This window comes from Anomaloglossus baeobatrachus, chromosome 10 (assembly GCF_048569485.1).
Source record: "Anomaloglossus baeobatrachus isolate aAnoBae1 chromosome 10, aAnoBae1.hap1, whole genome shotgun sequence".
NCBI classification, from domain to species: domain Eukaryota; kingdom Metazoa; phylum Chordata; class Amphibia; order Anura; family Aromobatidae; genus Anomaloglossus; species Anomaloglossus baeobatrachus.
This window is the reverse complement of record NC_134362.1, coordinates 61,297,224-61,419,119: the sequence shown is the minus strand read 5'-3', so window position 1 is coordinate 61,419,119 and position 121,896 is coordinate 61,297,224. Positions and strand designations below refer to the sequence as shown.

The 121,896-nt window shown below is 45.7% G+C and overlaps 1 protein-coding gene across 2 annotated transcripts; it reads left to right on the top strand.

Moving 5' to 3' along the window:
* The first annotated feature begins 2,109 nt into the window (after positions 1-2,109).
* Positions 2,110-106,822, top strand: SLC25A22 (solute carrier family 25 member 22). 2 transcript variants are annotated; one of them, XM_075326372.1, is made up of 10 exons: positions 2,110-2,226; positions 40,259-40,355; positions 43,890-44,015; positions 55,240-55,295; positions 70,332-70,422; positions 88,571-88,689; positions 88,901-89,057; positions 92,338-92,492; positions 104,142-104,217; positions 105,681-106,822. In XM_075326372.1, the coding sequence occupies exons 2-10, from the start codon at positions 40,336-40,338 to the stop codon at positions 105,832-105,834; spliced, it is 954 nt and encodes a 317-aa protein (XP_075182487.1). In that variant the 5' UTR covers positions 2,110-2,226; positions 40,259-40,335; the 3' UTR covers positions 105,835-106,822. The 2 variants fall into 2 exon arrangements, with proteins under 2 accessions (XP_075182487.1, XP_075182488.1); XM_075326373.1 differs by lacking the exon at positions 2,110-2,226 and adding an exon at positions 2,406-2,485.
* Positions 106,823-121,896: the final 15,074 nt, after the last annotated feature.

The window sequence follows — 121,896 nt, the reverse complement described above, 5'->3', positions numbered from 1 at the left end:
TAAAGTTTGCTCATCAACATTTAGGGGTACTTTGCACGCTGTGACATCGTTAGCCGATGCTAGCGATGCCGAGCGCGATAGTCCCCGCCCCCATCGCACATGCGATATCTTGTGATAGCTGCCGTATCAAACATTATCTCTACGGCAGCTTCACACACACTTACCTGCCCTGCGACGTCGCTCTGGCCGGCGAACCGCATCCTTACTAAGGGGGCGGGTCGTGCGGCGTCATAGCGACGTCACACAGCAGGCGGCCAATAGCAACGGAGGGGCGGAGATGAACGGGACGTAAACATCCCGCCCACCTCCTTCCTTCCGCATAGCCGGTGGAGGCAGGTAAGGAGATGTTCCTCATTCCTGCGGCTTCACACAGATAGCGATGTGTGCTGCCGCAGGAATGAGGTACAACATCGTACCGACATTATGGAAATGACCGACGCTACACAGAACGCCGATTTACGACACTTTTGCAATTGTTTATCGGCGCATCTAGGCTTTACACGTTGCGACATCGTTACTGGCGCCGGATGTGCGTCACTTTCGATTTGACCCCGACGATATCGCAGTAGCGATGTCGCAACGTGCAAAGTACCCCTTAGACAAGCCTGTGAAATACTTGGAGAATATAATCTGGTCAGATGAGACCAAAATTGAACTCCTTGGATGCCATAATGCACACCATGTTTGGAGACCAAAAGGCAAATCAATCCCAAAATACCATAACAAGAGTGAAGTTTGGAGGTGAGAACGTCATGGTGTGGGGCTTTTTTTCAGCATACGGTGCTGGCAAACTTCATATATCGGTAATTGAAGGATGAATGGACAAATGTACTGAGACATTCTTAATAAAAATCTGCTGCCATCTTCCAACAAAGGCTTTTGTATGAAGTATTAAATAAATTTCAGTAAGCGCATTCAATACTTTTTCCTTGTGTCATTTCTGATTATTACACGTAATTAAATTTATGGACATCTATGGTTTGATATTTTTGCATCTGTGGATTGGATTGGTTGTTACCGACATCTGGTGAGAAATTAATGTCAACAGTACCTTTAAAAATACATTTACTTAGAAAATTGGGGACGTGTTCAATACTTATTTCACCCGCTGTATATCATTCCACGCACACTGCAAATCAATAAAAAGAATTTCTGAAATAAATGAACATTAGATTTTCAAATTAAAAACATTCTCAACTTGAAAAATCAAAGAAAAACTCTACGAATATCCGCACTTTGTACATAGTAGTAAATCACTCCTGTTAAATCCATGCCAGGGCTGCCAACTTGTTTTTTTTTTCTGGTCATCTTACCAAAATTTCACATAAAGCCAATTTTTTATAGATTCATTGGAAAACCAAATTCTAAGAAATACATCTACAGCCCATAAAAATGATATGAAGATATTATTGGAAAGCCAGATTCTAAGTGATATGTCTACAGCCCATAATAATGATATGAAGATATTAGCTGCATTCACTGTGATCTGTAAAATGAAGATAAAACAGGTTTTTCAGCTTCAAAAACTTTTGGGGGGATAAAGTGCTCTGTTTTTATCTTCGGAGTGTCCAGGAATTTCTAGATGGTTGGAAATCATCGTCTACTGTTGGGTATCATCAATCTTTCGAATTCTGCAGGTTGCACCTCCCTCCGGTATCAGCAGAGGGTGCCACTATCCTGTATCAGGATCTGTAACCCTGGCATTTATTTTTATTGGGTCAAATATCACTTTTCCAGCTCAGCCGATAAGAACAAGTGGCAGATTGTCTGAGGCTGCAGATTTTCACTGTGTAAAAATTAACTTGAACTGCTGACTTCCGCGAATTATTTAACACTTCCCTCTTTGTGGTGTGCACACTCGGTGGGGCTCAGTTTCTATATTACGCACAGTATAGAACACTTCCTTTCTAGATCTCCTCTATTGCTCTTTCCATAAATGATCAGTGTTTGTTTTTTTTGTGTGGATTTTTAGTATCTCTCGTCTGGTCTCCAATCGATGAGTGGTGGCCCTGCTCCTCTCGTGGTGTCACACCTCCTCCTCTCTCTCCGGTAGGGGCAGGGTTCCTTTCCTCACCCTCATCTCCCTCCTCTCTGTATCTCTCCTCCTCCTCCTCTTCACCCTCCTTCTGTCTCCCTTCTACACATCTCTGGCCTCCTCCACATCAGGGAGTGGATTCCTGCTACATCTCAGTGACAAGGACCTCTCCCAGCAGTGTCATCCAGCAGGTAAGATGTCACAGGACGCCACAGTCATGGGGCGGCTTTAGAGGAAAGAGGTGTCTATAGTCAGTGCAGGGTGATGATCTGCAAACCCTTCCGCTGCAGCAATGTTACTTATTCATGAGCCTTATTTAAATCCCATAAACCCTCGTCACAGTCATCGGCTCGGCAATGTGTGGCTGAATGTTTGGCGGCTGGTTCCATGAGCATTACATCTTATTCCTGTGCAATTCCTATAACCTTAACCCTTGTGTACATCATCCCGGTAAGACTTCTGATCTGCGGAGAATTAGAACTTTGTTTGCCGGTGATTCCGGAGAATTAGAACTTTGTTTGCCGGTGATTCCATGGTTTATGTCTACATTCACCTTACACTTTATAGTTCTACGATAGTTACTGTTTTTAGCCCTGAGCAGAAGGTTACCTGCCCATCATTCATTCATTTTACCCAACGCTTGACTTTATAGCCTGTTAACGCGAGGAACCTTGGCCGCCCATCCATGATCTTCCATGAAGAACCCAACTAACATCTGTCCCTAGTTCCAAACCGTAAGGATTAATTCTACAATTCTCACACTAGATGAATGGCGTGATCCTTCCCGTAGGGCACACTAGTATATTTATAGAGAACTTTTACTTAATGGGAACATTGGGTTACTGTTTAGATGCCAACCATACCAACTATGTATACTCCGCAATGTCACCAGACAGTATATCCATGATTTGGGGCCTGAGTAATGCTTTTCAGATCTGATTTCAATGCCCTTGATAGTACTTTGATTTGCCAAGGTGACTTTGTTTGTTTCCATTCTACATCGGGCATATTATTCCTATTTATTTTGGGTAGCGGCTTGAAAAAAAAAAGGATATGTTGATATGAATGTTCACAAACGCACATCAGCGTGAGTTTTGTTAGCTCAATTATGACATTTATGCCTATACTTTATCTGTAGGACATTTGGATCTGAAAAAGGCAGAGAAGGCAACATCGCTCTAAAATAAGGATCCTCATAATATAGCAATAATTCACGTAAAAGCTGAATATTTAATAAAGGGCGGCATCAAAAACCAGAATGGTGATAATGATTTTGGCTTGAGACAACTCGTATAATGCAATTCTGCATATATAATGTAATTACGCCTCTTCTACCTTTTGAGCAAAGCCTTATACTTAGAATGGTGGATATTACGGATTTATAGATGGAAGCTGTCTGCAAAGGTAATATCTGACCCAAATGAAAAATAAACGCAGTTCTGCCGTGATTTTTAGGTAGCCAAAAAAAAAAAGGATAATGAGTTTGTACCAGTCAGCATTTTTTAAAGAAGCCAAGAACGGTGTAGAAAAAAACGCCATTGATAGGACATAAGCTAGAAATTGCCTGATTTGGGATTTCTTTTTCAGTCTTTTCCAGCAAAATGCAACATCTGGTGACTATGAACAACCAGACTCTATGATCGTAACCTCCAAATTCTATAGGATAATATAAATCTCCATAATACGATATTATAAAGTAAGGGCGAGTGTTGTAAAAAAATAAATAAATCTTATATTTTGGGTGTGTACCTTAGTACAGATAGACTGATGCTCATAGGTTCTTTATTGATTACATGGAACCTGCACAGATGGTGTTTTCCCTCCTGGGAGGAGAGAAATCTGATATATGTATATTTTGCTATCCGTTATGAATACCCATCTGTACAGACAATGGACTACCAGAGATGAGGCTATACATAGTGTATATATTGTAGATCATGTATTATCTCCACACGACGTGGATGCTCCTCAGCTTTTATGCATAATTTACCAATAGGAAGGAGTTAATAAGCGACTGCCAAACACCTCTGCTGCGACTATCTCTGGGGGAGATGAAAGATTGGACCATTGATATTTAACATCTAATCTGTATGATGAGCTTTATTACCTATCACAAAAATGGGGGTCATGTTGCTTTTCTCCATTGAAGTCTATGAGATTAAAGGAACCTTGGTTTGCTTGCCAGGTGGAAAAGGTATACAGGGATTTATGTTTTCCCAATAGGTGGGAGTCCAAAAACCCCCACCTATCTGACACTTATGACAAATCGAGGTTGATAAATGTCTATAATAGGAAAATACTCTCATGCATTGCATTCGTGGGCATAAACAGTAAAGGGAACGATAAATGGGTCCTTTGCTGTCCTATAGCTAGTCATAAAGCACAATTCCTCCTGCTTTGGAGATAGAAATGGACCTCCTTAAACAGGTTGCCCACTATTTTTACATTGATGGCCTATCCCTACAATAGGTCATCAATGTCTAATCAGCTGTGGTCCGACACCCTGCACCTCCACTGATCCGCTATTCTTGGTGCCGCCGGCCACAGCAGGCAGCCGGAAGTGCTCAGATTCGAAGATACCCCCTCAACTGATAGTGGTTGAGTCCGGGTACTGCGCATCCGCCTCCTATTCAAGTCAATAGGAGGCGGATGTTCAGTAACCGGCCTCGCCAACTATCAGAGGACAGGACAGATTTGGAACTAAGCGTTTCCGGCCACCTGTTGATCAGACATTGCTGACCTACCCTAGGGATAGGCCTTCAATGTAAAAGTAGAGGCCTGCTTCTTTAGGGAAATGCAACTGAGCATTTCCAGACACTTGTTGCCGTAAACGAGAACAGCTGATCGGTGGGGGTGCAGGGTGTCGGACTCCAGATAATCAAACATTGATGTCCTACCCTAAGGATCAATGTTAAAGTAGTGGCCAAACTCTTTACCTCTTGGGCGTATGTGCATAGGTTGCACCAATGATATGTCCACCCCTGTCCTTTGCTGCTTGTGCCAGATGTGCATGGAGGATATAACAACCCTGGTCTCTTCAAAGGCCATTCAATAAGATATGTATGGAGGATATAACAACCTTGGTCTCCTCATAGGTCATTCTATAAGATATGTATAAAGGATATAATAACCTTGGTCTCCACATAGGCCATTCTATAAGATGTGTATGGAGGATATAACAACCTTGGTCACGTGATAGGCCATTCTATAAGATGTGTATGGAGGATATAACAACCTTGGTCACGTGATAGGCCATTCTACAAGATATGTATGGAGGATATAACAACCTTGGTCTCCTCATAGACCATTCTATAAGATGTGTATGGAGGATATAACAACCTTGGTCTCCTCATAGGCCATTCTATAAGATGTGTATGGAGGATATAACAACCTTGGTCACGTGATAGGCCATTCTACAAGATATGTATGGATGATATAACAACCTTGGTCACGTGGTAGGCCATTCTATAAGATATGTATGGATGATATAACAACCTTGGTCACGTGGTAGGCCATTCTATAAGATATGTATGGATGATATAACAACCTTGGTCACGTGGTAGGCCATTCTACAAGATGTGTATGGAGGATATAATAACCTTGGTCTCCTCATAGACCATTCTATAAGATGTGTATGGAGGATATAACAACCTTGGTCTCCTTATAGGCCATTCTGTAAGATGTGCATGGAGGATATAACAACCTCGGTCTCCTCATAGGCCATTCTACAAGATATGTATGGAGGATATAACAACCTTGGTCACCTCATAGGCCATTCTATAAGATATGTATGGAGGATATAACAACCTCGGTCTCCTCATAGGCCATTCTATAAGATGTGTATGGAGGATATAACAACCTTGGTCACCTCATAGGCCATTCTACAAGATGTGTATGGAGGATATAACAACCTTGGTCTCCTCATAGACCATTCTATAAGATGTGTATGGAGGATATAACAACCTCGGTCTCCTCATAGGCCATTCTACAAGATGTGTATGGAGGATATAACAACCTCGGTCTCCTCATAGACCATTCTATAAGATGTGTATGGAGGATATAACAACCTCGGTCTCCTCATAGGCCATTCTACAAGATGTGTATGGAGGATATAACAACCTCGGTCTCCTCATCGGCCATTCTACAAGATGTGTATGGAGGATATAACAACCTCGGTCTCCTCATAGACCATTCTATAAGATGTGTATGGAGGATATAACAACCTCGGTCTCCTCATAGACCATTCTATAAGATGTGTTTGGAGGATATAACAACCTTGGTCTCCTCATAGACCATTCTACAAGATGTTTATGGAGGATATAACAACCTTGGTCACATCGTACGATATTCTACAACACTCTATATGACTTAGAAGTTATAGAAATGTGAAAGGTCTTACATACACTCACATTTATTGAGTAATCGGCAGTGTTATTTTGGATCAATTATACAGAGACGTTTTCATCGGTTTGTACATGATACAATGCAGAAAAAAAAACTATTAGAAAAATGTAATCCTTTTCCAGCAGATACATCTGAACAATCTACTGGTGCAGAGGCTGAAACACAGCAAAATCTACTGACAGCAATGATTTAAGGATTAAGTTGCAGATAATCTCCTCGTTAAACAAAACTTTATTTATCCCCAGACTAATATAATTTTTAAAGTCCTAATTTTTTTTTTAAAAAAAGTTATATTTCCATTGGGTCATATTTTAGGCTTATACTGTGCCGCTGTCCAACTGTTGGCACACTTCAATGTATATGTCTTCATAGTTCCGACCAGCAGTATCTGCCCAACATGTGCTACAAGTCTTCTCACCTATCTGGAAAAAGAAAGCAATCAGTATGAAATTTGTAGTCAGCCAGGGCTATAAACTAGTCCTGCATTCTGGGCAAGTGTAGGGTTCAAAGAGAGACACTATTGGCCAGTTATGATTCTCCTCCCCAAAGTTAGACCCTGATTAAAGGGAATCTGTCAGCAGGTTTTTGATATCTAATCTGAGAGCAGCATGATGTAGGGGCAGAGACCCTGATTGCAGTGATGTGTCACTTACTGGGCTTCTTGCTGTAGTTTTGTTTTATCAGCAAGAGATTATCACTAGCAGAGTAGTAAATCTGCTGCCATGCAGTCTTCCATATTTATGAGCCCTGTATATCTCCGCCCCCACCACTGATTGGCAGCTTTTTGAATATGCACAGTGTACACAGAAAGCTGCCAATCAGTGGAGTGGGAGGGGTTATTCAGTAGTCAGAGAACTGGTAGATCTGCATCAGATAAGACTGTGATTTTATCAAAACTTCAGCAAGCAGCCCATTAAGTGACACATCACTGAAATCAAGGTCTATATCCTTACCAAGGTAGAATGAGTAGCAAAAACCTGGTGATATAATTTAGAGGGAACCTGTCACCAGGTTTTTCCCTTATGAGCTGCGTCCACCACTAGTGAGTTCTTATATACAGCATTCTAGAATGCAGTATATAAGAGCCCAGGCAGCTGTGTAGAACGTGAAAAAAGTTTTATAATACTCACCTAGGGGGTGGTCTGGTCTGATGGGTGTCGCTCATCTTGGTCCGGCACCTCCTCCATCTTGTGCGATCATCATCCTCCTGCCCAGCACCATGTGCATGAGATGTCCTACGTCATCCACACAGAGGTTTCCAATGTGATCCTGCACAGGCACACTCTGATGTGTCCGACTGAGGGCAGATTAAAGTATTCTAGTGCGCATGCGCGGGAGGTGTTCGACCTTTCCTCGTGCCTGTGCATTACAGTACTTTGTTCTGCCCTCAAAGTGGGCATGTGCAGGAGCACAATAGAGGCCTCTCTGTGAATGACGCAGGATATGTCATCCTGAGATTCAGGACACTAATCTGTCCTCATAATAGTGGATATTGATAGTGGGTATTGAAAGTTCTGTGAATTCGGGTGTTTTTTGACCAGTGAAATTTTTTTTTGTATTTCGGAAATATTAGTAAGGAGGTGAAGAGTTGTGTGAGACCTTGGAGGTTGGAAGAAGAAAGCAGTATTGAGGATTATGCCTGTTGCAAACATTGCCATTAATGCCGGGGCCACACAGGGACTAATGCGATCCTCGCATGACAATCGGCTCACGCTGGCAGCACAGCAGGAGCCGAGTGTCATGCGAGTGTCACTGCGACTGAGGTCCGATCATGCGATCGGACCTCTGCGGGGGGCGGGCCGGCACTGAGGAGGGGCGGGCCAGCACTGAAGAGGGGAAGGAGGGATTTATTTCCCTCTCTCCTCCGTAGCCGGCTATTGCCATTCTCACTCTGCACTCGCAGTACACTGGTGTACCGCGAATACAGTGCAATCTTTCTCTCGTCCCATAGACTTGAATGGGTGCGAGAGAAAGTCTCGCATTACAGTAGCAGCATGCTGCAGTTGTTTTCTCGGTCCAATTGGGGCCAAGAAAATAATCGCTCATGGGTGCTGGGACATACAGTTAGGTCCAGAAATATTTGGACAGTGACACAATTTTCGCGAGTTGGGCTCTGCATGCCACCACATTGGATTTGAAATGAAACCTCTACAACAGAATTCAAGTGCAGATTGTAACGTTTAATTTGAAGGTTTGAACAAAAATATCTGATAGAAATTGTAGGAATTGTACACATTTCTTTACAAACACTCCACATTTTAGGAGGTCAAAAGTAATTGGACAAATAAACCAAACCCAAAAAAAAAATTTTTATTTTCAATATTTTGTTGCGAATCCTTTGGAGGCAATCACTGCCTTAAGTCTGGAACCCATGTACATCACCAAACGCTGGGTTTCCTCATTCTTAATGCTTTGCCAGGCCTTTACAGCCGCAGCCTTCAGGTCTTGCTTGTTTGTGGGTCTTTCCGTCTTAAGTCTGGATTTGAGCAAGTGAAATGCATGCTCAATTGGGTTAAGATCTGGTGATTGACTTGGCCATTGCAGAATGTTCCACTTTTTTGCACTCATGAACTCCTGGGTAGCTTTGGCTGTATACTTGGGGTCATTGTCCATCTGTACTATGAAGCGCCGTCCGATCAACTTTGCGGCATTTGGCTGAATCTGGGCTGAAAGTATATCCAGGTACACTTCAGAATTCATCCGGCTACTCTTGTCTGCTGTTATGTCATCAATAAACACAAGTGACCCAGTGCCATTGAAAGCCATGCATGCCCATGCCATCACGTTGCCTCCACCATGTTTTACAGAGGATGTGGTGTGCCTTGGATCATGTGCCGTTCCCTTTCTTCTCCAAACTTTTTTCTTCCCATCATTCTGGTACAGGTTGATCTTTGTCTCATCTGTCCATAGAATACTTTTCCAGAACTGAGCTGGCTTCATGAGGTGTTTTTCAGCAAATTTAACTCTGGCGTGTCTATTTTTGGAATTGATGAATGGTTTGCATCTAGATGTGAACCCTTTGTATTTACTTTCATGGAGTCTTCTCTTTACTGTTGACTTAGAGACAGATACACCTACTTCACTGAGAGTGTTCTGGACTTCAGTTGATGTTGTGAACGGGTTCTTCTTCACCAAAGAAAGTATGCGGCGATCATCCACCACTGTTGTCATCCGTGGACGCCCAGGCCTTTTTGAGTTCCCAAGCTCACCAGTCAATTCCTTTTTTCTCAGAATGTACCCGACTGTTGATTTTGCTACTCCAAGCATGTCTGCTATCTCTCTGATGGATTTTTTCTTTTTTTTCAGCCTCAGGATGTTCTGCTTCACCTCAATTGAGAGTTCCTTTGGCCGCATGTTGTCTGGTCACAGCAACAGCTTCCAAATGCAAAACCACACACCTGTAATCAACCCCAGACCTTTTAACTACTTCATTGATTACAGGTTAACGAGGGAGACGCCTTCAGAGTTAATTGCAGCCCTTAGAGTCCCTTGTCCAATTACTTTTGGTCCCTTGAAAAAGAGGAGGCTATGCATTACAGAGTTATGATTCCTAAACCCTTTCTCCGATTTGGATGTGAAAACTCTCATATTGCAGCTGGGAGTGTGCACTTTCAGCCCATATTATATATATAATTGTATTTCTGAACATGTTTTTCTAAACAGCTAAAATAACAAAACTTGTGTCACTGTCCAAATATTTCTGGACCTAACTGTAGGTTAATATTGGTCCGAGTGGAATGTGATGTTTTATCGCATTCGACTTGGTCCGATTTTCATGCCATGTGGCTTAGGCCTCATGGTCCAAGTATAGACAGTGATGTCCGGACTGACCACAAGTCTCCTGACCCAAACTCAACATCTCCAGCACCATACATATGAGATTGTTACGTTTAGATCCGGAGACCCTTGACCAGTCCGGATAACGATGTCTACACTCAGACTTATAGAAATTATATACACATTTGTGGCATAAAATGAAGGATAACTTTTTCATGCCAGGTAAGTTATAAGACTGGTCATATAAAGCTCAATGTTTCTTCATGATTAAAGGTTATAAGCCTTTCCCCAGAGCCATTCTGACTGTTTCAGAATAAAGGATCGGCGACTGATACCTGTTTAATGCTCATCATCTCCAACAAGACAAGTCATTTGAGTAGTCTTTTAGTCAGAGCTTCATATGACCCGTCCCGGAGTGGACCCACTGGGCCGTACACTGGACTTCCCTGGGGAGCTAACAAGTAGCGAACCCCTATACACGGAGTGTCTGGCGCAACCCCAGGGGGCCTAAATGCATGACTGCCAGGAACCAGTGGTGGTCGGCTTTCATGGACTAGAAAAGTCTCTCAACATCTGGTCCTGGTGTGCTCGGATGTGGCAGCACAGAGATGGTAACTCGGACTTGGCAGCACGGAGGTCATGGCTCAGATATGGTAGCACGGAGATGGTGGTAGTGAGCAGGCTCTAGGACGAGACACAGGTTAGGAACATGAGACTGGTACTAGGACACAATAAGCAGAACTAGACACTGTTGCTTAAAAGGACCTGAGAATTAGCAACACACTAACTAGTAGGAAACATTGCTCAGGTGCCTTCCCTAAGAGGAGCCAGACTTAAATATCTTTAGGGTATTGGGTGACCTCAGGAAACAGTTCTGAGTAATGAGACACCAGCCCTTTAGGAAAGGGAGCGTGCCTACGCGCACCCTTTGGGCCCTCACAGAAGGTCTGCGTGTGGTCTGGAAGCAGGAGGCAGACCCTGGGGCAGGAGAGGAGAGCGTGAAGGCGCCAGGCAGGTGAGGAGAGCGGCTACCCTGCTGGGGCCTGGGAGCAGGGGGCATGTGGGAGTGCCACGCTGAGACCAGGACCGGGCGCTACATACACAGTATATTAATAATTACAGTTACATAGGTTGAAAGAAGACCAAGGTCCATCTAGTTCATCCTTCCGTCACCAATTATACATTTCGTCAATAAGTCATTTATTATTATTATTTTTTTTCTTTTAATGGTTGTCTCAGAGATTTTTCTGCACTAACGACTACAACAGTGTAGGGTATTCCTAGCAATACATTCTAAAAGTCTACCTTTTTAGAGAATATCCCCTCTTTATCCAGACTAGAATTCCTGTGACAAATTTTCGGTACTATTATATATCATTCTGACTTTCTTTTTTCAGAGGGTCATTCTTAAAAAAACACATATTTTCCATGTGACTTTAGGTCATCAATATCAGATCGGCCACATATCTGACACTCATGACCCATCCCAAGGACTGATCAGTAATTTTATAGTGGACAAATCCTTTAAAATGGGGATCAAATGAGATCAGGAGTGCAGAGTGTGACATGTAACATTATTGTGAAGGTTGATAGTTCCAACCTATTGTATGTCATTAGGACTAATAATATTCTACATTTCCCACCAGTTATCTCCGTGTTTAGGGTTTTCCTTCAGAAACACAGCTCTGAGATGAGCTTCCAGTCTGAACGTTCAGATTATACCTCCTATTAAGCTCTAGATAAACCCCAAGAGATTATACACACCTGAGCTGCTACAATAATGAAGTGCAAGGAGGGAAACATGAGATATTGCTCAATGAGTACATATTGCATTACCATTAGTACGAGATGTACACCTCTCCCATGCCTACAGCTAGTACCAGATTGTACAATAATATTAGGAATCCTGATCAATGATTAAATGAGAAAAAAGTAAACTGATTTATTTTACACAATATTTAGAAAACAGTTCCACGTTTGTGACGTTGAGGACAATGGTCACCACTGTGCGTGGTTGTACAAAGTGTAAGAGATAGATGAATACCGGGGTAGGATCAGGATTGGTGCTGTGTAAAAGCTAAGGATTGTAGCAATGCCCTTGACATTTTCTTTTGAAAATGTCTCAATATTTGTGATTAATGCACATGACTTTGGTATAGTCGTGTTTCGGTGACCCCCCCCCCCTTTACCACCACTTTACATAACCCCCTTACCCAAACAACTATGAAATAACCACGGACAACAAAGTTGGATGAAATGGCCACAGCAGCTTTATTTAACATATATACATAGAATAAACATTAATTGGGGACATCAAAGCCCATAAATCTGGTTATTGACTAGTAACCCAATAAACATTACCTTCCCCCTAAACCACACTTAGAGGTACTTTGCACGCTGCAACATCGCAAGCCGATGCTGCGATGCCGATCACGATAGTCCCCGTCCCCGTCGCAGCTGCGATATCATTGTGATAGCTGCCGTAGCGAACATTATCGCTACGGCTGCTTTACATGCACTTACCTGCCGTGCGACATCGCTCTGGCCGGCGAACCACCTCCTTATTAAGGGGGCGGGTCGTGTGGCATCACTGCGACATCACATGGCAGGCGGCCAATAGGAGCGGAGGGGCGGAGATGAGCGGGATGTAAACATCCCGCCCACCTCCTTCATTCCGCATAGCCGACGGAAGCCGCGGTGACGCAGATAGGAGATATTCCTCGCTCCTGCGACTTCACACACAGCGATGTGTGCTGCCGCAGGAGCGAGGAACAACATCGGACCGTTGCGTCAGCGTAATTATGGAATTCGCCGACGCTACATCGATGATATGATTACGATGCTTTTGCGCTCGTTAATCGTATCATCTAGGATTTACACACTACGATGTCGAAAGCGACGCAGGAAGTGCGTCACTTTCGACATGACCCCACCGACATCGCACCTGCGATGTCATAGTGTGCAAAGTACCCCTTACTCCCAGCCGCAACCACCAACTCGATAGCACCAATATAAAAGAGAAGGGAGAAGAGTTAAATACCAAACACGGGACCCGACATTCTATTTCCAGTGTTCCCCCAAAATCACCAGACCACCAACCCAAACCAGGAAATTAAAGGGATCCACATCTCCTTAGACCCCCAATAGAATTTACACCAACTTCGAGGACCCACCCCAACAGCTGACTGCCACCATGACCCTGCTAACCCACAGAAAAGGGAGGGCGAGCAGGACAATTCCCAGGGAACCGCAGGTCAAAGAGGTCCTCTCCCTCCAAACTGCCATATATATATCCCAACGGTCCCCTGGTACCCACCTCCCTCTTCCAGTCACCTCCCCCTAACCAAAGTCATGCCGGCCTCCACTTATACTGGGGGTAGGGGTTATGGCCATATACTTGGCAGAAGGATGTGCATGGAGTGACAGGGTATCATTGGGGATCGGTACTTTGGAGTCAGTCATAGGCACCCCTTTGCTGTAATATATTGCCTAAATAAGGTACCATGCCAGTTATTTATTCTACCCTATAAGCAATGTTTCTAAGGGAGAATACCTCCACAATGTGACATCTGACGTACCAAACTATTATTTTTCTGCTGGAGAAATTCCAGTTTGTCTTTGTATAGTTCACATGACATACAGAAGTACTGTCATGGGGTGTGACATGATCACTAGGAACAGGGGAGCCTGAACCGACCCTCAGGCTAGGGGAACCCTGGCTGACCTTGATCCCAAAGATACGTCTAAAGGTGATGATGTTTGGGTCGCCTTCTTAACCCTAGCTCCTGAATAACCCTGGTCTAGTGGGCCCCCCCTCCCTCACCCAGAAGGATATGAGTGATTAATCCTACACAAATAAACAGATGGGGGAGGAACCAAAACTCAAACTCACAGCAATCACTCACAGATGTATAGATAATACGTGATCAGGAGGAAACCAGGAGCCTGAATTGGCTCTCAGGCTAGTTGAACCCTGGCTGACCCTGATCCCAAAGATACATCTGAAGGTGATGATGTTTGGGCCTCCTTCCTTACCCTAGCTCCTGAAAAACCCTATTCTAGTGGCCCCCTCCCTCCACCCAGGAGGACAGGAGTGATTAATCCCACACAAATAAACAAACTGGAGAAAACCAAAACTCAAACTCACAGCAATCACTCACAGAGGTATAGACATTATGTGATCAGGAGGAACTGAGGAGCCTAAATTGGCCCTCAGGCTAGGTGAACTCTGGCTGACCCTAATCCCAAAGATAAGTTGGAAGGTGGTGATATTTGGGTCGCCTCCCTAACCCTACCTCCTGAACAACCCTGGTCTAAGTGGCCCCCTCGCTCTAACCAGAAGTGCTTAATCCCACACAAATAAACAGACAAGGGAAAAAACAAAACTCAAACTCACAGCGATATAGACAATATGTGATGAGAAGGAAACTAAAGGAAGGGAGGAAATAATCAGACAAGAGTATTTTCACAACACACCAAACAGCACTCAGCAGTAAACCAGGAACGGGATATCAAAGCACAAGGACCAGGATCACATAAAGCTATCATCGGCATGGGAGAACAGGCTCCACAATCTTAAAAAGGAGCATAGACGACTGTGATAGGTCTCCTGCAACATGTGACTCAAGCAGTAATCCACAGGCTAGCAGAAATGAACTCCTCCAAGCCCGATTACTAACAAGAGCACACCTGGTTGATGCCTGAGCCTGTCTGTGCAACTCAAAAGCAGCATCGTGTGGAGTGTCCGACTCTGCTGTGTGAAATAGTCCTGACACTCAGCGAGTTTTGAGCCAGACACCATGTGACCAGTCCATAGACTTCATATAATTTGCTCCATATGATAAGGTGTGAACCTTTACTTTCTTGATCCCACTTAAATGACACCAAATTCTATTTTCATAAATGAATCACAAATGTCAATCAAAGTTTTCCTAGGCATGAATAGTGTAATTATTTCATTAATACAGCATTTCAGCACCATCACATCACTTGTTTGCAACACATTGAGAAATCTTTCCAAATGTTCTCTTACATTTATGTGAAATTCTTCATCTCGGATACATAAGGAGATAGAAATAATACAATATTCAGGCTGCAATGCAGTTTAACAATGTAATAGTTGTGCACATATAAGATAATGTAGCCATTCGGAGGCAGAGTGCTAGTTGGCAGAAGAAGCAGTGGAACTGGCTTGTCGGGTCCTGCCACCTCCTTGTGAATATGTACATATCGGATGGCACATCTTTCCATCCTGTATCCTCAGGGACTTCCATGGTGAGATTTCCACTTTCAGTAAAGGTTTCCTGTACCACGTGTATTAGAATACTGTGAATAAAGTACTATGTGCCTTTTAGAGCAATATTTCCCAAACCAATGGCTCTTGAGCCCCTTATATATGGCTCCCCATCTAGTAAAATGCTATTGTCAACAGTGAAGTAATGTCCTTGTGACTTAGTCACTGTTTTTCCAAAACCTTCAGAAAGACAATAGTACATATGAATAGAAAAATATGTGTAGTACGGTATATCTTCATCTTCTTTCTCCACTTATGTACCACTTCTCCCTCTCGCCAGTGTCTCCTCCACACCATTCACTCTAATCTGTTTTACTCAATGCAAGATGGACACACACAGTGAGGTATTAGGTTACACCTCCAATTATACTCTATGGAGGGGGGAGAAGAGGGACTGCAAGAGACCAGGCAGATCGTTCTGCAGGTTCCAGCAAATTTCCACTCCAGTGCTGGATTCACAGCCACACAGCTCAGTACTGTTGTTTAATATCTACAATGCTGCTGCTTCTCTATGTGTGCTATGGAAAGACTTACATTCACACTCTGTACTGTGCATGGGAGACATCATAGCAACTTGTCTCTCACCCAGTAGCTCAGAGAGAAATGAAAATTAGATATGGAGCCTGCAGAAGGGAAAACTGGTGAAAAATGCTGGACTCAAGTAATTTAAGGGTCAAATATAGTATTAATCCTCACATACTGTACAAGGTAAAAGATATAACCCCTTAATGACATATGATATACATTTACGTTATATGCTGTGTCTAGCTTTGATGCGGGCTCATACGCTGAATCTACATTTTTCCCAGCAGATGATGGCTGTATTATTCAGCCATCATCTGCCCCTAACAGCCGGGGGTGGAGTGGAGCTGCTCCACCTGTAGCTGTTAACATGTTAACTGTCGCAGTCAATTCATGACAGCAATCAGATGCAGCTGGAAAGAGAAAATTGTGCAAACAGGGTCTTATCCAATGTATAAATTGGAAGCCGGGTGTCACGCTGTGCTTATCACCATTCAGACCGAATAAACTATTCCTTGTCTTTATTAAAATTGCCAAGTACAGGTCAACGCATTTCGGAGGTCTCAGCCCCCTTCCTCAGGACGTATAGCAAGGACAAGGATAATCCGGCGTGATACCTGGTTTCCTTTTTTTATATCCTTCTAAATACTTTGGGGCTGCAGCAGTTTCACCTTGATACTACACGAATATAGGAGTTGTGACTGGCACAACCCCTATAGGTGATTTTACCTAATTTTATAATTTTGATGTTTTATCTGGTAAGACGCTATTGCCCTACTTTTCTACAGCTTCTATATTCCTGATCCAATGTATAAATTATGAGAAATATCCTGGAGAACGTCTGTAGGCCACCGCAGAAACCACATGGAGATCAAACAATATAGTAGGAGAAAGGGTTAATCTTCCACGCAGCCACACAGTCCATACGATATAAATCAAATATGATTTATTAGTCAACGCATTATAGATTGTCCTGATGAAGAAGTCTTTGAAACGCGTTGACTAATAAATCATATTTGATCGACATAATTTGGACTGTGTGGCTGCACAGAAGATTAACCCTTTCTCCTACTATATTGTTTAATCACTGACAGCAGCACTTAACAATCAGCATGGGGCCCATCATTCCTCATGCCCATCATTACATGATTGTGGGACGCCAATGGGTTGCAAAGACAACCAGGGGTCTACTGTGAAAGCCACATTTTAGCTGGCATTCATAGGAGACTGGGATTTGCAATATCCATAGCAAAAGTAAAAGTACATCCCCAAAAATCAAAATATGAAATAAATTATTCTTATTGGTAAACAGGATAATGAGAAAAAAAATCAAAGTGCCATTATTATGTTTTTTTGGCCTCCGCAACACTGCATAAGAGGCAATTAAAATATTGTAACTACCCCAGCATGGTATCTATAACAACATCAGCTCAGGATGCAAAAAATAAGCCCTCACCCAGCCCCATATCCCAAAAATTGAAAATATTCCGGGTCTTAGAAAATGACGACACATGTAAAAAAAGTACCGTAATTTTTTTTTTACAAATTTCTGTTTTTTTTCCCTTCACTATGCGTGTTTGGTATTTGCGTAATTGTACTGAACTGGAGAATCATATTGTTAGGTCAGTTTTACTGTATATTGAACATGGTAAAAAAAAAAAAAAAAAACAACAACATTGTGAAATTGTACTTTTTTTGCAATTAAAATGCACTTGGAATTTTTTTCATCACATGATAAAATGTATAGTGTCATTCAAAAGTACAACCCGTCCCGCAAAAAAACAAGCCTCAAAGTTCATTTTTACCATCAGTGCTAAGAAAGTGATTATCTCGTATGCCAGAAAAGAAAAGTAAATTGCGGTTTCTTCTACACATTGCAAAATTAAAAATGGACAGCACAAGGATTGTAGAGATATAGCATCCATATACCAATGGGTAAGAACAACGTTGATCCATAACTCGGACAAACAGTGCACAAAAACACATGGACAAGTGAAAGGCAATACAGGCTATATAGTGTACGTGTTCTATCTGTGAAAACGGACTTCCCAATGAGGCCTTAAAGGTATTTTTCTTTAATTCCCTAAATCCTTGTGTAGTTTCACACCATCTGTCATATCTGAAAACGGCATGTGAGAAAGAAAAGGTTCACAAACGTTGCCTTAGACAACCAAGATTCCCGGCTATTACCAGCCAAGATCCAAGTCTCTCCGACATTATAACACATATTTGAACAATAACTGTGCGGCAGCTGCTGATGAATTTGTTTTTTTCTTGGGTTCCAAAATACGCAAAGTATACAGAGAAGCCAGCTGTAACAGTGTGTGATCACGAATCTGCCTAAGCGCTTATGTGATGGATTTATGTAAATCCCATCCTCATTTCTAATATGAAAATGTAGAGTTTAGTTCAGAGATTGCATATTCTTGATGGCCAATAGAGCAGTTCATGTGAGTACGTAGAGCACAGATTGATATTAGCAGTTGTAGGTCTGTGGAATATAATTTTAGCGCTCTCCAGTAGGCATAAAAGGGTAATTTAAAAAAATCACTTGTCCTCTATCCACACGATAGGAGATAATTTGCTGACTGCTAGGGGTCCGGCTGCTTGGAGTCCCAGTGATTTTGAGATTGAGGCTCTGGATTCCCAAGATCAGAGCTCTAGATTCACAAGCTCAGAGGTCTGGATTCCCAAGATTGGAGGTCTGGATTCCTAAGATCGGAGGTCTGGATTCCCAAGATTGGAGGTCTGGATTCCCAAGATTGGAGGTCTGGATTCCCAAGATTGGAGGTCTGGATTCCCAAGATTGAAGGTCTGGATTCCCAAGATCAGAGCTTTGGATTCCCAAGATCGGAGGTCTGGATTCCCAAGATCGGAGGTCTGGATTCCCAAGATCGGAGGTCTGGATTCCTAAGATCGGAGCTCTGGATTCCCAAGATCGGAGGTCTAGACTTCCAAGATCGGAGCTCTGGATTCCCAAGATTGGAGGTCTGGATTTCCAAGATTTGAGCTCTGGATTCCCAAGATTGGAGCTCTGGATTCCCAAGATCGGAGGTCTGGATTCCCAAGATCGGAGCTCTGGATTCCCAAGATCGGAGCTCTAGATTCCCAAGATCGGAGCTCTAGATTCCCAAGATTGGAGCTCTGGATTCCCAAGATTGGAGCTCTGGATTCCCAAGATCGGAGCTCTGGATTCCCAAGATTGGAGCTCTGGATTCCCAAGATCAGAGGTCTGGATTCCCAAGATCGGACCTCTGGATTCTCAAGATCAGAGCTCTGGATTCCTGTCCTGAATAGTGCTGATGGAAATAGCCAATCCCATACACAATGAATGAAATGGATGACTGTAATAATATTGGCCGGTGTAAGGGATTAGTGGACCCACTGACCACAGAGGGGACCCCGGCTTACCCTTTAGTTAGAGGAGTTTAACTAAGTGCCCACCGCCAGGTGGATGCCGGGTACCACTCCCAGGGCAGTGACCGGGACTGTGGCAGCTGACCCCAGGACAGGTAATGGACTCAGATGCAGGTGGCATGACTGAGGCAGGCTGGACAGGCGGGTACAGATAGCAATGGTGGGCACGGCAGAGACAGAAAGATATGGGAAAGCGGGTACAGGCGACAGACACAGGGGTATCCAGACCTGATAACTAGCTAGCAGACTGGTATACTGACTAACTGAATGTGTTGTGCAGGCACCTCCCCTACTGGGAGCGTGCCTTAAATACATAGTGCCTCTCAGCCATAGGCTAAGAGGTATTTTTGGGAAATGGCACGCCGGCCCATTAAGAGGAGGGCCGGTGTGAGCTTGCGCGTCTTAGGTGTACTCCCGGTAACCCTGTGCGGCATGTACAGAGTCCCGAAGTTTAAGGAGGCAGCAGCACAGGTGGATGGCTGGAGGAGTGGGGGGAGGATGCCACCCGGCCGGGGCGGTGAGTAAGGCACTACAATGGCGAGATGGCACACCTCCAGTACGGACAGGGCCAGCCCTGATCTCGGGATCCCTGCGGTCAGACCTCCAGCAATCAACGAGTATTCCCTTATTCTATAGATAGGGGATCATGTTAATTATGAATAACCTTTAAGGCTCTGATTCATCATTTGCCTTTTTAATGTCATTTTTTGCCTTGTTTTTCTTTTTGCTTTGACAAATTTTGCACCAAATTCATCAAAATGGTGCTTTTTGAGCAGCTTAAATTATGTTTTTGTGTACTCTTTTTCATTATTTGCCCCTATTTGAGTAAATTGTCACACAATTCATTCAATAAGCTTAAAAATGATGCATGATGATCATCAACTGAACACATACGTATTGGAGTACAATTGTCCAAAAACATTTGTGCCATTTCAAAAGTCTAAAATGATTAATTAGCTGAAAATATCTGCATAATGAAAACCACATCGTCAATGTATTTCAAACCTAAAAAGGAACAAGAACAGAAAAAAAATAAGTGTAAAAATGACACAAAAGCCATAATGAATTTAGGTCAAAAACAAAAATCCTCAAAAAGCAAACTTTTGCTCCAAAAAAGGACACAAAAAGAATAATGAATTAGGGTTGCAGTGCCTGTTCACATTGGCATTGATCACTTTTTTTCATCAGGGTTCTAACACTAAAATAGTGTCATCTGAACTGGTGTTCTTAAAAATACTAAAACCTGACATTGCAAGTCAAGACATTATGAAATTATGACAGCTGTCATTATTGTGCATGCTACTGTCACGGGTGTGTCACGGGTGACAGACAGTCCTGTGGTGTCCGGCAATAGAAGGTCACGGTGTTTGGCAGCACAAATGCTCCCTGACTTTCCATTGCTCCTGCTGTCAGTATTCAGTGTGCTAGTTATCTCCTCTGCTGTGTTTTCATTCTTTTCCCTTTAAGACGCAGCAGAGCTTCTCTTCCCTTCAGCTGCTAATCATTTGTATTTCCCCTTGGGTTTAATAAATACTCTCATCTTCCCTGGACTAGTGCTGGTGATATTATTCAGTTCATTCAAGCTCTGGATGCAAGCAGGTGGCTTGTACTCCTCTAAGGTATCGTTGCTGAAACTTTGCTGAATTTCTACCTGTGTCATCTGTGGATAAGTAGTTCATGCATTTTCCCCCTGTGTGTCCTCCTTGTGTCTTCTTATGTCTACTGTTTAGTGGGGTTGTTGAACAGTTCATCCAACCCATTCCTTATTTAGGGTCCAGCACTAGGGATACCTAAGGTTAGGTATCCATCTTGGTGCGTAGGTGTGGAACCTATCTAGGGTGGTGAGGGACCCCACGGACCAGTAGTAGGTTTGGTCAGTGATCACAATGTCTCCCTTCCCAAGCCGCAGGGTTTCCCTTCCCTTCCCTTTTGCTATTCGGTTGGTACTTCCTCGTACCTAGCGTGACAGCTACCAAGTGCCGTGGTTTCTTATTTTTTTAAAAAATTGTGCTATATATTTTATGTTGTAGCCCCTGCCAGCTAGACATACTATATGATGATTAATAACAGCACCTTAGATTTGCCAAGTAATAATTTGTACCGTTGTCTTAATAAGAATACTATGTAGTATAAACAACATGATTTACTGCAAAAAATATACTGTACAGTGCCAAATAATTCCTCCCTGCAGCCCTCAAATAATGCCAACATACAGTAACCAAATATCAGCCATGTACATAAAGTAAAACCTAGAAAAACAATGAGCAAATACCCTGCAATAAGTAAGTAAATAGTAAAAGTACAAGTAAATAACATGAGGGAACCTAGTGGACACTATTTTGATCAACAAAGCGTAAAAGCCATCCCATCGTGATAAGGTGTACCTAATCAGGATGGTGCTATATCAAGTGAGTTACCTCTCCAAATTCCAGCAGGCCTCAATAAATGGGGGTAGAGCAGGACCCAGGGATAACCATTTTGCACCTGCCCGTTAGAAGCTATATAGATACCATACACATAAAAAATGGGGTTCCACGCCCCTATAAGTACAGAGTACACAAAACTAAAGGAAAACCGAAAACATGGGTCAGAATGCCTGTTGATATTAGTTGGTATTAGTAATTTTGGTGAATGTTCACACTATAGTCGTTAACAGACAAAAACCTAAGATAAAAGCAATTAGTTAAACCCTGCAGTAAGTAAATAGTAAAAGTACAAGTAAATAACTTAGGGTGCTTAGTCTACACAATTTTGATCAACTAAGTGTAAATGCCATCCCACCACAACAAGGTGTACCTAATCAGGATGGTGCTATCTCCACTAAATCACCTCTGTAAGTGCCCACAGGCCGCAATAAACGAGGGCAGAGCAGGAATCAGGATTACATAAACTAATCTAATAACAGCGCCATTCAATGTCTAAATGACACGCCTGCGGGGTCTTGGGAACAACTCGTAACCAGGTCGGTTTGGGGGTTTGGGTTGTCACAGTGGCCTGGCCTGGCTTCGTGAGCCCGCGGTGTCAACCGAATGAGGGCAGGGGAAGATGATGATGATGGGAGTAGTTGTCTCGTGATGCTACCTGTGGTATGCGGCCAGGAGGCGAGCTGCCGCTGCGCAAGGTCTCTCTCTGCTGAGGTAGATGGTAACGCAGCTCAGATGTTGCAGCTCTCCACAGGCAGAGCTAGGCCCCAGGGAGGATGTTGAGAGTAGGTGTCCACCCCAGTGTGGGAAGTGCGGAGCGCAGGAAGGATCAGACGACACAGCGGTTGCAGTTTAAGGTGTTTACTCACTGAGTTGCTCCTGCCGTTGGACTCCAGACGTTGTGATGGGCACCAGACAATACCGGATAGTTCGGGGGCAGGTACCAGTGGGATACTTCGTGAGTCTTTTCTCCCTGCACTCTGTTGTGTGAATTCCTGCGACTTGAAGCTACACAGGGACCTGAGAACTCAGGGTGGTTATGTTCCCCGTCCCATATAGCAGGCAGCGCAAGTCCGTTGATGGGTCGCCCTATGGTCACAGCTCCTGGCTCTATATGCTGCTTTGTCCCGGGCGCTGTTGTGGGCCAGAGGACTTGAAATCCTCTGCCCGGCGAATTCTACTGGCAGAGAGTGAAGTGCCCACCTGCCTAGGGCTCCGCACCCTGAGATGTGCTCCGGTCCTGAGGGAGCTATTAGCTCTCCCTTCAGCGACCATGTTCTCCTGCATCTCACTTGCTTCCCGGTCATGTCTCTCCTCAAGAATGTGTGTGTGGCTCCTACTCCCCTGATCAGTCGCCTTGCCCGCTCGAGCCCCAGAGCTAGTGGGTGGGAGGCCTCAGACGATATGGTGACCATCCTAAATGACCCTACCCTAGCCCCGTCCCGGTGAGAGAGCAACTGGCTTAAATGTGGTTGTAGATGTTGTGAACCGGCACGACCTTTTCCTTACCCGGGATGAGTACCGCACCTCTGGTGAGATGCAGTACCCTGTAGCGACTGAATCCTCAGGGGCACCAGATAAATAATACTACTATACTCAATTTGTGGTGGTCCGTGACCCTACTTTGAGCTGGGGAAGTTACTGTGCTCTGTGTCACTGCTTAGCTTGTACACTCCTTAAAGGCCGTTTCCAGTACTGTGGCACCATTAACCTATCCAGATGAGAGGTCATCAGTATTCAGATTTGTGGTGGTCCGTGGCCCTACTTTGAGCTGGGGCAGTTAATGTGCTCTGTGTCACTGCTCAGATTGCACACTCCTTAAGAGCGGTTTCCACTATTGTGGTACCATTGACCTATCCAGAGGAGATGTCATCAATAATCAGATTAGTGGGGGTTCGACACCCATCACTCCCATCGATCAGCTGTTTCCAATGCTGTTAATGGCCAGATGTAAAGAGTGTATGCAGCTGAACACTGCAGTTTTGATCTGCCACATCAGCCAGTGGCCACTAAACAGTGTGACTCAGCGATGGTGTTCTGTACTGGGAATATCTGATTGGTGGAGATTTTAATGACGTATCCTCAGAATAGAATCATAGCAATGGAAAAACCCTTTAAGCCCAACCCTCCTTATACATGGAGTAAAGCTTTACCCACAAGTCAATCTAATTCCCCCCGCCCAGATATTCTTATATATTGTATGTTTAGGTTAGAAGTCACTTGTATTATATTATCAGCAGACAATGACGCTGTGGCACCTTTATGGTGTTGTTGACCTATATTTATGACCCCAGAAATAATGACGTTCCTGTCTCTCCCCTCCTCACACGCGTGTGTATTATATCCCTCATGCCGGATGAAATGCTCCAACCACAGAGCAGATTACCTCGGAGCAGACACTGCCGACACCGAGGATGTATATTTATATCCTCCCCTCGGGATCTGAGGTGTCACACAGAGACACTTTGTGGAAGATGGATACCCGACCTAGGCTGTCTTGCCTCTATTGCCTTGGTGACTCTATACGTCTCTACATCTATACCAAGATTCATAGTTCGCACATACGTCTGCCATTTATATGGTATATTGGACACTAAATTATGCATTGGCCATAAATCCTGAAAATGTAGCCCATGAGGCAGCGTGTGATACATGGAGTACACATCTGCCATTCTCAGCCTCTAATGAGGGGATGGGTCCTCTCAGTATACGCAATGTATATCATTTCTCTATTGCTTTAACCTCTTCTCGGCCAATTATATTTTTACACATATCGACTTTCCTGCGGTCTCTGAGGATGCTCTTGGGTACCGGCAGCTGAGAAGAGAGTCAGTTTCCATAGCAACTATTTCTACTAACACAAGGCTGTGAATAGGGGAGTGGAGTGGAAAAACACTGTCCACAATGAATGTAATAAGTGGCTAGTAAAGAGTTAACTGGCTTTAAGTGATGGATTCATTACTTTCATGAGTGATGGGGTCAGCGAACAATGTCATTCCATCAAGGGGGGGGGGTACAATAAAGCTTCAGCCTAATACCCAAATTTTAGTTTGTGTGTTTTTCCTGTCAGGGCCGGCTCCAGGTTTATGCGGACCCTGAGGCGACAGAGTCCCTCTTGGATCCTCCTCACTGTCATTGTTTTAACTTCACCTTCCAAAAGTTATCAATTTTTTTATTCTCCAGTGGAAGGAGTTGTATGAGGACTTGTTATATGCCGTACAAGCTGTAAGTTTTATTATTACCACTTTAGGGTCCATACTTACACTTCCACTTACCTTCTGATTGTTATTAATACAACTAGCTGTAGCACCCAGCATTGCCCGGATAGTAACTGTCTTTTTGTCTCTCTCTCACTTTCACACTCTCCCTTTCTCCCACTCTCTAACTTTCCATCTCTCCCTGTCTGTCTCCCTCTCTGTCTGTCTTTTTCTGTCTCTTTCTGTCTGTCTCTTTCTGTCTGTTTCTCTCTGTCTGTCTCTGTCTGTCTGTCTCTGTCTGTCACTGTCTGTCTTTGTCTGTTTCTCACTGTCTTTGTCTATCTGACTCTCTCTGTCTGTCTGTGTCTGTCTGTCTGTCTTTGTCTGTCTGTCTCTGTCTGTCTCTGTCTGTGTCTCTCTCTGTCTGTCTCTGTCTTTCACTGTCTGTGTCTCTCTCTATCTGTGTCTCTGTCTTTGTCTGTGTTTGTTTGTCTCTGTCTGTGTCTGTCTGTGTCTGTCTATGTCTATGTCTGTGTCTCTCTCTGTCTGTCTCTGTCTTTCACTGTCTGTCTGTGTCTCTCTCTGTGTCTGTCTGTGTCTCTCTATCTGTGTCTCTCTCTGTCTGTGACTCTCTCTGTCTGTATCTCTCTCTGCCTGTCTTTGTCTGTGTCTCTCTGTCTGTGTCTCTCTCTCTGTCTGTGACTCTCTCTGTCTGTATCTCTCTCTGCCTGTCTTTGTCTGTGTCTCTCTCTGTCTGTCTCTGTCTGTCTCTGTCTGTCTCTCTCTGTCTGTCTCTCTCTGTCTCTGTCTGTGTCTCTGTGTCTGTCTTTCTCTGTCTGTGTCTGTCTTTCTCTGTCTGTGTCTGTCTCTCTCTGTCTATTTCTCTCTGTCTATCTCTCTCTATCTGTCTGTCTTTCTTTGCCTGTGTCTTTCTGTCTGCGTCTGCCTGTCTGTCTCTCTTTCTCCACCGATATCATATTACCTCACACATAAGCTTCTTATACTGAGAATGTCCTTTGTTCCTATAGCAACCAATCACAGCTCTGAGTAATAACCTGTAGCTCCCAGTTCCATTGACTTAAATGTAAGCAGGTTTTTTGGCAAATAACTGTAAAGCGCAGGGTTACATTTTCGCCACAAAACATAGTCTATGATGTTCCCTGTGTCAAATGGGGTGACTGTGCAAAATTTTCTGATTGTAAACACTTTTGTGATTGTAAATGCGACAGTGCGGATTCCTTTAAGGGACATATAGACATACATACATACACACACATACATACACTCAGCTTTATATATTAGATTTTTGAGATCCATACAACCTGATAAAAAAAACATAAATTCTGCCATTTCAATTTTTTTTCCATTTTGAGGTCCACCATGTGGGATAAGTAGTATTATTGCACGTTTCAATACCAAATAGATTTTATTTACATCCCGGGGAAAAGGGGTGAAAGGACTTTTAGATTTTGTTTTAGTTTTAAAAAATATTTTTTGTTTGTTCTTTACTTTTCTTAAAGGGAATCTGTCACCAGGTTTTTGCCACCTAATCTGAGAGAAGCATAATATAGGGGCAGAGATCCTGATTCCAGCGATGTGTCACTTACTGGGCTCCTTAATGTAGTTTTGATAATTTACTGCTGATTAAACAGTAATTTTATCATTACAGGACTACTTGGCATGCTGCGAGGTAGTCCAGCATATTCATGAGCTCTTTATAACTGCTAGATCTGCAGCAGAGAAAACATTGATTTTATCAAAATGACAGCAAACAGCTCAGTAAGTGACACCGCTGGAATCAGCGTCTCTGTCTCTACATTATCCTGCTCTCAGATGGGGGAGCAAAAACCTGGTGACAGATTCCTTTTAAAGTGAACCTGTCAGGTGTAATATGCACCCACAACCACAAGCAGTTCTAAGTGCATATTGCTAATCCCTGCCTAATTGTCCCTGTATCTAGTAGTATAGATAAAGTATTTCCAAAGATTTTTTTATGATATGCTAATGAGCTCAGGGACTAGGCGCAAAGGGTGTTACTTCCCCCCAACTACTCCGCCCTCTTAGCATGTTAACACGTCCACAGGGCTGTGCTAAAATGCTATTCAATGCCTATTGCCCAGTGGCATTGGCGGTGACGCACGTACCTGTGTCCATTGTCACCGCCTCAGACGCCGGTTTAGGCTCAGTGCGCATGATCAAAAATCCCCGTCACTTCCGGTCATGCACACTAACCTCTCTGAAGCCGAGACGTGTACACCCGGCTTCATAGTGCGCATGACCGGCAGTGCGGTGACGTCCGATCATGCGCATTGAGCCTAAACCTAGCATCTGAGTCAGTGACAGCGGACACAGGTACATGCGACTATGCCAAATACGGCCTGTGGGAGGGTGGACTACGTGGTGGGGAAAAAACGCCTTTGCGATTAGTCCCTGGCCTCATTAGCATATCATAAATAATCTTTAGAAATACTTTTTCTAAAGATCCCTTTATGCTACTAGATACAGGGATGGTTAGGCAGGGATTAGCAATATACACAGAACTGCTCGTGGTTCTGGGTGGATATTAGACCTGACAGGTTCCCTTTAAACCGGTTGCTGGCTGTGTTATACAGCTGGCACCTGAGTATAACTGCTGTGATAAAAGCTAGCTCCAATCATAGCAGTGTAACCACTTAAATTTAAGAGTTTGGAAATGGGGTGTTTCTGGCATCAATATGACTTGCTAAAGACTCGATGCTTTGGTTTGCACAAATATGAAGCCCAGACCATTGTAGTTGGGATTTATATGAGAACAGTAATTTTACAATACACCAAAATATAATATTGCAGTCTGTAATACAAGGTCTGGTTTTATAGTCCAGTAAACTGGTAATGTTTGGGATTGTCAGATTACTGGGTGCTAAATCAAGGACTAGTTTTCTGTTCCAGTAACCCGGCACTGTTTGAGATTGCCGGATTTCTGGGTGCTAAATCAAGGGCTGGTTTTCGATTCCAGTAATCCGGCAATGTTTGAGATTGCCAGATTACTGGGTGCTAAATCAAGGACTGGCTTTCTATACCAGTAATCCAGCACTGTTTGAGATTGCCAAATTACTGGGTGCTAAATTTAAAGACTGGTTTTCTATTCCAGTAATCTGTCAATGTTTGGGATTGCCGGATTACTGGGTGCTAAATCAAGGACTGGTTTTCTATTCCCGTAATCCGATAATGTTTAGGATTGCTGGATTACTGGGTGCTAAATCAAGGGCTGGTTTTCTATCCCCGTAATCCGATATTGTTTTGGATTGCCGAATTACTGGGTGCTAAATCAAGGACTTATTTTCTATTCCAGTAATCCGGCAATGTTTGGGATTTGCGGGATTACTGGGTGCTAAATCAAGGACTGATTTTGTATTCCAGTAATCCGGCAATGTTTTGGATTGCCGGATTACTGGGTGCTAAATACAGGAGTTTCCAGCATATGCTTGTTATTCTATCACACGGGTGTTTCCAGGATACATCCTGTTTGCACAGACACTACAGAAAGCAGCTAAGCATGCACGCTCCATTACTGGGCTGGGAGCTTTATAACTTCCCAGCTTTTCTAGAAAAATATGGCATAATATAATATGCAGAATACTATTCATTTTGGGTAATATACTCGTATACTGTTAAATAAACATATCTGACAAAACCTTTCTTGTATAAAGGCTCAGTCCTACAAGACGTGCACTGTAGTGTTTTTTTCTTGTTTTCTTTTCTGCCCTTTCTGCGTGGCATTGATGGAGTTAACTCCAATTTAAAGGAAGTGACAATACTTCTGTACAGATCTTTATTCAATGTTGAGACCGCACATTCCGCCTATTTAGGGGTGTTCTCAGCCAATCATAAAACTTCCTTTTTATCCGCCCTACTCGCTCAGATGGGGCCAATAAGATTACGGTCTGTTCTGGGCCACATTGTTCTGTTATAGGAATGAAACTGCAGGCCCAGCATCCTGCACCATGAAAGGAAACGTGAAGCGACTGCTGGATGATGAAGCCACACACGGATTCTGATGAATTGAAATATGAAGCATTTAAGCAACATGTTCCAGCAAGTAATCATTATATTACATTGCGCTGTGGCTGCCGACCGAGATAAAACGCAGCTTCCACATATAGCACGTATAGAATCCACCGGATAGAGAATAAAGATATAAAGTGAGCAATAGAAAACACGAGGCACAGAAGAGTTCTCAGATCTGCACAAAAAAGGCTCAAAACAACTGAAACAATGTATGAAGAGCAGCATAAGGGGAGTCAGGGTACTCGCAAATCAGAAAAGGTGTAAAAACGGAGCCATTCTTCAAATCCATGGTGATCACTGTCTAGAAAATACTCCATATTTTTAATATAACCTCTAAATAAATGTATTTCATTCTCCAGCATCAAGCAGAAAAGTAGAAACAATGGGGGGAAAAGCTAGAGGAAAAAAAGTAAACAAAAAGATATAATAGATATGGATATAAATTATGACTTTTAAAGGGGAGTACTCTTTAAAAAAATAATACTATCAGGTTAATAACATAAAACCATGCAGTCGCCACATTGAAAACCCTGCTGCCGGGAGGAAATAAACTATATTCCTTCTGGCAGCTTCCGGCTTTCAGTCAAAGAGGCTGGCGCGGCTTTAGAATAGTGAGCGGTGGTTGTAAGTGCACCCTGGCACTGATACTCTTCAGAATCGGCTGTCAGTCAATGTCTCAGTAACACTTGCAGCTAACACACAGTGTATACTCAGACGTTACTGTAGCTACACTGGCACGTCTGTATGACTGAAAGCCAGAGAGTGTCGGGAGCAATAAAGTTAAATTCCTACCGATAACCAAGCTTTTAGTGTATCATCCAGGCAGCTTTAGAACACTTGTATCCTACAGATTAACCCAATATTTGCAGGTTAATAACGATTGGGAGCATGATGGGTTCCCTGTAATGGCCTGTGTGTTGCTGTTTTATTAAAATAAGTGTTTTATCAGAAGGAAATAATCACTAGGGGATTAGGTGTCTCATGCTTCCTAGTCATTTGCTCTGTTTAACCCCCCTACTCCCACTGATAAGAAATATCTATCAATGTGCAATGTAATATAATATAATGATAATATTTATTTCTTTATATAGCGCCAATAATTCTATACTACTTTACATACATCAGCAGCACTGTCCCCATCAGGGCTCACAATCTAAATTCCCTATCAGTATGTCTTTGGAGTGTGGTAGAAACCGGAGATCCCAGAGGTCATCTATGAAAACATGGGGAGAACATACAACCTCCTTGCAGATGTTGTCCTTGGTGGGATTTAAACCCAAGACCCCAGCGCTGCAAGACTGCAGTGCTAACCACTGAGTCACTGTATACAGAAAGCTGCCAATCAGTGATGTGGACACAGCTCAGCATTCTGAGTTCTGCTAGATCTGCCTCAGTGAAAACAGGAATAGTATTATATTAAGTGACACATCACTGGAATCAGCGTCTCTGTCCCTACATCATGCTGCTCTCAGATTACATAGCAAAAACCTGCATTACATGTATTACATGGTTGGACATATAGCACTTAATTTTCTCTGCAGTAAAGCTGTGTTCACATCGGGTTTGTGGTGCCTGTTTATAATGCAGACCATAGCGCAGTGCCAGATACCAGTACTGCCCGACGCACCCTACTGACTTATTGCCTTATAATGGCGTTATGTTAGGTTCCGCTGTGGTCTCCGATATTTTGATAGAAAAAATAATGATGCATTGCTGAGCTATTTTCTTTGTCAAATGTGATGGAATCTGCAACAAAGGCTCAAGGCCGATGAGAACACAGCCTAACAATGCATTTATAGGAGAATACCTCTGTGTGTTGTCACAGAGATGAAGAATGGACCCATGCAATTCTATCAGTGGTGTCTTCAGGATCTATGTGATATGAACTCTATACGGCCCCAGTAGATGTATCCAAGGCTCCGGAATTTTAGAAAGAACTTTATAAAGAACTTGATTGAGATAATATTCTGCTGCCTTGGATGTTTCTACTGGCTATTCGATGAGTTTGGTGGTGAAGTAAGTGTGCCGCCACCGTGCCAGCAGCCGGCGCTGCTCGGATCCGGGGCCTACGGTACGGCTCGAGGGGTTCCCCGTACCCGGGGGTCCCTTGGTCACTCCGAATAAAAAGGGGACGTATTTGTACCTGGTTGATTGTAGGATGTCTGTGACGCCACCCACGGTGTGTGGTGAGGTGGGACACCCCCGCTGCTGTTGTGGGATACCCGGGGGAGATGTAATGGCAGCTGGATGTTAACCCCTCCGTGGGTAGGGGTGGTTGCCTCGGGGCCCAGTGTCTCTGTGCAGGATATGGCGACGGCAGGGGCCCATACGCCCAGATGGACAGGGAATGTTTGGTTACTCACTATTAAATGAATCACACGAATCTTTTGGTAAACCAAGATGCTGGTGGCCGGCCGTCGCGGCCGGTTGTACTCTGGTCCCCCACCCGGGCTGGTGGTCGCTGTCCTTTTCCTCTGTACTGTTTTGTGTATTGTGGGCTGCCTGGTTTGGAACTCAGGAGTTCGCGCCCGGCTTGCTGTGTGCCTAAGGAGCCGTGCCCGCAGATGCTGACCCGTGGGCTCTATGGGCCCTGGCAGCTGACCTATCCCTCTCTGTGGGTGGTTATCTTCCTTCGGGACTTTGGTTGGGACAGGACCTATAATCCTGCCCTCAATCGGTTAATTAGCTAGGCGGCTGGTTTTGGTCCTGGCTTCAGGGTCCGAGTACCCCCTCTGTGCACGGTTTCCGGTCGGGGTCTCCGGTGTCGGTACCAGTGGGCTCCAACCCTTCTCCGGTCCACCTCTGATTTGCCGAGCCGTCTTCCCGTCTCCTGCTGACGGAGACCACCGTCTACCACCTAGCCAAGGTACCAGGGCTCCGACCCTGGCACCGTTTAACTTGAACTTCCTCTGCTGGAGCTACACCTAGCTCCAGCCTCCATTCCTCTCAACTTGAACTCCAACTCAACTACTCTCTCTACTGTTTTCCCGCCCCGGGCTGTCTAGACCCCTAGGTGTGCGTTCCCTTACCGCCTGGTCCCGCCCACTGGTGTGCCTGTCTTGCCCTAAGGGGGGGGTGACTAGGGTTTCAGGTCGGCTGTATGTTACCTGAGTGAGGGAAGATGTTATGCGGGGGCCTATTTGTGACTACCTGGTTTTGCCAGGGCGTCACATAAGCACTGACGTTTACAAGTCCTCAAATTTGGCCACAGTCAGTAGGTTTTATATTTGCATTCTAGGTGTCTCTCTTAGGCCGGTTTTACACTTATGAGTGAGCAACTCCTTCCAGATGTTGTCCTTGATGGGATTTAAACCTAGGATCCCAGCGAGTAAAGTAAAGCCACCATGCCATATACATACCTATATTTATAAAAATTGATTTATTTTTGCATCCTGAGGCTTAATGAAAAGTGGGTTGTGTTTTCTATGGATTTCCTGATTTCCCTAAACACATAGACCACCCAAAAATGCATTTCTTCTACATTTATGGAGTCATCGCGCCGAGAACTGTGAATCCAGTGACAGGAGATTGCTTTTATCAGTTCCCTGTCATACAGCAATATAGAAACTGGGTCGCCAGTGTCACATTGTAATCCAAGAGAAAGTAGAGAGCCGTCTCTGTCTCTGGATGTACATTACATGCTGCAAATACATTGGAGAGGAAGATACAAACTGTGGGCATCAAAAGGTTAATCAGTGTTATGGTATAAATAATATATGACTGTTCTTCAAAGATACTAGTAGCGAATGGTCTTACTGGTAGTATATGGCTAATGTTGTTTTCCTTCTAAAATCATAAAATGATGAGGATCTCCATGTTATTCAGTGCTGGTCTGTTCTATATTCTCCAGTATATCATCCTCAGTGCCTATATACCTCTAGAGTTGAGCGAGTACCTATTTGTACTCGTTATGCTCATAACGAGAACTGTCTAATACTCGCGTATGCATTCCGAATAGCATGTGCAATGCACGTCAATGGGGAAAAACTCACAATGTAATGAGTAACCCGAGTTCTGCACTATTTCCTACTTGCACGAATAGTATGGCATAAAGGGTGCTTTACACGCTGCGACATCGCTACCGATATATCGTCGGGGTCATGTTGTTAGTGACACACATCCGGCGCCAGTAGCAACATCGCAGCGTTGGACACCAAGGAGCGACGATCAACGATCGAAAAATCGTTCAAAAAAGGTGATCGTTGACACGTCGCTCCTTTCCTTAATATCGTTGCTGCCACAGGTACGATGTTGTTCCTCGTTCCTGCGGCAGCACACATCGCTATGTGTGACACCGCAGGAACAACGAACATCTCCTTACCTGCATCCACCGGTAATGCGGAAGGAAGAAGGTGGGCGGGATGTTACGTCCCGCTCATCTCCGCCCCTCCGCTTCTATTGGCCGGCCGCTTAGTGACGCCGCAGTGACGTCGCTATGACGCCGAACGAACCTCCCCCTTGAGGGAGGGATTGTTCGGCGGTCACAGCGACGTGGCTGACAAGGTATGTGCGTGTGACGCTGCCGTAGCGATAATGTTCACTACGGCAGCAAGCACCAAATGTCGCATGAACGACGGGGGCGCACAACATTGCTAGCAATCGCTAGAGATGTCACAGTGTGTAAAGTACCCTTTACTCGTTACTTTGCCAGTTTTCCCCATTGACTTGCATTGCACACGCTATTCGTAACGAATACACGAGTAGTACACAGTACTCATTATGAGTATAGCGAGTACGAATAGAAAAAGTTAGATACTTGCTCAACTCTATATACAGTTAGGTCCAGAAATATTTGGACAGTGACACAAGTTTTGTTATTTTAGCTGTTTACAAAAACATGTTCAGAAATACAATTATATATATAATATGGGCTGAAAGTGCACACTCCCAGCTGCAATATGAGAGTTTTCACATCCAAATCGGAGAAAGGGTTTAGGAATCATAGCTCTGTAATGCATAGCCTCCTCTTTTTCAAGGGACCAAAAGTAATTGGACAAGGGACTCTAAGGGCTGCAATTAACTCTGAAGGCGTCTCCCTCGTTAACTTGTAATCAATGAAGTAGTTAAAAGGTCTGGGGTTGATAACAGGTGTGTGGTTTTGCATTTGGAAGTTGTTGCTGTGACCAGACAACATGCGGTCTAAGGAACTCTCAATTGAGGTGAAGCAGAACATCCTGAGGCTGAAAAAAAAGAAAAAATCCATCAGAGAGATAGCAGACATGCTTGGAGTAGCAAAATCAACAGTCGGGTACATTCTGAGAAAAAAGGAATTGACTGGTGAGCTTGGGAACTCAAAAAGGCCTGGGCGTCCACGGATGACAACAGTGGTGGATGATCGTCGCATACTTTCTTTGGTGAAGAAGAACCCGTTCACAACATCAACTGAAGTCCAGAACACTCTCAGTGAAGTAGGTGTATCTGTCTCTAAGTCAACAGTAAAGAGAAGACTCCATGAAAGTAAATACAAAGGGTTCACATCTAGATGCAAACCATTCATCAATTCCAAAAATAGACAGGCCAGAGTTAAATTTGCTGAAAAACACCTCATGAAGCCAGCTCAGTTCTGGAAAAGTATTCTATGGACAGATGAGACAAAGATCAACCTGTACCAGAATGATGGGAAGAAAAAAGTTTGGAGAAGAAAGGGAACGGCACATGATCCAAGGCACACCACATCCTCTGTAAAACATGGTGGAGGCAACGTGATGGCTTGGGCATGCATGGCTTTCAATGGCACTGGGTCACGTGTGTTTATTGATGACATAACAGCAGACAAGAGTAGCCGGATGAATTCTGAAGTGTACCGGGATATACTTTCAGCCCAGATTCAGCCAAATGCCGCAAAGTTGATCGGACGGCGCTTCATAGTACAGATGGACAATGACCCCAAGCATACAGCCAAAGCTACCCAGGAGTTCATGAGTGCAAAAAAGTGGAACCTTCTGCAATGGCCAAGTCAATCACCAGATCTTAACCCAATTGAGCATGCATTTAACTTGCTCAAATCCAGACTTAAGACGGAAAGACCCACAAACAAGCAAGACCTGAAGGCTGCGGCTGTAAAGGCCTGGCAAAGCATTAAGAAGGAGGAAACCCAGCGTTTGGTGATGTCCATGGGTTCCAGACTTAAAGCAGTGATTGCCTCCAAAGGATTCGCAACAAAATATTGAAAAGAAAAATATTTTGTTTGGGTTTGGTTTATTTGTCCAATTACTTTTGACCTCCTAAAATGTGGAGTGTTTGTAAAGAAATGTGTACAATTCCTACAATTTCTATCAGATATTTTTGTTCAAACCTTCAAATTAAACGTTACGATCTGCACTTGAATTCTGTTGTAGAGATTTCATTTCAAATCCAATGTGGTGGCATGCAGAGCCCAACTCGCGAAAATTGTGTCACTGTCCAAATATTTCTGGACCTAACTGTACCTCCTCTGGGGCTGTTTTGTGCTCACTCCATATTCCAGGCTTCCTACATAAAACCCTGTAATATGTATGTAGAGATCACAGGAGCACATGATATTACTTATCACACTCACTATAGAACAGCGCTATTTGTTTGCTCACTATTCCCATGATAAAGAAATGCTAATCTTTGGTTAACAACTAAGCCTTTGAAAGATATTTAAAGGAACCATGTTAAAGATTATTCTAGGGCAAAGCTGAAAAATTCTACGAATTGCTCGGAATGCGTGAGTCACTCCGAGCCTTTCCAGAGAGCACAATCAAAAAAATAGTGAGTTCTGTTAGTCTATTAAAGGGTTAAGATATACTGATGATATCAAAGTGAAAGGAAGCAAAAACAGGTGGCACTCAACAGCCCATAATAAAACAATTCATTCACAATCCTGTAAAAACATGGATGCGGGTGCAAGTGGGCGAGCAGTGTTGTGGACGACAGCTGTTTTGCGCACAGGTGCTCTTCAAGAGGTCAAATATGGAATAACGGTGTTGTGGGCAATAGCTGTTTCGTGCACAGGTGTACTTCATCAGGTCTCAATACGCAATCATGGCATTGGGGATGATGGCCGTTTTGAGCACAGGTGTGCTTAATCAGGTCCTAATACAGAATTATGGTGTTATGAACGACGGCTGTTTCATGTACAGGTGCGGTTCATCAGGTCCTATACAGAATCATGGCGTTGTGGATGACGGCCGTTTTGCGCACAGGTGAACTTCAACAGGTCCTAATACATAATCATGGCATTGTGGACGACGGTCGTTTTGCACACAGGTGTGCTTCATCAGGTCCTAATGCAGAACCATGGTGTTATGGACGAAGGTTGTTCTGCGCACAGGTGTGCTTCATCAGGTCCTAAAACAGAATCATTGCGTTATGGACAACGACCGTTTTGCGCACAGGTATGCTTCATCAGGTCCTAATACGGAATCATGGCTTTATAGACGAAGGCCATTTCATGCACAGATGTGCTTTATCAGGTCCTAATATGGTATTAAATGCCCCGTCATTCCGTATTAGACCGTTTTTAATTGTATCTGGGTGCATAACGGCTGTTGTCCACAGCGCCGCCCGCTTGCACCTGCAGCCATGTTTTTACAAGATTCTAAACAGGAAGTTTTTTATGGGATGGTGAGTGACATCTATTTTTATTTTTTTTTTACTTTGTTATTTTACTGTTGTGTAAGGGTGGAACACCTGAATATGCCTCAACAAGTCGATTTTTGTTTCTGCCCCCAGATTTCAATTGTGTCATGCTAATGGCCCTGGACTCTATTTCTTATATATTAGGATACTAATGACATAACTTGAGGGTAGGTCATCAATATCAGAATTGTGGATGTCCAACACCCAGCACTGCCACAGATCAACTGTTCTTAGAGTGTCAACAGTGAATGGAGATGGAACAGCACAGCTGTTTCACCAAACCACAGCTCAACTCCAATGAATGAATGAATGAATGAATGAATGAATGAATAGGAGTTAAGCTGCAATTCTCAGTAATGGCCACTACATGGTAATCTTTATCCACAGCCACAGATGTTAACATCCAGCTAGCACTAGAGCTGAAAAGAGCTGATCAATGAGAGTGGCGGGTGGAATACCCCTTTAATCTGATAGTGATGCCCTATACCTAGGATAAATATAATTATGACAGGTCATCCATATCCGAAACTTAGAGAACCCCTTTAAAGATAAATCTATGGTACCACTGGGAGATGCAGACATAAAAGGGCCCTTTACAACCCAAGAGCTCATCAAAATACGCAATGTCATCTGCTTTCTATGTAAAAATGGACCGTTTTGTCTCTTGGTGGTTGCACAGGCTGCACGTATGGTATGTCTGCCCCTGTATGGCACAATTGTTGTGATATGTTGGATACAGGACATATTACATGTGCACATTTATAAGTGACCTTGAGATTACAGCAAAATTCCTATAATCCAAATCTTGGCAATGCCCTGTGAGCTAACTCCAGACTGATACATTGTAATAAACCATCAAGACTTGTGATACTGCTGTTGAATTTAGATCTCATGGAATACAACTGTATCTACTTCTTGACTTAGTAGAACTTGGTATGTATATGTGCCGCCCCCGCGTCAGCAGCCGGGCTGCTTGGATCCGGATCCGCGGTGGCTTGAGGGATCTCCAGACCCGGGGGTCGGGGTCGCGCGGCCACTCGGAATAAAGGGGGAATATTTACACGGGGTGTTGTGTTTGAAGTTCATGACGCCACCCATGGTGTGTGGTAAGGTGGAGTACCACCGCTGCAGTTGGGAGTACCCGGTGGCGATGGTGTGGGCAGCCAGGTATTTAACCCCTCCACGGGTAGGGGGGATGCCCCGGGACTCGATGAGGGCGACGGGGAGGTGCCATTGGGACGGTAAAGGTCACCTGTGTACTCACTCAGTCCAATAACGCTGACACCGACAACTGTGGTAAACCAAAGTTCTTGACACCGCTGCCGCTGGGAGGGAGCACACCTGGATCCCGTGCCCATTGGTGTTGCCTGTTAGCCTGTGACCTTTGCCTTGGCACCTCATCTTCTAGTTGGTCCCTTTAGTGTGAAACTAATTGGGTCCCGCTCCCCAGTATGGCTAACTGGGTGAGCTTGCTCTCAGGGTTCACTCTTGGGATTTTCTGGACCGTCTGAGTGGAAAGTCCTATCCCCCTTGTTGCGCTAGTACCCCAATTTTGGAGTGGGTGGAGAACGGATCTTGAAGGCTTCGTCCTCGTCGGGTAAATTGTCAGAATGCCTGAAGCCCCTTTCTGACCTAGGGTTCACGTACCCCGTCGTGCCCTGGCCCCTGCCTGGTGATGGCACAAGGCCGCCGGCTGTCCTCCTCGACAGTCCGTGCCCCTTGTCACGATCCCCTGCGACCGGGGTGCAGCTCCTACCAGGCCCAGACCAACGTCTGCCACCTAGTAGTCTCAAGGAGCCCAGCTCCTCACCTCCTCTCACTTTCACCTCCAACACTACACTGTTCTGCTCCTGACACTCCTGACCTCCCCTTAACCAACCCCCCAAGTGGGCGACCCTATTCCCTTCAGGTCAGCCACTGGTGTGTCTGGTGGGTGGGGTGCAGAGTGTTCCTAGGATTTTGATTAGCTTGTTCTTGGCAACACCAAAGGTGAGGAACCCGTAACCAAGGAGGAGGTGGATATTGTACAGGAGGGAAGATTGCACAATACCCTGTGACGACCTGATATAAATCTCATAGCTGTGTATATAAAGAAAAGGGAACAACTAACAGTAATGAAAGCATTTATGGTATGCAATTGTTCAGGACATCGATTAGCTGCAGTGGTCACGTGTATACAGGACATCTTCATTGCACAGTAGTAAACAAAACTAGTGGGGAACACCATAGCAGCAGCATTGGAGTGATGGGGGATTGTACTGGTAACTGTTGTTTTGTTTTAATCTTATTTTATTAGCTTTCCGCCATTAGCTATATGAATTCAAATATGGGACAAGCCGTTTAAACTCAATAGCTGTAGTAGTTTTCATGAAAGTAGACATATTGACCCAAATATATATAGTGGGCCTCATATGTGGTCTTCCCATTTTACCCCCACCACCTCTGTAGATGAAACTTCTGGGAGTACCCCTGATCGCATGAGGAACTATCAACAAGAGTTATGTTACAAAAATGTTGAGCTGTCGGCTATGTTCACACATAGGTTTTTAAAGGGTTTATTCACTACCCTGACAAGATGTTCTTAATTGAAGTAGTATAAAAATAACATATACTCACCATCGACACCGCTGCTGTTCCAGCAATGTCGCCACTGGGTCTCCTGGGGCTCGCATGACATTGTTGTACCACATGCATCCAGTAAGCGGCTACTATTAGGCAGCTGCACTCTCACTTCCTACTGATGAACCTCGGACAAGCTGAAGACGTGAGAGTGCAGCAGTCGAATAGCAATTGCTTATGGGCTCCATGGCTTACAATTCATTACAATGTCAAGTGAGCCTCGGGACACCAAGCACCGATATCACTTAGACAGCACCGGTGCGGGAGGCGAGTTAATGTTATTTTTATTTTAGAAGAGGGATTACAAGTAGTGGACAATCCCTCTAAGGAGTATTTTGGACCAAAATCCTTCTGAAAAACCACTTCAAAAACGCTTAGAATATATTTCCTCTTTACTTCCAATGGAAATCCAATTTGTTGTTCAGATGACGAGTACTTATAACATTTTTTTTTCAGAAGAGGTTTTAAAAAAGGCTTAGTGGAAATAAAGCGTGTGTGTCAGTTGATTGAAATGGATCCTGATGGAATCCGCTCCATACTAGGCACTGTCAATTCGGAAGGATGCAAAAGAATGTTTTGGAAAATAAAAAACTTTTTCAAAACTACTTCAGAAAAAGAAAAACTGCTAAAAAAAAAAGCAGAGTTTCCTGAAGAGGCTTTTAAAATTTGCAATTTTTGAAAACCTTAAAAAACTCAGTGTGAACGTGGCCTTATTCTGCAGTCGTTATTGCTATCCGTGGTGGTTTCCAGTGACTATTTCTCAGAGAGGAATGTGTTAAATGTACTGAAACGTTCTATATCTGGGGAGAAAGGAGGGATTTTCCGGCAGACGGCTCTGGTGTAAAGTCTTCAGGTTGCTGGAAATAGTGAGATTATCTTCGGTTTATATGAATGAACAGCTTGTCTTTGTCTTTCATAGGCGCTGACCGACCCGACCATAGCCATAGTCACCGCAGGACTGACCGCGAGCTTTTATCTGGGATAGGTTCCTGTTAAATGGCTGATAAACAAATCAGGTAACGACAAATAAAGAATTATATGTATTATTCACATTACATGACGTGATATATTCCAATAGTGCATCCAGTGTCTGGTCATGGAAACTTCTCTGTGTCCGTGCCGGGAATATCTGGTGCCCTCTGTGCTACCGTGACATGGGCATTCTCAACAATCCTATACTCTGCCAATGGTATTGTATTGCAATATAAAGGACTATATATAACCCCAGCTTGACTCTTTTCAGTTCTCCCATTCCTGAACGGCTTTGGATGATTTTCCTACAGTGTAATCTGGCATTCACCTTTCTTAGAGAATAAAGGTCTAAAGTTCAGAGTCCTCCTAATGCTATTATCAGGAATGGTCTATGACCTGTAAAGGAGGACTGTGCGGCTTGTGCATGGATGACACTTGAAGAATCCCCTATCAATGCAATTAGAGTGATGTTTGTACAACAGAAAATTTACTGAAAAAAATTCTATTTCTAGTGTGGATTTTTTTCTGCAACGTTTGATGAGATATCTTAAAGTTTCATCCATTGCTTTGTCTCTGTAATATCATTTTAGGGATTTTTTTACACTCAAATCTATGGTGTATCTGTCCTGTAAGGACTAAGGGGCACTTTGCACGCTGCGACATCGCAAGCCGATGCTTGCGATGCCGAGTGCAATAGTCCCCGCCCCCATCGCAGCTGCGATATCTTGTGATTGCTGCCGTAGCGAACATTATCGCTACGCCAGCTTCACATGCACTCACCTGCCCTGCGACGTCGCTCTGGACGGCAACCCACCTCCTTATTAAGGGGGCGGGTTGTGCGGCATCACAGCGACGTCACACGGCAGGCGGCCAATAGGAGCGGAGGGGCGGAGATGAGCGGGACGTAAACATCCCGCCCACCTCCTTCCTTCCGCATAGCTGGCGTGAGCCGCAGGACGCAGGTAGGAGATGTTCCTCGCTCCTGCGGCTTCATACACAGCGATGTGTGCTGCCGCAGGAACGAGGAACAACATCGTACCTGCTGCTGCAGCGAAATTATGCAAATGACCGACACTACACAGATCACCGATTTTCTACGCTTTTGCGATTGGCCACCTGCCGTGTGACGTCGCTGTGAAGCTGCACGACCCGCCCCCTTAGGAAGGAGGCGGGTCGCCGGCCAGAGCGACGTCGCAGGGCAGGTAAGTGCGTGTGAAGCTGCCATAGCGATAATGTTCGCTACGGCTGCTATCACAAGATATCACATCTGCAACGGGGGCGGGGACTATCGCGCTCGGCATAGCTACAATCGGCTAGTGATGTCGCAGCGTGCAAAGTACCCCTTACCCTTGAAGTGGATGTTCTCAAATTTAAAAATTATCCCTTATCCATGAAATAGGTTTAGTGGTGTAATACCAATAGTGGCAGACCACAGGGCTGCTATGGGGCCCGTGGGTTGGGGGGTCCCCGGGGTCCCCGATGCCAGTGCCGGCACTAGGCCTCCCTGCCTGAGATTGAGGCGGATGCTGATACAGTTGAAATAAATGATGAAAGAGGGAACGTCCCGCACCCTCCATCATTCTCCGGCTGCGTCTGAGCTCTGAAGTCTCAGCACAGTGTGCATGATGACGTCACTACTGCACACCCGCTGTGCTGAGATGTGCAGAGCTGCAGATGAGACAACAGCAGTGGGGGAATGATGGGAGGTGACTATTTATTTTTTAAATAATTGAGTACACTTGTGGCCAATGGCCATAATACTAAATGGATGACTATGGGAGTGCGTTATACTATTTGAAGGACTATTGGAGTGCGTTATAATATATGGAGGACTATGGGGATGCAATATAATATATGGAGGACTATGGGGTACATTATACTATATAGGGGACTAAGGAGTGTATTATAATATATGGAGGACTAAGGTGGGGGTGATTTATACTATATGGAGGACTATGGGGTATGCATTATAATATATGGAAGACTATGGGGGGTGCATTATACTATATGGAGGACTATGTGAGTGCATTATAATATGTGGAGGACTATGGGGATGTATTATTATATATGGAGGACTATATAAAATAATGCACCCGAGCACCTGAGCATTGGTAGTGCCCGCTCATCACTAGTTACGAGTACTGAGCACCCGAGCATGGTAGTGCTCACTCATCACTAGTTACGAGTACTGAGCTCCTGAGCATGGTAGTGCTCGCTCATCACTAGTTACGAGTACTGAGCTCCTGAGCATGGTAGTGCCCGCTCATCACTAGTTACGAGTACCGAGCACCCGAGCATGGTAGTGCTCGCTCATCACTAGTTACGAGTACTGAGCACCTGAGCATGGTAGTGCCCGCTCATCACTAGTTACGAGTACTGAGCACCCAAGCATGGTAGTGCCTACTCATCACTAGTTACGAGTACTGAGCACCCAAGCATGGTAGTGCCCGCTCATCACTAGTTACGAGTACTGAGCACCCAAGCATGGTAGTGCCCGCTCATCACTAGTTACGAGTACTGAGCACCCGAACATCGTAGTGCTTGCCCATCACTAGTTACGAGTACTGAGCACCCGAGCATGGTAGTGCTCGCCCATCACTAGTTACGAGTACTGAGCTCCTGAGCATGGTAGTGCTCGCTCATCACTAGTTACGAGTACTGAGCACCCGAGCATGGTGGTGCTCGCTCATCACTAGTTCGAGTACTGAGCACCCGAGCATGGTAGTGCCCGCTCATCACTAGTTACGAGTACTGAGCACCTGAGCATGGTAGTGCTCGCTCATCACTAGTTATGAGTACCGAGTACCTGAGCATGGTAGTGTTCGCTCATCACTAGTTATGAGTACCGAGTACCTGAGCATGGTAGTGCCCGCTCATCACTAGTTATAAGTACCGAGTACCTGAGCATGGTAGTGCTCACTCATCACTAGTTATGAGTACCGAGCACTTGAGCATGGTGGTGCCCGCTCATCACTAGTTATGAGTACCGAGCACCTGAGCATAGTTGTGATCGCTCATCACTAGTTATGAGTAACGAGCACCTGAGCATGGTAGTGCTCGCTATCACTAGTTACGAGTACTAAGCACCTGAGCATGGTAGTGCTCGCTATCACTAGTTATGAGTACTGAGCACCTGAGCATGGTAGTGCTCGCTATCACTAGTTATGAGTACTGAGCACCTGAGCATGGTAGTGCTCGCTATCACTAGTTACGAGTACTAAGCACCTGAGCATGGTAGTGCTCGCTATCACTAGTTATGAGTACTCAGCACCTGAGCATGGTGGTGCCCTCTCATCACTAGTTATGAGTACTCAGCACCTGAGCATGGTAGTGCTCGCTATCACTAGTTATGAGTACTAAGCACCTGAGCATGGTGGTGCCCTCTCATCACTAGTTATGAGTACTCAGCACCTGAGCATGGTGGTGCCCTCTCATCACTAGTAAAAATGCTTCAATCTGCTACAGCTAGTATCTCTGTGTACTGTGGATATTATGTGGATAGTTATTGCTCTGTTAAGTGTTATAGAAAGCTGTAATATCTAATACTTCATATTATTTTATGTTCCTTCTGTTTGCAGTTTGCCCGCCAAGCTAATAAATGGAGGAATCGCAGGACTAATTGGCGTCACTTGCGTCTTTCCTATTGATCTAGCTAAGACTCGACTACAAAATCAACAAAATGGCCAAAGAATGTACACAAGCATGTAAGTGAGCGGTATAGCCTTAAAGAGGACCTATTTCTTGCCATAAATATATATTTTTTCGGATGTGAATGCCGTTATTCTCCTGAATCTAGTATTGGTTTTCTTTTGTTCCTGATCTGAACTCCTCCGTTCCCGAGACATGCCTCAACACATCCTTGTATTTATTCTAGAATTGTTATCAATGAGGCATGGTCTTCATCTCATCTCTGTGGGAGGATTCCTGAGGATCACACCCCCTTGGTAACAAGACTAGATTTACATACAAGGAAGAGGTGGGGCATAACTAAGGAACTGGAGCCAGAACACCCCCTACCCCCACCCCTTTCCAGTCATCGGGGGGCAGCACTGAGCAGTCTCGACTGTTCTCCAATCATGCCCACTGATCTGTTGATTAAAGCCCCATTACGCCTCTAGGGTTGGGTTCACACGTTGCAGCCGTGATGCACGATTGCAGCAGAATGGTTTACTTTTGCTTCTATTGAAGAAAAAAACACAATGCCTGAAAGCACAGGTTTTTTAGGCTTAGTGGAACATGTCAACTTTGAATGGTTGGAGAACAGCCATGACGGTTCATTGCTTGGCCCCGCCCCATTGACTAACAAGATCTGCTTGGTAATTTTAACCCTTAGGTAATAATTCTGTATCTAAGTAACTGCAGAGTAGTTTGACAGCATATACAAACTATACTATTTATGTTCTTCAAAATATGTTTCTATAGATACTGTATATACTATACCTAACCATTATAACCAGTTGTCTTTCACTTCTGGTTGCTGTTCTATGAAGGATCTAACATGATTATATAGTCACATAGCACTTATATCACTAATGTACTACTCCTATGCACTGATTTTTTCTACATGTGGGCATTAATTCCCTGGAGTTATCCTTTATTTCAGTGATTATTGATCCTTACAGATAGAATTCATAATATAGGAGAGGATTAATATCCCCGTATGTGGTGCAGACTGACCTATCTTGTGTCCTTGAATGTTGGAAGAAGTCATATGATGCTGAAACCACACAAAGCAAACATCAGATGCTGAGTTTGCAGGAAACCTGATAACGAGGCAGAGAATCCAGCCTGATTACTGAGCAAATCACCCAGTTACTAAGCTGTACAAAATAGGAAAGAATCCGGTTATCAACATTTGTCGTATCAGACATTTCTATTGACAAATACAGGATATGAACATGTGTGGCGCCCTGGACAAGCCAGGGGCCACAGAGCACAACACCCACACACCCCACACTCCCAGCAGGCACACCAAAGCCAGAACACAAAACCCTTGTTGCCTTCCTCCAGGGGCTGATGTTCACACCAGGGGGTGGGCCAGGCGGTTGGTCCCGCCCACCGAGGAGTTCACAGTCCTGGAGGCAGGAAACTGTAGTCAGTTTAGCTCAGGCAGAGCTTGAGTGCAGAGGAGAGTCTAGTTTTGACAGCAAAAGTGGAAGGAGGAAAAGTGTTGAGAGAGGAGAAAAGTGACAGCTAAGCAGCCTGAAGTTGGTCCGGGTGTGTGGCCCGGACAGATCAGCAAGGTTGGCAGACGGTGGTGACTGTCTGCAGGAGTGGCCGATTGGAGTCTACCGTGAGGACCGTGGACGGGCGGTGGCCCGGCGGTACCGGACCGGTACACAAAGAGAAGCCAGCACCATCTGGAAGGGGCTTTTCGGACCCCGGCAAGGCTAGGAGTCGCCGTGAATTTGCCGAATCCGTTAGTGAAGGGGACCTCCTGGGTTTCCAAACAGTCAAGTCCCGACAGAAGGCAACAGTCCAACCGAGTGAGAGAGACACCGCCACCGCCAAGGCAACCGTTTCTCAGGGCCAGCGCCTGCGGGCAAAAAGGGGCTCCTCCGGCCCATATCCAAGCCGGGGAGCGGGTTACCGGTGGGAACCCATTGGAACCGTACAAACATCGTAGGTGCAGGGAAAGGCAGTTGCCACCAACCTGCCGGGAGCAACAACACCGCAGCCGTCTGTGGGACCCGTCCATCCAGCCGTGTGTTTTACCGAGAACTGTGTCTTCATCATTGGGCTGAGTGAGTACCACCGTGACGTGCGGCACAGCGCTGCCCCCGCGACCCTGCACCTCTCCAGGCCCCGTAACCTGCCTGCCATCCATCCCTATCCCATCACCGGGCCCCGGGACAACCAACCCCCTACCCACGGAGGGGAGAACTAACAACCAAGCTGCTCCCAGTCACCGCTCCCGGGATCCTCGTCCAGAGCAGCGGTGGTGTTAACAAAATCACCACAACCGTGGGTGGCGTCATGGACAATATCCATAATCAAAACCCCCACAACCAATCATCCCCTTTTCACTCACGGGCGAGGAGCGCCGCTCGAGTCCCCGGGATCCGGCCCACCGCTCGAGCCACCACCGAGCAGCAGCAGCAGCCGCAGCAGCAGCGGCAGCCAGACCCGAGCAGTGGGAGAGCACAGCGTCCCCTCCTCCGCCCGCGACACATGTATGGGCACATGTATGGGAACTCCCACTGTTGCTTTTACATTTTTCACCCAACTGCCAACATTGCGTGAAAAAAAGTAAAGCGGCTTTCCCATGTGCAGTGTTTTTGATTTGAAGAAGGCAGATGGACAGGTCTGGTCACACAATCCTCCATTAGCAGTCACTGGCAGAACAGGAGCTCTATGTGATCTAAAGCCCCTTTCACACGTGTTTAAAAAAAAAGGCTTGTTTTGTCCATCTGTGTATGTGTGTTTGTCATACATGTTTGTGATGCCCCTGGGCTATCGGGTCGTCACAAGGTACTGCACAAGCTGCCCTCCCGTGCAGTATTCCGCCTCCCTCTTGGTTCCTAGAGACACCCTGCACCACACCCACCAAACACACCAGTGGACGGCTTGAGTGGAATAGAGTCGCCCACCTGGGGGGTCAGGGAGGGGAGGTGAGGAGTGTAGTGAGTTGAGAGTTAAGAAGTGGAGTTGAAGGAGGAGACTTGGAAGTAGCCCTCGAGCTGTGAGGAGCTCAGAGGAAGTCGGGAGTGGTGACTCCTGAAGGAACTGTATAGGTATTCAGATAGTGGTCTGGGCTTAGAGGAGTCGGACCCCCGATCTCAGGGGATTGTAGCGAGGTGCTCGGACCTGTTGAGGAGGACAGCCGGCAGCCTAGCACTATCACCGGTCCGGGACCAAAGGCACGACGGGGTACACTGACCCTAGGTCAGGCAGGAGCTTCAGGCAACCCGATAATTCACCTGAGGAGAACAGAGCCTTTATGATTCGTTCCCACCCGCTCCAGAATCGGCGCACTAGCACAACAAGGGGGATAGGACTTTCCAACCCAAAACACGTGACCCGGATGAGCTCCTCTCAGCGGCAGCGGAACCCAGAGACTTGGTTTACCCGGTTGTCAGTGTCTGTTTATGAACTGAGTGAGTACGAGAGTGACCCCTACATCCCACAGCACCCCCTCACCGAGTCCCGGGGCATCCCCCTACCCGTGGAGGGTTAAAACACCTAGCTGCCCCACTTCATCACCCCGGGTACTCCCAACGGCAGCGGTGGTACTCCCAATTACCACACACCATGGGTGGCGTCACGAACTATAACTCCCCTTTCACTCGAGTAGCCGCATGACCCCTGGGTCCAGAGACCCTCGAGCCACAGCAAACAGGGATCCAAGCAGCTCGGCTGCTTCCACATGGGCAGCACATGTTTGTTATCCGTGTGTATGCGTGTCATTGTGTGTGTCGTCCATGGGTACATATGTCATCCTATAAATTGCAGATCGCAACAGTTTACTAGATAATCTAATCACTGACATGGAGCACTGAAAAGCACCAAAATTTGCATAGCAAACACAGTGACAGGGACACTGGCAATTGCCAGATGGGCTTGTACCTACCCCGGGCTGCTCTGACACTTGGTATCTCCAAATACCTTCAGCAGCACAGGGAGTAGAATGGAGTGGGCGTGCTCACTGCTAGCTCACAGGTTACCGCAATGCATGATGGAACTTGTAGTAACAGCATAGTAAGCCTGGGGAAAGGAAGGGATGGATATAAACATCAGAGCTGCAGCTGCAGACACCAAGTGATGCTATCTGCATGATAAAAGGTTTATATTACAAATAGAGTATGGATGTCTTTAGTGGCACATAATAGAACGATTGATGAATACAAAATTATATGAGTTAGAGTAGTATATTTGTGTAGTGTATATTTAATTGATTATTTTTTTGCACACGTTTAAAACAAATACCATACTGATGGTAAAAATTGACAGTCAAAAGTGGATGAAAATAGGATCTAGCTCTCTCACTATTTTTGTGTTAGCAAAAAAACCTAAACCTTTAAGACGTATTTGAATGAGGCCAAACTAGATTTGGCCAGACTTAGGTGAGTCTATGGAACTAATGGAAGCCTTTATGTAAACCACTATAATTTTTATTTATTTTAGTCACTTGTATAACACCAAAAATGCCACCGTGCTTTACAGACTTCATCATCACGGTCCCCATCGGGGCTCATAATATAAATTCTCTATTTGTATGGCTTTGCAGAGTGGGAGGAAACTGGAGATTCTAGAGGAAACCATACAAACTCCTCACAGATGTTGTTCTTGGTGGGATTTGAACCCCAAACCTCAGTGCTACAAAACAGCAATGCTAACCATTGCTGCCCAAATAATGGAATATTGGTCAAATTTGGAGCATAGAGTCAGCTTAAGGCCGGGGCCACACGGGGACTACTGCGATCCCCTTGCATGAGACTCGGCTCACGCTGGCAGTACAGCAGAGCCGAGTCTCATGCTTGTGTCCTTGCAACTGAGGTCCGTTCGTGCGAGCAGACCTCAGCTGTGGGGGGCGGGCCGGCACTCAGGAGGGGAGGGAGGGATTTCTCTCCCTCTCGCCTGTGTAGCCGGCTATAGACATTCTCGCATTGCACTAGCAGTACACCGGTGTACCGCGAGTGCAGTGCGATTTTTCTCTCGCCCCATTCACTTGAATGGGTGCGAGAGAAAGAGTCTCGGATTACAATCGCAGCATGCTGCGATTGTTTTCTCGGTCCGATTAGGGCTGAGAAAATAATCGCTCATGTGTGCTGTCACACAGGCTAGAATTGGTCCGAGGGGAATGCGATGTTTTATCGCACTCCACTCGCACCGATTTTCTCGCCGTGTGGCTTAGCCCTAATGCACAAAATCTGTAACAGGTCCCCTCCGCCATGTAATTTTACACTAAGGGGGGCTTTGCACGTTGCGACATCGCTTCCGAAATATCCTCGGGGCCACATCATTAGTGACGCACATCCGGCGCCGGTAACAACATCGCAACGTGTAAATCATAGATGCGTTGATAAACGATCGCAAAAGCGTTGAAAATCGGTGATCTGTGTAGCATCGGACATTTTCAGAAATGTCGGGTCGACCGCAGGTACGATGTTGTTTGCCCCTCCTGCGGCAGCACACATCGCTGAGTGTAAACCCGCAGTCCCGACGGCAATGCGGAAGGAAGAAGGTGGGCGGGATGTTATGTCCCGCTCATCTCCGCCCCTCCACTTCTATTGGCCGGCCGATTAGTGACGTCGCGGTGACACCGCTGTGACGCCGAACGCACCTCCCCCTTGAAGGAGGGATTGTTCGGCGGTCACAGCGACGTTGCCGAGCAGGTATGTGCGTGTGAAGCTGCCGTAGCGATAATGTTCACTATGGCAGCGATCACCACATATCGGCCGTACGACGGGGCGGGTGCTATCGCGCTCGACATCGCTAGCCGATGCTAGCGATGTCGCAACATGCAAAGTACCCCTTAGTGTCTCTATACATAGAAGACATATATTTGGACCCTCTAAAAGACTAGAACATCCAATCATCCCCTATAGCTACACCCTTGGATTAGGATTTTTCACATCTGAAGTTGGTGATTTGTTTTTGATTGAATGACTGTGATGTGAGTAGAAACAAGTGTATATACATTATGCAACATCCCCTGCAAAACTCAGTCTATACCAAATTAATGACCACAAGCCACCGCTGAGAGGATCAAGACAGTCCTAGCAAACAAAAGAACGGCTGGTGTTTCCAGAACAATGGACATTCAACCCCTAAAGGCTCAACATTATTTAGGCTACTTTCACACATCCGGCTTGAGCCCTGCGGCTCAATCCGGCTGTGCAAGCTATGCAACGGATGCGGTGAAAACACCGCATCCTTTGCATAAGTTTTTCCCATGCGGCCCGCCCGGTTTTTGCCGCTTGCGGCATGCTACTGAGCATGCGCAGTGGCAAAAACCGCATGCGGCGGCCGAATGCGGTATTTGCCGCATCGCGCCGCATCCGGCCGCCATAGGCATGCATTGAGAGATGCGCCGCATCGGCCGAATGCGGCGCGATGCGGGTTTTTTTGCCGCACGAAAAAACGTGCCAGGCAACGTTCCATCCGGCCGCCGCATCGGCTAAATCTGCCGCATGCGGCAAAAACCGGATGGAACGCAAGGCCATGCGGCACAATGCGGCACTAATTAAAGTCTATGCAGGAAAATCGCAACCGGCAGCAAAAAAAAACGGTTGCGATTTTCCTGCAAAGTGCCGGATTGTGCCGCAGAAGAAAAACCGGAGGTGTGAAAGTACCCTAAATGTATTTCAGATTGCTTAGATCATGAGAAGTAGAAATTGAGCAGTGTGTACAAAGAAGGCTGGAAATATATCTGGAAAAAAAAATAAACTAATTGAAAGCATTCAGTAATGAAATAATGAAAAAAAAATGATATTCAGTACTTAAAGAGGTATTCCCATCTCTAAGGGCGGCTTTGCACGTTGCAACATCGCACGTGCGATGTCGTTGGGGTCAAATCGAAAGTGACGCACATCCGGCGTCACTTTTGACATCGTAGTGTGTAAATCCTAGATGATACGATGAACAAGCGCAAAAGCGTCGTTATCGTATCATCGGTGCAGGCTCCGACTTTTCCATAATTACGCTGCCGCGACAGGTACGATGTAGTTCCTCGTTCCTGCAGCAGCACACATCGCTGTGTGTGACGCCGCAGGAGCGAGGAACATCACCTTACCTGCCGCCGGCTGCTATGCGGAAGGAAGGAGGTGGGCGGGATGTTTACATCGGGCTCATCTCCGCCCCTCCGCCACTATTGGCCGCCTGCCGTGTGACGTCGCTGTGACGCCGCACGGCCCGCCCCCTTAGGAAGGAGGCGGGTCGCCGGCCAGAGCGACGGTCGCAGGGCGGGTGAGTGCATGTGAAGCTGGCGTAGCGATAATTTTCGCTACGCCAGCTATCACAAGATATCGTACCTGCGACGGGGGCGGGGACTATCGCGTGCGACATCGCAGCATCGGCTTGCAATGTCGCAACGTGCAAAGCCCGCCTAAGATCCTATCCCAAACATGTAGTAGGTCTAATAATAATAATAATAATAATATTAATAGCAAATACCTCCAACTAGAAACATAGTATAGTTCTCCTGATAAAGCCATGTCTATATACCTCATGTGCAGGGCATTGCAGGACCTTAGGTATCCATGGTTACAACCAGGAGCAACTAACTGTCACTATGAGTGGATGTAACCATGGATACCTAAGCTGCAATGCCCTGCACATGAGGTAAGGGACATGGCTATATCAGGAGAACTATACTACATTTCTAATTGGAGGCATTTGTTATTATTATTATTATTATTATTATTATTATTAATAATAATAATAATAATAATAATAATAATAATAATAATAATAATAATAATAATAAAAATAATCATAAAAAAACCCGCTCTACATATTGGGGTAGGGTCTTGGAGATTTGGAGATGAGACTAACCCTGTAAGGTTTCTGTTGCACTAAAGAGGGAGGACCTTTCACCAAATGTTACACATTGAACTGGACACACAATGTAATAATGGCTGCAAAATGTTTTTTATATCTATTATGTATTATATTATATAAAATGTATTTATATGCAATATATATATATATATATATATATATATATATATATATCAGTACAGACCAAAAGTTTGGACACACCTTCTCATTCAAAGAGTTTTCTTTATTTTCAGGACTCTGAAAATTGTAGATTCACATTGAACACATCAAAACTATAAATTAAAACATGTGGAATGAAATGCTTAAAAAAGTTTGAAACAACTGAAAATATGTCTTATATTGTAGGTTTTTCAAAGTAGCCACCTTTTGCTTTGATTACTACTTTGCACACTCTTGGCATTCTCTTGATGAGCTTCAAGAGGTAGTCACCGGAAATGGTTTTCCAACAGTCTTGAAGGAGTTCCCAGAGATGCTTAGCACTTGTTGGCCCTTTTGCCTTCACTCTGCAGTCCAGCTCACCCCAAACCATTTCGATTGGGTTCAGGTCTGGTGACTGTGGAGGTCAGGTCATCTGGCGTAGCACCCCATCACTCTCCTTCTTAGTCAGATAGCCCTTACACAGCCTGGAGGTGTGTTTGGGGTCATTGTCCTGTTGAAAAATAAATGATGGTCCAACTAAACGCAAACCGGATGGAATAGCATGACGCTGCAAGATGCTGTGGTAGCCATGCTGGTTCTGTATGCCTTCAATGTTTAATAAATCCCCAACAGTGTCACCAGCAAAGCACCCCCACACCATCACACCTCCTCCTCCAAGCTTCACGGTGGGAACCAGCCATGTAGAGTCCATCCGTTCACCTTTTCTACAAAGACACGATGGTTGGATCCAAAGATCTCAAATTTGGACTCATCAGACCAAAGCACAGATTTCCACTGGTCTAATGTCCATTCCTTGTGTTCTTTAGCCCAAACAAGTCTCTTCTGCTTGCAGCTTGTCCTTAGCTGTGGTTTCCTAGCAGCTATTTTACCATGAAGGCCCGCTGCACAAAGTCTCCTCTTAACAGTTGTTCTAGAGATGAGAAGGTGTGTCCAAACTTTTGGTCTGTACTGTGTATTTATATATATATATATATATATATATATATATATATATATATATATATATATATATACACACAAATTATTTATTTATTTTCAGTTTATTTTTTTAATTTTTTAAAGAAATTTCAAGGTCTTAAAATACTTAAATCAAAGTATTTGCCACCTGATGAGTTAACTTTAGTGGAGGATATACTTTTCCCTGTATGAGTTACTATCTCATAACACCCACGTATTATTAGGTTCCAAATAGTTTGATTGCTAATTTCTCCACAGCGGAGAGGAAATTAAAAAAGAAACAAATAATTTTTATTCCGCTGTTTTCACTAGTTCATGTTTTCTCAGTGATTTCCTCTCAATGTTTCTTCTTTTCTATCTACAACCTATTTTCTCTGCCTTCCCTGAAGCTGTAAATGCTTTCCCCCTTTCCATACTTTGATCTGCTGCGTATAGCTTTTCTCCCCACTCTACTGCTATCTCCATATCTGTGAAAAGTGAAGGTGTTATTATGGTTTCTTGCTCTACATGTGTTAAACAGGATGTGCCTCCAAATCAGAAAAGGCGTTACTTTTGAAAATTTAAGTGTAATAATAGAAATTTAGCATTCTCAATGAGTAAAGGTACCGTCACACTAAGCAACATTGCTAGCAACATCGCTGCTGAGGCACAACTTGCTAGCGATGTTGCTGTGTGTGACATCCAGCAACAACCTGACCCCTGCTGTGAGGTTGTTGGTTGTTGCTGAATGTCCTGGACCATTTTTTAGTTGTTGCTCTCCCGCTGTGAAGCGCACATCGCTGTGTGTGACAGCGACAGAGCAACATCTAAATGTGCAGGCAGCAGGAGTCGGCTTCTGCGAACGCTGTAACCAAGAAGCCCTTTCCTTGGTTACCCGATATTTACCTTTGTTACCAGCGTCCCCACTCTCGTTGTCAGTGCCGGCTCCCTGCTCTCTGCACACGTAGCTGGAGTACACATGGGGTAATTAACCCGATGTGTACTGTGGCTAGGAGTGCAGGGAACAGGGAGCCGGCACTGACAGCTGAGAGCGGCGGACGCTGATAACGAAGGTAAGTATCAGGTAACCAAGGGAAGGGCTTCTTGGTTACCCGATGTTTACCGTGGTTACCAGCGTCCGCGGAAGCCGGCTCCCTGCTGCCTGCACACGTAGCAGAGTACAAATCGGGTAATTAACCCGATGTGTACTGTGGCTAGGTGTGCAGGGAGCCAGCGGTGTGCGCTGGTAACCAAGGTAAATATCGGGTTGGTTACCCGATATTTACCTTAGTTACCAAGTGCAGCATACTTCCACGTGTAGCGACGCTCCAACGATCCCTGCCAGGTCAGGTTGCTGGTGGGATCGCTGGAGCGTCGCTTAGTGTGACATCTCACCAGCGACCTCCTAGCAACTTACCAGCGATCCCTATCAGGTTCTATCATTGTTGGGATCGCTGGTAAGTTGTTTAGTGTGACTGGGCCTTAAGGGGGCTTTACACGCTACGATATCATTAATGTTTGGTCGCCGGGGTCAAGTTGTTAGTGACGCACATCCGGCGTCATTAACGATATCGCAGCGTGTGACACTGACCAGCGACCTTAGGCGACCTCAAAAATGGTGAAAATCGTTCACCATGGAGAGGTCGTCCCAAAGTCAAAAATCGGTAAGGGTTGTTTAGCGTTGTGGTTCATCGCTCATGCAGCAGCACACATCGCTATGTGTGACACCGCATGAGCGAGGAACGTCTCCTAACCTGCCGCCGGCCCCAATGAGGAGGGAAGGAGGTGACCGGGATGTTACGTCCTGCTCATCTCCGCCCCTCTGCTTTGATTGGCCAGCCGCTTAGTGACGTTGCAGTGACGTCGCTGTGATGCCGAACGTCCCTCCCCCTTGAAGGAGGGATTGTTCGGCAGTCACAGCGACGCCGCCGACCAGGTAAGTATGTGTGACGCTGCGTAGCGATAATGTTCGCTACGGCAGCGATCACAAACAATCGCATGCGCGACGGGGGCGGGTACTTACACGGTCGCTATCGCTAGAAATTGCTAGCGATATCGCTACCGTGTAAAGCCCCCTTTAGAGGGAGAACATAAATTAATAAATTGTCAAACCCCTTTAAGGTTGATGACAGAAACTTTATGGGGGTAGATTTGTTGCTGAGGCTTCTGTGACTGGCCTATTCTTCTGAATTTCCATGTCTGCCGCCAAATCTATTGTAATATTGGAATTTCAACATGAAATATTCCGCATGTGAATCCACCCTAAATAGTTCAGTACAAAATCAGTTATCAAAACTTTTTTTTTTTTTTTTTTTTTTTTTAAATTTACAGGTCAGACTGCCTTATTAAGACAATCCGTTCAGAGGGATACTTTGGCATGTATAGAGGTATGTTCTAGCCCAGTTATTATCACTGTACACCTATCATGTTGTGTATACTTTTAGAAACTTAGCTAAAAATACTTCAGTAACATCTTATTGAACCAACCACAGCTGTCACTGAGGGCATCATTCTCAGGGCTTATCAAGATGCACTAAGTTGGATTCTGGCTGGGTTAACAATGCAGGATAAAATGTGTATATAGTATCACCATTAGTGCAGTTTGTACCGTAGAGTCAGGTCATGTGATTGCCGGTGGCAGAATAAATGGCTTTCGACTGTGCAAAAGCTGTGGACCCCCAGATGTGACCAGGAAAAAAAGGTTGGGTTGAAATGTGACAAACTGTATGATCCTAGTCCTCCTTTCACCCTCCAAAACGTCAATACATTCTACAGCCTAAACAACATCACAAACCTCACACAGGGGCATCATTCACTATATTTAATAACATTTAACAATGTAAATTTTATAAAATGAGGACACTATGTAATGAGAGACATTCTACATAACAAGGGAGGACACTGTAACAAAGGACATTGCTATATGTAATAGGAGTATACTATGTAATACTATGTATTAAGGGACTGCACAAATATATAATAAGTGGAATGTGGAGGAAAGTTGGGTTCATGCCTCGCTAACACCAAGATGCGAAGTTGATTAATTCATCTCTTGTGTTCTTGTACTTGTTCTTGTCTACGCGTTTCAGAGATTTCAATCTCCTTCATCAGGACAATCAAGAGAAAAAGAACAATCAAGAGAACAAGATTGTTCTTTTTCTCTTGATTGTCCTGATGAAGGAGACTAAAATCTCTGAAACGCTTAGACAAGAACAAGTACAAGAACACAAGAGATGAATTAATCAACTTCGCATCTTGGTGTTAGCGCGGCATAAACCCGACTTTCCTCCACATTCCACGTATTGTCTCCTTTCGGGGCTGCAGCTATGAGCCATATCTGCCACGTGATTATAAGCATTGTGACTACCACAACCCTCTTAGGTGAGTTCATTACCTTCTAACAACCTGGTGTATACCCAGGTAAGACAATATTTGCCCTTCCTTTCCACAGTATCTACTGCAAATATATAATAAGTAAGAACACTGTATTTAATGAGGCATTGATATATCATAAGAGAGGACACTATATAATGAGGGATTGTGTTATCTATAATAACGGAGGACACTATATAATGAGGGATTATTATCTATAATAAGGGAGGACACTATTAATGGATAGTGATAAACATAATAAAGAATACACTATACATTATAAGGCATGACAATATGTAGTAAAGGACAGTGATATACATAAAGAAGACACTATGTAATGAGGTTTACTACTATACATAATAATGGATGTCACTATTTAATAAAATATGGCGCTGTACATAAAAAGGAGGACACTATGTAATAAGGGATGGTACCATACATAATAAGGGATGTCATTATGTAATAAGAGATGGCGTTATACATAATAAGATAGGTCTCTATGTATTAAGTGATAATGTGGCGCCCCTGAGGCTTCCGTCGCCACAGGACATTGCACCCCATCCAGCGGTGTGATGCCCCATTCTGGGTGAGGAAAGGAGTGAACACCGGTCCCCTGGTAAATCTACACAACACCCATTGTTAGGTACACACTGGGACCAGGGACAGTGGCAGTTACCCTCCCATGCTGCATGCTGGGAGGGGCCGTAAGACCCATCCCTGCTCCTATAGGGTACAGCTTAGCAACTGGGGAGGTGGGAGGAGCCACCAGAAAGCAGTTAGAGAAAGGAAGGTCAAGTTAGTTTCAGTTTACCTCAGAGAGTGAGAGAGTGAGGAGACAGCATGTAGCTGTGAAAGAGAAAGGAGCTCTGTGAGTTCAGAGTGTCCGCACAGAGAAAGCAACAGAAGAAGGAGAGAGAGTGGGGAAGGAGGAGGAGGTCTGCAGGAGGCAGACGAGAAGGAGAGAAGGAAAGAGAGCTCCAAGTCAGTCAGGAGCTGAGAAGAAGAAAGTGACGCTTCCTGGTGAAGATCCTGGGACTCAGAGGGTAGAGGTGACACCAATCAGAGAAAAGAAGGGATTCCAGGGCCACGGATAGCTGTAGAGCTGTGGTGGCCTGTTCCACAGGAACATCGGTGGAGGGATCAAGCTGCAACAGGGGACGGTCCCTAGAAACCGGAGGAGTGCAAAATCATCTCCAGACAGTAAAAACCGAGGCCCAGGGAAAGTTGTAAACTCCCCGGGCCACAGCCCACAGCAGAACCTCTAGAAAAGGGAGAATCATCCGACAGGTGACCCACCAGCCTGGAGGCTGTAGTGGAGGCCGAGCAGGTTCATCCTAAAAGAGCTAGGCTTAGGAAGACAGCTGAAGATAGAGACACCTTAGAGAGAAGGGTACCGGTTTTTACTCCAAGAATCACCCAGAAACGGCGGAGGTCCCTGACAGTGGGTTCCAGTCGTCTGAGGGCACCAGTGTGCGCATACCAGGACGTGTGAGTAAAGAACTTGAAACTGCACCCTTGGAGTGGTCTCTGTTATTTTATCTGCTTAGCCTTCCATTACACCATAGACTCTCACGAGCACCAACAGTGTGCCCCGGGGCATTGCTCCACCTGTGGGGAGCAGTACCATCATTGCTGCCATATCATCACTAGAGTTGAGCGCGGTTCGTGGTTCGTGGTTCTCCAGTTCGCGGCTCGAGTGATTTTGGGGCATGTTCTAGATCGAACTAGAACTCGAGCTTTTTGCAAAAGCTCGGTAGTTCTAGAAACGTTCGAGAACGGTTCTAGCAGCCAAAAAACAGCTAAATCATAGCTTGGTTTCTGCTGTAATAGTGTAAGTCACTCTGTGAATCAAACTATTATCACATTTCAGTGTATAGTGTGCGTGAACAGCGCCTTCAGATCACTGCTGTTTCTATAATGGCGATCGCCATTTTTTTTTTTTTTTTTTCTTGTCTTCCTTCCCTAAGCGCGCGCGTCTTGTGGGGCGGGCCAGCATGTCAGCCAATCCCAGACACACACACAGCTAAGTGGACTTTGAGCCAGAGAAGCAACGGCATGTGTGATAGGATCTGCATGTCACATGTCCCTGCATTATAAAACCGGACATTTTCTTCACGGACGCCATTATCTGCCTTCTGCGTCTTTGGTGTCAGACATCACTGTCGCAGCTCCGTCTTCCTGAGTCCTATAGCCGATACAGCTGTATGCGCTGCATACACAGCGTTAGACAGCTTAGGGAGAGCACTTTATAGCAGTCCTTTTAAGGGCTCCAACCGGCAGGGTCAGAGAGCCATAGGTGACAGGTCCTGCAAACAGCAACAGCGTCTGTGTAGCCCAGGTCAGGGATTTCCTACCTGCATTTCACCATTAGGAGGGAATAGAAAGGCAGTCTTCCATTCCTCTACCCAGAGCACCACAATCCTGCCACTGTACCCTCTTGTCCTCTGCACACTCCAACTGATAACTAAGCCATTATACTAGCAAACACTCAGTGTACCTAGTGGCATCCTATACGTGGCTATTGGACTTTGCTATAGTCCCACTAGTGCAAAGACATTTGCAGAGCGCGTCTGCCTGCGTTGCACACTACAACTCATTCTAACCAAGCCATTATACTAGCAAACACTCAGTGTACCTAGTGGCATCCTATACGTGGCTATTGGACTTTGCTATAGTCCCACTAGTGCAAAGACATTTGCAGAGCGCGTCTGCCTGCGTTGCACACTACAACTCATTCTAACCAAGCCATTATACTAGCAAACACTCAGTGTACCTAGTGGCATCCTATACGTGGCTATTGGACTTTGCTATAGTCCCACTAGTGCAAAGACATTTGCAGAGCGCGTCTGCCTGCGTTGCACACTACAACTCATTCTAACCAAGCCATTATACTAGCAAACACTCAGTGTACCTAGTGGCATCCTATACGTGGCTATTGGACTTTGCTATAGTCCCACTAGTGCAAAGACATTTGCAGAGCGCGTCTGCCTGCGTTGCACACTACAACTCATTCTAACCAAGCCATTATACTAGCAAACACTCAGTGTACCTAGTGGCATCCTATACGTGGCTATTGGACTTTGCTATAGTCCCACTAGTGCAAAGACATTTGCAGAGCGCGTCTGCCTGCGTTGCACACTACAACTCATTCTAACCAAGCCATTATACTAGCAAACACTCAGTGTACCTAGTGGCATCCTATACGTGGCTATTGGACTTTGCTATAGTCCCACTAGTGCAAAGACATTTGCAGAGCGCGTCTGCCTGCATTGCACACTACAACTCATTCTAACCAAGCCATTATACTAGCAAACACTCAGTGTACCTAGTGGCATCCTATACGTGGCTATTGGACTTTGCTATAGTCCCACTAGTGCAAAGACATTTGCAGAGCGCGTCTGCCTGCGTTGCACACTACAACTCATTCTAACCAAGCCATTATACTAGCAAACACTCAGTGTACCTAGTGGCATCCTATACGTGGCTATTGGACTTTGCTATAGTCCCACTAGTGCAAAGACATTTGCAGAGCGCGTCTGCCTGCGTTGCACACTACAACTCATTCTAACCAAGCCATTATACTAGCAAACACTCAGTGTACCTAGTGGCATCCTATACGTGGCTATTGGACTTTGCTATAGTCCCACTAGTGCAAAGACATTTGCAGAGCGCGTCTGCCTGCGTTGCACACTACAACTCATTCTAACCAAGCCATTATACTAGCAAACACTCAGTGTACCTAGTGGCATCCTATACGTGGCTATTGGACTTTGCTATAGTCCCACTAGTGCAAAGACATTTGCAGAGCGCGTCTGCCTGCGTTGCACACTACAACTCATTCTAACCAAGCCATTATACTAGCAAACACTCAGTGTACCTAGTGGCATCCTATACGTGGCTATTGGACTTTGCTATAGTCCCACTAGTGCAAAGACATTTGCAGAGCGCGTCTGCCTGCGTTGCACACTACAACTCATTCTAACCAAGCCATTATACTAGCAAACACTCAGTGTACCTAGTGGCATCCTATACGTGGCTATTGGACTTTGCTATAGTCCCACTAGTGCAAAGACATTTGCAGAGCGCGTCTGCCTGCGTTGCACACTACAACTCATTCTAACCAAGCCATTATACTAGCAAACACTCAGTGTACCTAGTGGCATCCTATACGTGGCTATTGGACTTTGCTATAGTCCCACTAGTGCAAAGACATTTGCAGAGCGCGTCTGCCTGCGTTGCACACTACAACTCATTCTAACCAAGCCATTATACTAGCAAACACTCAGTGTACCTAGTGGCATCCTATACGTGGCTATTGGACTTTGCTATAGTCCCACTAGTGCAAAGACATTTGCAGAGCGCGTCTGCCTGCGTTGCACACTACAACTCATTCTAACCAAGCCATTATACTAGCAAACACTCAGTGTACCTAGTGGCATCCTATACGTGGCTATTGGACTTTGCTATAGTCCCACTAGTGCAAAGACATTTGCAGAGCGCGTCTGCCTGCGTTGCACACTACAACTCATTCTAACCAAGCCATTATACTAGCAAACACTCAGTGTACCTAGTGGCATCCTATACGTGGCTATTGGACTTTGCTATAGTCCCACTAGTGCAAAGACATTTGCAGAGCGCGTCTGCCTGCGTTGCACACTACAACTCATTCTAACCAAGCCATTATACTAGCAAACACTCAGTGTACCTAGTGGCATCCTATACGTGGCTATTGGACTTTGCTATAGTCCCACTAGTGCAAAGACATTTGCAGAGCGCGTCTGCCTGCGTTGCACACTACAACTCATTCTAACCAAGCCATTATACTAGCAAACACTCAGTGTACCTAGTGGCATCCTATACGTGGCTATTGGACTTTGCTATAGTCCCACTAGTGCAAAGACATTTGCAGAGCGCGTCTGCCTGCGTTGCACACTACAACTCATTCTAACCAAGCCATTATACTAGCAAACACTCAGTGTACCTAGTGGCATCCTATACGTGGCTATTGGACTTTGCTATAGTCCCACTAGTGCAAAGACATTTGCAGAGCGCGTCTGCCTGCGTTGCACACTACAACTCATTCTAACCAAGCCATTATACTAGCAAACACTCAGTGTACCTAGTGGCATCCTATACGTGGCTATTGGACTTTGCTATAGTCCCACTAGTGCAAAGACATTTGCAGAGCGCGTCTGCCTGCGTTGCACACTACAACTCATTCTAACCAAGCCATTATACTAGCAAACACTCAGTGTACCTAGTGGCATCCTATACGTGGCTATTGGACTTTGCTATAGTCCCACTAGTGCAAAGACATTTGCAGCACGTCTGCCTGCGTTGCACACTCCAACTAATTATAACTAAGTTGCATTGTCAGGGATATTTATTCTTTATTATTCTGCTGTTAATAAAGCTAGACCACCACTGCAATCTTCACCACCTCTCAATTTTTACTACCACATTTTCAGTCCACAATCTTGTCGCAATCAACATGAGTGGCAAAATGACAGATGCTGGTGGAAAGGGGAAGAGGCGTGGTGGAAAAGGCAAAAAAGGTTTTGTCCGTGGGGAAGGTGGCAAAGCTCCATTATCATCTGCTGAAGATAGACCATCTACCAGCAAAAGTAAGATGTCTACTACTTACCGTGGACAATCCGATGTGCTCCCTTTGTTACGGACACGAACAACAGGAACAAAGGTAGATGATGGGCAAAAAAGGAAAATGCTTGAATGGATCTCAAGTGGTCCAACAAGTGCCCTCTCTGCCACTTCAAGTACCGCATCCAAAAAACACCAGTCCTCTGAGTTGTCATCCCAATCAAACTTGCTTTCTCCCAGCTCTGAAGTCTCCATCAGCCCTGCACAGTATGGTGGAACTGAGATGGCTGAGTCTGCAGAGCTGTTCAGTCACACTATAGCCTGGGAATCAGAGGTCTGCTCCCAAGCTACAGTGAGTACAGAACAGGAAATGGTCTGCAGTGATGCCCAGAACCTTTGTGACTCAGATTCAGGCCGTGAGGACCAAGTTTCTGAGCATAATGTTGACCCTTTGTCACAAACTGTAACACCTGTGGTTATAGACAATGAGGAACATACTGATGAAGATGAGACGCAGATACCCGATTGGGATGACAACTTAAATATTCCGTCAGGGCAAGAAGAGGCTCGGTCTGAGGGGGAGGGGAGTGCAAACACAACAATTGATGATGACGTTCTAGATCCCACCTACTGTCAACCCCCAGTCAGGCACTCGAGGAGGTCAACAGAGGCGGTGGAGGAGGATGCAACCGACGACGAAGTTACCTTGCGCCTTCCTGGACAGAGTCGGAGCACTGGTAGCACGTCTACAACTGCATCCTCAGCCACCACTCTGCCTATGAGCATTATTCGGGGTGGATCAACAGGTCGCATGGCCTCTAAGCCTTGCCTAGCCTGGTCCTTTTTTCACATCGAAAAAGATCGCCCAACTCATGTGATATGTAACATTTGTCATGATTCTGTTAGTAGAGGTCAAAACCTCAGCAGTTTGACAACTTCTTCCATGAATCGTCACATGACTAAATATCATAAGTCCCGGTGGGAAGCTCACCGTGCTGCAATGCGGCCTAGTGGAGCGAACCATCCACCGCCCGCCCCTTCCACTGCATCCGCGCGCTCTTCATCTTCTAGGACTGTGGGGACAGCTGCCACACCTGTTTTTCCACGCAAAACTTCCACCACTGTAACCGCAACAGGCAGTTTGCTTGTAAGGTCGTCAGTTGGTTTGGAAGGGGAAACAAGTGAGTGTGTACAGCTCTCTCAGACATCGATAGCACCAACGTTGGATGAAGGCAACATCATGTCTCCGCCTGCACTTTCCTCACAAACCTGCATTTTTCAAGGGACACCCTACTCAACACCGTCTACACACAGCAGCCAGATCTCTGTCCCTCAGATGTGGTCAAATAAAAGGCCACTTCCTCCGACCCATGACAAAGCTAAGAGGTTGACTCTATCCCTCTGTAAGCTGTTGGCTACCGAAATGCTGCCTTTCCGCCTAGTGGACACACAGGATTTTAGAGACCTTATGTCTGTCGCTGTGCCCCAGTACCAGATGCCTAGTCGCCACTACTTCTCTAAGAAAGGTGTGCCCGCGCTACACCAGCATGTCGCACACAACATCACCGCTTCCTTGAGAAACTCTGTGTGTGAACGGGTGCATTTCACCACCGATACTTGGACCAGTAAGCATGGACAGGGACGTTACATGTCGCTGACTGGGCACTGGGTAACTATGGTGATAGATGGTGAAGGGTCTGCTGCACAAGTCTTGCCGTCCCCACGACTTGTGTGTCAATCCTCTGTCTGTCCAAGTTCCGCCACTGCTTCTGCATCCTCCACCTCATCTGGGTCCTCCACCTCCGCCCCAAGCCTGCCTGGTCAGGCCACCAGCGTTCTCACTGCGCAGAAGGAATCACGCACCCCTCATTACTATGCTGGCAGCAGAGCGCAACGGCATCAGGCGGTCTTTAGCTTGACATGTCTTGGTAATAAGAGTCACACAGCTGAGGAGTTGTGGTCAGCTTTGCGGTCCGAGTTTAATAAATGGTTGTCTCCACTCAAACTGCAGCCTGGTAAGGCCGTGTGCGACAATGCTGCAAACCTGGGTGCGGCACTTCGCCTGGGCAAGGTGACACACGTACCTTGTATGGCTCACGTGTTGAACCTTGTCGTGCAGCAATTTTTAACACACTATCCCGGCCTAGATGGCCTTCTGAACAGGGCACGAAAACTGTCAGCTCACTTCCGCCGTTCAAGCGCCGCAGCAGAGCGACTTGCATCGCTCCAGAAGTCTTTCGGCCTGCCGGTTCATCGCCTGAAATGCGATGTGGCGACACGCTGGAATTCAACTCTCCACATGTTACAGCGACTGTGGCAGCACCGCAGAGCCCTGGTGCAATACGTCATGACGTATAGCCTGGGCCAACGAGATGCAGAGGTGGGGCAGATCACCCTGATGGAGTGGTCTCAGATCAAGGACCTATGCACCCTTCTGCACAGTTTCGACATGGCGACGAATATGTTTAGCTCTGACAATGCCATTATCAGCATGACGATTCCAGTCATTTACATGCTGGAGCACACGCTAAACACTATTCGGAGTCAGGGGGTGGGACAACATGAAGGGGAGGAACTACAGGAGGATTCATATGCGCAAGGGACAACAACATCACGAAGGTCCAGACGTTCATCATCACCAACGCAGCAGGCATGGGACCATGGGGGACAGGGATCGACAAGGGCGCATAGTAGCAGGCGAAATGTTGAGCAAGGTGCAGGAGAACATGAAGAAATGGAGGACGAACTGTCCATGGACATGGAAGACTCAGCGGATGAGGGAGACCTTGGTCAAATTTCAGTTGAAAGAGGTTGGGGTCAGATGTCAGAGGAAGAAAGAACGGGTAGCACCTCTATGCCACAAACACAGCATGGACTTGGTCCGCATGGCTGCGCAAGACACATGAGTGCCTTTTTGTTGCACTACCTCCAACATGACAGTCGTATTGTCAAAATTAGAAGTGATGATGACTACTGGATTGCCACACTATTAGATCCCCGGTACAAGTCCAAATTTTGTGACATAATTCCAGCCATAGAAAGGGACGCACGTATGCAGGAGTATCAGCAGAAGCTGTTACTAGATCTTAGCTCGGCTTTTCCACCAAACAACCGTGCAGGTGCAGGGAGTGAATCTCCCAGTTGTAACTTGACAAACATGGGACGGTCTCGTCATCTTCAACAGTCTACCCGTACCAGTAGGACCTTTTCTGGTGCCGGTAACAGCAATTTTATGGAATCTTTTCATAATTTTTTTAGACCCTCTTTTGCAAGGCCACCAGAGACAACAAGTCTGACACATAGTCAACGGCTGGAGAGGATGATACAGGAGTATCTCCAAATGAACATCGATGCCATGACTGTGCAACTGGAGCCTTGCTCCTTTTGGGCTTCAAACCTACAAAAATGGCCAGAGCTCGCAACTTACGCCTTGGAGATTTTGTCGTGTCCAGCTGCCAGCGTTGTCTCTGAACGTGTATTCAGTGCTGCTGGGTGTGTGCTGACAGATAAGCGCACGCGTCTGTCCAGTGACAATGTGGACAGACTGACGTTCATCAAAATGAACAAGTCATGGATCCAGAAGGAATTTACTACCCCTGTGTCATCCTGGGGAGAGTAAATGCTTGTGGATTTGGAATGTGCTTGATGCAAATCAAAACATCCTGTTTGCAACTAGGGCCCAAGTGCTGCCACTGATGGGGTGGGTGTCTGTGTGGCCCAATTTTTGGAAAAAAGGGGAGACTCCGCTTGGAGTAACCCTTGCTTACATTGTTTTTAAAAGAAGCCAAGATGAACAAGTCATGGGTCAGCAAAGACTTTGCTACCTACCCCAGTGTCATCCTGGGGACGGCTAAGAATAGCGTATTTTTGAATGTGCTTGATGCAAATCAAAACATCCTGTTTGCAACTAGGGCCCAAGTGCTGCCACTGATGGGGTGGGTGTCTGTGTGGCCCAATTTTTGGAAAAAAGGGAGACTCCGCTTGGAGTAACCCTTGCTTGCTGTGTTTTTAAAAGAAGCCAAGATGAACAGAGCTGGGATCAGGAAAGACTTTGCTACCTACCCCGGTGTCATCCTGTGGACGGCTAAGAATAGCGTATTTTTGAATGTGCTTGATGCAAATCAAAACATCCTGTTTGCAACTAGGGCCCAAGTGCTGCCACTGATGGGGTGGGTGTCTGTGTGGCCCAATTTTTGGAAAAAAGGGAGACTCCGCTTGGAGTAACCCTTGCTTACATTGTTTTTAAAAGAAGCCAAGATGAACAAGTCATGGGTCAGCAAAGACTTTGCTACCTACCCCGGTGTCATCCTGGGGACGGCTAAGAATAGCGTATTTTTGAATGTGCTTGATGCAAATCAAAACATCCTGTTTGCAACTAGGGCCCAAGTGCTGCCACTGATGGGGTGGGTGTCTGTGTGGCCCAATTTTTGGAAAAAAGGGAGACTCCGCTTGGAGTAACCCTTGCTTGCTGTGTTTTTAAAAGAAGCCAAGATGAACAGAGCTGGGATCAGGAAAGACTTTGCTACCTACCCCGGTGTCATCCTGGGGACGGCTAAGAATAGCGTATTTTTGAATGTGCTTGATGCAAATCAAAACATCCTGTTTGCAACTAGGGCCCAAGTGCTGCCACTGATGGGGTGGGTGTCTGTGTGGCCCAATTTTTGGAAAAAAGGGAGACTCCGCTTGGAGTAACCCTTGCTTGCTGTGTTTTTAAAAGAAGCCAAGATGAACAGAGCTGGGATCAGGAAAGACTTTGCTACCTACCCCGGTGTCATCCTGGGGACGGCTAAGAATAGCGTATTTTTGAATGTGCTTGATGCAAATCAAAACATCCTGTTTGCAACTAGGGCCCAAGTGCTGCCACTGATGGGGTGGGTGTCTGTGTGGCCCAATTTTTGGAAAAAAGGGAGACTCCGCTTGGAGTAACCCTTGCTTGCTGTGTTTTTAAAAGAAGCCAAGATGAACAGAGCTGGGATCAGGAAAGACTTTGCTACCTACCCCGGTGTCATCCTGGGGACGGATAAGAATGGCGTATTTTTGAATGTGCTTGATGCAAATCTAGCTGTGAAGTGTACAACTGGGGCACAACTGCTGCCACTGAATGGGTGGGTGTGTGTGGGGCCCAATTTTTGGAAAAAAGGGGAGACTCCGCTTGGAGTAACCCTTGCTTACATTGTTTTTAAAAGAAGCCAAGATGAACAAGTCATGGGTCAGCAAAGACTTTGCTACCTACCCCAGTGTCATCCTGGGGACGGCTAAGAATAGCGTATTTTTGAATGTGCTTGATGCAAATCAAAACATCCTGTTTGCAACTAGGGCCCAAGTGCTGCCACTGATGGGGTGGGTGTCTGTGTGGCCCAATTTTTGGAAAAAAGGGAGACTCCGCTTGGAGTAACCCTTGCTTGCTGTGTTTTTAAAAGAAGCCAAGATGAACAGAGCTGGGATCAGGAAAGACTTTGCTACCTACCCCGGTGTCATCCTGTGGACGGCTAAGAATAGCGTATTTTTGAATGTGCTTGATGCAAATCAAAACATCCTGTTTGCAACTAGGGCCCAAGTGCTGCCACTGATGGGGTGGGTGTCTGTGTGGCCCAATTTTTGGAAAAAAGGGAGACTCCGCTTGGAGTAACCCTTGCTTGCTGTGTTTTTAAAAGAAGCCAAGATGAACAGAGCTGGGATCAGGAAAGACTTTGCTACCTACCCCGGTGTCATCCTGGGGACGGCTAAGAATAGCGTATTTTTGAATGTGCTTGATGCAAATCAAAACATCCTGTTTGCAACTAGGGCCCAAGTGCTGCCACTGATGGGGTGGGTGTCTGTGTGGCCCAATTTTTGGAAAAAAGGGAGACTCCGCTTGGAGTAACCCTTGCTTGCTGTGTTTTTAAAAGAAGCCAAGATGAACAGAGCTGGGATCAGGAAAGACTTTGCTACCTACCCCGGTGTCATCCTGGGGACGGCTAAGAATAGCGTATTTTTGAATGTGCTTGATGCAAATCAAAACATCCTGTTTGCAACTAGGGCCCAAGTGCTGCCACTGATGGGGTGGGTGTCTGTGTGGCCCAATTTTTGGAAAAAAGGGAGACTCCGCTTGGAGTAACCCTTGCTTGCTGTGTTTTTAAAAGAAGCCAAGATGAACAGAGCTGGGATCAGGAAAGACTTTGCTACCTACCCCGGTGTCATCCTGGGGACGGCTAAGAATAGCGTATTTTTGAATGTGCTTGATGCAAATCAAAACATCCTGTTTGCAACTAGGGCCCAAGTGCTGCCACTGATGGGGTGGGTGTCTGTGTGGCCCAATTTTAGGAAAAAAGGGAGACTCCGCTTGGAGTAACCCTTGCTTACATTGTTTTTAAAAGAAGCCAAGATGAACAAGTCATGGGTCAGCAAAGACTTTGCTACCTACCCCGGTGTCATCCTGGGGACGGCTAAGAATAGCGTATTTTTGAATGTGCTTGATGCAAATCAAAACATCCTGTTTGCAACTAGGGCCCAAGTGCTGCCACTGATGTGGTGGGTGTCTGTGTGGCCCAATTTTTGGAAAAAAGGGAGACTCCGCTTGGAGTAACCCTTGCTTGCTGTGTTTTTAAAAGAAGCCAAGATGAACAGAGCTGGGATCAGGAAAGACTTTGCTACCTACCCCGGTGTCATCCTGGGGACGGATAAGAATGGCGTATTTTTGAATGTGCTTGATGCAAATCTAGCTGTGAAGTGTACAACTGGGGCACAACTGCTGCCACTGAATGGGTGGGTGTGTGTGGGGCCCAATTTTTGGAAAAAAGGGGAGACTCCGCTTGGAGTAACCCTTGCTTACATTGTTTTTAAAAGAAGCCAAGATGAACAAGTCATGGGTCAGCAAAGACTTTGCTACCTACCCCAGTGTCATCCTGGGGACGGCTAAGAATAGCGTATTTTTGAATGTGCTTGATGCAAATCAAAACATCCTGTTTGCAACTAGGGCCCAAGTGCTGCCACTGATGGGGTGGGTGTCTGTGTGGCCCAATTTTTGGAAAAAAGGGAGACTCCGCTTGGAGTAACCCTTGCTTGCTGTGTTTTTAAAAGAAGCCAAGATGAACAGAGCTGGGATCAGGAAAGACTTTGCTACCTACCCCGGTGTCATCCTGGGGACGGATAAGAATGGCGTATTTTTGAATGTGCTTGATGCAAATCTAGCTGTGAAGTGTACAACTGGGGCACAACTGCTGCCACTGAAGGGGTGGGTGTGTGGGGCCCAATTTTTGGAAAAAAGGGAGACTCCGCTTGGAGTCACCTTGCGGTGTTTTACATGACTTTAGAAGGGCGTGCCATGCCTATATCTGTGTGTCCTCCTCTTTTTCCTTGTCCAGCTGTTTTGTTTTCGCATGAGTACATGTCCTTGTCACTTTCCCATGTGTTTGTGTTGTGTTGTGAGTTGTTTGTCACCTTTTGGACACCTTTGAGGGTGTTTTCTAGGTGTTTTACTGTGTTTGTGATTGCCTGCCATTGTTTCCTATGGGCTCGAGTTCGGTTCGTCGAACGTTCGACGAGCCGAACTCGAGCCAGACCCCCCGTTCGGCGAACCGCCTCGAGCCGAACCGGGACCGGTTCGCTCATCTCTAATCATCACCCCGGAGGCCTTACACAGCAGCGGCGGCTTAATAGCCGCATACCACAGGTGGCGTCACGAAACAAATACTTTAATTGCTCCCAAGTCACCAGCCATATTTAACTGATACCCACCAGGGCCACGGAGTCGGGCCCCGCCACCACTGACAACCACCGGACTAGTCCGGCCCGGCACTGGGTGTCCCATAGCCCTGGGGTGGGCGAGTCAATAATGCTATGGTTAATAGAAGGGGACACTATGAAATAAGGGATGGTTCTATATATAATAAAGCAGGACACTGCAATAAGAGATGGTAATATATAGTATACAAGGAAGGATACTATGTAATAAGGTACAGCATTATACATTATAAGGTAAGATACTATGTAATAAGAGCGAGCACTGTACATAATAAAGCAGAACAGCTTCTCCTGGAGACTGCATGTCGCAATTAACTTATCATGTTAGAAATAAAGGGCTCTCTGTTACAGAATTGAAATATATTGTACATTTTGCAATGCTCTCAATAGTTAGATATCCTATCCTAGTTATTATATCAGACTCTATGATTTCTGTATATACCCATGGGTATGAACAGGCATTCACCTTGTTGAAGGATATAGTGTAAATTGCATGGAAAATTCCAACTATGTTCTGACAGCGAGTACTCCTGCAGCATGTGCACTACTCATGTTTTCTGAGATACAATATTTGTCTTTTTTTTCCAGGATACTGTTTGAATATTTTTTTTTACAAAATACCAGATTAATTGCATTTATATAATGCTAAATATTGCACACTAAGCAGTTTTTAGGTAAAGCATACGCTTTATTCAGCTTTGCAGGAGTTCATACTTGTTATCTATCTGCAGGTGCTGCTGTAAATTTAACTCTTGTTACACCTGAAAAAGCTATTAAACTAGCTGCAAATGATTTCTTCAGGCACGCGCTGTCCAAAGACGGGTAAGTAATGTAAAGTTTGTCACTTTTTTTTTAAAAAAAAAATAAATAAATAATAAAAAAAAAAAATCTATCCTGGATTAGGGAAATTGGAAGATTTTGATAGTTTAAATGTGCATGTTTGTTTACTCACACATGTCCATACAGCTAATTGTAGTGCAATGCATATATTCTAGTTTATATACATATAGGCCCATATGTACTACTCAGTATGTTGCACTTGGGTTTTTTTCTGTGTAATATTGCATAAAATTCTCTCATGGTAAGAGTTAGTAAGGTGGCAAGCAGGAGTGGACCTACTGGACCACAAGGCTTACCCTTTTGTGGGACGGGCTTGTCACCAGGTGCCACTCCCAGGGCAGTTATCGGCACTGTGGTACCTGACCCTCGGGGCAAGACAGGCAGAGTCCCTAGTGTAGCAGATCAGCCGAGATGGCTGAGGCAGATGGTACATCATGGCTGGATGGACAGAGTCACTATTGTAGCAGGTGCAGCCAGGACAGCTGAGACAGATGGTACAGCCAGGCAGAACGGACAAAGTCACTCAAGTAGCAGGGACCACGGCCAGGATGGACAGGCACAGGGGTACCAAAGGAATTGAAAAACAGGAATAAGACACTATGCACTGACACAGGGAAGCACAATGGACAGTGGGACCTGGCAACTAGCGGGCTAAGGCACGGACTACTAACTACCTAATCATGTTGATCAGGCACCTCCCCTAGTGGGAGAGTGCCTTAAGTACCCAGTGCCTCTCAGCAATAGGCTGAGAAGGGCAGCTGTGCACATGCATGCCCTAGGAGCAGAGGAGGAAGCAGGGCAAACCCACATGGAGGTCCACAGGCAAGCCAACCAGCGTGGCACGGGCTGGCCGCGGTGGTGAGTCAGCGTCCCTGCAGGGGAGGCGAGCGGTGCAGGACCGCCGACGCTACATGGTCCAACCCCCGCAGCTATTATAGCACGCGCCAGATTATTGCCTGATCTATTTTCAAAAATGCAAACGTTAGTTGACATTACTTGCATTTGTTCCTCTTGGTAGACATCAGACCCTTTCACCATTTATGATGAGTACTCTGAATATTTAAAAGATCTCAAGATCTCTATAATCATACACCTTAACAATGCAAGTATTGCTATATACAGCATCTGGCACCCTTTATCTCACCAATTCAGCTACCGCTCTAACCTCTTCATGCTGAAAACTGTACAAAAGAGTGGCCATTTTTGTGTTTCCTCCAAAAATATTTGTTGGCGGCTTTGCAGACCAGCATGTAAGAGATAATTAATGTGGATGAGCAGATAAGGAATAAAATGAGGAAAAACTCAGTAACAGATGGAGAGGAGGCAGAACATGTAAGGAAAGTGGGGGCGACTGCTTCTAGAAGAAACACATTGATGAAGGGAGAAAAGATATAAAAAAAGAGAGTGAAAACAAAACATTTACATCTGTTTAACCCCTTAAGGACGAAGCCAGTTTTGTACTTAATGACCAGGCCATTTTTTGCAATTCTGACCAGTGTCACTTTATGAGGTCATAACTCTGGAACGCTTCAACGGATCCCGGTGATTCTGACATTGTTTTTTCATGACATATTGTACTTCATGATAGTTATAAATTTAGAACGATATTTTTTGCTTTTATTTGTGAAAAAAACGGAAATTTGATGAAAATTTAGAAAATTTTGCAATTTTCAAACTTTTAATTTTTATGCCCTTAACCCAGAGAGTTATGTCACACAAAACAGTTAATAAATAACATTTCCCACATGTCTACTTTACATTAGCGCAATTTCTGAAACAAAATGTTTTGGGGTTAGGAAGTTAGAAGGGGTCAAAGTTCATCAGCAATTTCCCATTTTTTCAACAAAATTCACAAAACCATTTTTTTAGGGACCACATCACATTTGAAGTGACTTTGAGAGGCCTAAGTGACAGAAAATACCTAAAAGTGACACCATTCTCAAAACAGCACGCCTCAAAGTACTCAAAACCACATCCAAGAAGTTTATTAACCCTTCAGGTGCTTCACAGGAACTAAAGCAAAGTGGAATGAAAAAAAGCAAAAAATAAAATTTTACCTAAAATGTTGCTCTACCCCAAATTTATTCACTTTTAGAAGAAATAACATAACAAAATGAACCCCAAAACTTGTTACCCACTTTCTTATGAACGCGCCAATACCCCACATGTGGTCAGAAACCTCTGTTTGGACAAATGGGAGGGCTCGGAACAGAAGGAGCAATATTTGAATTTTGGAAAGCAAATTTGGCTGAAATAGATTGCGGGCACCATGTTGCATGTACCTAAACAGCAGAAACCCCTTACAAGTGACACCATTTTGGAAACTAGACCCCTTAAGGCTTCTATCTAGGGGTATAGTGAGCATTTTGGATCCACAGGTACTTCACAGATTTTGATAACGTTACGTTGTCACATTGAAAATTTTCATTTTTTTCTCAAAAATGTTGCTTTAGCATCAATTTTTTCACTTTTTCAAGAGGTAATTCCAAAAATATGACCCCAATGTTTGTTACCCACTTTTTTATGAGCGCGGTGATACCTCACTTGTGGTCTGAAACCTTTGTTTGGAGAAATGGGAGGGCTTGGAACGGAAGGAGCAATATTTGAATTTTGGAAAGGAAATTTGGCTGAAAAAGATTGCGGGCACCATGTCGCATTTGGAGGACCCCTAAGGTACGTAAACAGCAAAAAAACACCACAAGTGACCCCATATTGGAAACTAGGCCCCTCAAGGAATTTATCTTGATGTTTGGTGAGTACCCTGAACCCCCAGGTGCTTCACAGAAGTTTATAACGTTGAGCCATGAAAATAAAAAAATAAAATTTTACCACAAAATTGTTACTTCAACCAGGTAGCTTTTTTTTTCACAAGGGTAACAGGAAAAAAATCACCATGAAATTTATTGCGCAATTTCTCCTGAGTTTGTTGATATCTTGTATGTGGTGGAAATCAACTGTTTGGGCACACTACAGGGCTCAGAAGAGAAGGAGTGCAATTTGACTGCAAAATTGGCTGGAATCAATAGCGGACGCCATGTTGCATTAGGAGAACCCCTGAGGTGCCTAAGCAGTGGAGGTCCCCCACAAGTGACCCCATTCTGGAAATAAGACCCCTCAAGGCTTTAATCTAGGTGTATATTGAGCATTTTGAATCCACGAATACTTCACAGAATTTGATAAGCTTAGGTTGCCATATTGAAATTTTCATTTTTTTCACAAAAATGTTGATTTAGCGACACATTTTTCACTTTTTCAAGAGGCAACAACAAAACGTGTACCCCACAGGTTGTTATCTAATTTCTTGTGAGCGCAGGGATACCACACATGTGGCCAAAAACCTTTGTTTGGATAAATGGGAGGGCTTGGAATGGAAGGAGCACCATTTGAATTTTGGAAAAGTTGAAGTAAATTGCGCGCACCATGTCACATTAGCAGGGCCCCTTGGGCACCTATACATCAGAAACCCCCCACAAGTGACCTCATTTTGGAAACTGGACCCCTCAAGGATTTTATTCAGGAGTATAGTAAACATTTTGAATCCACAGGTACTTCACAAAACTGTTGCTGTAGCAAAAAATTTCTCACTGTTAAGGGGGCTTTACACGCTGCGACATCGCTAATGCGGAGTCGTTAGGGTCACGGAATTGGTGACGCACATCCGGCCGCATTAGCAATGTTGCTGCGTGTGACACCGATGAGCGATTTTGCATCGTTGCAAAAACGTGCAAAATCGCTCATCGGTGACATGGGGGTCCATTCTCGATTATCGTTACTGCAGCAGTAACGATGTAGTTCGTCGCTCCTGCGGCAGCACACATCGCTATGTGTGACGCCGCAGGAACGAGGAACCTCTCCTTACCTGCCTCCCGGCCGCTATGAGGAAGGAAGGAGGTGGGCGGGATGTTCCGGCCACTCATCTCCGCCCCTCCGCTTCTATTGGGCGGCCGCTCAGTGACGTCACTGTGACGCCACACGGACCGCCCCCTTAGAAAGGAGGCGGTTTGCCGGTCACAGCGACGTCGCCGGGCAGGTAAGTATGTGTGACGCATCTGCGCGATGTTGTGCGTCACGGGCAGCGATTGCCCGTGTCGCACAACAGATGGGGGCGGGTACCCACGCTAGCGATATCGGGACCGATATCGCAGCGTGTAAAGTAGCCTTTAGGCTATGTGGCCATGATCCAGCGACACGGCGTCTAGTACCCAGTGTCAGCCTCCTGCAGAAATGTGAGTGTTGTCCACGGGAGAACGCAGCTGCCCATGCCCACGATTTGGGTTCAGGCTGCTGTGGACTTTAGTTCTATTCTACCTGCAAAGAACACTCATCTCCGCAGCATAAATTGACATCCTGAGGCTCGGGAAGCTGCGCCACAGGTCGATTTATGCTGCGGAGAAAAGAAACACAGTGGGCACGGGATTTCTAAAAATCCTGCCACTGTGCTTCTACTGCACAACACAGCGTTATGGACGCAGGGAAAACACTCTGCGCCCAAAACGTTGCAAACCCTGATTGTGGGCACACAGCGTAAAATGCTACAATGGATGAATGGATAGATGTCAAACATATATAATGTCCCACCCCCCTGCATATTCTAAGCTGGCGCCCTTTAGTGCCTTTCATGTGACACTAAAGGATGCCTAGCCTTGTATTTAGCCCAAAAAAAAAAAAGAATTAAAATAAATGACGTGGGGTCCCCCCTATTTTTGATAGCCAGCTAGGGTAAAGCAGACAGCTGTAGCCTGCAAACCACAGCTGACAGCTTCATCTTGTCTGGTGATCAATTTGGAGGGCTCCCCAAGCTGTTTTTTTTTTTTAATTATTTATAAATAAATAATTAAAAAAAAAAAAAACAAACGTGGGGTCCCCCCAAATTAGATCACCAGCCAAGGTGAAGCTGACAGCTGGGGTCTGGTATTCTCAGGATGGGAAGAGCCACGGTTATTGGACTCTTCCCAGCCTAAAAATAGCAGGCCGCAGCCGCCCCAGAAGTGGCGCATCCATTAGATGCGCCAATTCTGGCGCTTCGCCCCAGCTCATCCCGCGCCCTGGTGCGTTGGCTAACGGGGTAATGAATGGGGTTGATACCAGGTGTGTAATGTCACCTGGCATCAAGCCCAGCAATTAGTTATGTCACGGCGTCTATCAGATACCCGACATAACTAATTGACAGTAATAAAAAAAAAATTGACAACAAAAAAAAATTTATTTGAAAAAACACTCCCCAAAACATTCCCTGATTGACCAATTTATTGAAAAGAAAAAAAAAAATCCACAATAATCCATTTGGACGTCCCACGTCGACTCTGGACCTTCTAGAATATGGGGGACACGTTCAGGGAACGTATCCCCCATTTTCTAGGAGGGCAGACCCTCCATTTGAGGAGAGTGGGTGCAAAGAATCTGCACCCACCCTCCCTGGGTCACAGCTGCATAGTGCGAGCAGCAGCCAGCGTCCTGAACACAGGAAGCTGACAGCTGCGCTCTGCTCATGTGACCGGAGTCTGCTGAGAAGGAGCCGGAGGAGGGGGCCGCGGGGGATCAGAGCTGCGACAGGTATGTATGACACCGGGGGACACCAGGGGGGGGGTAGGGGGGGACCCGGCAGGGCCTAGGGAGCAGGTTTCTGTCGTATGTGTTATGGCACATACGACAGAAACCATAGGAACAGTGGAAATGCGGCCGGCGCGCTGCTGTGATCGCCGGTGCGCGCGGCCATCTTGGATTTTCGGGAGGGGGTTGGGGGTCGGGGGGGGCACTTTGGGGACACCGGGGGACCGGAGGGAACCGGGAAAAAGATTTATCTCCCATCTGACATGTTTGATCATGCCAGATGGGAGATAAATCATTTTTTACCGGCGCGGTCATTTACTATAACTTGATGATCGGTATACGGTGTATACCGGTCATCACGTGACTGGGGACCGGAAAAACCGGCCCGAATCATGATCTCCAGGGTCTCAGCTACCCCCGGCAGCTGAGACCCCGGAAATTTTCTGACTCTGGGGGGCGCTAGACCCTTTTTTCCGACCGCCGTTAAAAAGCGGCATATCGGAAAAAGTACCCTTATTTACCGCCGTTAAAAGGCGTATCGGCGGTCGTAAAGGGGTTAATGTACTTTTTTTTGAGGGGGGGAGGTAGAGGGTGATTTTTTTCGATTATCAAAGAATGCAACTTGAAGCAAAAATGATGGTGGCTACTTTTTTTCTGCCCTATTGAAAGAAAGGATCCAGATTTTGTTTTTGCACAACAGAACTAAAAGCAAACATAATAGAACATTTTAAGGTTCCTGTCTTGAAAAAAATCCCAAAACATGTATCTTTCAACAGAAAGTAGTTTGAGCAGGTCATTGGTGGACAAAGATGGAAGATGGCCTGTGTGCAAAAACAGAATTAGGCTATGTGCGCACGTTGCGTAAATACTGAATGCGTCCTGCGTCCCCTGCACAGTCTATGGAGATTGTGCAGGGGCCGTGCGCACGTGGCGTTTTAGAGCGCAGCGCTTCGGCTACTGCCGAAGCGCTGCGTTCTAAGAAGTGACATGTCACTTCTTCCGTGCGCTTTGCCGGCAGCTCCTGCTCTGTCTATGGCAGGAGCTGCAGGCAGAGCGCATGGAATCGGCTTTTTTTTTTTTTTCACTACGGACATTTCTGCAGCGATTTAAAGCGCACATGTGCTCTTCAGATCGCTGCAGAAATTTCTGCAGTGACTGTACGCAACGTGCGCACATAGCCTTAGGGCCCATTGCAGTCCAACAGCTCATCATAATGCACAATTCCTCATGCTTTGGAGGTTGACCTGGGCCCTCTCACCTCTTGGGCCCCTGTGCGGTTGCACAAATTATATACAGTTAGGTCCAGAAATATTTGGACAGGGACACAAGTTTTGTTATTTTAGCTGTTTACAAAAACATGTTCAGAAATACAATTATATATAATATGGGCTGAAAGTGCACACTCCCAGCTGCAATATGAGAGTTTTCACATCCAAATCGGAGAAAGGGTTTAGGAATCATAGCTCTGTAATGCATAGCCTCCTCTTTTTCAAGGGACCAAAAGTAATTGGACAAGGGACTCTAAGGGCTGCAATTAACTCTGAAGGCGTCTCGCTCGTTAACCTGTAATCAATGAAGTAGTTAAAAGGTCTGGGGTTGATTACAGGTGTGTGGTTTTGCATTTGGAAGCTGTTGCTGTGACCAGACAACATGCGGTCTAAGGAACTCTCAATTGAGGTGAAGCAGAACATCCTGAGGCTGAAAAAAAAGAAAAAATCCATCAGAGAGATAGCAGACATGCTTGGAGTAGCAAAATCAACAGTCGGGTACATTCTGAGAAAAAAGGAATTGACTGGTGAGCTTGGGAACTCAAAAAGGCCTGGGCGTCCACGGATGACAACAGTGGTGGATGATCGCCGCATACTTTCTTTGGTGAAGAAGAACCCGTTCACAACATCAACTGAAGTCCAGAACACTCTCAGTGAAGTAGGTGTATCTGTCTCTAAGTCAACAGTAAAGAGAAGACTCCATGAAAGTAAATACAAAGGGTTCACATCTAGATGCAAACCATTCATCAATTCCAAAAATAGACAGGCCAGAGTTAAATTTGCTGAAAAACACCTCATGAAGCCAGCTCAGTTCTGGAAAAGTATTCTATGGACAGATGAGACCAAGATCAACCTGTACCAGAATGATGGGAAGAAAAAAGTTTGGAGAAGAAAGGGAACGGCACATGATCCAAGGCACACCACATCCTCTGTAAAACATGGTGGAGGCAACGTGATGGCATGGGCATGCATGGCTTTCAATGGCACTGGGTCACTTGTGTTTATTGATGACATAACAGCAGACAAGAGTAGCCGGATGAATTCTGAAGTGTACCGGGATATACTTTCAGCCCAGATTCAGCCAAATGCCGCAAAGTTGATCAGACGGCGTTTCATAGTACAGATGGACAATGACCCCAAGCATACAGCCAAAGCTACCCAGGAGTTCATGAGTGCAAAAAAGTGGAACATTCTGCAATGGCCAAGTCAATCACCAGATCTTAACCCAATTGAGCATGCATTTCACTTGCTCAAATCCAGACTTAAGACGGAAAGACCCACAAACAAGCAAGACCTGAAGGCTGCGGCTGTAAAGGCCTGGCAAAGCATTAAGAAGGAGGAAACCCAGCGTTTGGTGATGTCCATGGGTTCCAGACTTAAGGCAGTGATTGCCTCCAAAGGATTTGCAACATAATATTGAAAATAAAAAATTTTTTTTTGGGTTTGGTTTATTTGTCCAATTACTTTTGACCTCCTAAAATGTGGAGTGTTTGTAAAGAAATGTGTACAATTCCTACAATTTCTATCAGATATTTTTGTTCAAACCTTCAAATTAAACGTTACAATCTGCACTTGAATTCTGTTGTAGAGGTTTCATTTCAAATCCAATGTGGTGGCATGCAGAGCCCAACTCGCGAAAAGTGTGTCACTGTCCAAATATTTCTGGACCTAACTGTATCCATCATTGGAGCAGGTTCTGGGACAATAACCTGTTTATTACCTACTACAACCAAAACAAGTGAGGACTTGCCATTGAGGCAGACCATGAGAGTCTTATGGGTCCTTGGAAATAGAGGTTTCCCATATCTGCTTGGTCTCAATTGCCCACTACTAGTTGGCGACAACTTGGGCATGAATCTCATCTAAGGCCTACAGAGAGCCTGGATTTCACTCAGCAACATGCTCCATTGGTCATGGAACGGCATGGCGAACCCATGTGTATGGGTTTTTTTGTGGGGCCACATGCACACATTGAGTATTTGGAGAGTTTTTTTTACCTCAGTATTTGTAAGAGAAAACAAGGAGTGGAACAATCAAAGGAAAAGTATAAGGCTATGTGCCCACGCTGCGGATTTACCGCGGATTTTGCCGCGGATTTGCTGCGGATTTATCGCGGATTTCCCGAAAATCTGCAGCAGCGGCACTTCCAAGCCATTTCAATGGCATTTTGGAAATGCTGTGTCCATGCTGCGGATTTTTCCGCTGCGGATTTGCCGCGGATTTTGATGCGGAAAAATCTGCAGCATGTCAATTATTTGTTGCGGATTTTGGTGCGGATTTGGGTATAGAATGGGGGAAAAAAAAAAAAATCCGCATCAAAATCCGCGGCAAATCCACGGTAAATCCGCGGTAAATCCGCGGCAAATCCGCGGGTGCGGATTTGCCGCGAAAGTCGCGGATTTTCATGCAGAAAAATCCGCAGGTACATTCTACCGTGGACACATAGCCTAATAGAAACACAAGCACCATTTCTGTATATATCACTCCACTACTTTTCCTCTGATTGTTCCACTCCTGGTTTTGTCTTACAAATACTGAGATAAAAAACTGACCAAATATTCAATGTGTGCATGTGGCCTCACAAAAAAAACATGCACATGAGCTCACCATGCCATTCCATAACCTTTGGGGTATATTGCTGACTGAAATCCAGTCCCTCTGTAGGTCACATACATACATTGAGTATTTGGTGAGTTTTTTACCTCAGTATTTGTAGCGAAAACCAGGAGTGGAGCAATCAGAGAAAAAATATAATAGAAAAACGGGCACCACTTCTGTATTTATCACCCACTCTTGGTTTTGGCTACAAATACTGAGGTAAAAAACTCACCAAATACTCAACGTGTGCCCATGGCCTACAGAAGGGCTAGATTTGGGTCAGCAACATGCAGCAGAAATCATGGCACGGGCATGATGAGCTTATGTGCATGTTTTTTATAAGGCCATGTTCACATGTTGAATGTTTGATGAGTTTTTTTACCTCAGTATTTGTAGTCAAAACCAGGAGTGGGTGATAAATACAGATGTGGTGCCCGAGTGTCTATTATACTTTTCCTCTGATTGTTCCACCCCTGGTTTAGTCATACAAATCCTGAGGTAAAAAAAACTCACCAAATACTCAATGTGTGCACAAGGCCTAAAACAGAATTTGTAAATTCAGGGAAGGTAATTTCTCTCTGGCAATGACTCATCCCTCAGAAACACTTTTATGTGTAATTTAAAGTCTACTTTACTCCTTTTTTCAACAGTAAGGTTTTTAAAACTTAGTCAGTAAATAACTTGCTGCATTCAATGTGTATTTCCCATTTAAAACAATAAGCATATTCAAAAAGTACTTGAATAGGTTTTTGAAGCAGATCTGCTTCAGAATCCAGGTAAAAAACAAATGTCACCTTTACCTTGGATGTTGCAACCGCACCTGGTCTTATGGCGTTTAATATCCCTGTGCTATGAAATTATTGTTTCTTGTACTATGACATCCGTGTAGTCACTCCCTGTCTACGCAGACATCACTGTGTGCATTGTGCTTGTCTTAAAGGAAATCTGTCAGCAGGTTTTTTCTATCTCATCTGAAAGCAGCATGATGTAGGCAAATGTGAAGCCCCGAGAACGCTGTGTCGGTGCATTACCTTCAGGGACTCCACTCTGCTGAATCCTGTCGCAGGTAGGAAATCTTCTATTTGTCGTGACGCCACTCTCAGAATTGCGGTCAGTGGTGACCGCCACTGCAGGTTGAGGGTCGCCTGGGGCTGATGGTGTGTGCAGTCAGTTGGGATAGCCTCCTGAGAGTGAGGCAAGCCCCAGGGCCCTGTATAGGTGTGTAGAACCACAAGGCGCAGAATAACGCCACACAAGCAGAATGTCTTTCAGGGGTTTTACTCACAGTTGATGGCAGGGTGAGTAACCCGGGCGTAGCTGGGATGAACCAGGCTGGAACCAGGTATCCTTCAGGCTGACTTCTGATGGTGACTACCAACTCGCCTTCCTTAGCCCTTGGTGGTTTGGGGTAACCCCGACTTTTAGTCCCTATGGGGTCACCCAGGGAAGTTGCTGAAGCCTCTCTCCCCTTCGTTTGCCGTTTGCTTGTTGCCTGGACCAGATCACTCCAGCGGCTTGCCTCCTGTGAACTATGGGCCCTAACGGTGGCTACGTGGCTGCGGCTTTTGGGTGTTGTGGTGTGGGCTTTGAGGGCCCCACACCGGCAGGTTTAGCAAGGAAAGGTGGATCTATCCCCGCTCCGGGATCTGCCGCCCGTTTGGGCCTGGTACTCCCTAGCAGTCTCCTTACTTCCCACTCTGTGCTCTCTCTTTAGCTGGAGACGGGTTTCGGGTAGCACTCCTAGGTGACCGTTCTCCCCCGTCGGTAGCCACTGCGCGGGCGCTGTCAGACTGCAACAGCCCCAGGGGTAGGGGTCAGCTCCTCTCGGAGCTCCCTGGACTCTGCACTGAACCGGCTCACTGCCCCTCCTCTCCTGTTCTTGCCTACGCCACCTAGCAACCAGGCTCTCTTACCACACCCCTTGAGAGGAGATGGAGGCTTTTGGCCCCCTCCACTATTCCAGTGAAGGTGAAGGCTTTTCCCCCTCCTGGGATCCCCAGGGGTCCTCTCATAGGTACATGTGTGAGACCTGATCACTATGCGCCTGTGTAGTCACACCTCGGTCAGCCTTCTGGATTACCTGTATTGTACTGTCCCCAGCATGGGTGCAGTACTCAGTGGTGCCTGACCAGGTCAGGGGCGCCACACAAAGAGACCCTGAATCCAACAATGTATCACTTAGATTACTGGGTATACCACTTCTGACACAAACTTTTTAGATTTAGCAATGCAGCAAAGCTGAAAAAGCTGCTCCCACCCACCAGTCTCTCTATGTGCAATGTATATAGACAGTGAGCTGGAGGCCTGCGGACTTAAGGAACCTGTCAGGTGCAATATGCACCCAGAACCACGAGCAGTTCTGGGTGTATATTGCTAATCCCTGCCTAACCGTCCCTGTATACACTAGCATAGATAAAGAAATCTTTAGAAAAAGTATTTCTAAAGCTCTTATATCGTATGCTAATAAGCGAGGGCACTAGCCCCAAGGGCGTTGCTTCCCTTGCTAGTCACCCCATTAGCATGTTAGCACGCCCACAGGAGTGTACTAACATGCTAATGAATGAGCAGCGTCAGAGGAGATCTCACTCACCTCTCCGCTGCCATCGCTGCTTGATGCTGGATTTCGGCTCAGTGCGCATGACCCCGGAGTTTGGGTCATGGGGGCGACTGGCAAGGGAAGAAACGCTCTTGGGGCTACTGCCCTCAGTCATTAGCATACGATATAAGATCTTTAGAAATACTTTTTCTAAAGATCTCTTTATCTATGCTACTGAATACAGGGACCGTTAGGCAGGAATTAGCAATATACAACCAGAACTGCTCGTGGTTCTGGGTGCATATTCTAGCTGACAGGTTCCCTTTAATAAGCTACTGGTGCTAAAACAAATATTGATGGTAAACAACAACACACTTTGTGGTAAGAGACATATTGCTGAATTCTTTGTGTTAACCCTTGCAGCATGCTATTGTGGCACCCCTGAGGCTTCCGTCGCCACAGATGTACTGCACCTCATCCAGAGGTGTGGTATCCCATCCCGGGTAAGAATGGGGTCATCTACCGGTTCACAGACAAAACCTGCACACACCAATTGGTAGGTCACACGCCGGGTCAGGGTTTAAGGCAGGCACTCTATTAATGCTGAGAGTAGCGACCAGTATACCTGGTTATGGGTCCTTAAGTCCCATTCACTGGCCATGAGGGGGTGGAGCCTACCAGGGGGTGTGTGTGGGAGGAGTCAGGGAGTAGAAAGGGGAACCAGTAAGTTCAAGTACAGGCAGTCAGAGAGCAGGAGGCGAGGAGTGAGGTGGGCTGTCAGGAGAGGACAGCGGGCAGAAAGACAGAGACAGAAGGAGGTGGAGATCCTGGGGTCTTGTTAGGCCCAGGTGACACCGATTGAAGGGATTCCAGGGTGCCACGGAAGTACGAACGTCCCGTGGCCCTGGTCCACTAGAATACCGGGTAGAGGGATCCGGCTGCAATACAGGGCCGGTCCCTAGACTAAATGAAGAAAGACATTACTTTTAGTGAAACCGAAGGCCTGGGAGATCGTTGCAGGCGCCCAAGGCCACAACCCGCTACAGATCACCGGAAAAGGGGAGCAAGATACGACTTAGGTCAGCCACCTTTGGACAGGTCCTGTGGTGGAGGCGCAGGACAGCCAAGTGCAGTGTTGCGCTAGTGAGAGAGCCAGACAGCACACTCTGAGGGGTGCACCAGTACTGACCCTTGAACTATCCGGGATCGGCGGCAGCCCCTGACAGCGGATCCTGGGCATTCCGTGGGTAACCGGTCAGCTGCAGCACTGAAACTGAACAATGAGTAAACATCTTAACTGCAAGCCCTGTGTCGTTTGCTTTATCCTGCACCACATCATCAATCACCATAAACTTTACCAAGCACCAAAGGTTGCCCCAGGGTACTCACTCTACCTGTGCAGAGCAAGAAACACCTCATCTGCCATAACATCAGCCCCTGAGGTCCCTTCCAGCAGCTGCGGCTCCATAGCTGCAAACTACCACAGGTGGCGTCACGAATCTTATATAAACTACAACTTTATTACCATCTCCCCCATACCGCCACATTAATTGACTCCAGCAGGGTCACGGAGTCGGGCCCCGCCACCACTGACTACCTTGGACTAGTCCGGCCCGACACCGAGTCACCTAAGGCCCTGGGGTGGGCGAGTCACTATCAGATTACTTAGCAAAAACCTGCTGACAGATTCCATTTGAGATGCAATATCTCATTACTGCTTTGGATCAAGGCAGATTCTTCTTGTGAGGTAAAACATTTCCCTACTTGTTTTTTTTAAAAAAATGTTTTACCTCAAAGAAACAATTAAATGTGATCCCTTGCTGTAATGTCTGTATACTTTATATTTTTATTTTCTCCCCTGCCCAGGAGATGAGGTATGATCAGACCATGACCCTGTACGGTCAGACACAGCCATTACACAGCACATAGCAAGGACACATATATAAGATTATCTCAGCACAGAAACATTTTTTTAACACATCCAAGTGCGTTGTGTAATATTTGTGTAGGGGAAAGGAGCATGTTTGGTGCTGCACACAGAAAGACAGGGGCGTTAATGTGCTCCATGTAGGACTATGGACAGCGAGCAGAGGGAGGGACACAGTCAGATCTTTCATTAATGCTGTCAGCCAGAAAGCCAACCACATGCAGCTGTAGCCTTCCTCTGAAGTGTTAATTGTAGAGAAAGCGACAAAACAAAGCAGGAGGGGGGAGACAGATGGACAAAAAAAATCACAGTGGTCCAATATATAAGTGATCAAAAATTATGCTTCTGCAGCACTTCATTGCTCGTTTATAGACTTACCTGCATGTATCTTAGCAAGTTTGCCATCTGACGTCCGTAAACTGTACTGCAGCCATCTGCAGAGAGTTAACCCCTCTGTGACTCAGTCTTTTCTATACCAGGATGTATTAAAAAATGTCAGTATTAGATACATGGTGGCATACAATTATAGCTTTTTATTTACAGTAAATTCTTTATCTTTTTGAAATGTAAATTTTTACACTTTTGACACCAGCATCCATTCTTAGATTAGTTGGGCTGCAGCAGAACCCCACAATAAAAATGCCTAGAAAACATCCAACTTTTCCCATAAGATATGACAGCCAATAATGTGCTTAGATTTTAATGTTACGTGGTTGTCTCTTCGCTGGAAAAGCTTCCAGTATTGTAAACTCTTAAAAGAAAAAATAATGTAAATAAAAGCAAAAATCATCAAGTATTAGGATAGGGTATGATGTGGAGTAAAAATTAACAAATGAATAGAGAAGCAACAGAACTGAATTAAGTGAATGCTGCTGTTCCCCACACTGCTGGTGGTCAGGGGCGCTGCTGGTGGTCAGGGGTATTGCTGATGGTCAGGTGCACTGCTGATGGTCAGGGGCGCTGCTGGTGGTCAGGGGTATTGCTGATGGTCAGGTGCACTGCTGATGGTCAGGGGCGCTGCTGGTGGTCAAGGGTGCTGATGGTGGTCAGGGGTGCTGCTGGTGGTCAGGGGTGCTACTGGTGGTCAGGGGCGCTGCTGGTGGTCAGGGGTGCTACTGGTGGTCAGGGATGCTGCTTGTGATCAAGGGCGCTGGTGGTGGTCAAGGGTCCTGCTGGTGGTAAGGGGTGCCGCTGGTGGTCAGGGGCACTGCTGGTGGTCAAGAGTGTTGCTGGTGATCAAAGATGCTGCTGGTGGTCAAGAGTGCTGATGGTGGTCAGGGGAGCTGCTGGTGGTTAGGGGAGCTGCTGGGGGTCAGGGGTGCTGCTTGGGCTCAGGAGCATTGTTTCTGGTCAGGGGCACTGCTTGTGGTCAAAGGTTCTGCTGGTGGTCAGGGGCGCTGCTGGTGGTCAGGGGCGCTGCTGGTGGTCAGGGGCGCTGCTGGTGGTCAGGGGCACTGCTGGTGGTCAAGGGTGCTGCTGGTGGTCAAGGGTGCTGCTGGTGGTCAAGGGTGCTGCTGGTGGTCAAGGATGTTGCTGGTGGTCAGGGAGATTGCTGGTGGTCAGGGGCGCTGCTGGTGGTCAGGGGCACTGCAGGCGGTCAAGGATGCTGCTGGTGGTCAGGGGCACTGCTAATGGTCAGGGGCTCTGTTGATAGTCAAGGGCACTGTTGGTTGTCAGGGGCTCTGTTGATAGTCAGGGGGATTGATGGTGGTCATGGGCGCTGCTGGTGGTCAGGGGCGTTGCTTTTGGTCAGGGGCGCTACTGGTGGTGAGGGATGCTGCTGGTGATCAGAGGCAGTGCAGGTAGTCAGGGACGCTGCTGTGCAGAGGAAACTTTGAAAGGGGCTCAGCAATAAAGCGCCTTCATTCAGGGTCGGTGGCATCTCAGAGGCTGGATCCTGATCTGTTGTAGAGTGATGGCATATCCTATTAATAAAATAAAAATGACCCTTTAATGCCATTTTGACACACTGCAGGATCCATATTGCATTAGATTTCACAGAGAAATCAATTGTGTAAATTGGATCAATAAACATATCAATTGAATTCATTTCAAATATAAACCAGTAACCAGTTATAGTAAACCAGTGATAATTATCATCATATTCATATGTAAGTTCAAACATAGTTATGAACTATAACAGAAAACCAGTTTTGAAGACTTAAAACTGGGTGAGGAACTGACAAAGTCTGCTAAAAAGGCAAGGTTATGGAAGACGGGTGGTACATAATGACAAGATTGAAGACAGCAACAAGATACAAGGTAGTTATACTGCATCAGAAAGGTCTCTCCCAGGCACAGATCTGAAAGCAGACTGGGGTTACAAACTGTGTTTGTCAAGCTCTTTTGAAGAAACACCAAGAAATAGGCAACATTGAGGATCATGGACGCAGTGGTCAACCAAGGAAACTTGGTGCAGCAGGTGAAAGATGCATCATGCTTACTTTCCTGCAAAATCAAAGATGTTGTAACAGCTGGTGGGTGTGGACCGGGCTTACTCTGGATGGGGCATTGCATCCGAAATGGGTTTGTATGGTGACCATATGAGACTGGCCTTATGGCTGTCAACTGAAATGATAGAGCAACACATTGCTGTTGGTACATGAAACTGAATCTGACCTTCCAGGCACATGGCTACTAAGTAGTTATGGCTATTCACAAACAAATAACATTTTATTGATTTTTTAACGATACAAGCCCAATCAGAATGTACGCGTTCTAGAACCATAGGGCAGATCGTGGAGCCACCTGCCGCAAACCAGCTAATAAGTGGGAACTATTCCATCAATTAAACAAACAGAATAGATTCTGGCCCGCATCCTCGCTGAGAAGCCAACATAATATCATAATGACTGAACCCGTAAGCTCCTTAGAGCAGCAGCACGTTTTGGAAAATTACACTGACAATATGTTTAGTCACACTACATTTAATGCTGACCTAATTCCTATACAGATACCTCCTGGACACTAATATAAGCACTTATACCAAGAACAGACTCACACAGTTCAAATGATGCTGGTTTATATTGCTCCCAAGCTTATCATCATGTTCCTAATATATCAAATATACCCGTAGTATATGACGTGGCATACTAATTTGTTCCATGACTGCACCTCTTTGTGCTGGGGAAGGATTTCCATCAAACACAGGAACATTGCAGAAGTGGTACTTCTAATGGTGTCCAGAGTTGTCGCTGGGATTGTATCTAACTAACCTGGTGTCACGTTGTGACTGCAGGATAGCAAGGGACACGGGGGGCTCCTATACTGTCCCCCATGATAGGGGACCCTAGGCTATCCCAAAGGGTTACCCCTAATGATGGAGATGCCATGCCTGGCTATTCTCCTTGACCAGATCTAATATGTTACCCCTAAGGGAAGAAAGGGGCAAGAGTGTAATGGCAACACAGATTATGACAGACAGGGAAAAAACAAAACTCAGAGACACTGCAAACTTACAGGAACAAACAGTAAGAGACTAAAGAGAAAAGCAAGATCATGACGGCAGCAACAAAAAGGCAACAAGGGTTAACACTACATTCACTCACAGCAATAATGCGCAGGGACCACCAGTAAGTCTGGATCCCAACATCTCACCAGACCAGTATAAGTAATCTATAGCTGGCATTAATGGAATAGTCCAGCCAGCATATATAGGAGGTAAGCGAATGTGACTGGCTCCCCCACAGCATGTGATCAAAGAAGACTAACAAGTAGCCCAGCAGAGAGTAACGCTTTCTAGGCTGCCTATGTCTGTTGGTCGATGCCCGAGTCCGCCTGTGTTGATCAGACATCATGGAAGTTAGCAGACAGCGTGCCATTATCTGTAGTTTCCAAAGATCCTGATGCTACCATGACAGTTGGCGATGGCGGCAAAAAAAAATCTTGGGACACCTGGTCAACAAAGACTGTTATGTTGGCACCTATGGCACCCAGCATGGGAGACATATTCACCTGCAGACTTTCCCTACCTGTGCTGCTGGTTGTCACTCCTTCATCATTTTACCTTAAAAAGTCTTTGAGATAGGGTATATTTATATGGGGTGCAGAGATTGCTACCCAAATGGTACTTTTACATAATATTAGGTGACTTCTGCCATTAATCTCACAATTGTGGCCATGTTAAGATTTCATTTTTAATACCGAGGAGCTTCCACTTAGACTTGGTGCATTTTATCAAACACTAGAAGGGTCTGAAAATAGCCTTTATGTGGTATACATTGAGTAATGTATGTGTTGTTGACATTGCAGGAAGAAGCTAACGCTGATTAAGGAGATGCTGGCTGGTTGTGGCGCAGGAACATGTCAAGTAATAGTCACTACGCCGATGGAGATGCTGAAAATCCAGCTGCAGGATGCTGGAAGACTGGGTAAGACTAGGAATAGGCACCTGAAGGTCATCTGAAGGTCCTCCATGTGCTTCTGTACCAGGTTTCATTGGGTGCTTCTAAATGGGAATGCTTCTTTTGTAACATGATGTTGGGTAATAATGTATTTTTACCTGAATCTGTTGCAATTATTAAACAGTACTAACAGTTTTCTAAGTTGTATATTAACGCTTTGCATATTTTATAACCAAAGCTGCCCAGAAGAAGCTCATGGCTGGTCAGGCCGGACTGAATGGTGCAGCGGTGGAGACCAGCTCAACACGACCCACTGCCATAGCGATTTCCAGGGAACTTCTGAAAAGCAAAGGCATCGCCGGACTGTACAAAGGCTTGGGAGCCACACTACTAAGGTTACTACAACTAGTATCGTGGTCTATGTGTTCACAAATACATTGTATGTTTGACTATATACAGTGCCTACAAGTAGTATTCAACCCCCTGCAGATTTAGCAGGTTTGATAAGATGCAAATAAGTTAGAGCCTGCAAACTTCAAACAAGAGCAGGATTTATTAACAGATGCATAAATCTTACAAACCAACAAGTTATGTTGCTCAGTTAAATTTTAATAAATTTTCAACATAAAAGTGTGGGTCAATTATTATTCAACCCCTAGGTTTAATATTTTGTGGAATAACCCTTGTTTGCAATTACAGCTAATAATCGTCTTTTATAAGACCTGATCAGGCCGGCACAGGTCTCTGGAGTTATCTTGGCCCACTCCTCCATGCAGATCTTCTCCAAGTTATCTAGGTTCTTTGGGTGTCTCATGTGGACTTTAATCTTGAGCTCCTTCCACAAGTTTTCAATTGGGTTAAGGTCAGGAGACTGACTAGGCCACTGCAACACCTTGATTTTTTCCCTCTTGAACCAGGCCTTGGTTTTCTTGGCTGTGTGCTTTGGGTCGTTGTCTTGTTGGAAGATGAAATGACGACCCATCTTAAGATCCTTGATGGAGGAGCGGAGGTTCTTGGCCAAAATCTCCAGGTAGGCCGTGCTATCCATCTTCCCATGGATGCGGACCAGATGGCCAGGCCCCTTGGCTGAGAAACAGCCCCACAGCATGATGCTGCCACCACCATGCTTGACTGTAGGGATGGTATTCTTGGGGTCGTATGCAGTGCCATCCAGTCTCCAAACGTCACGTGTGTGGTTGGCACCAAAGATCTCGATCTTGGTCTCATCAGACCAGAGAACCTTGAACCAGTCTGTCTCAGAGTCCTCCAAGTGATCATGAGCAAACTGTAGACGAGCCTTGACATGACGCTTTGAAAGTAAAGGTACCTTACGGGCTCGTCTGGAACAGAGACCATTGCGGTGGAGTACGTTACTTATGGTATTGACTGAAACCAATGTCCCTGCTGCCATGAGATCTTCCCAGAGCTCCTTCCTTGTTGTCCTTGGGTTAGCCTTGACTCTTCGGACAAGCCTGGCCTCGGCACGGGTGGAAACTTTCAAAGGCTGTCCAGGCCGTGGAAGGCTAACAGTAGTTCCATAAGCCTTCCACTTCCGGATGATGCTCCCAACAGTGGAGACAGGTAGGCCCAACTCCTTGGAAAGGGTTTTGTACCCCTTGCCAGCCTTGTGACCCTCCATGATCTTGTCTCTGATGGCCTTGGAATGCTCCTTTGTCTTTCCCATGTTGACCAAGTATGAGTGCTGTTCACAAGTTTGGGGAGGGTCTTAATTAGTCAGAAAAGGCTGGAAAAAGAGATAATTAATCCAAACATGTGAAGCTCATTGTTCTTTGTGCCTGAAATACTTCTTAATACTTTAGGGGAACCAAACAGAATTCTTGTGGTTTGAGGGGTTGAATAATAAATGACCCTCTGAATAAACTTTTCACAATTTAAAAAAAAAAAAATAAAAAAAGAAATAACATTCTTATTTGCTGCAGTGCATTTCACACTTCCAGGCTGATCTACAGTCCAAATGTCATAATGCCAAGTTAATTCCGAATGTGTAAACCTGCTAAATCTGCAAGGGGTTGAATACTACTTGTAGGCACTGTACATAATAAGGTGCTATTCCAGATAAAATTGGGATGATGAAAACCTGCACTTGCAGGGAGTTGGGTCCGATGGTCCTTGCGGTCCCTTCGAACTCTACCATTCTATGATTCTATTCCTTTATCAAGTTCATTGTAACCACAGACGCTTTATATTAGGCCTTTTCACACTGCGTTCCTCTTCCCTGTCAGTGGTCCCATCAGGGCTTCCGTCTGAACCCCCGCAAAATGGGTTTCAGATGCATGCGCAAATGGGGCCATTGACAATAATGGTGCAGACGGAGTCACCATGTGCTCTGTCCTGCACCATTTTCCGGCATATACAGTACAGACCAAAAGTTTGGACACACCGTCTCATTCAGAGAGTTTTCTTTATTTTCATGACTCTAAAAATTGTAGATTCACATTGAAGGCATCAAAACTATGAATTAACACATGTGGAATGATATACTTAAAAAAGTGTGAAACAACTGAAAATATGTTTTATATTCTAGGTTGTTCAAAGTAGACACCTTTTGCTTTGATTACTACTTTGCACACTCTTGGCATTCTCTTAATGAGCTTCAAGCGGTAGTCACTGGAAATGGTCTTCCAACAGTCTTGAAGGAGTTCCCAGAGATGCTTAGCACTTATTGGCCCTTTTGCCTTCACTCTGCGGTCCAGCTCACCCCAAACCATCTCGATTGGGTTCAGGTCTGGTGACTGTGGAGGCCAGGTCATCTGGCGTAGCACCCCATCACTCTCCTTCTTAGTCAAATAGCCCTTACACAGCCTGGAGGTGTGTTTGGGGTCATTGTCCTGTTGAAAAATAAATGATGGTCCAACTAAGCGCAAACCGGATGGAATAGCATGCCGCTGCAAGATGCTGTGGTAGTCATGCTGGTTCTGTATGCTTTCAATTTTAAATAAATCCCCAACAGTGTCACCAGCAAAGCACCCCCACACCATCACACCTCCTCCATGCTTCACGGTGGGAACCAGCCATGTAGAGTCCATCCGTTCACCTTTTCTACAAAGACACGGTGGTTGGATCCAAAGATCTCAAATTTTGACTCATCAGACCAAAGCACAGATTTCCACTGGTCTAATGTCCATTCCTTGTTTCCTTTTGCCCAAACAAGTCTCTTCTGCTTGTTGTCTGTCCTTAGCAGTGGTTTCCTAGCAGCTATTTTACCATGAAGACCTGCTGCACAAAGTCTCCTCTTAATAGTTGTTCTAGAGATGAGAAGGTGTGTCCAAAATTTTGGTCTGTACTGTATGCTTACTGGAGGCGGACACCCAGACGCAGTCTACTACGTCTGGATGTCTGCCTCCAGAAAGCGTATACGCCCGAAAATGGTGCACGACAGAGCACACGGTGACTCCGTCTGCACCATTATAGTCAATGGCCCTGTCGACGCATGCGTCTGAAACCCATTTTGCAGGGGGTTCAGACAGAAGCCCTGATGGGACCACTGAATGGAGATCACAGCGCAGTGTAAAAGCGACTTTACATAAGAAAACACAGTCTAACAATGTTACTAATATCTACAATGTCTCTACATTCTCTGTTAGTTCTCCGTTCTCTGCTTGTTATCTCCTATAGTTATATCCTCATTAACATTTACCGTTTATTGTGTTACAGGGACGTTCCCTTCTCAATTATTTATTTCCCTCTGTTTGCCAACTTGAACAAACTCGGTCAGAAGACGCCGGATGAGAAGTCTCCCTTCTTTGTATCATTCCTTGCCGGCTGTGCCGCAGGGAGCACTGCAGCGGTTGCTGTTAACCCTTGTGACGGTAGGTCTGACGTATGAAAGTACACATAAAAGCACCAGGGCCTGTATCATTATTTTTAGGACACTTCGACTTTTTTGGGATGCAGTACCTCTTTATAGTATACTATTTTCTTAATAATAATAATAATAATAATAATAATAATAATAATATCTCGCATAATGAGAATGGACCACAATGCAAGGCCTAGCCGCGAGTCTCCTGATGCAAACTTAACAGTGTCCATACATGCCTACAATGCTGTCAATTCGGGTAGTAGGACCGGCGATTAATGTAACAGGGATTGTCTACGACACATGGATGTGTGAATGAATAGTTATTGTGAACGAGTGTTCTTAAGAATGCGTGTTTCACAATAATTTTTCAGTATAAACAGTTTGCTGACCGAAACGCTTAAGCATTGGGTGAAATGATGTTTTGAGCAGCGCATAAGATCCTCACTCTTGGTGGTGCATCGTGTTACGTAAACTGGACTCACATTGTCGCGAATCATGGCAGCCTATGTGCCCTGAACAATCTATGCACATCGTTTACCTCGGCCTCCCCATGTAGACAGGCCGATCTGTCAAAGCTCACCGACAGGCGTTCGTTTAGTAGTGCTGGTTGGTCTGTGGAACGAAACCTTAGGTTAAGTTCCCATGATGAGGTTTTGGTGAGTTTTTGATGCTGTCTATTTTCGCTGCACAAAAAAGTAACATCTTACAGTGGATGGGAATTTGAGAAATCTCTTGCCCACTGTGCTGTTATTTTTACAAATCAAAAAAGGTCCATGGAGCCTATGTTAGGAGTCTCGACACAGAAACCACCCAGATATCCCTCCGGGAAGGACCTTGCCTAGTAGTGGCTTTTTTTAGGAGACCATGACTCGCCCACCCCAGGGCTATGGGACACCCGGTGCCGGGCCGGACTAGTCCGGTGGTAGTCAGTGGTGGCTGGGCCCGGCTCCGTGGCCCTGGTGGGTGTCAGTTGAATATGTGGCTGATGAGTTAAAGTTAATGTTCGTGACGCCACCTGTGGTATGCGGCTATTAAGCCGCCGCTGCTATGGGAGAACTCCGGGGTGATGTTATGGCAGCTATGATGGTACTGCTCCCCACAGGTGGAGCGATGCCCCGGGATACCGTTGGTGCCCGTGAAAGTCTATGGTGTTGTGTGGCTAACACGGTGCAGGGCCGACAGGCGAGGAAAGAACCAGGCACAAACAACAGTCTCTTTACCTTCTCCTCTTTTACTCTGGGAACAGTCCAGTCCTGGGAGACCGTTACAGGTGGTAATGGGGATCCGGTCGGCCTGGAAGTACTTGGGATGATCTTTCTGGCCAGCTGAGTATGAGGCCTACTCCTGTACTTTGCTTTGTGATGATAGGACCCTGCTTCTCTGAATCCAGCAATGGCCCTCTTCGCTGCTGGGACCAATAGCACGTCCCTTCTTTCTGTAGGTGGCTGCGCAGACCCTCTCTCTGGTGCTTCTCCGCTGGAGTCCACACCGGGCCCTGATGCTGCAGCTGTACCTTGGATGTTTCTGGGCCAGGGGCTTGCAGCTCTCCTGCCCTTCGGACTCGGCTACCAGGGACGGATTTTATACCCTGGCAACCACAGACTCCGATGTCTGAGTCTCTCTGCTGCCTCTCAGCTATTCCTGCTTCTCTGGGCCAAGCTGCTCCAGCTCCAGGCCCCAGATTCACAGGACAGCTCACTCTGCGTCTGTTCACTTCCACTACTCCCTTCAGACTGACTCACTTCCTCCCTCTGGTCAGGTAGAGGAAGGCTCCCTGGAATTCCAGGTTCAGAGCTCCCCCTGCTGGCCGGAGGGAGAACTGTGTTGGGTGTTAAACCTGCTGGCCAATGGATCTCCCAATTACCTCCAGGCTCAGCATTAACCCCTTGGGAGGGCAATGCTGTTGTGGCGACCAGGTCCTAGGGCGCCACACTCCCCCTTAGTTAAATTCAGTACTCCCGGACTGTGGAAACAAAACATAACATGTCATACATTTCATCCCAATATGGGAGGCACATTCTCTTTAACGTTACAAATTCAAACAGTACTATAAGAGTCCAGTGTGGCTCCCTGCCGGGTGTCCATTACACTGCTCCATGGGGGACCCGCCGCGATAAAACCCCCAACGTAGGCTCTGGGCGTGCGTCAGAGCATTGATGACCCCACTCTATGCACGCCGGACGGGTTTTTCTTCAGGGGTGTCGAGCACACTGGTGCTAACTATGAACAATTTAGGTGTTGGCCACCCATAGTCCAGTGGCCCAATTGTCCATTTTCACAATCAAAGAAAAAGAAAAACATTTTGTACACAACATTACAGACATTTCGCATAACTATTTACATTCCAATAAATACTCTTTCTTTCTCCTTTATACATTTGATTCCCTATACCTTAGAGGGAGTTGTCCCCGAGTGCTGCGTTGGGACCTGCGTAGCTCTGGTGTTTGTCCCTGACTACTTAGTGTGTCTCCTATCTCAGCACTACCGGTAGGCCTAACCCCAATAGGTATGCATGATGATCGCCCATGTGGTCTAAGAGTCGCCAAGGGTATGACAGGTTCACCACTGACAGGGGGTTGATCCTCCTGTTCCACTGCTGGCGTGTCACCTCGTGTCGGGGCGGACGGTTCTTTGGGTGGATCCGGAACCTGTTCTGTTTCTGGCTCGACCAACTGTGGGAACGTCAGGACCGGTACCACTACGGCACCATTTATGCGGGTCCAAGTCTTGGGGAATTTGCCGAGGATTGTTTGTATCATCTCTTCCCCCTCTTCTCGAACTTCCTCCACTTCTTTTTGAACTTTGCACCGCTCAGGGCACGTCTTCAGGCGGTCTCTGGATACTGCTTGACAAGTCTTGCCTTCATCCTTGCTTATGAGGCACACCTTACTGTTGTCAAAGTTGGAGGGGATAATGGTGTAGGGCTCGTTTTCCCACTGATCATCCAATTTATGCGCCTTCCGCTTCTTCTTGAGGACTTGTTCTCCAGGTGCTAAGGGAGTTGCTGGGGCTGTTTGATTGTAATGCTGTTCTTGTCTCGTTCTTGCTTGAGACAGGCTCCTCTCTACGCACTCCTGGACCTTACGGTACCGCTGCTGCCGTTCTGTATCCCAATCCTCTATTTCTTGAACCGCCTCAGGCGACACAGTCCCCATCTCAAAGTCTACAGGCAACTTGCCTGGTCTGGCTCGCATCAGGTAAGCGGGGCTGCAGTTGGTCGAATTCACTGGGATGTGGTTGTACAGGTCTACCAGATCTGGCAACTTTTCTGGCCATTGGTTCCTTTCCTCCAGCGGTAGGGTCTTCAGCATATCAATAACCACATGGTTCATTTTCTCGCACAGTCCATTGGTTTGGGGGTGGTACGGTGTGGTTCGGATTTTCTTACAACCGTACATGTTACAGAACTCTTGGAACACTTCAGCCTCGAATGCAGGACCCTGATCAGTCAGTACCCTTTCCGGATAGCCGTGAGGTCGGCAAAAGGATGCCTGGAACGCTCTAGCTGCTGTCCTGGCTGTCTGGTCCTTCACAGGCACTACTACCAGGAAACGAGAGTAATGGTCCACAATGGTGAGGGCGTACACATAGCCTGACCGGCTTGGTGTTAACTTCACGTGGTCCAGGGCCACCAACTCCAGGGGCTGCTTTGTGACAATTGGCTGCAAGGGAGACCTTTGGCTGGCATCGTCTTTCCGCCTCAGGTTACACGGGCCACAGTCTCGGCACCACTTCTCGATCATCTTTCTCATGTGCACCCAATAGAACCGATCACGGAGTAGGGCCTCCAACTTCTTCCACCCGAAGTGTCCTGCGTTATCATGATACGCTGCTAGGACCATTGGAGCATCTCTCTGCGGAACCACTATCTGCCAGACAAGTTCATTTGTTCGATAGTTGACATATCTCTTGCAGAGCTTGCCTTGGTAGGTGAACAGTCGTCCCCTCTCCTTCCACAGCTGCTGGGCTTCCTCTGGAGCGTCTGGGCCAAGATGGGTCTCAGCTTGCGCTAGCTTCTCTTTGACCAATCGCACGGCCGGGTCACCGTTCTGTGTTTCTTCCCAATTATGGTGGAGTAAGGGGTTGACCGAGACCCCGTGCTGGCTTGAGCGCTTCACTCCCACAGCATGCTCACACTGGGACACACCTTGGTGATGGAAAGCCGGTAACTCTATCTCTTCGAGTTCATCCAGGTCTTCTCCAGATTCGGGTAAGTGAGGCATTCTGGACAGCGCATCAGCATTGTTATTCTTTTTGCCAGCCCGATACTTGATGGTAAAGTCAAAGTTAGACAGCCGGGCCATCCACCGCTGTTCCAACGCACCTAACTTGGCTGTTGCCAGGTGTGTCAACGGATTGTTGTCCGTGAAGATGGTGAACTTGGCCGACGCCAGATAGTGCTTGAAGCGTTCAGTCACTGCCCAAACAATAGCGAGGAACTCCAGCTTGAAGGAACTGTAGTTTTCTGGATTCCTTTCTGTGGGCCGAAGCTTCCTACTGGCGTACGCTATCACCTTCTCTCTGCCTCCCTGCACCTGGGACAACACGGCTCCCAGGCCCACGTTGCTGGCGTCTGTATACAGTACAAACGGCTGGCTGTAGTCAGGGTAGGCCAGAATTTCTTCTCCCGTGAGAGCCCCTTTCAGCTGGACAAAGGATGTTTCTAGTTGGCTGCTCCATTCAAAGGGAGGGCTCTGCTTCTTAGCCTGCTTTGGCTGGCCCACCAGGAGATCTTGAAGGGGCGCTGCTATCTTGGTGAAACCATCAATGAACCTTCGGTAGTAGCCCACCAGCCCAAGGAACTGCCGCACCTCCTTTACCGTGGTGGGTCTTGGCCAGTCCTTGATTACGGTGACTTTCTCCGGATCAGGTGCCACACCTTCTGCGCTGACCACATGACCCAGGTACTGTACCTTTGGCTTCAAGAGGTGACATTTGGACGGCTTGATCTTCAGGCCATATTTTGACAAAGACTCAAACACTTCTGCTAAGTGCTTCAGGTGGTCTTCATAAGTCTTGGAGTAGACTATGACGTCATCCAGGTACAACAGCACGGTTTCGAAGTTGTGGTGGCCCAAGCAGCACTCCATCAACCGTTGGAATGTCCCTGGGGCGTTGCAGAGCCCGAATGGCATACAGTTGAACTCGCAGAGGCCCATTGGCGTCGTGAATGCAGTCTTCTCCTTGTCCGCCTCTGCCACGGGAACCTGCCAATACCCACTGGTGAGATCCAAGGTGGAGAAATAGTTAGCTGACTTTAAGGCTGTTAGTGACTCCTCTATTCTGGGTAGTGGATAAGCATCTTTATGTGTAATGCGGTTAATTTGCCTGTAATCTACACACATTCTCATTGTACCATCTTTTTTCTTTACGAGCACTAGTGGAGCTGCCCAGGGGCTACAACTATCTCTGATAACCCCAGCCTCCTTCATTTCCCGTAACATTTCTTTGGCACGCTGATACTGTGCGGGGGGTACAGGGCGGTATCTCTCTTTAACGGGAGGATGATCACCCGTGGGGATTTGATGTTTAACCCCTTTCACCTGCCCAAAATCTAGGGGGTGTTTGCTGAAGACCCGCTCGTACTCCTGTACCACCCGGTAAACCCCATGCTTTTGGTGTGAGGGGGTGGAGTCGGTGCCCACATGTAAGTTTTGGCACCAGTCTTCCAGCTGCCCCTTGGAGCCATTGTCTTCCGCCTGGTCGGACGGGATCAAGGGTTCCACTGCTTTGATGGTGTTGTTGCTGACAGTGTACAGTTTTGCTACAGTGGCGTACCGGGGCAATTTGGCTTCCTCCTCCCCACAATTCAGGACACGGATGGGCACTCTCCCCTTGCGGACGTCTGCTACCCCTCTGGCTATCAGGACTCCAGGCCTGCTGTCTGAATACACCGGTTCTACCAAGGCATGGTAATCCTGACCCTTGAGGCCTATTGCTGCCCGACACCATATCAACATTTCACTTCTTGGGGGTATTGCAATGGGGAGGGGGTCACTTACCCTCACACTGCCAATTTCTCCTCCGGCCAGCTCTACCTGCTGCCTCCTCATCAGGGCTCTGATCTCCCTCTGTAGGGCACGCTGCTGCCCGGAGCTGGCAGTTTCAGACGCCTGTTGCAACAAAATTATCACTTCGGCAACACAATTTTCTATCACATTTGTACCAATGGTTACCAATGGGTCAGATTCTTTGCGATCAATATCTACAATTATCATCCCCTGACATGGCAATTCTACCCGCCCCACTTTAATGGTTACTTCTTTGTACCCAATTTGAGGTAAGGGCTGACCATTACTGGCCACAATTGTTAAATCATCATCTGGGCCATGGTCAATGTCTGAATCAGCCCAATATCTTTTGTACAGTTTGTAGGGGATGGTTGTTACCTGGGACCCCGTATCCAGGAGGGCATTCAAAGGGATCCCATCCAGCACAATAGGAAGGACCGGTCGTCCTCCCACATACTTGCTGCGGCTGGGTGTTGAGCCGGGCTTCCTTACACCTGGGGGTCGGCTCCTGGCCCCAGGCTCGGCCCATTTAAAGGACAGTATCGTGCAATGTGGCCCGCCTGGCTGCAGCGGCGGCAGATCGGTTGTCCCGTTGAATCATACCGGTCTGTGTCTCTGCCTCGGGTCGGCGGAACCCTCCTCTGTCGCATCCATGGGACGTCATCTGGGCTGGAGGCCAACTCGATTCTTGCAGGCGATGGGGTCACTTGTAGAGACTGCACGGTCTTGGCAAGGGCAGCTACAGTCTTGGTCAGCTCCTGGACCTGCTGTCTGAGCTCTGCAGTGGGATCCTTATCCAGGGACTGCGCCTCAGCCCCTGCAGTGGCTCGTGTTGCAGGCACCACCCCGGGGTACGTGATAGCAAGAGGCCGGAGGGGTACTGGGTCATTCGGTGTAGATTCTCTCAGTACCCGGATGGCCTGGTCCTTAAACTTTGCAAAGTCCAGAGCAGGGTTCTGCAGGACCATGATACGCAGCTGGGTCCTGTGGGCATCTGACAGGAGCCCCTCTATGAACTGCTCAGTTAGGAGTTTGTGTTCCTCACGTACACTCTCTGGGTCCACTTGTTTAACCGCTTTCAGGGCCTCCTGCAGGTTTAAGGCATAGTCCCTTATGCTGTCTGTGGCCCGCTGCTTGCACCCAAAGAATCTCATCTTTATCTCTGCTGCGGTGCGGGTGTCAAAAGTACTCTTTAGCTTGGCCAGTATCTGGGTTACTGTCCCTTTATCTGTATCAGGCCAGGACTTCACTTCACGCTGGGCTGCGCCGGCTAGCTGTCCCATTAATATGCCCACCTTCTGGCTCTCAGTCAGCGGATACACCCGGAACAAGCTGTGCAGGCTTTCTCTGAAGTCGCTCAAGGTATGGGACTCCCCGGAGTACTGCGGAAGCCATTCTGCGCCCGGTATGTACGGCATGGTGATCGGCATTACCGGCGCTACAGCGGGGGATGGGGCGACGGCGACAGGGATCGCTTCGGCTGGTGCTGCGGCGTCTCGGGCTATGGCAGCCACCTGCCCTCCCTCTGCGTCGGACATCTTCCTCCCCCTTAGTGAACCTTACCAGGCTCCGTTCACTTTTCAAATTTCCTTCTGGGTCGCGCGGGGTTAACAGCGCTCTGCTCTGATGGCGCGCTCCCTTCGCGCTCTTTGTCAGGCACGCCCCCCTTCTTCCTGCGCTCAGTGAGGCTAATGGCGGTGGCAGTTTTCAAACAGTGAAACACGCAGTAATACAGTCTTTAAAGCGCAATTCTTCAGGCGCACAGTACCCGGTGTGACCGGGCACGAAATCCTGTTCGTGACGCCAAAAGTTGACTCGCCCACCCCAGGGCTATGGGACACCCGGTGCCGGGCCGGACTAGTCCGGTGGTAGTCAGTGGTGGCTGGGCCCGGCTCCGTGGCCCTGGTGGGTGTCAGTTGAATATGTGGCTGATGAGTTAAAGTTAATGTTCGTGACGCCACCTGTGGTATGCGGCTATTAAGCCGCCGCTGCTATGGGAGAACTCCGGGGTGATGTTATGGCAGCTATGATGGTACTGCTCCCCACAGGTGGAGCGATGCCCCGGGATACCGTTGGTGCCCGTGAAAGTCTATGGTGTTGTGTGGCTAACACGGTGCAGGGCCGACAGGCGAGGAAAGAACCAGGCACAAACAACAGTCTCTTTACCTTCTCCTCTTTTACTCTGGGAACAGTCCAGTCCTGGGAGACCGTTACAGGTGGTAATGGGGATCCGGTCGGCCTGGAAGTACTTGGGATGATCTTTCTGGCCAGCTGAGTATGAGGCCTACTCCTGTACTTTGCTTTGTGATGATAGGACCCTGCTTCTCTGAATCCAGCAATGGCCCTCTTCGCTGCTGGGACCAATAGCACGTCCCTTCTTTCTGTAGGTGGCTGCGCAGACCCTCTCTCTGGTGCTTCTCCGCTGGAGTCCACACCGGGCCCTGATGCTGCAGCTGTACCTTGGATGTTTCTGGGCCAGGGGCTTGCAGCTCTCCTGCCCTTCGGACTCGGCTACCAGGGACGGATTTTATACCCTGGCAACCACAGACTCCGATGTCTGAGTCTCTCTGCTGCCTCTCAGCTATTCCTGCTTCTCTGGGCCAAGCTGCTCCAGCTCCAGGCCCCAGATTCACAGGACAGCTCACTCTGCGTCTGTTCACTTCCACTACTCCCTTCAGACTGACTCACTTCCTCCCTCTGGTCAGGTAGAGGAAGGCTCCCTGGAATTCCAGGTTCAGAGCTCCCCCTGCTGGCCGGAGGGAGAACTGTGTTGGGTGTTAAACCTGCTGGCCAATGGATCTCCCAATTACCTCCAGGCTCAGCATTAACCCCTTGGGAGGGCAATGCTGTTGTGGCGACCAGGTCCTAGGGCGCCACAACCACCATAACCACCATATTAAGTGGCTCTTTTAGTCAATATCCAACTCTTTGACAAGTTTAAAGATATGACAAGGGAAATACCAAGGCCAGATATCCATCCACAGACAGCTGTTTCAGGGTATTGTCCCTCATCAGTGTGGAGTAGGATTCTGTAGTGCGCACATAGCCTAAGCCACATATGACCGTATCAGTAAAGTTTTAATAAATACCAAAGTAATTTTTTTTATAACATGATGCACCAAAAATAAACAAAAATAGCACCATCAAAAACATGATAAAAGTGCACTCAAGAGCACAATGCAAACAAACCCCAAAAAACCCACAAGTAGTCTATTTTACATATTAGGTACAGAAAATCTGCGACATCAAAAACTAACCAAAAGCTTATTGCAGGAATGTAGCCTAAAGCCAGCTTTACACCTTTCAATTAAGTATACGATATCGTATGCGATCATACCCGCCCCCATCGTATGTGCGGCACGTTCAATTTGTTGACCGTGTCGCACAATCGATTAAAAGCTGTCACACGTACTTACCCTTCCATACGACCTCAATGTGGGCGGCGAACATCCACTTCCTGGAGTGGGAGGGACGTTCGGCGTCACAGTGACGTCACGCAGCAGGCAGCCAATAGAAGCGGAGGGGCGGAGATGAGCGGGACGTAAACATCCCGCCCACCTACTTCCTTCCGCATTACCGGCGGGAGCCACAGAACGCTGGTAAGATCTGTTCATCGTTCCCGGGGTGTCACATACTGCGATATGTGCTGCTTCAGGAACATTGAACAAACCGACGTGCAATTTTTTAGGAAATGAACGACGTGTATGCAATGAACGGTTTTACGTTCAATCGCAGTCGTTACACGCTACAACACCACCAACGATGCCGGATGTGCGTCACTTATGACGTGACCCCGCCGACACATCGTTAGATATGTTGTAGCGTGTAAAGCGGCATTTACTCATCCAGCGTTTACTCCCTTGTGTCAAATAGGGAATAGTGAATAGATGGGACATTATCCCACATCAGTAGGGCTATAAATCCATTCTAGTTACCTCTTTTGAAGTGGGGGGGACCACTCATTCATCTAAGGGTTACCTTCCATGTGGCACTCCATGGGATGGTATATGGGACCACCAATAACTGCAACCCTCAGCAGAACATAAGACACAATAGGGGACAAAACAAAAGAAGGAGATGTTATCAAAAGGCGTTTCCAAGAACTGCAGCCATTAATTCTTTCTGGTTAAGTCGTGTATCTAAAGTTGACCATACAGGTTAGATAGCTGTTGGCTAAACTATAGGTCAACTATATAGACAGCTATCGCTTGCATACATAGGAACAATCAGCTCTGCTAAAAGCTCCTGTATTCTCCATAATGGAGCCACTGCCAGACTCCTCTGACAGCTACTTTTCTCCCCATCAGGGGCAGACATACTATTGGTGCAACATGTGCAAGCACTTGAGTGCTCAAGGGATAAGAGGGCAATTACCAACTCCAAAAAGAGTAGAATTGTGCATTATGATGAGCCATGGGGGTGATTTACTTTTCATAGGGGCCCCCTTCTGTCTGTGGCCGCTAGTGTATCCTATGACACTTCCATGTCCAGTCAAATGAATGGATTCCATTCCAAAATATTTCATTAATGTTTTTATGATCCTAAAAGAGATCCAAAAATGTAAATAACTACTAGACATGAGAACAGAGCCTGCCGAAATTTTCAGGTTAGGCCCGTTTCACACATAAGTCAAAAACACTGACGTTCTTCATTGACGTGTAAAACACCCACATGTCCCTCCGTGTTCCATGATTCACGGCACACGTGGGTTGTCCATGTGCAATCCGTGATCCGTGATTGCATATGGACATTACTCACCTGCCTTTACTCCTGCTGTCCATGGTGCTGAGCTCCTCGGCTCTGCAGCGTCCGCCCACCGCTCCCAGCACCTACTTCCTGGTCGGCTGTTCCTGCTCTCATGAATATTCATGAGCCAGGCAGGAGCTGCCGAGAGTGGAGGCTGCAGAGTGAATCGCAGGCAAGGTAAGTTGAAAATATTTAATATTTAATATGGCCGTGATTTTCTGGTACGTGTTTCACGGATCACACACGGATCACACCATAGTGTGGTCCGTGGGTCATCAGTGATATCAGAAAAAAACTGACTTGTCTCCGTGCAGAATCACGGCCACGCGTGTATGATGCACGGAGACACGTTCAGTGAAAAATCACTGATTTGTGAGCAGACCCATTGATTATAATGGGTCTGCATATGTCAGTGATTCTGGTACGTATAAAAAAAAGCACATACATACCAGAATCACTGACGTGTGAAGGGAGCCTTAGGCACACTTTTATCTAATCTGTGTGCAGAGCAACGTAAAGACCCCGCCCCCACAGAGAACATGTGAGCCACACCCCCTTGGTAAAAAAAGCATAAGTTAAAATGAAATATAAAGGTCCATACATCTGGAACGGTATGGCAGATTTTTAAACTGAACACACAGACAAATGAACAATCAGGAGAGCAGAGGAATAAAATTAGAACAAAAACTGACCACTTATCACATGGTGACAGGTCCTCTTTAAGAACTATTTGCCAATAACATAACTGAATATGGGTATTTCATCTAGTAAGGTTTTATCTGAATGTAATCTGTCTGGAAATCCCATATTGTTATTCTTTTATTTATCTGCACACTAATTTTAACTTTTTTGACACTTGGGTAAATAAAGCTGTATTTCCTTATATTTCTGTTTTCCAGTGATAAAAACAAGATTGCAGTCATTACAGAGGGGAGTAAATGAGGATACCTACTCAGGAATCATAGACTGTACCAGGTAAATATGTAGGAGGTTTGCTATGACTAAAGACTTCATGGTCACAAAAGCGGAAGTGAGGTATCGATAAGTGAGCTGTTACTAGAATACAGGCTGGCTTGGCCAGTGCGGGATCGACTTTCCTATAATCCTTGAAGAATGTGTAGAACTCCCATTTGAAGTGAGATCACAAATATTAATTCAACCATATTAGATGTTTTCAATGCTTCAACCAATATGTGGTATCATTATTCATAGCTTGTTATTTTATGGGTTAAATTATTGCACTTAACTAACTTCGGTAAATACATACGGCATACACATATATAAATATGTATGTATATGTAGATATATGTACAGTATATACATGTGTATGTGTGTATATATATATATATATATATATATATATACAGTATAGTTGAAAACAGAAGTTTCCCTCCATTTGATTAGTATTTGGTACCATTGCCCTTACACTGTATGACTTGGGTAAAACGTTTTGGATCTCCTTCCACAAACTTCTCACAATAGTTGGTAGGAATTTAAGCCCATTCCCCCTGACAGAACTGGTGTAACTGAACCATGTTTTTAGGTCGCCGCTCGCACCGGCCTTTTCAGCTTTGCTATGAATTTTCCATAGGATTGATCAGGGGTTTGTGATGGCCGCTCCAAAACACCGACTTTGTTATTTGGGCCATTGTCAATTTGGAAGACCCATTTCTGCCCAAGCTGGCTGGTGTCTTGAGATGTTCTTCAGTATTGCCACATATACTTCTTTCCTCATGATGCCATCTATTTTGTGAAGTGCATAAGTCCCTCCTGCAGCAAAACAATCCCACAACATGATGCTGCCACCCCCGTGTTTCACAGTTGGGATGGTGTTCTTAGGCTTCAAAGCCTCTCCCTTCTTCCTCCAAACGTAACGATGGTCATTATGGCCAAACAGTTAAACTTTAGTTTTGTTATATAAAGTGTGAAAATATATAACAGTACATGGGCCCCTGTTTGTGTCTCAACAAAAGCTGGAGGTGGAAGTTCCCCCCCACCTTTTAGGCCCCTGTGTTTATATAGATATATATATATATATATAGGCCAAAGGTGGGGGGCAACTTCCAGCAACTTCCAGTTTCAAAGCTGAAAGAAGCTTTTGTTGCAACCCAAAGAGGGGCCCATATACTGTTTTTCCATGGGCCACTATTCTTTATGTATCCTTAATAGAGTTGGAGGTAGACAAAATGCATTTATATATGTCAGGTGTATGAAGGGCGAAAAGCCAACTAAAGTAGTCTAGAACCCAAATTTCTCTGGGTTCCTGGGCGGTTCCTCCTTTTGTCTAGCTCCAGATGAGATCATTCTAACACATATCATTACTGGCCACCACAGCGTTTCCACATAAGAGTCACAGAAAGTCCCTGACGTCTGACATACGTTTTGGTCAAATTGCTTTAACGGTAATTATCAATGTGTTTCATATTTTCTATTTCTAGGAAAATCTGGAGAAGCGAGGGTCCCGCGGCATTCCTGAAGGGGGCATATTGCAGAGCTTTGGTCATTGCTCCACTCTTTGGAATTGCACAAGTCGTTTATTTTATAGGAATCGGTGAATTTCTTCTGAGCTTTTTACCCTCCAAGCGTGATTAATGACAACCATCACATAATACCCCCTTTACTAGCTCCCTCACTTTGGCTTTTCTTGCCATTTCCTTAAGTGGATTCTTCCTGCCCCTGCCTATTTATTGGCCACGGGTTTACACACTGGAAGACCATCCTTTACCAGCGCTGCTGTATGGTCCAAAAGTGTTTGAGGTTATTTGCAAAACCTTTCAGCAACTTACCTAGCTTTCCTTACTTGAAGGCATGAAACAATCATAATGAAATGGGCAACATGGTAACAATACAAAGGAGTCTACCAATTTTACTCACGACACGCTCGAACAGATTATGAAGGTTTTGTTTCAGAATATCGAATTTTTAGCTTTTGCTCAGCTGCATGGACCTGCAACACGCTGGTCTGACGGCCATTTTTACATTTTAAATTCTAGAATGTGTATTTATTGGTGATATTGAATGTCTGGACGTATCTGAGCATTCAAGGTCATTACGATTGAATTAATTATAATTTATTACAATTGCCGGAATATCTGGAAGATTTATATCTGCCTATTCAGGATACATAATCCCCAGCACGTTAAGACTATGTGCACACGGAGTCTTTTTTGTTACGTTTTTGGAGCAGAAACTCAAAGATTTTGAGGAGCTTTGAGATTTGGAAAGTTTGTGCTCCAAAAACTCTTGGAAAACCTCTGTGTGCACATAGCCTAAGGGTGGTTTGATACTGCAGGTTTTTTTAAAAAATTTAGGCAATGCGAAAAGTGTATTGGGAATGGGAAATATAAAGGAAGTATTTATACTTCTCTTTCCTCCTGGATCCACTTTTGAAACTGCATCAAAAACTGCAGAGTTTTGTTTTTTTTTGTTAAAGGGGTTGTCCACTACTTTTACATTGATGGCCGCTCCTTAGGATAGGTCATCAATGTCTGATCGTCCAGGGTCCGACATCCCGCACCCCCACTGATCAGCTGTTTTCGGTCCTGTCAGCAGTGGCAGGCAGTCCGAAATGCTCAGGTCTGGCGCTGCTCCGTCTTCTGATAGTGGCCGTGGCCAGGTACTGCACATCCGCCCCCCATTCTAATCAATAGGAGGCAAATGTGCAGTACCCAGCCTTGGCCACTATCAGAAGACGGAGCAGCACCAGAACTGAGCATTTCCGGCTGCCTGCTGCCACCACCGGGACCGAGAACCGCTGATCGGCGGGAGTGCGGGATGTCAGACATCCTAAGGATAGGCCATCAATGTAAAAGTAGTGGACAACCCCTTTAATTCTATGAAACCACCCTACATCTGGTTTCACATGTCCAACATTCATTGTCCGAGTACATATCGCAGTGTCCGGACCATGGGTCTCCTTACCCAACCTCAACAGTGTCAATGAAACTATGGAGTTCAGATAGGAGACGTCGTCCAACCTGGACATCACAATCTGTACTCTGAATGTGAATGTCAGACATGTAAAACCGGCCTTTGATTGTTCTTTTTTTATTAACCAAAATTTATTTGGGTAGCTAATCATCTACGTATCGTGAAATGTGGAACACCCTTATTTTCGGTCCAATGACTGATCAAATATATCTAACTTACAGTATATATAGAATGATGTCCAAGGGATATACTGTGCTGAGTGGCCAGTACTTTGTGAAAATTGTGAATTTTATTTGTGTACATATGTATATTGTGGCAAATCGGTTATTGCTTATGGGTTCATAAAAGTGGAAAGTTTAGCTGATATATGTAAGAAGAGACGCTGTACTTAATTATTTGTCATCCTATTTAAGGCTAGGGCTCCATGGCGTCTTTTAGTAATGGCAAAAGAGTAGATAAATTTTTCCACCAACGGAAAACATGTGACTGATACATGAAACTTTACCACAACCGACGTGTACCAAGAAGTCAATGTGGAGCCCTAACCTGTAAACACTGGAGATGTGTCTCTTACTAAGACCTTGTGTGGCGCGGATGTAAGAAGACTGATGGCACATTCTACCTTCCTAATGTGAACAAGGGCAAACTAAACATGAAACAGTAACAAAAGGAAGATAGTTGCACTCTGTGGTGCTACGATATGTGGAACAATGAATATTTGAATATAGACATGCGTTACTGCTATGAAAAACATGTAAAAATTGAGATACTTAGCATACAAGAATGGCCAGTTTTATGTGAGCCCAACTTTTATGTGAGCCCAATCTGCTCTTCAGCCTTAGGATATTTTAATTCTCCATTTCCAAGTTCCTGTTTGCCGATAAACTGTAGGTTTTTTAACCCAAAGAGAGGCATTAGTTTGATAGGGACCCAACAAACAAGGTTGCCTTGCCGTTGGCTGTTGGGCTCACATAAAACTGGCCATTTTTGTGTGTGAAGTATCTCCATTCATACATGTTTTTCATAGAAGTAATGCATGTCTATAATCTTATATTCATTACACATAGCACTACAGAGTGCAACTGTCTCCTTCTTGTTAGTATGGCGAATGGCTTGTTCCAACTTCCGTGTGTGTACAGGGCCATTATATGGATTAGAGAAAAGTCAGACGAACACACGGTTTTCACCAGGATCGGCCAGCCATCTATTGTGTTTGGGGCCATTGATGACGAGGAAAGAGGAATCAGGCGTAATGCTTTTCAACTTCCTATCCTTATTGTCTTTTAGTAAATAAACTGCCATCAGAGGTGTCTTGCAGTGGCTTACTCCCCCTCTCTCTATGGGAAATGCATGCATGTTCAGCTGAACTGAGCATAAATGTGTATAAGGGAGTTTGTAGGAATAGCTGCCAGTCAAACAAGCTGCTCCGCAGACAGTTACCTAAAGGGTGTATTCAGACATTCATATAAATTGGTCCAATATTGGATCGCAATGCATGGACAGGCCGTCGGGTCTCCTGACATGAGTGTGACAGCTTTGTCTATATCTATGAAATGGTCATGCTCGTGTCAGGAGACCCGCCGGCCTGTCCGTACGATCTGGTCTGAGACTGATGTACACGGATATTAGAATGCACCCTAAAGTGTTTGAGCCCCTATTTAGAGACGGCTGAGGTAGTATAGCCTGTACTCACTTCTTTTAAAAAGCATTTCTCCAGGTATATGATGGATTTCACATGCTTGAAATTGTACAAAACAAAATGATGACATATAGCGTGTCCCTTCTTATATAATAAGCAGCTCTCAGAAAACACAGCACTGTAACTTATAGCATATCTGTCTATTATACCTCAAAAGCTCTTCTTGGGTGACTTTCATACTTATTTTCATCCTTCCTTAAAGGGAACCTGTTAAAAAAAAACCCTGTATTTATGTGCAGCCATAGCGTAACTGTTAAGTAACAACTGTTTTAAACATGTGCAGGTGTCAACAAGGAGAAAATGAAGTTATATTCTGGAAGTAAGCGGCTGCAGGGAGAATATAACTATATTTTCTCCCTGCACTAAACTTCTAGTTGCATATGTTTAAAGCAGTATTTACCTTCTCATTACTGCTATGACTGCAGGTAAGTAATTTTTTGCATTGTCCAGTCTTATAGAAGTCAATTATTCTTCACTAGTTCAGCAACTTCAAAGTACATTAGTTTTTCCGCTTCACAATTTTCAAGACCTCTGTTTGCTGTCTGTGAACTGAGCCTTTCTTGTTTACATTTAGGGTTTGAAAAACACGTGAACCAATACTTATAATTCTAGGTTCACGTTTCACAATAGTTGACCCCCCTCTGTGTGTAGATACTTGAGGGATGGCAGGATAAAGGACCAAAGTAGTTTTTAAGGCAGATAATGAGCAATGCGTTGCGGACCCATTTGGCATCAGTAATACATTTATTTGCTGTAGTGTTTTTAGATGTCACTTAAATGTACATACTGTATATGAGTCGGCCATGTCTTTATTACTTATATTGTGCACCAGATTGTACATTGTCTTCTGATATTACATTATGGGACCTACAAAATGTGTCTTTTTGCTGTAAATGTGAGCCAGTGCTTTATGGTAGTGTCATAAAAGCCTAAAACATTTTCGCTACTTAGACAAACTCAAACAATAATACTGCAGATTTATTTATATGGTGTTCTTCATATTTGTTTAGTCATATAAAAAGGGTTTTGAGAATGGAAATATACTAAATAAGTAATACCCCTTCCCCTGCCCACGAAAAAAACAGGACTACCGGGATTTAACAATTTTTTGGGCAGATCAACTCTTGAGGACTCAGCGATATTATAATGTAAACTGTGTGAAGAATGATCTCCTAGTTGTCTCATAAGGGCAAACATTTTCCAAATGTCCTACGCCAAAAGGGGGGTCCCCATGCACTGGATCAAAACTGATATCCACCTTAAAGGGAATCTCTCACCAGGTTTTTCCCACCTAATCTGAGAGCAGCATAATGTAGAGACAGAGATCCTGATTCCAGCGATGTGTCACTTACTGGGCTGCTTAGTGTAGTTTTGGTAAAACACTGCTTAATCAGCAGTAGATTATCATTAGAGGACTACTTGGTGTGCTGCAGGTAGTCCAGCATATTCAGGAGCGCTGTATAACCCCGCCCCTACCACTGATTGGCAGCTTTTTTTTTGTATACCGCATATGGGCAAAAAGCTGGTGTGGGTGGGGTTATACAGCTGCACATTCACATAACTGCTATTTCTGCAGCAGGTAAAATTGAAAGCAAGAAGGCCAGTAAGTGACACATCATTGGAATCAGGGCCTCTGCCTCTACATTATGCTGCCGTCAGATTAGATAGCAAACATTTGGTGACACATTCTCTGTAAGGAGAAGCTATCATCAGAAAATGACTGTTTAAATAAGGTTTTTGGTTTATATGTATTAAAAAATAAAATAAAATTAGCATTTTAATTTTTCATATCATGATCCTTATTAAAAAAAAACAAAACAAAATTAGTATTCTTACAATTTTCAGAGTGGCCACAGTTTGTTTTTTTTTATAAAGGAAAAAATCCAGCTAACTAATCACTGGATGCACGGATCACACACTCTGTAATATGAGAAGCAAAGAAACATCCAGCTCCCACTATACAATTAAATACAAAACCGCTTTATTGAATATACCACAGAAATGTAGACAGTACACAAGTGTAGAAATGCATATCTGCACTTGTGTATTGTCTACATATTTGTGGAATATTCAGTAACACCGTTTCATATTCTATTGAATCGTGGGAGCTGGATGTTACTTCACTTTTTTTTTTTTAGACTATTAGATTCTGTCTTTTCAAAAACAGTTTTCAGCAGGCTCCTTATCAGCACAGACCAGACAGGAATACAAAGACAAGTAACACCTCTATACACAGCTGATCACACAGAATCCACCAATCACAAAAGGCGATGTCACACCTGATCGTACCCCTCCTCCCTTCACAAAGACCTATGCACGCGGCTGTACTGATAGCGGCCTGGTACTGCACATCCGCCTGTCACAGTCTTCTCTTTTTGAGATTAGTGACAGGCTCAGGGTTAGACTCTTGTTTATCATCTGAGGCCATACACATTAAACTTGTGTTTTTATTTTGCCAGTTGCAGGGTTAATGTCAGTTCTCTTTGCTAGCAGCAAGCTCATTAACTCTGCCCAGGTATTTTCCCTTATTACCACTTCCGGTCTGGATATAAACCCTCTGCTCCCGGCAGAGGGTGCCGGTTATTCAGTGTAATCTGGAGCTAGGTCTGGAGTTGTGAAGAAGTGGTGTTTGCTTTGCTGCTGTTGTCTGTTGCCTGTTGGATATAAACCCTCTGCTCCCGACAGAGGGTGCCGGTTAATCAGTTTAGTCTGGAGCTAGGACTGGAGCTGTGAAGAAGTGGTGTTTGCTGTTGCTGTCTGTTGCCTGTTGTTGTGTGTGAAAGCTGCCAGTTTTGTTACCTTTTCCTTCCTTTCTTACCCCTCCCTGTACACCTTTTTTAGTAACCTGGTGCTGGTTTTAGGTGTGCGTGAGTTTTGGTTGTTACCCCTGTCTCTGTATTTGTTGGTGGGTCTTTTGACTTCTGTCCTAGCCTTTTCCCTTGGGTGGTGGGTGGAGGTGGGGGTCTTACAATCATGGTTAAGGACTTGAGATAGGGAGACACCGGGGGCTCAGACCTTGCTACCTTCAAGCGCACCTCTAGGTTGAGGGATAACCTACAGCACGCTTAGTCTGAGGGCCAGCACAGGGGCTGCCATCCAGTCACCCCTTTCTGTCACTTGCGTGACACCGCCTCCTATTGATTTGAATAGGAGGCGGATGTGCAGTACCCGGCTGCGGCTGCTATCAGGTGACGGGGCAGTTTCAAAACCTAGCATTTCCCGCTACCTGCTGCTGCCGTCGGCACCTAGAACAGTTCATCATCGCGTAGGTGTGGGGTGTCGGATCCATAAGACATTGATGACCTATTCTAAGGATAGACCATCAATATAAAAGTAGCAAAACAAAATGAAGCTAGAGTTTAAAATGCCCTAGTGGTCAGTGTGAGGATTGCAAGATTTCAATCTTTGATTTTTAATACATTTTTTTTTTTTTAAAATTAATGCAAGAACCTGGTGTAATTTTTAACAACCGCTTCCCTATAAACTGTGTAGCTATCTACCATTGAATAAAACATTGCAGCGAAGTCTCTAAGTATTGCCTTCCTATTATCTGTGCGCTCCAAGCCTGATAGCTGTGGCCTTAAGTCTCCTTCCTTCATTTAGTGATAGTAGTAACGCTAGTTAACGATGACCATAACTAATTATTGTGTTCTAAAGTGTGTGGATCATATAAAGATCTCACCTATATGCATCTACTGAACGTGCAGCTCATACATTGTATCCGTCCCTCAATATATACAGCCTTACTTGCATATAGTCGTTAGCGCTTTCAACAATATTAGGAAAAAGCATGAATTTAGAATTGGAAAATAATGAAGCCATTTAAAATAAATAATTCCCAGTTTTTGTGATTTTTCTAATAGCTTTTATTCTTGTAATTATTTGGAGCAGGAAAAACAACACAGTTTAGAGGGATCATTAATTAATCATACTCGGCCTAATTTCCATTGCAGGCATGGCTGAGCCTCAATATATCCAGGGGGAGTCATACTGGATATAGTTACAATACTGTAAATTGTATTTTGCTTTCAGGAGTAATAATTTTACCTAGAAATATGACTCTTTCTACTACTACTGCTCATATTATTTTGCCGGAGTACACACATCAACTCCTATATTTAAGTAGGAGCTGGTCTGCAGCACTCGGCTGTTGGTGATCGGTGGGGGTAGGGGCGGACAAATCATGAGTAGAGCTGCACAGGGGTTTAAGAGTTAAGGAGGTCCATTTCTACCTCCAAAGGAGGTGGAATTAGGAATTTTGAGGAGCTCTTGGGTTGCAAAGGGCCCATATTTCGTTTTTGCACAGGGGTCCTATTCTGTCTGTGTCCACCAGTGGGTCGGGTCCAACACTTAACACCCATTGTTATCACCACGAGAAGTAGTCGGATGTAAAGCACTATATAACTGTCATATTGTACTAAGGGAGACACTGAAGCTACAAGCAGTGTAGCTTCAGAGTGCGGTTAGCAGGCAAACCACCAGAGGGCAGTAGAGTAGTCAGTAAACCAGGTCAGCAGCAGGAAGTCTCGTTAATAGCACAGGGATAATCAAATCGTGGTCAGGTGATTGCCGAGGGTCGGAAGCCGGGAATTCACCTATGCAACAGAGTGGAGAGACAGAGCCAAAGTTAGGAACGAAGATACAGGTCAGATGCCGGGAGTCTAAGTACAAACAAGGGATGAGGACAAACAGGTCAGGACCGGGATAAGACAGACAGGTTAGGGCACACAGTAGTTAGTGACTGGGATAGATGGATGAACGGAGGAAAGTACGGGTCAAAACAAGGTAGCTGGGAGGCAGGACAGATCAGGTGACTCACCAGTGCCAGTAACACACGCTGCAGAGTATAAACGATCACTGGCACTCACCTGAACCGAAGGTGCAATGCCAAGATATAGCATCCCGGAATGAGGCAGGGAGATATTAACCCCTGACATGACCAGGCCGGAGCTGGGTGAAATAATCAAACCACATCAGCCAATACAGACCTGGATCACACCAATCACACTATTTCGCTTCATATGAATTTTTTTTACATATATTTTGAAAAGAATCTACATAAAAATTTATGTCAAGCACCTCTGTGGTAGAGGGGTTGGCCATAGAAGCTCTTTTATTTCCATAGTGGCCGTGGCCGGGTACGGCCACCTATCCGTAAAGGGACTGGATCTGCAGTCCTCAGCCATGACCACTATAGGTTTATAGTCCAGCAGCATCTGATTACTTCTCTCCACCGGTCAAATATCCTGAGGATGAGCAATCAATGAAAAAGTGGTGGTCAAACCCTTTAGAGGGTTATTATTCCCATCTCCAAGATCCTATCCTAATATGCAGTAGGTGGAATAATAATATTAGCAAATATCTCCAATTAGAATTGTAGTATAGATCTTTTGATTCACTAAGTCACTTAACTCATGTGCAGGGCATTGCAGTGGTTACGACCATGAGTAACTTACTATATGCATGGTTGTAACCATGTATACCTAAGTTACTGCAATGCCCTGCACATGAGGTAAGTGACAGCTAATCAGGAGAACTATACTACATTTCTAATTGGAGGCAATTGCTAATATTATTATTACACCTACTACATATTGGGATAAACCCTTGGAGATGGGAATAAGACCCCTTTTACCTCTCCCCATTTCAAAGTGGACATCTCCTTTAACTTTTTGATGAGCAATCTACTCTCAGTATATAGAAGCCTAAAATGTATCCCGGCTGCTAAAGTCATGAATCCAAAGCTTAAATGGACAAATCATTTACTATATATGCAGACTTGTAATATAATCATGTGTGTACGCATAGTCAGCAATGCTAAGTGCTGCCCCCTAGAGTAGATAACATAGCACAGTATATTAATTTGCTGGCGGCAGTGTAGAGTAATGTGTATAGATACTTACCATTGCCCAGATATATTGGCCAGTGCCTACTTACAGTAATGTCACCTCCTGATAACCCTATTTTTTAACAGATAAAGCCATATAATATCACATATTATTAGAGGCACTGCTGTTAGGAAGCAAAGCATGCTTCACCATACTATTTGCAGGTAGCTATGTGTTTTAGGAATCGTGGCATGTCACGAAAACAATTGTCCTTCCAATTAATTGTACAATTCTTCATGTTGTGCATTGTTTCTTTTTAAAGAGGCAAATACCCAATTAGCGCTCCAGCAGAAAGCGAATACAAAGTATGCCCCGAATGTTTATGCATTTTATGGATTTTCCACTGTTTCATTGAGAACAGTGTAATACCTAATTTCTCCTCCGGAGGTGCCACAGGAGAACCAAACACTTGTCGCTGGGCTCCTCCAAAGATTACAATAGAATTCTGGGGTCCAAAGTAAAGAATTGCTATTATGTTTAAAGGGAATCTGTCAGCAGGTTTTTGCTACCCCATCTGAGAGCAAGATAATGTAGGAAAGCAGGTTCTGAATCCAATGGTGTATGACATAGATTACTGGGTGCAGCTGATCTGAAATAATCAAAGAATTTAGATCCAGAAACAGAGCAGAGTTTCCCCTCCGACACCTGGCTGAAAATAGAGATTGTGCATGACTGTGAGGTGTCAATCACAGCAGGGGGCCATGCTTGTGAGTTTCTAGTCCTGTAATATTAATTACAGAGTAATAAACCCTTTAGTTTACGTAAACAATAGCTCACGAACTGATAAGAGGAACACAGTTGCTTTTTGTTTTTTAACCATTGCAGCATGCTGTCCTCGGCTTAAATAGCAAAAACCTGCTGACAGATTCCCTTTAATATAAATAAGGTCATGCTGCTAAACGTAGATAGGTTAAAAAATATTCTTATTTCTATAATTAAAAAAACCTTTTATATATTAATAGCATATTTATATTCACTTCTCATAAATTCAGCTACCATGTTCGGCTAACGCTGGATTTATCATCACAGGCTACTTCTATTATATATATTTTTTATTCTTTAAAAATACATTTAAAATAATAACTAAAGCACCTTTGCAAATAGTCATCCACGCTATATCGCGGTTCACTTATTGTGGCTTCATTGTATCGCGGGTATCAGGGGGGACAGCGGCAGCATTGGAGGAGCGGGGTCACAGGAGGCAGGGGCGGTGGTGGAGCAGGGCGATGCTGAGGATGGTGTGTAGGGTGTCACAGATGCTCGCTGCAGGCACTGGCAGGAACATCCAGAAACTGTCAGCGGTGCGGGCTTCAAAGATATGGACCCCGGAATCGGCGCATGCGCAGATTGAGCTATCGGCTCACTGATGAACCAAGATCTCATCTGCGCACGCTCCACCTCCGGGCACCATTTTCGTTAAGTCCGCTGCGGGGAGATCAACGGGTCGGAGGTGGTGCATGCGCAGATGAGATCTTGGTTCATCAGTGAGCCGAGTGCTCCATCAGCACATGCGCTGACTCCAGGCGCCATTATTTGAAGCCCAAAATTATAACATTTTCAGGATGGCCCCCACCTCACCTTTCACAGCACAGCATTGTCCTTGTCACCTGTTATCATTCTCCACCACCCCTTGGTAAGTTAAATTCGGCTTATAAGACGCAGCCCTCATTTTTCTCCCAAATTTTTTTGGAGGAAAAGTGCGTCTTATAATCCGAAAAATACAGGTAAACAATAAAGTAAATATAACTCCGCTACTTCGGAATTGCACCTATCGTGGGGGTGTTTAGAACGTAACTCCCGCGATAGGTGAGGGATCACTTTAGTCTTGAATCAACTTACTCTATCATTTTGTGTCCTACAGTTCCTATGCTGATCCATGCGTCTACATAACTACAAGCAATCCCCGCGAGCAGTCTCATCCTTCCTTCTTACTCCCTTCCATCTGTCTGATACTTTTTTTTCTTGTCTACATTTGATTGGTTAGGAAGTAGTGGTGGAAAAGGAAAACTGAGTGTGACCACAAGGTCTGACTACACAACTGATCTGTTGTCTGTTGCCATGGAGACCCATAGATCTGTATTGGAGCTGTAGACACAACAATTTATTCATTTTTTGGTTGGATATATAGTTTAATATCTATTTGATATCCTAGCCCTGTTAGCAGTAAAGCCTAGAAAGGACCAAAGCCACTTTCTGACCATGAATTGTATGTTGTAGTGATAGATGAGTGCAATGTAGCTTGAAAGAGACCTCTAGTTACGTGCAGAAAGGTCTTGGATGCCTCTTATTCTGCAAATCACTACTTATTTGAGCCTTATGCTTTTAAATGCACTATAGCATTGCTGAAAAGGACCCAACGTCACCCATTGTTTTTCCTTCTGTGAATTTTCTATATTTGTGTTGTTATTTGCTATATTTGTTGTCCTTGGTGTGAATCAGTAGTGTATCATTAGTGATGATTACCTGACTGCCACCAGTACACCCAGCACTTACCGTACTTTACACTGGGACTCCAGACGATGCTATTACTTTGGCTGCAATCCAGGTATAATACATTCCACATAACCCTGGGAATCACGTTCCCTAGTTTTCCCTCCATCACGATTCTATCGGTATTATTGTGTCCCCCTCGTTTGTTTACTTCTGTGACCTTTCATGTCCCCTTTTTACTTTGTCATCTATGATTTTGTGAAAAGTATTGTACTGAACCAGACAATGAAATGTCATTGAAAATGCTGCTTTAACGACAATACAAAAATGTTATTTTAAAAAAAAAAATGTTTTATAGAAAATTAGTAATTTTGTTTGATGTACTGTATTGTAAAATAAATCGAGAGATAATGGTGTTTGATCTGATTATTTGTGCACTTCTGCTTCACGTGGTGTCAGGGATGATTATACAGATCCAAACAATGAAAATTCTCAGACTGGTGAGGACCATATTGTGCTTTGGATTTTATTAACTAAATCTCCCATTCCCCTTATGTAGATTAAAGGGTTTGTCCCACATTCTGGCTTCAGAGGAACACTGCTCCCCTTTCTCCAAGCTTACTGGGGGCGGTGCACTACTGATGATTGACAGTTCAGACCAGTCACCCAAAAAGTGTGCTCTCTAAGTGCAACAGCAATGAAGCTGGCTGGACCCTGCAGTCTGGCCTCTTGGATCTCTATAGAAAACAGCTTGAAAGTACTGCACTCATTGCCAAGACTCCCAACCTATGCAACAGTTCTTAAAGGGGTTTTCTGGTCTAAAATAACAAGTCTGCAGTCACTGTATGTGTATTGAAAGAGATCGCGTCCTCTAGTCTGATTAAGATCAGGAGTCTGCAAATTTCATAATTGCGGCTCTGACACCGGAGAATTCTCACAGTGCACAATGTGCGTGATGCAAGGGTTCGCAGGTCTGCAGTCACTGTATGTGTATTGAACGAGGCCGCATCATCTAGTCAGATTATGGCCAGGAGTCTGCAAATCTCATCGCGGCTCTGACACCAGAGAATCCTCACAGTGCACAAAGCGCGAGATGTGAGGATTCACAAGTCTGCAGTCACTCTATGTGCATTGAGCGAGGCCGCATCCTCTAGTCAGATCCTGTCCAGAATTCTGCAATTCTCATAATCGCGGCTCTGACACTTCAGAAAGCTCACAGTGCACAATGCGTGCGATCTGAGAATTCACAAAACGGCAGTCACTCCATGTGCATTGAGCAAGGTCGCGCCCTTTAGTCAGATTCTGGCCAGGAGTTTGCAAATCTCATAATCGCGGCTCTGACCCCAAAGAATCCTCACAGTGTACAATGTGTGCGATGTGAGAAAGTGCAAGTCTACAGTCACTCCATGTGTATTGAGCGATTCAGCATCCTCAAGTCAGATCCTGACCAGAAGTCTGCAAATCTCATAATCGTGGCTCTGATACTGGAGAATGCTCACAGTGCACAATGCTCGCGATGTGAGAATTCATAAATCGGCAGTCACTCCATGTGTATTGAGCAAGGTTGCGTCCTCTAGTCAGATTCTGGCCAGGAGTCTGCAAATCTCATAATCGCAACTCTGACCCCAAAGAATCCTCACAGTGTACAATGTGCACGATGTGAGAATTTGCAAGTCTGCAGTCACTCCATGTGTATTGAGTGATCCAGCATCCTCAAGTCAGATCTTGACCAAAAGTCTGCAAATCTCATAATCGTGGCTCTGATACTGGAGAATGCTCACACTGCACAATGCGCGCAATGTGAGGATTCACAAATCTGCAGTCACTCCATGTGTATTGAGCAAGGTCATGCCCTCAAGTCAGATTCTGGTCAGGAGTCTGCAAATCTCATAATTGCAGCTCTGACACTGTAGAATCCTCACAGTGCATAGTGTGCGCAATCTGAGGATTCGCAAGTTTGCAGTCACTGTAAGTACATTAAAGGCTACTTTACACACTGCGATATCGGTCCCAATATCGCTAGTGTGGGTACCCGCCCCCATCTGTTGCGCGACACGGGCATATCGCTGCCCGTGCCGCACAACTTCGCCCAGAGCCGTCACACATACTTACCTGTCCGGCGACGTCGCTGTGACCGGCGAACCGCCTCCTTTCTAAGGGGGCGGTCCGTGCGCCGTCACAGCGACGTCTCTGAAACGTCACTGAACCGCCGCCCAATAGCAGCGGAGGGGCGGAGATGAGCGGGACGTAACATCCCGCCCACCTCCTTCCTTCCGCATAGCGGCGGGAGGCAGGTAAGGGGAGCTTCCTCGTTCCTGCGGCGTCACACGCAGCGATGTGTGCTGCCGCAGGAACGAGGAACAACTTCGTTACTGCTGCAGTAACGATTTTTAAGAATGGACCCCCATGTCGCCGATTAGCGATTTTGCACGTTTTTGCAACGATGCAAAATCGCTTATCGGTGTCACACGCAACGGCATCGCTAATGCGGCCGGATGTGCGTCACAAATTCCGTGACCCCAACGACTCCGCATTAGCGATGTCGCAGCGTGTAAAGCCCGCTTTAGCGAGGTCGCGCCCCCTAGTCAGATTCTGGCTGGGGGGGGCTCCATATCTCATACTTGCGCCACGTGACCACCATTCACAGTTCTAAGACCGGAAAATTATCACAGTGCGCACCATGTGAGGATTCACAAGTCTGCAGTCACATAGAGCGACCCATAAAGTGACTGCAGACTTGTAGTATAAGAGCAGACAATCCCTTTAAGAACAGAGAAGATTTTTCAAAATTGCCAACTTGCTTGTTTTTACAAGCACTTTGTAAAATTTGCTTCAGATCAATGAATAATCACTCCGACCATTTTTAAAATCTACTAGTATTAGACTGAGTTCCCATGTCCAGTAGTCATCCGTTAGAACGGATCCATTAGCAAGAAGGCTGTGCAACACACCACTTTTTTGTCCGTTTTGAACATATTCATTTTTGCAGGATGTTTTTTTTTAACATTGGAGTCTATGGAGAAAAGATCCGTTAATAGATTGCTATTTAGCCAGCCATTTTTCTTGCATTTGTAACGGATCCGTTTTTTCTTACAGGATCCGTTTCAAATGCAAGAAAAATAGTAATCCGTTACCAGATCTATTATGCATAGACTCCAATGTTAAAAAAGCGGATCCTGCAGAAATCAACAGACAAATAAGTTGTGTTCGCACAACTGTTTTTTTCCCAAAGGATCTCTAACGGATGATTACTAGATGTGTGAACTCAGCCTTAGGCCTGTTTCACACGTCAGTGATTCTGGTACGTTTGTGCTTTTTTTAAACGTACCAGAATCACTGACATACGTAGACACATTATAATGAATGGGTTGGCTCACACGTCAGTGATTTATCACTGCACGTGTCTCCGTGCGGCGTACCCGCGTGTCCGTGATTGCCACACGGAGACATGTCCATTTTTTTCTGGCATCACTGATGTCCCACGGACCACGCAGTGGTGTGGTCCGTGACACACGTGCCAGAAAAAAACGTGCTTTTAAAATAAAAAACATTTTTACTCACCCGGCTCCAGCGACGCTCTCTGCAGCCCGTGCAGCTTGCTGCTTCTGAGCTGGCTCATTACTGTCGCACATATTCATGATGCATGACACAGCCGACCCAGAAGCAGCTGCTGTGGAGGTCAGCGCCGGCCGGATGCTGCACCGCGGGAGCAATCAGCACCATGGAGAGCGGGAGCGCGCACAGGTGAGTTGATTTCTAAGTGCAATCACGGGCCACGGAGAACGGAGCCCGGATTGCACTTAGACAACCCACGTGTGCCGTAATTCACGGCACACGGAGGGACATGTGCGTGTTTTACACGCCAGTGAAAAACGTCAGTGTTTTTCACTGACGTGTGAAATGGGCCTTAAGGCCGCTTTACACGCTGCGATATCGTGACCGATATCGCTAGCGTGGGTTCCCGCCCCCATCGGTTGTGCAACACGGGCAAATCGCTGCCCGTGGCTCACAACATCGCGCGGACCCATCACACTACTTACCTGCCCTGCGACGTCCCTGTGACTGGCGAACCGCCTCCTTTCTAAGGGGGCGGTTTGTTCAGTGTCACAGCGACGTCACAGCAGCGCCACTGAACCACCGCCCAATAGAAGCGGAGGGGCGGAGATGAGCGGGACGTAACATCCCGCCCACCTCCTTCCTTCCTCATTGCGGGCGGCTGCAGGTAAGGTGAGGTTCCTCGTTCCTGCGGTGTCACACATAGCGATGTGCGATGCCAAAGGAACGATGAACAACATTGTATCTCCTGCAGCAACGATAATTGGGAAAGGGGGGCATGTCACCGATGAGCGATTTTGAACGTTTTTGCGACGATTCAAAATCGCTCATAGGTGTCACACGCAACGGCATCGCTAAAGCGACCGGATGTGCGTCACAAATTCCGTGACCCCAACGAGATCAATTGAGCGATGTCGCAGCGTGTAAAGCGGCCTTTAGTCTGGATTTGGTAACTTCAAAAACTCTGAATTTTAAAAACATTCAAGCAATTTACACAAATTCCAGAAATATATCATATCATCAGATGTCTCAAGACGTCTATAATAAAAAGCATAAAAATGTATTTCATGTTGGCCAAGACAGATATTACAGATACTTTCACAAAAGATCAGTTTGGTCAAAAAGGGTTGTACGTTATACATAGAGCAGGTA

Coding starts and splice junctions, on each gene's coding strand:
- SLC25A22 (XM_075326372.1), top strand. CDS start 40,336: ATGGCTGATAAACAAATCAG. Junction 44,016..55,239: donor CAAAGAATGTACACAAGCAT/GTAAGTGAGCGG, acceptor TTAAATTTACAG/GTCAGACTGCCTTATTAAGA. Junction 55,296..70,331: donor ATACTTTGGCATGTATAGAG/GTATGTTCTAGC, acceptor ATCTATCTGCAG/GTGCTGCTGTAAATTTAACT.